The sequence below is a fragment of the Pogona vitticeps genome, chromosome 12, assembly GCF_051106095.1.
Source record: "Pogona vitticeps strain Pit_001003342236 chromosome 12, PviZW2.1, whole genome shotgun sequence".
Taxonomy (NCBI): domain Eukaryota; kingdom Metazoa; phylum Chordata; class Lepidosauria; order Squamata; family Agamidae; genus Pogona; species Pogona vitticeps.
This window is the reverse complement of record NC_135794.1, coordinates 22,119,817-22,243,623: the sequence shown is the minus strand read 5'-3', so window position 1 is coordinate 22,243,623 and position 123,807 is coordinate 22,119,817. Positions and strand designations below refer to the sequence as shown.

The window sequence follows — 123,807 nt, the reverse complement described above, 5'->3', positions numbered from 1 at the left end:
ACACTTTTGACTCATGAAAACAAAGCCTGTCTTCACCCTCCCAAGTGCAAGAACAAAGCCCTCCAGTGCTCAATGTTGCGTTGCAGCAATGAGGACTAGAAACTTGTCCCTGTTTTTTAAAAAGAAAAGACAGCTCCTCTCTGTGCCTTGCACTACAATCTGTACGTTGTCCCTACTTTTATTTTCCATGCAGAGAAAAACAAACAAACCAGGGGACCTTTAAAAAAACAACAACGGCGCTACTATTTTGAGAAACATTTTCTGCATTTCATCTCATCGCATCCATTCCCAGATACACCAGGGACCCTGTTTGATGCTGTCTCAAGTGGGTTAGTATTTGGAGATTTGAAAATAAAACTTGGGGGGGGGGAGTTAGGGGAAACTCCAGCCCTTCAAGGGATTGGTAGACTACGGCCGCACTTCTGCGCCTCTCCAACCCAGAGAAGCTGTCCCACCACCCGCCCTAAATGATTTCTCAGGGATTTGGAAGCTGCCTGGCCTGGCAGGCCTGTTTTAGCTCTGGCGGCAGGCTGGAAAACAGAAAGAGCATTCAGGTATCTGGGTTGGAGCAGGATGGAGGCCGTAGAGGTGGAGAGTCAGCCAGGTTAACCCTGGGCGTTCAGTGGCCTGAACGGAAAGATGGTGTTGGTACGTGACGTGCATCAAGGGGCTCGGTCACTGAGGGTTGGGAGGGCGAGGTGTGGAAGAACGAAGGGGAGACCGTAAGCGTGAGGTGCACCAGGAGGGTCCGAGAGGGGCTGCAAGGTGGTTTTTTTTGTTGTTGTTGTTTGTTTTTTTGGATGGCACTTTGAACTGACTTCCGAGAGGCGTCAACAATCCATTGATGATCGGTCACCACGTTTGCCCCAAATTGAGCTCCTGCTGAGTTTTTGCAAAAGGCATTTTGTGGCTTCTGCTGGCGATGAAAGCCGGTGCAGCGACCAGGATGGATCAGACCGAAGCGGAAAACCCCGACTAGCGTCGATCCTGCCCAAAGTTTGGAGATTGTCTTTATTTTGGACTTCAGTGGCCATAAATCGGCTCTCTGGCATGGCCGTAGGACATGAAAGCTAGTTTCCCAGACTTGGCCCCTTCTCGGTATTTCTGAGAGCTCACAGGGCTCGGATGGAAGGCTCTGGGAGGAAATACAGGACCCTGTGCGTGCAATGGACTCCCAACAGCCATCATCCCTCACCTGTGGGTCTGCTCGCTAGGGCAGATGATAGTTGCATCCATCAGCATCTTGGGGGGGAGTGAATGGGGTGAATATGTGGGGAGCCAGTGTGGTATAGTGCAGTGGCCCCCAACCTTGGGCCTCCAGATGTTCTTGGACTACAACTCCCAGAAGCCTTCACCATCACCTCTGCTGGCCAGGATTTCTGGGAGTTGAAGTCCAAGAACATCTGGAGGCCCAAGAACATCTGGTCCCCAACCTTTTTGAAACCGCTGACTGGTGGGTAGGTGGGCGGGGCATGCAAGGGAAGGGTGGGGCACCCGTGGGGGGGGGGGTTGGACATGCATGCGGGGGGGGAGAGGGCAGGAGATCTGTCTCCATGGCCCGGTCCTGCCAAGGCCACGGACCGGGGGTGTTGTGGATGGTGTATTAATCTAAGAAGACCCTGGAGACTTCAGTTTGAGTCTCTCTCCCCCCCCCCCACCGCCCCTTAGCCACTTAAACTCAAGGTGCAAACCTTTCTGCCTGAAATGCTGGGAAGACAGCTAAGCCAAATGTATCCAGAGCTTGGGAGGGACAAAGTTCTTTGTTTTGGACAACAATTCTGAGAATGTCTCCTTGGTAAACAAACAAACAAACAAATAAAGTCACTTCTTCAATGGCCTGGCTGACTATGAGGCATATCTTATGCTCTTGTGGAACAATGTCACACAGGTAAAGGAGAGGAATGACATAATACTGTCCATGAACATTATGTAGTCTTCTCCTTTCTTCCTAGGCTTTCAATGCCTTACTTACTTACTTACTTACTTACTTACTTACTTACTTGCTTACTTACTTACTTGCTTACTTACACCACCCATCTATCCAGAGATCACCTCTTCATCCGTGACACGGTTAAGCTTGATGTTCTGAGCATTTGCACAAATGTTGATGTTCACAGAGGAGGAACGGACAGACATGGGTGCACACACACAAAGGGATATACAAACACATTCCCAGACACCCCCACGCACACCCACCCAACAGACAGACAGACAGACAGACAGACAGACAGACAGACAGACAGACAGACAGACAGACACAGACCCACACCCTACACACAAACACACAAACACACAAACACACACACACAAACACACACAGTGCAATCGGAACCCCGGCCAGGAGAGAAAATACAACAAGCTTTTATTTTTACAGCCTTCACAACAGCACAACCACCCCAGGCGTAGCTGTTGATGGGGTTCGAGGCCTCGAGGTCCGAGCACACAAGGAGTACTGAAAGAAAGAGAGAAGGGAGGGGAAAAAAGGAGACAGACTTCCGGATTGGGGTTTTCTTTCTCTCTTTTCTGAGCTGTTCTTTTCTTTGAAACGGACAGGTGCTTCCTGGTCCCACTTGACCACCCCCACCCCCACCACGCCCCATCCTCTGAGCGCTTCCCCTCCCCATTTCATGCAAAGCACACGCCAAACCCTGGGCTTTTGCCAGCATCCCAACGACGTTGGTGAGTCGGTTTAAATTACTGTGAAAAGGATTAAGCTTTTCTTTCTGTCTTTCAATAATTATTATCCTTATATTTAATATATATATATATAAATAAGTGCAGGGAACCCAGGTGTCCTGCACGGTCCCTGTGGGGAGAGAGAGACTGAGAGAGAGAGAGAGAGAGAACGCTCTGAGGATGGGATCTGCTTCGTTGTGTGTCTGGGGAAATGGGAAGCAAAGTGTACAAGGTTGCATTACGTATAGCTCTGACTTGCCTCTCTCAGGAGCGGGGAGGGAAGCAGGGAGAAAATGGCGGAAGACACAAGCCTCTTGGGAGAGAAAAAGGTTGACGAGACAAGCCTCTCCCTGGGGTTTCGCTTCAAAGAAATTTGGACGCAGTGCTTGAGTCGCGTGGCAGTCAAGAAGGGGCACTGCCCCCTTACCATTTTACGCAAGATCTTATAGCCATGTCTGTGTAGAAGCAAGCCCCATTGAATTTGATGGGACTTAGCCCTAGGAAAATATCTATCGATTGGCAATGTGAGCTATTGTTTTAAAAGCTTATGGGAGAAAAGGGTATGATTACGCTAAAATTGTGGGTGGGGGAGTCAATTATGGAGTTCGTGGGCCCCATTGACATTTTTTTGGCACCAGGTTCGAAACAGCAAACAGCTTTGATCCTAGTCTACCTCACAGAGTTGTTGTGGAGCTTAGCCCTGGGGCCCCCTGGAGACAGGACCGGACACACGCTGGTCAGGCCTTGTGTGAAGAATACTTCTCATCTGTGGAACTGACCAGCAAACGTGGCCACAGACAGAAAGCAGAAAAACAGGCATTTACAGATATATGAGTATATCTGGAAGCATATTAGTGTTGGAGAGATGTGATTCAGGTCTGGAAGTCAGATTTCAAAGACCTCCGTTGCTTAAATCCTGAAGACCCATCACAGAACAAAGCAACCTAATCTGTCAATTGTGTAAGGTGGGAAAAGCCGCTGCTTTTCACTTGGCTACTTTCAGCAGCTAAGGAATTCCCTGGAATTCAGCAGTTAAGGATTCCCTGCCAGCCTCGTGGGGAGCTCGTATCTCACAATGCAAGCCGCTGTAACTAAAGAGGATTCTGGCCAGCCTTCAGTGGAAACCATGTTGGGTCCGCCCAAGAAGAAACCCTTATTGTAAAGGCCCAGCCGGAACAGGTTCACAGAATCAGTGAAAGTTTGGTAAATCGACACTGGGGAAAAATCCCCTTGATTCGATGGATCTACTCTCATGGGGCTCCTCTGCGTTGGGTTCAAAGACAAGGGGTGGGTCTGTTCCCCCATCAACGATGGTGAAGCTGCTCCACTGGTTGACCGACCGCCCACCCCCCCAGCCTCTTTCTCTCCCTTTTCTGCCCGCATCTGAAAAGACAGGAGGCAAGGGGTGGTGGAGGTAGCGGAGAGGGAAGCGATGTTGGGTCTGGCGGTGGATGGTTGGAAATTGAGGAGGAAAACGGCAGAGTGAAGGGAAACAGAGAACGTGGGTTGCCCTCCCTGCTTGCCCATCCTTCAACAGTCACCAGTTTGGCTTTGCGACATTTTCCACTCCAGCCTCCACATAGGATTGAACAAGGCACATTTATTTCAAGGAAGGCAGGCATTCGAATGAGCAAGGACCATTACCCCCCACATCTCCAGGAGAGAGGGAAACCATCTCATCCATTCCCCCTTCCCACTAAGAAGTCTTGGGTTCCTTCCTCCACCTTTGTTACACAGTTTTACCTAGCCCATAATGATTTTAGACCAGCAGAGCTGGAAGGGACCCCATGGGTCATCCAGTCCAGCCCCTGCCAAGGAGGCACCGTGGGGGAATCGAACTCCCAACCTCGGGCTCCACAGCTGGGGACCGAAGCCACCAAGCTATGTTCCAGTGTCCCCCAAATACCCCCCCAGACCCTACCATACAGGCTGTAACAATGGAAAGAAACATGTGGGAAAATAAAACACTTTAAAAAAAAGAGTTTTGGGCCAACCTGCAGATTAAATAATTATATTGCCTGTCTCATGCGCCTGCATGCACACACACACACTCTCTCTCACACACACATGCACACAATTAGCAACTTTATTATTTAAGTTAACCCTCACTTCACGGGGCCTCCCCCAGACTGAGCCCCTACCAAGACGCAGGGCTTCAAGCGGTTAGTAACAAATAAAATTAAAAGCTGAGATTGTATATTTCTTTCCTTTGCTCTCCGGCAAAGCTTCCTTTCCCTGTTTTTCCTTCGTTCTGCTTTGTTTACATATACACAAGGTGGGATTGTCTTTTATATATATATATATATTTTCCTTATACGACAACAAAAATCAACGGGGGGGTGGGATCGATTCTGTTAATAGAACTGTTCCATAAAATCTCTCTCTCTCTCTCTCTTTCTCTCTTTCATTCTCTCTCTCTCTCTCTCTTAACTCTTCTTGTTCTCTGTCCTCTCTTTAATGGGTGGTTTTCTGTGCCAGGCCTCCGTTGGTCCTCGATCGAGTACGTGGGCTCCTCTTGTGTAGCCTGTGTTTGTAGGTGGAGGCTGTGGGGGGGGGGAGAGAAGAAAAGACACCTTGTTATTACCCCGGGATGAAGGGCACAGAGGCGCTGCTTATACTGAGCTGGCGCTCTCACTTTCCTGCTCTCTGGAAAAACACTGCTGAAGCTGTAGCGTGTTGTTTCTCCGGCTGTCCACATTGAGTGTGCCACGGCGCCAGCCTGCTTGCCATGATGCAGTTGGGCTTCCACTCCCCTCTCATGCGCTGAAGCTGGCCATGCGCCTTGCTTTTTGGAAACGGCCTTGCTCTGTTCTCTCCACCTTGATCCACCCCACTGGCAAACACTGAGGGTGGTGAGGCAGAGGGTGCTCCCATTTGAAAGGCTGGTCGTATCCTGTGCCAGCGGACCAGCCAAGGTGTCACCCCAGATACAGCCTGGCAGCTGGGGGGGTCATTTCCTCTTCATCAGAGGAGATGAGAGCCCCTTTTCTGGGCACAATAAAAGTTCCTCCTTTTGGTGGGCAGGGACTACGGCTCCCAAAATCCCCGGCCAACATGGCCAGTGGTAGAAATGGCCGAATAAATGTTGGCATCTAGATGCATCTCCTCAAAAGAGGAAATGAATGGAAGGAAGGGAGGGAGGAAGGAAGGAAGAAATGGAGGAAGGACAGACAAGCTAGGATGTAGATTTGCAGAAAACACACTCATTTATGTGGATAAGACGCAAAAGATCACTTTAATTTAAATTAAAATGCAACCACTCCACTCCCTGAAACTAGATAGAAACAGAAAGAAAAGTCTAGTGGCAACCTTAAGGCTGGCCAGTCTATTCATTTCTGAAACAAACAAGGCTTCCTCTCTGAGAAATACAATAGTCTTTCCATGGTGGTGAAAACTAGGGGCAGGTGGGCAATGTGCCAGAATGGACCACCCTTGGCGGGCCCCACTCTCCATTCTTATGGTCCTTTCTCCTCTGCCCTTCAATCAGAATCAGACCAGACAGTCCTTCAAGAAGAGGACCCTTTCAATATGTGGATTCTCCTGTTTAAAGCTGCAGTGGTGCTTCGCAAGACGATGTTAATTCGTTCCGTGAAAAACGCTGTTTTGCGAAAACATTGTCTTGCGAAACGTGGTTCCCCACTGGAATGCATTGAAATGTATTTAATGTGTTCCAATGGAAAAATCACTGTCTTGCGAAAATCATCCATAGGAAACATTGTCTTGCGGAATGCGGTTCCCCATTGGAATGCATTGAAATCTATTTAATGCGTTCCGATGGGGAAAAATCGTTGTCTTGCGAAAATCGTCCATAGGAAACCATCGTCTTGCGAAGCGCAACAACGATTGCAAAAGCTAATCGTCTTGCGGATTAATTGTCCCGTGAGGCAATTGTCTTGTGAGGCACCACTGTACACCCTTTATACTTGTGAAGATGTAGGGACCTTCTTGTGCCTGCAGATGAAGCTCCAAGGGCTCCCCCCTCCCCCAAGGTAAAAATATAAAAGAGAAGTGGCTGTTGATGGTGGCTAATCCGCTGCCAGCATCTGTTGCCGAAAGCTGGTGGCTCTCATCCTTGCCTAGGAACCAAAGCATTTCTGACTCAGAACCGTGGAGAGGAAAGTGAGGGGACAGACCTCACGGGTACCTCCCCAACCTCTGGTCTCCAAAACCATCCAGAGGCACCAAAGATTTACAGAAGCTTGCAGAGGGCAGACTTTGTGGAGTGCGACCTGCCAGCCAAGAACTGAAAGTTGCCAACTCTTGGCGTCGGCACTGAAGAGAAGAAAAAAATAAATCCCCAAGCTGAATTCCCAGCCGGCCCTTGCAGTCCAGTCTGACCTGGGAGAGAGAGTGTGAGCGATTCAGACCAATCGTTCTTGCAGCCCTCAAACTTTAACAGTCTTTCCGCAACCTGAGCGGCTTAACCTGGCCTGCCGCCCCTCACCGCTGTCTGGTCGTTTTTAATGAAGGAAGAAAAAGCTCCAGACATCAAGAACTGTTATTACAGAAGGCGGATTAAGCCTAGCAGGAGAACGGCAGCCACCCCGGATGACAAAGGAAAATGCCATTTCTTTCGTTCAAGGTTAAGTCATGTCGCTCTCAGGAAGAACTTTGGCTTAAGATCAAATTGTGTCTCAAGAGATGGATTCCGATGTCTGGCAAATATGTTATTTTCCGGGTGGCCCCGTGAGAACAGAAGGAGGAAAGAGGCAGAGCAGGGCTTCGAAGGAACTCCCACAGCTTCTTTTGAGCCACGGTGCTCAACGAGGGCAACACAACATCATGAATTCATGGGTAAACGTGGACGTGGTGCACGAAAATTTGCGCCATGAAGGTCCTAAATGTTAGTGCTCACGAAAAAGCAACATCAAAGGTGTTGAATGCCATTCATTGCAGGGAAGTTGTGCTGATGGATTGTGGGATACGGTTGGCCAACACATTTTTTTAAAAAAAAGTTTTGTTCTTTTAAATTAAGAATTACAATAGGATGGTGGTATCTGTGGGTGATCAATTCGAAGCCCCTGCCCTCGGATGCTGAAAACCATGGATAACACCAAACTCTCTATATAATATGGTCTTTGGATCCCTCTAGTGGTCAGTTCCGGTAACTACATCATTGGAATATGAATTTCTGGTTTTTCCTCATTTAATATTTTTCATATTTTTCAGACCACGGATAAGTGAAAACGTGGATACTGATTTTTGTGGTTGTGGGGGTCCTACTGTACACATTATTGACAAAGTAACAGAACACATTGCTTGAAGACATTGCTCTCAGCCACGCATTGCTTCCAGCAACAGCTGGAAGATTACTTTTTTAAAAAAAGAGGAATCGATACAGGTTTTAAAATAATGATACTAATCTCTGGCTCCACCCATAAAATGATGTTTTGAAGCTTTGACTCCACCCGCCATTTCCCCTACCCACCCCTGGCCTGCAGCCCCCAGGCGGTGGGGATAACGATTATGTGCATTACGTACGATCTATGCAGGCTATCCGTGGCTCCTCCCAGTGCCCGTTGGGTTGACACCGAATGGTGGGCACGTGACGCTGTATGTAGCCCGGGTCACATTGGTACCGCACCATGGAGTTGATTTCGTAGCGGTCTTTCTTCTTACCAAAATGCCTGGCGTTTTCGACCGCCGGCGGGTCTTGGCAGGTCACTGCGGAGGATAAAAACAAAATGATCAACTTCCTTCCCACTCAGAGTGGCTCTAAGCGGCTGTAACCAGCCATTTTTCCACCCAGGCTTTCATTCCCCTGTGGGTTAAGCTTAAAGTCAGTGAGGTTGGTCTTTGGAAGGGGAAGATAGTTTAATGCGGTAGAATGCAAGAGGCCCAGCAAGATTACCATGTTGATTCTCCACTGATCTAGCCTCTTTTAATCACTGTCATCGTTATATTAGAACTACAAAGCCAGAAGGGACCCTATGGATCATCAAATCCTACCCCTGTCAAGGAGACACAGTGGGGAATCAAACTCTCAACTTTTGAATCTGGAGCCAAATGCTTAAGCCACTGACTTATCTATGTTTCCATCTGCCCAAAAGGAGTGGTTAGAGATAGTACCAACACTTGTGGCTGGCAGGTTCACACCCTTCAAACTATGGGAGGTAGGGAATGCCCCTGCTGTGACAGTCAGATCCTTTTTGCTGTAAAGGGATCACCTCTTTTAATGATGAGTTATTCGTAATGCGTATTTCAGCCACAGTACATCAGAGATGCTAGGGATACTAGATAAATCTATCTAGCTTTCCTAACTAGTAGCCAGTGTTGGCCTTAGCTTCCATGATTTTACAGAGACCCAACAGAAGTAAACACAAAGAGGGAAGCCCTGTTCTTATTTCCTTACAATTAAACATCACATCCAACATGTAGACTTCTGTGCATAGTTAAAAAAAAGAGTGGGATTTTGATCCCCGTTGTTTACTTATCTATTTATTTTATACCTCCACTTTGGTCTCAAGGTAAGACTAATTTTAAAAAAAAGATTCAGATAAAAACAAATGAGAGCTAAAATGTTACAACACAATTGAATGAAAAGCTCAACTTCTTTTCCATTTGGAATATGAAGAAACGAGAGCCAACCCCCGTTGAATCAAATCAGGAATAATTAAGGAAACCCTGTGGGTTCAATGGGAACTAGTGGTTACATCCAGGCCACTGTGTTTCATGGACCTCAAAGCCAACGCTCTGAGCTCAGGAAGAAAGACCGGAAAAACTGACTGACCCCTGTCTTCAAGAATCAGGAAGATTTTATTTCTGTTTTACCTTTTTTTCGCGTGTGTGTATGTGTGAAAGAGTAACGTTTTGGTAAACGGGGTTACACATCCTAAAGACTTCGGAAGATGAAGCTCTCACGCTGAAAATCTGCTGGCGATGTTCTACGTATGCACCAAGTGTGTGAGTATGTGCACGCACTCGGCAATATTATTCTTGCCCTGATTCTTGGATTGACACAGGAAGGGGGGAATTCCACCACGATGGCTTTTGTCTGTCCTTTCCTTCGGAAGAACCTTGACGCCAATGTTGCTAAGAGCCTTCTGCTGCCGGGCCCATCAGCCAAGCTCTGTGGCTGCAGAGGGCCATTTCCTTTGTTAACCATGGCAGCCAGGATGAGCGCAGTAAATAATCCTGATTTTGAGATGCGAAAATCTGTCACCCTGCTGTCTTTGAGATTAAGGCATGACGGTCCCGAGTTCTGGGCAAGGGAATATGTTTTTGGCACCACTAAAAAGTTACAGAGATGGGAATGTTTTGGGCAGCTGGAGAGTGGCGTCTGGATTTGCAAGTTAGAAGCCGGAAGGCTTTCTGAGTGATGACATCTTCTGATACCCTGGTTTCCTCCGAGCTTCTTTCTCCTCTCTTCTCTTAGCCACAGTCCACTTCAGTCCAGAGAGAAACTGACTTTCTCAACAACAGGCTACTTGGTAGAATGTATTTGAGGTTGGTTTGGTCTCAAAGGGGAATTGAGAGCCATTAAATTTGCAAAAGACCTGCTCCTCATTTGATGATATGGACAGTTATAGCCGCCTGTGTTTTTTCGATTCCCCTCATGAGTGTGTGTGTGGGGTTATAGGGACTGTAATGAGTTCTTGAACTTCCAAATTGACTGAGACACCACAACTTTTGAGTTGTTCAGACCTATTCCTCAGCTAAAGATGCTGTCAAATTTGATACCTTTGCTTCACGCAGGAAATATATATATATTTTAAAAAGGAGTCAGATATTATGCCCACCGATTTTGTAAGCAGACTGATAATAAGGTAGGCTTGTGTAAGCAGATCCTGCGTGAAGCAAAGGTATCAGAGTATTGGTTTAATGTCCCATCTCTCTCCCTGGGCAAAAAAACCCCAAAACAACAACAACAACAACAACAACAACAACAACAACAACAACAACAACAACAACAACAACAACAACAACAACAACAACAACAACAACAACAACAACAACAACAACAACAACAAAAAACGGCAGGCTGAAACCTGAATGGTGATTCTGGAGCTACAGGGCAGATTCGGACTGGGAAAAATCTACCAGTTTCCCTTTCTTCAGCATATAGACCTAACAACGACAACAGCTCTTGGATTCTTTTCATCCCCAACATGAAGAAAGACATGAATTCTGGGGGAAATTCTTTGGAAAAACCAACGGACAAGCTGGCATGAAAACTCTCCTCTGCGTGAGTCGAATTCAAGAGGCGATGCTATACCCCAGGAACGCTCTTGTGTGGCCTCTGCATACCCTGAGGTCTCTTTTCCTGTTAAGCACACCTGTGGCGGGCGCCGCTTGGGAAGGGTTGCTGTGTAAGCTCACCAGCCCCCCCCCACACCAACCCTTGGCACACAGAGGGAAGCCTCACCTGTTCCTTTTTTACAGGTGAACGGAAGGTGGTAGTTGCAGGGGACGTCATTCCACTCTCCCTTCTCATGCCAGATCATGACCACACAGTCCTCCCCTTTGGCAAAGAAGTTATCCGGCTGGTTGGGCCTCCAGTTCTCATATTGCTGTGGAAGGAGAGATGCACATTCCCAGGTTTAAGACTCGCGAATCCAGGAGAAGAGAGCCGGGTTCGGCCTCTTTTGGGACCCCATCACCCTTCCTGTCCCTCCTGCACGTTCTGCTGTTTCTCCTCGGCTCCCTTCTTGCACTTCCCAGACCCAAAACCACCTTTGAGGATCCAAAACTGAACTCAGGGAGCAGGTTTCTCGGAAGCCACTGGAGGAGATTGTCCACGGCCACCGGGATCACGCGGGCCAAGGCTGGGCCAGAGGATGGAATGGCTTTTGGGCCAGCCTCGTGCGGAAACTGGCCAAATATGTTCCACCCTCTGGCTTGAGCCGAAGTGCACAGTGCGTGGAAAGGCACATAACCACTATGTTAACTTAAGCTTCCTGCCACCATCTTGCTTGTGAATCCCTGACACTGCCGGTTGGCATCCAGGGTCCAGCCGCATCTGTTCATGACCCAGAACCAACCCATGTCATGGATCACACGGATCTCTCCTCCCTCCCACAGAGGTGGTTGGTCTTAGTTAGACAATCCCTCTTTGTACTGGGGGGGTGGGGGAGAGGAGAGATGGAAGGGGACTAGCCTCTTCCTTTCTCTGCGTGTCATTTCTCGCTGCCTTCTGAAGAAGAAGGATCATGTCCATCCGGAACTTTACTCACAAGAGAGTGTCCATCAGACCAACGGAAGTCGCCTTCAACGGCTCGGTCACTAAGGCCAATCCATTGATAATCCTGTGCGTTCTCTAGCAAAGACAGAGAAGGGTGAGGAGCGGGGGGGGGGGGGAGAGAAAAGAGAATAGAATTAAAAATGAAGCTTTGTGATTAGAAAAGGCTGGGAGAAAAGGCTTCAGTTCCCCCCCCCCCACTCCCCTGGAAGGAAGCAAACCAGTACATCAAGGTCACACAATCTGGAGGCTCCCAGATGGAAGTTGGACGACAAACCCCATCAGCCATTTCCATCCCATTGATCAACGTCGCTAAACTACGGTGAAGTTGAGCAGAATTCGCTTTGCATGTCATTATATTGAAAGCAAGAGAGGGCAGGGCCTGGTGGATGGGTTGAATGGGTAAAATCAAGTGGGTGGGGGGGCAGGCGGAAGGGGGCACTGAGCCCCATATCACAGGTGCTTAAGCAATGCTTTCTGGCAAAAAATATATAAATAAACAGGAGGTTGGAAGCATCCTACTCACTGTTAACAAACTCCTGCTCTTCGGGCGTGATGATGCTACTCAGGTGGGACTGGTGCTCTCGGCACAGATTCTCCGCATCCACCCATGTGTGTTTCTCCTCAAAATGCTTGTAACAGTTGCCTTGGAATTTGGTCCAGCCGACTTCACATTCCGCCAGATCTAGGAGAAAGAGGAGGAGAAGGAGGATATTTGGAGAAGAGGACCCCAGGGAAGACAGTGCCGAGAGGTTGGCTTTCCAAGTCTCCCTTTCCAGACGCCTAGGCGGCCCTTGACTCAAAAGAGGGACGCCAGGCGGGTTGTTTCCTCGGAGAGAAAGAGCCGTCGACCTCCCTCCTATGGCCGGATCCTCTGGTGCCCCATGAAATTTCTGAGCCCATTCTGTGATGTGCCAAAAGGTGAAGAAAAATGGTAGAACTTTTTAAAAGACTGCCAAAATGGAAGGGAGGGGGGAGAGAGAGAAAGACGTTGACGTGCTTTGTGTTTCAGAAGGTTCTGTTTGAGGAAACTTTAAGGATGCTTTTTAATGGCTGATTTTGGCCAGGAAGGGAAATCCCTGTGGGGGTCTCCCAGGCCTTCAACGGATTGGGCATGCGCCACTCAGGAGTTGCTCCATGCAAACGCAATTTCAAAAAGTGTTGTCAATGTTTTTATCGTGTTTACATGTGAAGTGGAGGCACCCGTGTCTTTGAGGCAGAGAATCCGTGTCACATTTTAGTCTGAATTTTAATGAAGCTATCCAGGGTCCAGAACTCTATTCTCAAAATAGGTTTAGTAACTTGAACCACCTCTTTTAACGTCTGGACTGAAACCCAGAATGAATTTGTGTAATTTTTTTCCCCTTCACTCACCTGCGGCATGGCAAGGAAATAAATAAATTTTCAGCACCCTCCTGGGGGATCCATCAGTTACTTGCATAGGATGAAGTACAACGTTGTGTGTATTTGCTTTTTTTGGGGTGGTGGGGGAGAAATTATCTATGTTGGCTGGGGATGATAGACATTATAGTCCAAACCCTTCAGAAAGTAGGGAAAAGCTAGCTTCTGTAATTAGGCATGGGGCTGAAGGAATTGCCCCATGTTGTCTGTCCTAAGGAAGAGGGGGAAAATATTCTGTTTCTAATAAAACTAGACCTGGGGGGTGGAATGAGGGCATCTGTATGAACCCGAATGTCTGTATGTTCAATACTGGCCAGTCTTCCCAGTTATTGCATAATGAACTTGAGGCATTGCTTATAACTAGAGAGAGAGAGAGAGAGAGACAGAGAGAGACAGAGAGAGAGATGCCTCCAACTTAGATGGCTTTTGAAAAGGACTGGAAGCATTTCATGGAAGATCAGTCTATTACTTTGATAGAACAGAAGAGGAATGCCTGGGAAACCCTCCCTTCTGGAGGGACCGACCCTGTGCTCTGTCGAAGTGATGCTCTGGTAGGATGAAATCTTGGATTTCATAAGGTAGGACTGAGCAAGTGAATGCTGGGGAATTCCATGCGCCTGCATAGGTATATGTACTTGTGTGCATGCATATTGTGACAATATAATGCTGACAGTGCAATATACTCAAATATGCTGTGCTCTACTGCATGCTTGAAAGGTTTCCTTCACTTCCCATGTATAATGATGAGGTCACTGAGAAATCCCAGCACTCCAGAAAATGTCTGGAAATATTGTGCAAAGGAAATATTAGAAGGAGAAAGCAGAAGAGTCGGCATGTTTCTTAGCAAAACACGTATTGTTGTTATTAAGAGTTAGCTTTGAAGGGATGCGGATGGGGTGGGATGGGTGGACAGACTGGGAGCACGGGGTGTGCATGGGTCAAGATCCTTCCCCACCCCACCCCAAGGTGAAAAGAAAGGGCATGCATCTGTTAGTACGATGAGCTGAAGCCAGGTAGGTAGGTAGGCGGACCATACCAACATCACAGCGATCCCCTCCGTAGCTGGGGAGGCATAAGCATGTGAAATTGTGGATGCCATCAACGCAGGTAGCTCCATTTAGACAAGGACTGGAGTGGCACTCGTCAAGGTCTGCAAGAAATCAAGGGCTACCATTAGGATCTGGGCTGGGCAGGGGGTCCATCAACAGGCCAACGGGTCGCTCGCCCAAGGGGCTTTCAATGGGTTGGGGGCAAAATGGAGTGGGGAGATAGCCAGAAGCAGGCAAGAGATGTCGTTCTGGAACTGATGGAAGTGAAGAAGCAGGAAAGGAATGGAAAGGGGACGAGAGCTTCCACCACCACCAACGGGGATGCTGGGATGATACCAGGGGTCCCTCCTGTAGCTTTCTCCGTGTCCTACTGAGAGAGAGAGCCGCCGCTTCTCTTTTTCTGAAAAGGTAGCAGAGACAGTGGAAGAGTTCCTCTGGGACACAACTGGGATCCGTAGAGAACCAGACAGACATATAAAAGCGGAGGAAAGAAATGGCCAGTCCTTCCCCAGAAAGGTTGTGCTGAAAGAAGGAGGTCTAAAGAAAGAGGGTCCTGATGGAGAACTTGGCCATGTTAGGTGGCCCGATATGTTCACAAAGCTATTGAATTGTTTTGTTGCAACATTATTCAGTTTTATGGAATGTCTTTGTGAACAACTGGGGGGGGGTAGTGGCAGTGTACTACTTCTTTCTTTCTTTCTTTCTTTCTTTCTTTCTTTCTTTCTTTCTTTCTTTCTTTCTTTACTTTCCTATGTTCCCAAGTAAAAGAACACTGATGCCACCCCAAGTAGATATCAGTTTTCCGTTTGCTGAATGCTCACCATTAGAAAAGTGCCTGGAATGTCATTTATGACTCCAGCTTTGAGGAGTGCCCAGTGTTTAAAAATGAAGATGAGAAAATTAGGATCCTAGTAAAGTATAGTTATAAAGGGGGGGAAACATCTGTAAACAAAAACCCATTGCAACAGCCTTTATAATACATAATCACTGATTTAAAAAAAAAAACAGATAACAACCAAGAACTCTTGCCTATCAACTAAGACAGTAGTTCCCAACCTGGGGTCCTCCAGGCCAGCACAGCCAGCAATGAAGGCTTCTGGGAGTTGTAGTCCAAGAACATCTGGGGGCCTGACTGGGCTAAAAAGTGGAACTGTGTGAGCCTTCATCCTCTCCTCCCTCAGGGGCATTTCCTCACTGGGAGAGACAAAACTGCCAGGAAAGATGGAAGGAGTAGGGGATGAAGAAACTAGACACGAGATGGGTCTAGTTAATAAAAGAAGCCACAGCCTTTCGCTTTGCAACATCTGAGCAGGGCGGGTAACAGTTAGACAGTTTAGAGTTTATTAATTCATAAGATCACAGTTGAGACTGGAGTGACTTGATCTCACATAGGAACAGCAATAAAGTTCGTCATTTCATACAGTGTTGCTTTAAATATCACTCAGCAGCTGACAGATCCCTTAAGAAAGAGACATCTTTATTATAACACAACCATATGTTATGGATTGTGCATCTCTAGAACTGAAGCTCCCATAAAAAAAGGGGGGGTCTGTTTATCCTAGCACTAGCTTGCCCCATTTCTCATGCTGCAGATCAGCTTCCTTTTTGTTCTGTGATTGGCTGCTGGGAGGCAAACACAGACCTCATTAGCAAATCCAGTTGCCCCAGCATGCAGCTTTGGAGGAAGCGCAAGGCTGCGAGGAAAATTTGGGAATGCCAGGGAATACTCTTTTTCTTTAACATGTGAATTTTAGTGTTACAGGGAGGTGGGGGGGGGTCGAGCAGAGTAGCTTGAAGAAAGAGGGAATAAAAGAAGCAAAGGCCTAAAAAGGAGAAGTTCTAGAGTGTGAGGAAAACGTGGGTTTAGGAGATGTGTAAAGTTTCAAAACCATGGCTGGATTTTTCTCAGTGGGCTTCCTTTGTGGACAAGATCCTCACCAGTGCTTTCCACTCACAGGGCTTCAAGGGTGTAAAAATACCCTTTTGTTAATATGGTGCCAGCAATGGGAACATTTTTAAAGAGTCTTATCAGTATTTGGTAGACGTTTTACCATAACCAGTCTTTCTCCTTCATTCATCTTACCGACATCCAAACTTCCATCCTTTCTACCCTACTCTCTCCGAATCCAAACCCACTACCCCTTAATCTTTGTATTTGATTTGTATATATGATAGCCTCAGACTCTCTCTCTCTCTCTCTCTCTCTCTCTCTCTCTCTCTCTCTCTCTCTCTCTATCTATCTATCTATCTATCTATCTATCTATCTATCTATCTATCTATCTATATTGGTCTCAGTGCTATTTTAGAAATAGTTTTATTAAGCAGTGGCATTTTAACACATCCCTTGAATCTCCATTTTGGCTGCTTTAAAGGTTAAGTTTTACTGTGATTTCAGTCTGCATTGTTTATTCAATGCCTCAAGTTTGTCTTTTCCTTTTCTTTCTGTCTTCACTGTGTGTATGTGAGTTGGTAACATGTTTATCCTAGCACACACACACACACCAACCAAGTCTTCATACGCAAGTGGCACATATTTACTACGGACACCTACTGTGGTGTAGAAAAGCAGCCCATCTTTCTGCAAATTTTAAACCCATTTTCAAAGTGGCTAGCACAAACACCTCCGGACCTATATTTATGAAATTTGACAAGTCCACAGTCCCCTCAAAGGGTTACCCGTACCTCCAAATTTCATAGATTGAAGAACAATTCAAAAGGTTATTCCTGAGATTGGGCTCAGATCGTGATTGCATTGGGCTGAATCCAATGCAGGCTGAACGCCAATCATGGAACTGGACCTCAGGCAGAAATGGAGGTGGGCTCTCACACTGCAAGCGACCAAATCCTGGGATCTGTCCAGGGTCCTGAAAATTCCAGCTTTGGTGGTTCTTCAGGAGATTTGCTGGGGTTTTTTTCCCCTTTCAAACTGATAAAACTGGATCTCAGCTTTGGAAGCACTTTTCTCCCTGACTCTTTAGTGGTCTTTCTCTGAAGGAGACCTCTGGCTTCCAGACAACTTCCATTGCATTTAGGCTGATGAAGTCTCTGTTTTGTGTCGTGTCGAAGGCGGTAAATCCATCCATGGTGTGCCATTTTAGATAACATGTTTCATGTGTGCATGTTAAAAAAAATTCAATCCCAGTGGGAATTGCAAAGTTTGAAGACTCTGGGAGTATGATGCTTCCTTTGGAGACAGGCTATTGATAATCACCATGTGTTTCGCAAGCTCAGCAACAAGAGAAGGTAACCTACTACATGGTCTGATCCAACTTTTACATAAAGGATGGCTAGCACGAAACAACCAGGCAATGGGAAGTCTTTCCCCTCCTCCTCAATTCTGTTTTTTTAAAAAAAAAAAAAAAACTCAAGGTAGGCACAAACAGAGGATGTGAGTTCAAATCCTCACTGTGCCTCCTTGACAGCAAAACTTGCCACAAGCAATTTAGTTCTGTTTATAAGGCCTTGCTAGCTTCAGGGCTGGAAAGGAACTTTGTTGGATTCTGCTAACTTGATTCGCCTGTGATGATGAAACTAGGGTTTACTGACCTCCCAGCACTTGTTGAGAGAACAGGATCATCTCCTCTTGAGAATTTGCACATTTGAACATTTATTTTGGAGAAATAAAGGGCACACCTAATTTTGGTAAAATAAATAAATAAGTGTACACATCAGGGAAAAGGCACATTCAACGGATTTCAATGTGGGTGAAAAACCAACGTAGTACAGGAGTACCCCTGTATCTCTAGGAGATTTATTCCAAGCCCCCTCCATAGATGCTGAAAACTGCAGATAACAGCAAATCCTATACATAGCATGGTCTCTGGCACCCCCTAGTGGCCAGTTCTGATAAATACATCACAGAAAAAAAGTATTTCTGGGTTTCTTCTTTTAATATTTTTAACATTTTTCGTCTATGGATAAGTGAAATTGTGGATAACAATACTGCAGATGGGGGGTTTCCTAGTGTACAAAACAAAGATAGAAGAAAAATGGAGATAGGATTGTGAGTAAGGAAAATGGTATATATAACCTTGGTAAAAGATGTGCAGGACCTCACAACGGTAAAGAGTTGTATCTCCTAACAGTTTCCTCTTTGCTTGCTTCCACAATCCCTAATTTACCTTCTCAGTTAGTCTCCAGAAGGAGGACTTTGGAAGAAGAGTAAAGATTATCCAATGTACAGTTTTCAGCATTTCAAAGCTTTAGAGGTCCCCAGATGTTCTTGGACTACAACTTCCAGAAATCCTGGCCAGCCCAGCTAGTGGTGAAGGCGTCTGGGTGTTTTAGTCCAAGAACATCTGGAGACCCAGGGTGGGGAAGCACTGGTTTAGGCGATCAGCTATTTAAGGAAAGAGGAAAGGGACCCATTTTGTGAATCTGTGGGCAAAGGGCAACATATTATAAGCAAGATAAAAGGAAGACCCAGCATGTATGAACTATTAGGACATTCAGATAATCAATTCTGACTACAGTGGACCCTCGACTTACAGATGGCTCAACTAACAAACTTTTCGAGTTACAGACTTCTCTGGCCGCAAAATTTAGATCCGACTTGCAGCCAGAGAATCGACCTACAGACCAGAAAAAAACTCCAAATGGAACAAAAATGGCCAGTTATGGATTAATCGGTTTTCAATGCATTGTAGGTCAATGGAGACTCAACCTACAGACTTTTCGACCTGCAGCCACCGTTCCAATACAGATTAATTCCATAAGTAGAGGGTCCACTGTATTAAAGATTCTGTTCAGTGACTGGATGACAATTTCAGAAAAGGAGGGACAGTGATATGTGCCATCTAAAAAGCAACTTTTTTTTAGGATTAGGTTCTACAAAAGATATATTTCATTACTGTACCTGTATTGATCTCCTTTGTCATCTCGGGTGAAACTTCAGGCAGGACATCCGTGGCAGCAGGTATAGGTGGAACATCAGGTATGGCTGCACCTCCCATTCCCAAATCTGATCTTGCAGGTGTGGAGGCCTCAGTTGTGGTCTTCTCCAGATGCTTGGAGTGTTCTGGATCACTGGTGCCAAGTAGGACATCAGGCATTCCTGGGACAGCGGAGGGGACGTCAGGTGGTGGTCCTGAGCTGTCCCCATGGATCTGGCTCCGCTCCTCAAATGCCTCCAGAGGTAAGCCACTAACAACAGGTACCCCAGATGTTTCTGGATAGCTTTCAGGCAATGCTGATGTTTCACCACCGGCTTCATATGTGGTGGATACTTCATAATGGCTTTCTGGTAAGGCTGATGTTTCTCCACTGATTTCATGAATGGTAGAGGTTTCTACAGCAGTTTCATGAAACGTGGATGTTTCTCCACTGATTTCATGAATGGTAGAGGTTTCTACAGCAGGTTCATGAAACGTGGATGTTTCTCCACTGATTTCATGAATGGTAGAGGTTTCTACAGCAGGTTCATGAAACGTGGATGTTTCTCCACTGATTTCATGAATGGTAGAGGCTTCTACAGCAGGTTCATGAAACGTGGATGTTTCTCCACTGATTTCATGAATGGTAGAGGTTTCTACAGCAGGTTCATGAAATGTGGATGTTTCTCCACTGATTTCATGAATGGTAGAGGTTTCTACAGCAGGTTCATGAAATGTGGATGTTTCTCCACTGATTTCATGAATGGTAGAGGTTTCTACAGCAGGTTCATGAAACGTGGATGTTTCTCCACTGATTTCATGAATGGCAGATGTTTCTACAGCAGTTTCATGAAACGTGGATGTTTCACCACTGATTTCATGAATGGTAGAGGTTTCTACAGCAGGTTCATGAAATGTGGATGTTTCACCACTAATATCATGATATTCAGGGGATTTTAAAGTACTTTCAGGATATGCAGACGTTTCTCCACTAGGAGCAGAAGCTTCCCCACTTGACTCATAAAAATGGGACTGTGTTGCCTCAGTCCCTCCAGCCAGCTCCTGCGAAACTGCTGGGCTTGTTACAACTTCTACTAAATCAGATGTTACTAAAGTGATCTCTGGGATGCCAGAAGCGTCACCGCTAGTGCCAGCTACAGTTGAGGATTCTCCACTTAGGTCAGTGACACCAGTAATTTCTCCACTGAAATAGGGAACCCCTGATGCCATTCCGCTGATGTCCAATGTCCCAGAGGGTAATCCATCAGCTGTTGTCACACCATATAGTTCTCCAGATGTTTCCCTCTCTCCTGAAGGAAAGCCACTGATTTCTAACACCCCAGATGTTCCTTCGCCCAGTTCCTGTGCAACAGTTGGCCGTGTCTCTACTTCCACCAAAGTAGCATCCACAAGAGAGATGGTCGGAAGCCCTGATGAGAGGCCACTGTAATCGTACATTCCAGATGGTAAGCCACTGGTAAGACCCAGACCAGAACCTTCACCGCTGACCTCTGGAAGTCCACTTGGAAATCCGCTGAGTTCATGAACTCCAGAAGTCCACCCACTAAAGTCAATTTGTCCTGAAGGTTGACCACTCACGTCTAAAACTCCAGACACTGCGCCTGAGAGATCTTCATCCCCTGAAGGCAATCCGCTCATTTCTACAGATCCCTTCCCTTCTTCTTCTTTAGCCGAAGGCGTTGCTGTCACTTCGAACAGATGGGAGTCAACAAAGGTGACCTCTGAAGGTTCGCCACTTGCATCCACAGCCGAGCCCCTGCCGCTTAAGTCCTCAAAGCCACTTATATCAGGTATCCCTAAATGTGTGCCGCTGAAGTCCGTTCCTGAGGGTAACCCACTGAAATCTGGTAGACCAGACGGCTGTCCACTGGTGTCCACCCCTGATGGTAGTCCAGAGATATCAGGTACCCCAGACAGCTCCCCACCAAGATCAAATCCTGAGGTAAGGCCACTGAGATCAGGTATTCCACTGAAGTCCACTCCTGAGGGCAACCCACTGGTTGTCCCACTGATGTCCCACTCAGCAGAGGGGAAACCTGATAGCTCGCCATCTCCACTGACTCCGATGGTTCCTTTCCCTTCCACTTCTCTGTCTGGTGCGGTGGTTACAATTTCCACCAAAGTGGCATTCACGAGGGACACCGTCGGGAATCCAGATGGGAGACCACTATAATCATACTCTCCGGAGGGCAAGCCACTGAGGTCGACGCTGGGGCCCTCTCCGCTAAATCCAGAAGGCAACCCACTGATTTCTGGAACCCCTTTGCCTTCCTGAAGTCCAGGCACGGTCTCTGGTTCAATTCCTGATAATTCATCATCTCCAGAAGGTAACATGCTGACTTCAATGACACCAGAAGGCATGCCACTGATGTCTCCTGATGGCAGCCCGCTCTCCCCAGAAGGGAGCCCACTAACATCTGGGACTCCAGAAGGAAACCCACTTTCTCCAACCCCAGAAGGTTCTCCACTTTCTCCATCTCCAGAAGGTTCAATGGTTCCACTGAAATCTGGAGCTCCAGACGCCCACCCAGAAACGATGATCTCTGTGATTGGAGCTTCTGTAGCCATCTCTTCCGGTGTTGCATAGACGGGAGGAACAACTGACGGACTCACTTTTTTAAAAAGAGGAGCGTGAAGAAGAGAAACAGAGAGAGCAGTTAGAAAACATTTCAAGACACCATGGCAGTTTCTCACACAATGTAAAAATAAACACCAACTTCCAGATTTCATTATGGTGGCTCTTGAGCTTTGCTGGACTGTGCATGATGGTCAAACTGGGGCAACCACTGTGCAGACTGGGTCAAGACGCATTGGTCTTATGCATGTAGGTTCCTACTGCAATGTGACACCACCACATGTATGGCGCAACCTGATAGAAGACATGTCTGAATAGAGTTACAAAATAGTGGAGACAGACGACTTCAGTTTAGGAAGGGAAAAGCTGGTCCAAAGTATAATTTAAAGTTCAAAGGAGCTCTCCAAAGTACTGAACCCATTCTGGTGAGATAACTTGGAGAACTCCTGTAAAGTTTGGACCAAAGTTCACAGTGGATCTAATCCTCCCATGAAAATAGAGTCATCCCCTCTCACCCACCTCTGTTGTATTGTTACCATGGGACCTGACTTACTGGATAACAATGATATGTTAGTTGGGAATACTTCTGCTCCCCACTCAGTCTGATTTTCTGAATCAGTGGCAAACTCCATTTCTACAGTTGTTTCTTCCCCAGAGGGGACTTCTTCAACGCCAGGGACCAGCTGGGCTATGATGAGATCTTCCTCCGTTTCTTCATAGAGAGAGGGTAGAGCTGAAAGACAAGGATCATGGTTGGCCAGGCCTCAGTTTCTTGAACATTTGACTTGATCAACAGCAATGGTTGCCAACTTTGGGTCCCTAGACATTCTTGGACTGCAGCTCCCAGAAGCCTTCACCACTGGAAGTGCTGGTAAGGGCTTCTGGTAGTTGAAGTCCAAGAACATCTGGGGACCCAAGGTTGGCAACCACTGACCTACAGAGTCCAAGCAAACCAACCTGATCTACATCCCCTTGAATAGCAATTCCCAAACTTGGGTTTTGAGCTCTCATTGTGTTCCCAGATGTTGGCATCCAAAAACACCAGATAAGGGTCAGAAGTTAAGGGAACTGGAGTCCAATGACAACCAAGAGCCCAAGTTTGGAAATAACTGCCCTAGACAGATCTGTGGGGCAGCATATGGTTGTGCCATGGTTTTCCTCTTTTCCAGATAATGTTATGAAGATCTCTTTGAGAAACAAAAGGAAACAGATGCAAAAATACAGAGGAGGGGGCAGGATCTGTTGTCGATCATCCCAGAGTGCAGGACACATAAAAATGGGCTCAAGCTACAGGAAGCCAGATTTAGGCTGAACACCAGGGAAAACTTATTTACTGTTCGAGCAGTATGATAATGGAACCCATGATCTCGGGGAGGTGGTGAGCACTCCAACACTGGAGGCATTCAAGAGAAAATTGGACAACCATCTGCTAGATCTGTTTTAATTGATTCTTGCCTTGAGCAGGGGGTTGGACTTGATGGCTTTATAGGCCTCCTTCCAACTCTGTTATTCTATGATTCTACTATATGATTTAAAACTCCAAAACGCAGAGTTGAGTTTAAATATCTAGATATATGTGACAAGGAGGGAAGGAAGGAAAGAAGGAAGGAAGTTGATTTACAGAATATTCTTCAAATATTCTCCACTGTTCCCTTGTGACAACAACCACCTCAACAGTATTTCTGAACAATAACATATTTTATATGTTCAGGAAAGGATTTTCCACACTGTTGATGCTTCCACATCAAGTGGAAGTGAAAGAAAAACAGTAGAGAGGGTAAGTGCAACAGATACTGGTGTTGCTAATGGAGACCCCTACTCTGGAGAAATTGTCAAAGAATTTATTCCCCTCATTTTCTCTGCCCCAAAACAGAAGAAGTAGCCTATTTAAAGGAGTTACAACCAATGAAAGTCCCATTGATTCAATGGGTCTACTCATGGTATGCCTCAGGCTGAGTCTCACTCCTCGTCTTGTCTCCTTATCATGCACAAGTCAGAAGAAACCCACCCTATATAAGAAGGAGGCGCTGGAACACGGATGGTACCTTTGAAGCAAAAGGCGTGGTGCTTTGATTGGGGGTCAGGGAATCCGGTCTGGTTGTGATGCAAGTAGATGGTCCTCACTCCTGGCTTGTCCCCCCCACACGAGGGGCGTGGGCGAGCAATGGGGTATCGGAGGCTGCCGTCAGCCAGCCAGCCGGCGCGGCAGTTGTCCATGCCCAGTCTCCAGGCAGCATAGAGCTGCCCCGTGGAGGCTAGAGTGGCATTTTGGCTCTCACAGTATTCTTGAGCTTCTCGTAACGTGAACAGCTCTGGTTGAGTTGCAAAGAAGACTTCACCTGTGGATTTTTTTAAAAAAGGAAGCGTGAGTTCTTGGCTCGCAGTCTCCCCATTACCCACCCCAGAGATGGAAGCTGTGACAGGCACCTTGGCAGAAAACACATTCCAAGATGGGGACTTGAGTTGCGGGATTTTCTGGACTTAAGTTGGACTTAAGTTGGACTTAAGTTGGACTTAAGTTGGACTTAAGTTGGACTTAAGTCACACTGGTGGTTGAAAATGGACTTGACTCAGTTCCCCTCCCCCAATGACTTGGACTCAACTGGTGACTCAGAACCTAAGAACCTACCACCCCTCCATTTTTTTTCTGGGGGTGAAAAAGCTTGGTTTTAATAGGAGCTCAGACTTAGTACTTGGTCATAAAGACTCAGACTTTGGACTCAGACATGGGACTTGAGACTTGGAGTGAAAGGCTTGGACTTGGGACTCAGGCCAACATCCCAGTCAAACTCCGTCTTCAGGTGATGCCTTTAAAAGTCAACCAAAAAGGTGTGCAGAGACATGCAAACACACGAGCTTTGAAGAATATTCTCTGCCCAAGTTAGTGGTTGAAAGAAGTATGCGGAAGGCAAATAAGAGGCAAGGTTGATTATAAGTCCTTGCTGGTTGCTTATACTGTAGTTCCAGGTTATAACCAGCAAGGAATACCATAGACAAAGAGGTGGGTCTCGTCAGATAATAGAGTGGTTTTCAGATTTCACCTGGAATCACCCACAGACTCCCTGAGAAGTCTTTTGGTCCTCCATCTTAGACAATGTAAGTCCCACCACCACCTCCAAACTCAACACTCTATCCATCCTGTCTGAGCACATGAATTCCTTGGATGGTACAAAACATTGTCAGTACTGGGAATTATTTTAAATGATAGAGAGTAAGCAGAGAAAGCCGTTGCAGCCAATTTACATAGCTTTGCCTATTGTGTTGGGTTTACCTCTTTGGTTTCTGATTGCTTTGCTCTCTCTCTCTCTCTCTCTCTCTCTCTCTCTCTCTCTCTCTCCAGCTGCCACAGAAGAAAATTTGTGGCAACTTCGAGATGAGCAAGTTTGGTTAGGCATAACCTCCAAGCTGAGACCTTCTTCAGGTGAAGGCGTGGAGTGCACAGCGGTCCCGAAAAGTGTATGCCCAATCAACCTTGTTGACTGTGAAGGTTCTTCCAAGATTTTTGTGTTTTTCCCCCTGAAACAGACTAACACAGCAGCCCCCTCTTGAAAAGCAGATAACTTACCATTCAGTCTATCGATATAGCAGTATACATCAAACATCTCAGATGCTGGGCGCATACCATACGTCCGCACGCCTGGGATATCATCTTTATCTCCTTCACATTTGCTTCGTGGAACCACAATGGGGTACCTGGTCAACAAGGATGAGGGAAAGTCATTCTCACAGACAGTCTTATAGACCTGCTACGGATTTCTCTCTCTGTGTTTATTTCACCCTGCAAAGTGTCACATACGTATGTTGTTGGTGATGGCAGAAATCTGAGTGGCACAAGGATGACAATGATGACAATAATTTAGCTGGCTCATTACTAGAAACATCATTGCTTCTTAACAGAATGTGTTTTAGCTCCTTTTGCTGTTGAAGTGGGCAGAAATCTGCATAGCGCTAGAGCAGAGGTTCCCAACCTTGAGTCCCCAAACGATCTTGGACCAAGTCTCCCCAAGAGCCTTCACCGTTAACTGTGATGCCTGGGCTTTCTGGGAGTTGCAGTCCAAGGATATCTGTGGACCCAAGCCTGGGAACAACTGCTCTAGAGAAAATAGCACACTTTCGCAGATTTCACAGCAGGCATAGTATTAGAAGAGGCCTTCTCTTTTTGTTGTTCACACTGGGAGGAATGCTTATTCACAAGCAACAGAGATTTTTGGTGCTTAAAGACTTCCTCCTCGTGTCCCATGACTCTCATTGGCTTCCCAACTATCAAAATGATGCCACAGAAGCATTGGGATCTTTGGGGGAGAAATTGGAAATGTTTTATGTGAGAAAAATTACAAGGACTGATGATACCATCATCATACAACAGGATTTCAACCACTATACTATACTATACTATACTATACTATACTATACTATACTATACTATACTATACTATACTATACTATACTATACTATACTATACTATACTATACTATACTATACTATACTATACTATACTATACAATATAATATAATATAATATAATATAATATAATATAATATAATATAATACAATATAATATAATATAATATAATATGCAACAACCCCAGTTCTCTTGTAAATAACAGTATTTTGACACAGAGATGCAGTGTCTTGTGTGTTCTGAAAAAAGTTTGGAAGGAGACCTACAGTCTGAAGGAGAGAGACGGGAGAGAGACAGAATTAAGATATTTTTTAACTCCAGCGAGGCATCACATATCAGATCTGCTTAACGGCATCCGAGACAAGCTCCTCTTTTTGCAGTCTAAAGAATCTTGAACGCTGTCGTCAACTGGCCATGAGCAAACATTTAGCTAAGGAGGGGAAAGCAATGGTTCATTTTCTGCCCTTAGGGGAACTCTTCCAAAGCCTCAAAGGATCTGGGTGTCTGCTCCTGAATTTCATGAATAATCTCCCAAGAAGGGATGTGGTAAACCCAAATCTTAGAGAAATAAATTCAAGAGAACTAGAACTCCCAGTTTGTGGTCATACTTGCTGGAAAGATTTTGGGAGTGGTGGTCCAAAGCCCCACCTAAACTTTTCCATTCTCCGCTGTGGAAAAAGAAGACACTTTCATGTCAAAATCCAACCTTAGTGTAGAAAAGGAAGGTTCAATGATTCCAAGCAGAGTGCCTCGACTTTAAGAGTGTGCCAAATCACGAGTTGACCTTTCAACGGACTCTGCCAGATTTTGACCCAGTGTTTGATTCCACAAATCTCTTCTGGGTGCCCAAGTTCTTCCCTCCCCTTTTAAAATATACAAGCCCAAAGTTTTGCTCATGCCTTCCTAGATTCATCATTTATACATGTGCTCAACCAACCAACCAACCAACCAACCAACCAACCAACCAACCAACCAACCAACCAACCAACCAACCAACCAGCCAGCCAGCCAGCCAGCCAGCCAGCCAGCCAGCCAGCCAGCCAGCCAGCCAGCCAGCCAGCCAGCCAGCCAGCCAGCCAGCCAGCCAGCCAGCCAACCAGCCAACCAGCCAACCAACCAACCAAACAAACAAACAAACAAACAAACAAACAAAGAAACAAACAAAGAAACAAACAAACAAACAAACAAACAAACAAACAAACAAACAAACAACCTTCTTACAATTCTTAAAATCCCTTTCACTAAATAATTAACATTGTGTCTGGCCATTTTGACTAAGTAATTAACATTGTGGATGAAAATCATGGGCAAATCAGAAACTGAGGTGCTGTCAACATAAGAACATGTCTAATGTTACTATGTTCACAGCACAATGCTTTCTTTCTATCTGGATTAACAGCCCCGAGAGCTTTAATATGTTGCTTGCACATTGGTTTGCAAGAATATTACTAGCAAATCCGTAATTCTGCTATGTAGTATCAATGTCTTGTTTTCTGGAGTCACTAGTGGCCAATGGAGCAATCCATTCAATAGATCTGCTCTAGGTTCAACTAGCAGCTGGACTTAGAGCAAAAGGACTCATTCACCAGTGGAAAAATCTCCCTTCAGCTGAGCCACCCTCTGTCCTTACCTGACCGTCTGGTCCCTTAGCCAGCCAGCGTCACATTGATCGTAACCATCCTCATAAGCAGCTTGCAAGTGTTCGGGAGTGGCAATAACAGCGTTATTATCCAAGCAAGCTTGCTGAGCCTTGACAAAAGTCAGGGAATATCTATCGGTGGATGGTCGGTAATGAAAGACAACACCTGGTGAACAAAAAAGAAAACAACAAAAAAATCAAGAATGGGACGATGCCAATGCTTGGATGACATTTCCATGAAGGTAGACCCCAAATTGTAGTAATTTGAACACTGGGTTCAAAAGTAGGGTCTTGGACACCAGGACCTGAGGAGACCCACTGCTACTTTGGGTTACTTAGAGATGTAAGTCCTTACTCATCTCAAACACATGTGTGAAGACAAGATTCTGCAATTTTTTTCTTCTTGTCTTTGAGAAGATGAGATATTTCTAGGCAAGCTCACCTACAGTTCTCCCATGAGTGAGAATAATATATGTAATTTTCATAGTTTGCTCAATGGGTTCAAAACAACATGGTCTCTTGCCTCATTGTGTAGGGTTTTAAGAATAAAAAGCCGCTGATGGTTTGCTGACATCTTTTAAAGCAATCAGCTATAGGTTTGGTGTATGAGAATTCAGGAAAACTGGAAGATTGTCTTATATAGAGTCAGACCCTTGGACCATTTAGCCCAGCATGGCTGTCTCTGATGGGCAGAAACATGAATCCACAGATTTAAAATATAATTTGCATTTTTTCCAGCCAACTTGCTTAATTCATTAAAAAATGTTTCATGCTTTCTTCTCCTGTCAAGAAACTCGCAAAATCCTTTGCTTTTTTGGTGGGAGCGAGGAGAATAATTCCACATTTCGTTGCCCCTGAACACGAAAGGCAAGGTGGGTAAAGATTCGCTCCTCTGAAACAAGGTCATTTGCAATTTGGGTCACGCCTATGTTCCATAAAAGATCTACGGTGTGATAGACAGGAATTGTCTTTTGATAACTGGAAAGGGGTTGTTTTTTCCCCCACCTAGACTAAGGTCTAATCAGGATCATGCTCCTACCTGTGGGAGAAATGGGTCCCTTGGGGACAAAGCCGATGTCAGGAGCTGCTGTTCCTGCGATGATTTGCTCTTCCACTGTAAACGGCAAGGGAGATTCAAGTTCTGGTCTCAGAGTTGCCCATAAGCTGTCTTCCACTGAGCTGACCTCTGGGGTTTCAGTGGTAAAAAGAGTATCCAAGGTTGGTATTGTCACATTTTCTATACCCTCCCAGAGTCTCGTCTCAGTCCTGTTCTCGATCTCCTCAGTGAATCCAGTAGCAAAAAGATCTGGAATGGCTGTGAAGGCCTCGTCCACCTCAGAAGGGGTGGCGGTAAAGTCTATTGGCTCCAAGGTGGCAACGCTGCCCCGGGCTTCCTCCTCGGTGACGTTGCGTGCAAATTCCAGTTCAATGTCCATCTCGGTGACTGTCCGGACGGTGAAAGCACTTCCCAGCTCATCGATGGTTTCATCGGTGAAGTTCTCATGGACAATGGTGTCCAGGTCGCCACCTACATAGAATAGGAGGAAAAAGACATTGGGTTGATGAGGCCTTCAAGTGTGGGGGAAACTGACTTCTTCAAGAAATAGCTCCGGGTTGAAGAAGGCTTTGAACAACATGGAGTCTGGTTAGCCTCATTCACTGAGAGAGAGTCCTGGTGGGTTGTGGAAATTCACAGGATTGGGAAGCCACAATGATTTTAGCCTTGCTCTAAATCCATAAGAAGAACCCTGAAGCATGAGATCAAAGGTCTACCTCATTCAACAGCCTGGTCACACAACAACACAATGGCCAACGACTGTCTATCGGAAGACAACAAACAGGTTGTTTCTTGTTTCCCCCTAAGCCACCAGATTCCTGTTAGGAAGGGACAGAGGGCCCTATACTATCATCAATTACAATGGCCTCAAAAACACAGAGCCTATTTCCGACCAGATTTAATGTACAGTGGTGCCTTGCAAGATGAACGCCTCGTGGGACAAAAAACCCGCAAGACGAATGGTTTTTGCGATCGCTATGGTGCCTTGCAAGATGGTTTCTTCTATGGCCATGCTTTGCAAGATGATTTTTCCCCCCACGACCGATGCCTCGCAAGACAAAAAAACTTCATTAATCTTGCGAAATTCCCATAGGAATGCATTGCAATGCATTCCTATGGGAAACCGCTTTTCGGAAGACAATTTTTTCGCAAGACAAAGCGACTCGCAGAATGAATTACATTCGTCTTGCGAGGCACCACTGTAATGCCTTCAGCAGTATTATCTGGCTGGTTTCAGGGTATTCCTTACAATGAGAAGCACTGCTCTTGTGACCTGGGAGGAACAGAGTTGCTTGTACACATGTGTTTATATTGCCCTCGCTATTCTGAACCCCACGCTCAATATCTGGGCATAATATTGCTTAAGGTAAAAGGGTGATCTCATATAGACAAAATGCGTTATCTGTCAAATGACAGGGTGCAAGACAGGGTGGAGAAAGTAGCATGTTTCACAGCACACATAGTGAATGTGCCAAAATAGCACAGTTTGAACCAGCACTCCCATCTTGAGCCAGGATTAAGGATCTTCTGATGTAATCATTGGGTTAATTATGACAATAAAAGTTATTATTATTATTATTATTATTATTATTATTATTATTATTATTATTATTATTATTATTATTATTATTATTATTATTATTATTATTATTATTATTATTATTATTATTATTAAGTGCATAGGATAGATTGGAGAGTGTGCCTTGTGGCATACATAGCAAAACTACATTGAATCTAAGCAAACTTTGATATAGTTGCAATTAAGTGTTACTGAATGTAGTTGTTGTCTAGTGTTTTGTATATGCCAATAAAGGTTTTGATTTAAAAAAACAGGTCACGAGTATCATTGCACCCCCACAGCTGGCATTTCTTAGCAACGAACATAATGATTGTGTGCCGTCAAGTCAGTTCTGACTCTTGGTGAATTTATTTTCTAGGTGTGAAGTACTCAAAAGTGATTTCCCACCTCCTTCCTCTAGGGGGAGCCCTGGGACTGTGCAGCTTGCCCAAGGCCACCCAGGCTGGCTCTTCTCCCAGGAGACACATGAATAAAACTGACATGCTCTAGGAAAAGACCAACCAGCTGATACTCACTCGTGTAGCAAATGGCATCGTAGCGAGAATGGGGGTAAGGGTACCCGGTCTGGTTGACGTAGAGGTACACAGTGCGCACCCCCACCAGGTTGCCCCCACAGGTGGGCCGGGCTTTGTTGATGGGGTACCGAACACTGCGATCGGCCAGCCAGCCAGCACTGCAGACATCCATGCCGTCTTTCCAGGCAAGATAGAGCTCCCCAGTCGTTGCCAAACGTGCGCCGAGGCTGCGGCATTTCTCTGCTGCTTCCGGGAAGGTGAACTTTTCTGGAGAGGTGGCGTAGAAGACTTTACCTGCAAGGAACACAATGCCATGAACTCATTTGCCAGCTGGCATCTCTTTCTGGTGAGCAAACATTTTTACTAGCTTTTGTCCAGCTGATAACTTTTCTTCAGTCATTATGTGCGAGACACATCAGAGGAAACAAGAGGATGGGATTTTTAAAGACCAAAATTTATCAGAAATAGGTAAAGGTTCCCCTTGACATTTAGTCCAGTTGTATCCAACTCTAGGGCGCGGTGCTCGTCCCCGTCTCCAAGCCGTAGAGCCAGCATTTATCCGTAGACCGTTTCCATGGTCACGTGGCCAGCACGACTAGACACGGAACACTGTTACCTTCCCACCAAGGTGGAACCTATTAATCTACTCGCATTTACATGCTTTCGAGCTGCTAGGTTGGCAGGAGCTGGGACAAGCGACGGGAGCTCCCTCCGTCGCGTGGATTCGATCTTATGACGGCTGGTCTTCTGACCTTGCAGCACAGAGGCTTCTGTGGTTTAACCCGCAGCGCCACCATGTCCCGATTTTTATCAGAAATAGCTATTTCTAATCATTTTGTCTTGGGGAGGGCTGTCTGCGAACTGTTGGTGATTATATCTGGCATCATCTTTGATTTTAAAAGGTTTTAAGCAAGTCTGTGAGCTATCATGGAGACCCTACCACAGCTGATATAGGGTGGTGGTGAGGTACCATATCAGCAGGTAGGGAACCTATGGCCCCTTACAAGTTTCTGGGCCACTGTTCCCATAATTCCTTCTGTGGTTGAAGGGAAGCGTAGGCCCTGAAGATTGAGGCCCACCCTGTGTTAACAAGGCAGATATTTACCTTCCATTTCGTCTGCATAACAATACACATCGTATGTCTCATCTGTTTCACGAACGCCGTACGTCCTCACTCCGGGAAATTCATCCTTGTCACCATAACAACCTTCTCGTGGATGGTTCATTGGGTACCTGATTCAGTGAGAAATTCAGTGAGAGAAGAGACACGGTCTTCAGAGGGGAGAGCAGGGAGAAGAGACAGTACGTGCTCTTCAGTTCTGGAGCAGAAACAGGATTTTCAAGGACAAAATGCACGATCAGTAACTAAGCAGAAGTGGGATCAAAAGCTCTGTGTTTATGGAGGAAGATGTGAAGCCTTGCGTTTCGACCAAGTGGCAAGCAGAAGATAGTACATCTTAGAGCAGGGTGGGCTTCCAAGATGACGTTCACAGCTATGAGACCTCTCTCCACCTCAAACCTCCTCCTGTTTTCAGAAACCTCAAAAAATGGGGATCCCACATTAAAGCAAAGTGCAAGGTCCTTCCAACAAAACGGGAAGTGGACTTTCAGCAACATTTAGGTGGTTGTGATTTTTCATAAGCTTGGTTCATTTTCAAGGCTGGTTCTGTTCACAGGGACCCTTGTCTGATTCCTTATCCACTCCATAACTTGACAATGGCTTCTAACACCGGCTTACTTTAATGCACTCGGTTTGAATTTAGACTCTCTGACCACCCGCTTACCGGACAGTTTGATCAGCCAACCAACCCGCATCGCACTGGTCAAAGCCGTCCTCATAGGCCGCTTGGAGCTGTTCAGGTGTTGCGATGACGGCACTGTTCTGGATACATGCCTGCTTAGCTTTCTCAAAGTCCAAAGTATATCGAGTGGAGATGGCTCTGTAATGGAACACGATTCCTGGGAAATACATTCAGAAACACCCACATTAGTGAATAATCTAAACTAGCGTTCACGTTTAAATCAAAGTGAGACAGAAATCATCAGCTGAAAATTTGGAGGAACTAAACGGATAGTTTTGCAGATCAATCTGTGTGCTTGCACAGATCAGGGGTGATCTGGAGCGCTTGTGCCCATATAGCGTGAGATCGCTGGAAAAAAGCTTGCCCTGGCACAGCATGCAAGCTATCTGCCTCTGGGATTTCACTCTGAATTTACAATTTGTTTTCTTGCTGGGCGAGATATTATAGACTCTAATTGTCATAAATCACATCAGGATCCATTAAACAGCTGGCTTCTAAGCTGACCTTGGAATTGGGATTCGGGGTTCTGGATGTGAATTCAGAATTGAAATTCAGCGTTCTGGCCTACATTTGGAATCTACCTCCGAATGGAATTGGTGGACCCCTGACCAGCCCTAACAAGACCTCCATTCACAAGATCAACCCAGAAGAGACAGGATGGAGGGGTTAGGACCTACCTTTTACTTTCACCTCTACTGTATCCTGGCTGTCCTCAATGCCATGGATCACCTCACAGCGATAAATCCCCGTATCGTTGGACCGAAGTCTCTTGATTTCCAGAGTGGCGTCCGTGGGAATGGCAGGGTAGTTGGGCAGAGAGACCACCTCTTGGTACGCGGTGTTGATTCTCACATGCCCGTCCATCGCCACCAGCAAAACCACTTGCTTGCCATCTGATATTCTGCTCCATTTGATTCTCGGGCTCAAGGGTGGGGTGGATGGAGACGTGGTGACATGTTCCAAAGTATCAATGTAGTAACAGGGAATGGTCAACGTTCTTCCCAGAGGAACGCGGAGGGGGGAACGCAACGGTATGCTCACACTCAATGTGGCACCATGATCTATCGGTCCCCAAAATGTGTGCAGGAGAAACAAATGAGAGAGAGAGAGCAGGTGAGGGAGGGAGTAAGAGAGTGAAATAAAGTAAATTGGTGTTATATCTCTAGTAAACAATGTGTGACACGTGGCTCATTTTGCAATTTATAAGGCACAGCTAGCTGAAATCCAATGTATGTGGTGTAAGGCAGATGATGTCATCAGCCCTGCTAGTTTTTGATAAATTGCAAAGTTCTCACCCTTCCCCCCCTTGCAAAATCCTGAGGTTCTCATGGGATGCATTTCAATGTGAGGAAACTGTTGGAGGCTGGGGATAGGGGGAGCCGTTTAATGTCCCAAAATCACAACTACCAATAAAATCATCCATCTGGCAGTGAATTAGAGGCTTCACCTTATCTAATGGACTCCTATGGCTACCCCATAGCAAAAGGGATCTCTTTTTTTGGTGGGGAGTGGTGGGAAATTTTAATTTCTGGAAAACTAGCACAGTTGATGATGTCATCAGCCTTACCCAGCATAAGGTACGTCACTGGATTACAGCCACTAAATTACATTGTCCAGAATCCTTTTGGTGTGGGTGTAAAATGAAAACAAAATCCAAAAGATATGATAATAGACAAGGTATTGTCATTGTATTATCAAGGTATTACATGATAATAGACAAGCTATTATCAAGGTATTACATTGATATATATCTCAGTGTAATGGATGTTGTCAAAAGTAATTGGGGCTAATTGAAGAGTAGACGAAGGATGTCCCAGTTACATGCCTGGTCACACATCTAACTACACAACCTAGATGTGCCCTGACATTTTGTCAATTCGCTGATATTCGTCATGGCAAGTTGCCGAAACTCCACGGCACCCCTTATATGGTTTCAGCTGCCCTTGGTTGCCTTTTCCAGTGTTGCAGAGAGGGGGCATCATGTGGCTTCCACGAAGTGGTGGCGTTAGATAACTTTAGGCTCTGGACTTAGTGGTCTACTAGTCCACCACATTGTAAGAAGTCATGTATATCCCTTAACTTCCTCCTAAAAGCAGTAAACTAGTTGTGTTACAATTCGGGCCCTTCCTAGTTCTTCTGAGAACCAGGACCCCAGACTTCGTACCCCCAGTCCTGCCCTAAAGGCAGCATTGGACTCGACTATTCCCATATCTTAGGAGAGCCCTGGAGATACCTACCTAAAACTTCCACAGAGACGGCTGCAGTGATGACTTGCAAACACACAAATGCGAGTAGTGAAGTGGTCATGGTTTTCCTGAAATACACCATGAAGAGGAAGAACTTTTAGTGGGTTGACATCACCATCATCATCTTACATGAAATGACACAGAGAATGAATGAGGAAGAAAAGGGCATCAGCTTTCTCAACAACCAAGAAGCAGAGTTGATTGGGGTACCTGGCCAACAATCTCTCTCTCTCTCTCTCTCTCTCTCTCTCTTGTGTTCTCTCTCTCTCTCTCTCCCACACCTACATCCTCAATGCTCTTGACTTCGATTTCATCAGAGCAATCCACTCCAGATTTGGTCTGAACCTCAGAGGGATCCATTGTACTGAGCCTGTTTGGAGAATAAAATTCAGCACCTTGGAGAGCTCTCATATGATAACTGGACTCACTCCTGAATTACTACCCCTGAGAAATTGCAATCAACCCTGTCATTCATACACAGATATGTCTCTAAGTCTCTATGGATCAATTCACGGAAGGGCAGACTATATGTATATTGTATACAAGTGAATAAGACTAGGCCTGCCCTGTGACATTTCCATCCCATGTACTAAAGGCAGCAGGACTGGAGTTCTGAAAGCTCTGAGAACAGAACGATGTTCTCCAACATGTTTCATGAGAATTGCTTTTCCACAACGGTCTTTGCAAGGATGAAGGCATGACTTACTGAATCATCAAGCTAAGTTCAGAGGTGTAGAGGAGGCTCAGCAACTTCAGTTACATGGCTGTAGAGGCAGGGAGTTCAGTTCCCCGCTGTGCCTAAGCAGAAGAAGAGCCAGCCTATGTAGCCATGGGCCAGCTGTACACAGGCCCAAAGAAGGGAACAATAAACCACCTCTGAGTACTCTGTGCCTCGAGAACCTGGGAAAAGGTCACCATGAGTTGGAACTGACTTGATGGCATGGAACAGCACATCTGGAACAGCTGATTGTGGAAGCAGGCAGAGGAGAAAGCTGAGAAAAATGAGTGTACCAATCTGTGCAAAACCTGGAGGGACTCATTATTGGTTGTGGGGCAAGCCATGAAACTGATTTCACCGTGGGACTTTCTCTCAAGCAATTAACGGAAGCAGCAGCAGCAGCAAATGAGATGAAGCTGAAAAGACCCTTTTAGGAGAGGAAAAAACCCTGAAAGCTAAGCAAGAGTGGAAACAAAACACAGCTTTGTTTTTGAGGGTGCAAAACCCCTCAATCATCATCTCAGCCCTGCAGAGCTGGAAGGGACCCTATGGATCATCAGGTCCAACCCCTTATGAAGGAGGCAGCAAGGGGGAATGGCACTCCCATTTTGCTCTGCAGCCGGAGACCTAAACCATTCATCTATAATACACATAGTGTATAACAATTTAAAAAATTGTCTGATCAAGGCACTTGTACTGAAACATTGTTCAACATTACCCTTCTAAAAAATCTGTTTTCCACTCATTTCTATGCAGTTTTGCATGCATTTTTTAAAAAGAAAACTCTTGGAATTATGTCAGTTTCATGGTTTTATGTTCAAATCACTGTTTCTCCCCAGCTTTAGACCTAACACTGTGTCGGGAATCTGGAAGATTTAGGCTCCGGTGTGATCCAGGTTCACTTCTGAGAATAAAGCATTAACTGTGTTCTTTCTCTAAGACTGAAATTTTTCCTGTTCACTTTTCAGCCCGGTTTGGGAAACGAGAGGGGAGAATCAATTTTTATATCTCTCCCCCTCCAACCCTCCTTCAATAAGGCAAACATCGGAATCCAAACATAGCAATAAATACACTTCTGTGACCTTTTTGTGCGTGTGTTTTCTCAGCTGTAACAAAAATAAGAAACTTGTTCCATGCTGACCACCTTCCAAACCATCCCAAGACTAAGCTCCTTTATACAGGGGACGGCTTGGATTCTGCTCCTCTCCCCTTCCCTTTTCTTCAAAAAAAATCACCATGATCTATGAGACACCAAATTATAGCTTATTAAAAAAAAAAAACGGGACTCTATCTGGACCACATTGTTCTCTGGGTTATGTCAGATCAGAGTTGGAGATGACGTGTTATTTCTCACTTGTAACTAGCAATTTCTATGCTCAGATCTGATACAACCCAGAAAACAGGATGATACAGTCGTAGCTTCATCCTGAAATAAGTTTTCTGAACAGGAGCATGTTTTCAGGTCATTTTTGGGAGGACCAGGGGTATAGGGGAAGACAGAATAAAAATCATCAGTTTAAAATAATGTGGTGGCACTGTAAAGACTGACTTATATATATATATATATTTTAATGTGAGCTTTCGTGGACAAGTCCACTTCATCAGATGTAAGAGAGGGAAATGCAATACGGCTTGTGTATATACATGGCCTTCAAGTTGTGGTTGGTTGGTAGGAGAGTCCATGGGTATTAGACATTGCAATGATAGCATCTTTGATATGCTGGTCTTTAGTAGAAGCTAGGGCTGTAAAGGATATGAGAGCCTCCATCATAGATTAACAATGGTAAAACAACAATGGTAAGATAATGAGAGAAGACTCCCTGGGAAAGACCCTGATGTTGGGAAAGTGTGAAGGCAGGAGGAGAAGGGGATGACAGAGGATGAGATGGTTGGACAGGGTCATCGAAGCCACCAACATGACTTTGACCCAACTCCGGGAGGGCCTGGCGTGCTCTGGTCCATGGGGTCACAAAGAGTCGGACACGACTTAATGACTAAACAAACAAGATAATGATGGTAGAGTAACAATGATGTTAATCAGATAGACTATTTGATTACCTTTTCCCCTACAAGCTTTTCTTTGTATTCATTTGTGAGGTCTGTGATGGCTCAGGGTAACTGATGACTTCTGCTTGCTTTTGCAGATGAATGAGGCAATAATACGATTCTCAAGTTTTAGCATTGTCTATTGATAATTGTCATTCAGGGGAATGACCAGGGGGGTTGGCAAGTCTTTTGGTCTGACCCCCCGAAGTTCACACCCAAGTAAAGGTAAAGGTTCCCCTTGACATTTAGTCCAGTTGTGTCCCACTCTAGGGTGTGGTGCTCATCCCCGTCTCCAACCCGTAGAGCCAGCGTTTGTCCATAGACCGTTTCTGTGGTCACATGGCCAGTGCAACTAGACACGGAACGCCATTACCTTCCCACTGAGGTGGTACCTATTTATCTACTCGCATCTTTACATGCTTTCGAACTGCTAGGTTGGCAGGAGCTGGGACAAGCAACGGGAGCTCCCTCTATCGCGTGGATTCGATCTTACGATGGCTGGTCTTCCGACCTTGCAGCACAGAGGCTTCTGAGGTTTAACCCACAGTGCTACCACCTTCCTATTAAAATTAAGCTTTCCCCCTAGAAAAAAAGGGGAGGGATGGGTGGTGTTCTGAGTTGTGACATGAATCCAAGTCATTGGAAAAACAAAACAAGAGTCCCAGTTAAGTCGCTGGTGCGACTTAAGTCTGATTTGACAGCGAGTCCCACATCTTGGGTCTCCATCCCTGGAATTGACATCACAAGGACCGACCCCTGTGACATCACCACCACCATGGCCTTCCCCTCAAAATTTGGGTGTAGCTTCTGAAAACTCAAGGAACAGAGCAGGGTTCAGGATGGTAGGACCGCTTCCATGGGAGCTGGGGGGGCAACTCATTGGGGGGGGGACCAGCCAAGGAACCTCAAGTGGAAAGCTAAGAAACAGTGGGAACACAAGATGGCTGATGCCAGGGGCGCTGTGTGTGCATCCTGCAGCTAGGGAAGGATCCACTTAACCCTTTCGGCTTCTTTCAGGTTCTCACTGCTCCCCTCCTGGAGCCCATCTTGGATTTTTCAAATTCTCTGGATCCTCACTCCACCCAGGCTTTGTTTGAATTTGTTTCCAAGCCTGTGTAAAAAGAATACAAGCTTTCTGCATCCCCCTCCCAAAAAAAATATGCAACAATACATTTTTGCTTAATTGAGACCCTTGTATTGATCAACTGTTCAATGTAATCCTTTTAAAAAAATCTGTTTTCCACTGATTTATGTGGTTTTGTTTGCATTTTCCCCTAGACACTCTTTTAAAATTAAAATAACTCATTTGCAAAATTTGGGGGGAGGGGGAGAGAAATGAATGTCAATACTGTGTTTTATAGTTGTGCATTGGTTCACACTGTATTATTATTATTATTATTATTATTATTATTATTATTATTATTATTATTATTATTATTATTATTATTATTATTATTATTATTATTATTATTATTAAAATCCTACATTTTTTCACCCCCAAATGCAAGATCTCCCGATATAGAACATGTTCTGAATATTATTTTCTTTAATATACTGTATGTACTGTATTTGGGTGCACACTTTTTCCTACCATAGTCTTTTTCATTCTAAAATTCCACTGACAAATTTGGAGATGGTCAGATTTCAAACCGAGCTTTGCTTTGTCTGAAAGTGCAAAACCGGATAAGCATGCATTAAATTGGTAAATATACAAATCTCCCCCCCCCAATCTGTGCGTCCAACCCACTGAGAGGTCCTGCAGGCTTTTCAGCTGAAGACTGGTAGCTGTGGCCATCTTTTGCCATGCCAAAAGGTGATTCAACAACCACAGTGGAAACTCCTCAGACCTAGACATTTTGCTTGGAACAGATTCCCCTTTTGGACACGGTAAGGGAAAATATATCCTCCTGGTGCTTACCACACGAGTAGAGCTGCTTTTTCTCTTGCAAAGAGTTATATTTATATAGGAAGAGCAAGTGGCAAAGGTTTTCCCAGACTGGACCACTTTAACATGTCAGGGGGATGTATGAGGTTGTGCATCGAAAAGCTGTAACCCTGGAGCAAAGTCCTCTTCACTGAGAAAGCCAGGGGATCAAGAAGAGGAATGCTTTGCATAGCCCATAATATGGCATAGCTGCGAAAGGCAGCTAGAGGCACAAGATGCAAAGAATGCTAAAAGTCTTGTAATTTTAATATCGCCCAGTTGGTACCTTTGACTGTGTAGAAGGAAGGTCTGGCTCGTGAGAAGACAGGATTCTCTGGAAAGGACAATCAGGCGGGGAAAGGCAGCAGGAAAAGAGGAAGACCAAATATAACATGGACTGACTCCCTGAAGGAAGCCACGACTTTTGAGTTTGCAAGAGATGAGCAGGGCACTTGAAGACAGAACATTTTGGAGAGCCCCTGATTCATAAGATCATCCTAGGAGGTGACTTGATGATACAGAAGCACAACAACAATAAACACTGCATTACTGCAATTTGGTCCTGTGCCCAAGTCTCTAATTGATTAGATAGGCGGGATATAAAATAAATAAATAAATAAAGAAAGAAATAAAAAAATAAAAAATAAAAAATAAATAAATAAATAAATAAATAAATAAATAAAGAAAGAAAGAAAGAAAGAAAGAAAGAAAGAAAGAAAGAAAGAAAGAAAGAAAGAAAGAAAGACTAGGTTTTCTACAAAGGTTGACCATGTGCGGAAGAGGGGATTCTAGATGAGCGAGCATGGCATGCAAACTGTATCTGCTGAAAGCAGCCACAGGCCGAGGTTCCCCAGTGGTGTGTGAGTTTCATGATGGCAACTGTTTCTTTTCTTGTCATATGCTTGATCTGGATTAGACCTGGGGCTTGGGAGTGAACAGTCAAGACATCCCCACCACACACCAGTTCAAAACAGATCCCCCCCAGAGTTTAAAGGATAATATCGTTGTCGCCATCACCACCGGCAGCAGGAGTTTCCATCCTTAAATTCCTACATTCAGGTTCAAACCACACGTCAAGGCAAATGCACATTTCATTTTCCCATGACATTATCCCTCCAAACACGCAAATCTTTCAGTGCCACATGGCTGAGACACCAAAAATGCAAAAGAAGCTGCTTCGGGCTTCCAAATGACCAGTCACGAACAAAAGCACACGAATTTGCCAAAGGGGGATTGAGGCAAGGTTATGTTAACTAAACCAGACAGGGCACAATACTTCTGAATACGGAATCAACGTCTCATCTAGAGAAGTCCCTAGGTTGGCCACACTCTTACTCTCATGTGGGCAAGGGACAGTAATCAAGAAGCATTGTTTCACTTTGCCGTATGTAGCACAAGATCTTATGATCCAGACACATACATGAACAGCTGGATAGCTCAGTGGTTTAGGTTCCTGACTGTGGAGCCAGAGGTTGGGAGTTCAAATCCTGACTGTGACCCCTTAAGAGGGGCTGGACTTGATGATCCACAGGGTCCCTTCCAGCTCTGCAGTTCTAAGATTATTATTATTTATGTCTACTCAGAAATAGCCCCATGGACTTTAGTGGGACGTATTCCCTGATAAGTGAGGATCAGAAACTTATTGAGCCAGCTCACTAGTGCTTTATCTCAACTGGAGGACCTTTCTTAGCCGTTGAAACTGTTGTTTGATTAGACCGTTAAAGCAATTAGCACTTCTGGGCTTTCACATTGCAATCTTAATGGGTTTTTCCGGCACAATCTAGAATGTCTTGAAACATTCGTCTGAGTCGTTAAGTGGTGTTTTAACAAATCACCCGCTGCTGTTTAAATCGGGGTGGCCAAACTGTTGCCTTCCAGATGTTTCTAGAGTAGAACGTCCAAGAACAGAGCAAACGATGAAGAGAGCTGGAAGTTATGGCCCACTAACATCTGGAGGGCAGAGCATGGCCCATTCCTGATTTAAATAGTGAGGCATCTGTCAAAGTTGCCCTCTACCCGTTTTTGTGTACAAAATTAGGTTGAATTTGGGGTGCAGCTACAGAAATACAAGGGACATCCTCTGATAGTTCATACGTTTGTATCATTTGAGCTCCCATCGCTTGTCCCAGCTCCTGCCAACCTAGCCATTCAAAAGCATGAGTAGATAAATAGGTAACACCATGGTGGGAAGGTAACAGTATTCTGTGTCTAGTCGCGCTGGCCATGTGACCATGGAAAGTGTCTGTGGACAAATGCTGGCTCTACAGCTTGGAAACAGGGATGAGCACCGCACCCTAGAGTCGGACACGACTGGACAATTGTCAAGGGGAACCTTTACCTTTACCTTAAAACCTCATCCAGGACCTTCAGTTTATTGCAGAGCCACTGCACCACAACACACAGCTCATAAACCAGTTAATCTAGTAGTGTTGAAATAACATCTCTTCCCTCTCTTGTAAGGGGGACAAAACAGCCTTTTATGGAATTAAATCAAGGCTGTCTTTCTTGCTTGAGGCTATTTAAGGTCTCAGACCGAAACCTTTCTCAGGTTTGCGAAGCGGGAAATTTTCCATAACTGGTACTAGTGGAGTTGAAGCTGGGGCTTTCTCAGTCCCAAAGAGAACTGCAGAGCCGGAAGGGACCTTTGGGATCATCAAGTCCAGCCCCCATTGTGGAGGCACAGCGGGGAATCGAACTCCCAACCTTTGGTTACACCCAACCTACTGAACTATCCCAGCAACTCGATCAGTGAGAATTTAATTTTGAATTATCAGATATTGTAATTTATTTATTTATTTGGCTTTTACCCTGCCCATCTAGATTCAAACAAATCTACTCTGGACAAAATACAGACTTAAAACTATTAAAAGGAAAATAACATACATTTCAATACATTATCTGACAGTGAACCCTCACTTAATCTTGTATTAAAATATGTATTAGCTTCACTCAAGTTTTGTCTTTCTGCCCCAGTGCTCCCCAGGAGTTTTCTCTCTGCACAGGAAGCTAGGCATACCTTAACCTAGCCGGGCCATCTTTCAGCTGAGGCCTTGTCTGCTAAGCGAGCCACATTTTGGCGTCTATAAGGAGTGTGTAAATCAGGCAGAATTCCCAGAATGGAGAATTATGTGATTTATGGTTCAGTAAATCAAAAAATCAAAAAGACTGTGAAACAACCCACGCTCCTTGCTAGCTACGGAGTTCCACGTCCTCATGGAATTTCATGTCCGTTATGCCTTAATAAAGTGTGACTCATTAAGATGATTAAACAAATAGTGGTATATCATCTGTTAAGCCCCCAATCCTCCCCACCCCCAAAGCTGGTTTCTTAGCTCAAAATGTTTCCAAGGGAATCCTCACACTGGTTGTGACTCATTACACAACTGTTCTGATACATCCTAATGGCCCGGACATGTAAGTGGTCCATGGCAGATGAGAAATGGTTCCTTTTCCACTGAGTCAACTTTCCAGGTGTTTGGATTCTAATCCCCATTTCCCCTGACTGGTGACCATGCTGCTTAGGGGCTGATGGGAACGGTGGTCTTAAAACATCTGGAATTGTAGGGCAACATGTCCAGGCAAGGGTGCCTTATTGCATAGCGATGGGAAAGATACGTTCTCATCTCCTCAACCTATCTTTGAATGGTTCCCACTTTCCTCCCCATCACGCTTTGCCAGCCTTGACACCCGGGCATTTTCTCTGCATTAATTCCAGACATCATGTAAACACTGGGCAGGCTTGTTGTTATTATTATATCAACCCAAACGAATCCATTTTCAGGTCGGGATTTCTATCACATGCCCACAAAAATTCAGGGCATACAGAAGCTGGTTGTGTGCGTAAAGGGGAATTGTCTTGCTCATCCCCCAGCTAGTGGTTGAGGCTGAGGAAGGAAGAAGAACTTAATGGAGAGCCCCAAGAGTCTATACTTGGTTTCAGTGGGCATGTGGTGGTAAAAGCGAAGGACAAAGAGGTATATTTGTATTTTCTATGAAAGAGAAATGTTGAGAGACTGGAGGAGGATGGGGTTGAGGGTGGTTTTCAAGCTTCTAAGCCTCCTCCAGCAGGACTTGCTACTGAGGTATTTATATCGCTCCCAAAAAGAGCTTAGAAGCTTAATTTCTTGCACTACATTTTCCAGAATCCCCAGCCACCATGGTGTATTCTGGGGGAGCCCTAATGGATCGATTCCAAAGGACCAGACCACTGAGGGTCAAATTAGACATTAAAAAGAAGGGTCACTCCTTGCAATTAACCCTTTCCCCTCCCAAAATGGGATCTCCTCAGAGATACACTCCAGCGATCTGATAGGTGAATTAAGCCCATGTTTGCCTTCCAATGGCAGCAACAAAACCCAGTACTGTACTCTAAATACAAAATGGAAAAAAAATCAGGTGCTATGATCTTGGGGAGCACCTAAAAACAGGGTTTCATGGATTGTCTAGCTTGACTCCGATTTATGATTTATTTCCTTGTTTGTTTCATTCACGCCTGGTCTTATTCCCAACAGAGAGACCAAAAATGATGTGGAGAATGGTTAACAAACAGTCACAGCGAGGAATCACAATAAGCCGGATGGGCTTAAAAGAATTTCAAATCATTTCATAGCAAAGGAAGCACAGTGGGGAATCGAACTCGCAACCTCTGTCTCAAACCACAGAGCTGTCCTGCAAAGCCTTCCAGAAGAGGGAAGTCTGTGAAGGCAGAGAGAACATTTCCTAAGTGTTCCCGGAAACTGGAACTGGCCTTGATGCTTGTTTGTTCCTATATCCCCAGTGTTTCCCAACCTTGGGCTCCCAGATGTGCCTGGACTCAAACTCCCAGAAGCCTTCACCACGAGTGTGCTAGCCAGGATTCCTGGGAGTTGTAGTCTCTGCCAAAAGTGGAGATCTTTTAGTGCTATGCAAATCTGTCCATCTTGTATCTTCTCTCTCTTTCTCTCTTTTAATGATGCCTTTTTTCCTCTGTTTTTTCCTCTGTTCCTTGCTTTTTGGGACAGATCTCCGCAGAAAAAGACACCTCCCTAATTTCCACCCCTATTATCTACAGACCCAGAGCCAAATTGCTTTACCACAGGAAAGAGAGAAAAAAAACAACGAAAGCAAAAATGAGCTCATTTACAACTATTTGTTCTGGGTCAGATACAAGGAAGCCCATTTATTAAGGGAAGACTTGCACTGTGGGTTTGCCGAAGATTTGATTGCTTTAAAGACACTTCACTCAGTTGACTAACGATCTGATCTTAATTAACATCACTTTAACTTTTACGACCTGCCTTTTTTCCGTTGGAGAAGCCCAAAGCGGTAATCAACAACTTATTTCTTTAAAGCGAACACCCCAAACAGAATGAACCTTGACATGTGAGCATTGGAATTAAAATCAATACCATCACTGGAAGCATTCAAGAAAAATTTAGACCACCACCTGGCACAATGGTCCTCAACCTTGGGCCTCCAGATGTTCTTGGACTTCAATCCCCAGAAATCCTGGCCAGCAGAGGTGGTGGTGAAGGCTTCTGGGAGTTGTAGTCCAAGAACTTCTGGAGGCTCAAGGTTGGGGACCACTGACCTGGCAGATCTGCTTTGACTTAGATTCCTGCCTTGAGCAGAGGGTTGGACATGGTGGCCTTCCAAATTCATGATTCTGTGGTGCTTTGACAATAATGCCATTAATAAGTGTAGAATAAAATTCATAAAATCCTGCATGTAAACCTTTTCAATAATCATAGGCAGATTTACTCATCAAATCTGTAATGAAGATGTCTAAACTGGTCGTGGTGTCCAACCTTGGCCCTCCAGATGTTCTTGGACTTCAACACCCAGAAATCCTGGCCAGCAGTGGTGGTGGTGAAGGCTTCTGGGAGCTGTAGTCTAAGAACATCTGGAGGACCAAGGTTGGACACCACTTATGCACACCTCTCCTACTGACAGGCTATGTAGGTACTCTGATCATAAACTCATCAGCCAACATCTGGTTTTGAAAAACTGTTTTCAAGGGTTTAGTGGTTTCTTCTCACCAGCAGGCGGTCCTCAAGGATGTGTGATGACTGGTTGTGGGCCTGATTTGACAACCAGTTGTGACAGGGAGTGGGAAGGACAGCCCTCTGCGGGAAGGAAAGAGCTTATGTGACTGGCTTTACATTCCATGTTTCCCTGACAGGATCCTGACCATTGTCTTTTTTTCTTTGACACAAGTCGCAAACTAAGAAATTTGTGCAAAGACTATAAACCAGGGTTGAGCAAATGTGGCCCTCCAGATGTAGCAAGTCCCCAAATCCTTAGCTGGCTATGAGGTACGAAAACCTCGGTTACCCAAGGTTGGGAACCACGGCCCTAAAATTCTCAGGATTCTGTCCATGTACATCTCCTTCCATGGTTGTTGTTGTTCAGTCGTTAAGTCATGTCTGACCCTTTGACTATGTGGACCTTTGTCGGCAAAGTGATGTCTCTGCTGTCTAGGTTTGTCGTCGCTTTCCTCCCAAGAAGCAGATGTCTTTTAATTTCATGGCTGCTATCACCATTTGCAGTGATCATGGAGCCCAAGAAGGTAAAATCTGTCACTGCCTCCATATCTTCCCCTTCTATTTGCCAGGAGGTGATGGGACCAGTGGCCATGACCTTAGTTTTTTCTTCCATGGTTGGAAGAAGCTAAACACTCTGCTGTGTGTTTGAAAATACAGGTAGAGCCAATGGTAATTCTGTGGGAACCAAACGACAGAATACCCTCAGACTTTGTCTCTTCAGATGACAAGATGGTGGCCGTCCCGTCAACTTCATCTCAAGAACATGGGTAGACCGGCTTAGCCTGCTGATGAGGCTAGCAACCTCCTCATTTCATTTTTTAAAGAGAATATTATTTTCCAGTTGGCCTATTCCCCCCCCCCACCAAGCAAAAAGCAGAATGAGTCACATTTACATTTGAACAAGCCCGCACACCAGCAAATGGACAGAAATGGCCACACCTCAAGTTAAAAGCCAATGTAACGTTCTCGTGAATTTCCTGTCACACAAACATCTTGTCTGCGGAGGTGCAGGCAAAGTTTTTTTCTTTTTCTGTTTCACAAATGACTCTCTGTTTGCTTTCCCTGAGGCTGGCACTAGTTTTGCTGGGTATTTTTTTTTTAAAAAAGAACAGTCCTGCCCCTCAGCGTTCTCTGTAAGGCCTTCTGTGTCCCCGAAATTCCACACCTCTTTGCTTCTCTCATCTCTCAGACACTTTCCCCACCACAGTCCTAGTTTAAGACAACCTTCCCTCTGCCCCGCATCTTGAAATGCGTCAAGCCTTAAAAGGCATACTTGACAAATTCACGCTTCCTTGGGCCCACACATTATGCTGGTTCAACCCACTACGATCCTGTTCCTAAGCTGCCAGAAGAACGCCAATGTTCTTGCAATGAAGGTTGCTAGATTTTAATGACTATTCTTCCGGAATATGGTTCCAGGACTCCGTAACCTCTCCCTGTGCGTTCCCAAGATCCGGGTATAAGCACGGCTCGTACAATAGACAGCTCGGTACCAACAGCTCCGTGAAATATAATTTTCCCCACCTTCCTTGACAGGCATCAGGCTTTCTGGTTCAACTAACATTAAAATCATCATGTTTGCTTTAACGAGAAGGTGCCCTGTAATCTTACTTTCGAAGCATTATTCATCAAAGTGGAGACCTGCGTTTCCTGTCACACATGAAAGTAACCACCTTACGGCTAGCATGTGAAATCTAGTATGTGATTTTTTTTTAAGGCTCTGATTAGAGCCACCGGGGGCGTGTGCTTGTGTCAACTAGACTTCATCAGCTTTTTGGCATGGCAGTGATCAGACTTGCAAAATAAGCATGTGTTTACCTTCAACATGGCCAATCACAGAAAAGAACACGCTAGACACATCATATGGAGGTGCAGAAAAGTATATGTGATGTCAAACAAGGTGTCTTTCACCAGTCGGGGCAGCGATGCTACTTAATCACATCTATTGTATATTTTCGACCCCAGACAAGTTCTGGATTCCCTATATGTGGCCCCTCTTCCTTTCCCAACCTCAAGTAATCCCTTCACACACACACACACACACACACACACACACACACAATCTGAAACAAAAGAGGAAACGGACCTTTATGTTAGGGCGAAAAGTAAGAAATCAAGGGGGCATCCATGCTGTGTATACATGTACAGACGCATGCATACACATACACACACACACACACATACACATTACAAACCATGCTCTCTCTCTCTCTGGATGAAAGCTGGATGGTTCCCATTATAAAATGAAAAGGCCCACCTATTCCAGAGCCCAACAAAAACCCTTCTATACCTTTTAGACTGTACCTCTATTGAGAGGTGGAGGCCGAGGGTTGTCACTCACGCCCCTTGTACACAGAGATGGATGGAGGCCGGAGAGCCTCTGGTTACACACACAGGCCGATCTGTTCTGCCCTCTCACAAGGAGGCAGTGAGTTTTTAAAAAGCAAACTGTAAGGTTTCCGTTGTTGCATGGTGCTCAACTTAATTTAATATATAACAACTCTCTCTCCTTCCTTCTCACTCCACCTTCTCTCTCTCTCTCCATCTTCTTGCTTCTCTTTAAAGACCCTGGAATGTTCCAAAAGCTGTTGAGCCACTGCCGAGAGCTGGCACCCTCTGTGGTCGAGGCCGTGCGATGAAGACAGCTTTTGTTGCCACGGCTGAGCCTTTGGCTGTGAACGGCACACATAGTGACCCGCTTGTTTGGCACCCAGGCGTCGAGCATCCGAGGGGTTCGGAGAGGCGGCCTCTGGCGAAGGCCGGAAGGTCCCCTGCCTTCCTGCGACAAGGCAATGAGCCAACAGGAATGGGGACAACATGGAGCACAAGGAGTGTGTATGTGTGTGTGTTTGTGTGTGCCTTATTTCTAACGGATGGAAGTGCCTGTGTTTGATTTCTGAAATGAGAGGGAGAGACTCAAACGATGAACCGTGGATGCATACCAATGGGCCTCTCCCTCAAGTAATACAGACAAGGTTGTGCCAATATATATTTTTTTCAAACAAGAAACATGGCACCAAGGAAACCTGAATGGTATGGTCCATGTGAAGTGGGCAAATAATAGAGGCTGGGATAAATGCAAATCATTTCCCTGCCTTTGTTTGAGTTTCCCCGGAATGTAGAATCTGATGCCCAAGGTTGGGAGATCACAAGGCAGGAGAAAGAGCAAGGGAGGAGGGCGGATAAAGTTTGGAAATCAAACTTTGGAAACTGAGTCAAAGAAAGCATGACTTGCTCTTAATTCTGTTAAGAAGGAAAGCATCACTAAATTACATTCAGATTGTATTTATAAGGAGAGGGAACATAACTCTTTTTGCACTGTAACTGTATCATGTGTTGGCCTGCTAGGTCGTGAAATTCAAATATAATGTGGTTCAATGGTGGCTGAAGGTGGGGAATGAAAAGATTTCAAGTTATTTTTAAAAAGTAACTAATTACTCAAAGTAATGGGTCACTTTAAAATAATCAAGACAGGGATACTCTGAAAACCTTGATCATGGGTAAATGTGGACTTCCAGCCATTTCTCCTTTTGCATATTTGTTTCTACTGCCTAAATCTCTCCTCACCTGTTATCAGTCTGGCTCATCTTTGCATTTCAAGCAACACTACTTCAGAAGTGGGGGAGAGAGAGAAAGAGAAAGAGAGAGCAGGCTGATGACTTTAATGTCACAGGGGTTATGAATTCATTCTGGGTTTTAAGTTTGAACTTTGAAGGAGGTATCCATGGTGCTGAAATCTATCTCTTGAATAGGTTACCACCACGGATAGCTCTTTTAAGTTCAGAGTTAAAACCAGAGCTGATTCCCCACTCCAGCAAGCTTGGATTCACCAGCTATCCCTGGATAGAGAGAAAAAGAAAAATCCTGGCTCTCTTGCCTACTTGGAGAAGGTGAACAGATAGGCGAAGCAATAGGAGAAGGAGGGGTGATGAGTCATCAGCAGAACTGTGAGGGGGATATGGGCAGGGCTGAGACAAGTTGTCTGTTGGGATTACAACTCCCAGATTGCCTCAAACAGCAGGGCCCAAGTATTGAATTTGCTGGAGTAGCAAAGGGCTTCAATCCCAACATGAAGAGTGAAACTGGCCCTTCTCATGAGGGCTGGAGTGACCAAGGCCAAAAAACAGGAGACCACTGGATGAAGCCAAAGGGTGAGTCCTGAAAGGGTGAAGCTAAGCCAACCGTCTGACAAATTAGGTTCTGAGAAAAGAGGCCGAGTAGAGGTGGGCTGAGGATAAAATCAAGATTGAGCCAATAAAAACAAGGGACGTCCAGGGCAGAAGCTAAGATGGTTGGGCGGTCACTTCGGTGGAGTTGGAGATGTTTCTGGCTGTGCGATCCTTGGAGTTGTCATGCATTTCCCATCTCTCAGTGGAAGATGGATTTCAGTAGATACCACACCATGCAAACCACACACAGAGATTAGCACCTGATATTACCTGAATCAGAACAGAACCCTGTTGTGTAGACCAAGCACCTATTGGGTGGTTGGTACACTGGATGCCCCAGGAACTTGGAAACCAGCCAGCATTATGTGCTTCTCCACCATCCAGACAAAATAAAGTGGAAAGTATATTGGCAACATGTCTCTCTCCTTGTGAAAAAACTTAAGACCAGCTAGTCACAAGGTGAAGGTCTGTAGCTGGCGCTCAGCACTGTAAGGAAGATATGACAATTCTGTGCCACAAATCATCTCTTGCTTTTAGGGACAGCTCATGACCAGGCTCGGGGAGTGTCCGCCAAAATTGTGTGATTCGGTGCCTGCCTGTCTTAGCAAAACTGGCACAGATATCTCCGGATGGAGAAAGGTGGGCAGAAGGCAGACCACCAGATGCTGTTGAACTACAATTCCCATCAGCCAGTGACCAAAAATGCTGGGAATTGCACTTGAACATCTGGAGGGCCTCGCTTTTGACATCTTTTCATAAAATAACATAACCAAGGAACGCAAGACCTAAGGAGCTAATACTACGCCTACTACTATGGAGTTAAGAAGTGAGTTCTGTTTTAAAAGGAATCAAGAAAAGAGCTTGCAGGTTCTAAAAACTTGTGCACCTTCTCGCAAGAGACTGGGGTTACCACCAGAGGGTTTTAGGGCATTGCTTTTACTTCAGTCGTGGCATAAATACAAGACTTCCTACGATGCAGTCAAATGGTTACCATACAACACTTCATCAGTAGCCATGCTTCAGGTTTCGAGGACCTGAAGAAAAGATGGATACACTTCTCTGCATTTCATTTGCTGCCATGAACGTCTGTTGCACAGCCCGTTAGACCTTCCTGGAACTTGGCCAGGGAGGCAGTCCCATAAGCGCCTATCTCATGCAATGGCAAACAGGGATCACACAGACTGCTAGGGCTGCACATGGGCATCAATGCCTCTGATTTCCAACAGATTTCTTGCGGGTGCTACAGATAAGGTAGAACCTGTCCCTACCAAAAAATGGGTGGCCTGGCCTCCACTGAGATACACCAAAAATGAGTTTCTACCTATTAAGCACAAAGGGTGTAGCAACTTATGGGACCCATCAGCGTTAGCCTAGTAGACGACTTCATTTAGACCTTGACTCCTTTATCAGTTAACACTCGCAACAAATAGTGAGAAGGATCTACAGGAACCATCAGTGGCTCCAACCATCGCTCCTGCTGTTTTTTAAAAACCAAACTATGGGCTAAATCCTATAACCCTTTTCAAAACATGTTATGGGTTTAAGCCAAAATGAGCGGCCCCACTGAGTCAATAGGATTTACACGTCTTGATTTAAGAAGTCTCATTTCAATACTTGAAAGGTAGTCCTACAGAGGAGGGGCAGGATCTGTCCTCAATCTTCCCAGAGTGCAGGAGACATAAAAATGGGCTCAAGCTATAGGAAGCCAGATTTAGGCTGAAGATCAAGAAAAAAAAGTCTTAACTGTTAGAGCGGTACAACAATGGAAACCACGACCTCAGGAGGGTGATGAGCGCTCCAACGCTGGAAGCCATTCAAGAGAAAATTAGAAAACCCTCTGTCAAATCTGCTTTCATTTGGATTCCTGCCTTGAGCAGGGCGTTGGACTTGTTGGCCTTATCGGCCCCTTCCAACTCAATGATTTTGTGATTCTATGATCCTACAGGCCTATTGTAATCAGGAATTACACTTAGATTTTCCCCCCACTTCCCAGCCTATAATTCTGGGTACATACCCTCACCTTTAACATATTTGTGATGTGTCTGGGACTGATCTTTCAGTAGCCAGTCTCCTTTCACTATTTCAAAAAGCGGATTTCATGCTTTCCGGATCTCACCCACCAAGAAGTGTAACTAAAATACATACACACATACATAATTCTGCTAAAGCTACAGGGCAAGATTCATCTGGATTCCCTCTCTGTTTTCCTTTAAAGACAAATTTCTTTCTTTGGGAATACATTTTTTTTCTAGCTGGGTATGGTTTGAAAGCCTGGGGTTTTGGCATTTGGTTGGGAACGCAAATGTTCAGGAAGAAATGAAGGGGTGGAAAAAGTCCTTCGTCTCTATGAAGAAATGACACTTTCCCTTCAAAATTAAACCACAGCCCAGGGCAGGAGGAAAAAGCGCTTTCTGTGCATTCATTCAAATGGAAGGCAGGTCTTTAGAGATTCTAAGCAGAGTGGCTGGGTTTTAAGAGCATGCCAAGTCACATTGTAGACTTTATAACAATTTCATGCAGCAACTTTTCACCGCCACAAATGTGGCTGGGCGCCCTAGTCTGTGCCCCCTCCAGCTTTTGATTTTTAAGCAGAGGGACAAGGTTTGCCCACATCTGCCTTCTTTCAGCCCTTGTATCTGTTTTGAGCTCACTGACCATCTTATTATGGGTGTGATCCCCGAAACTAAACATGAAAGAGAGAGGTGACATCATCCTAAGAAGCCTTGCAATATTCCTGGGGACTCACCGCCTGTCCTGTCCTTTAAAATCTGGGCTCACCCCTCTGAGCTCCACAATTGGTTTTTTTTTTTTAAGAGAACGATTTGGAAAAGCATTAGGGAATCTAGAGTGTTGCCATTTGGTTATCAATGGCTTGTCTTTATGAGTCGCTGTTGGCCAAGACGCCCAATGTGGCAGAAGAGATGTTGGAAGTTTTGTAGCTGGACGGAGGTTAAGGCATCCAATTCCTACTCGGACACCCACTATCTTTGGGTGGCCCTGCATCTTCTGGTCATCTCCCAACCCTGACATACCCTGCCAAGTGATGAAGGCTCAAGAAAAGCTCATGCATGCTCCTATAACTCCTAGCAACAGTGGCAGTGGCCACTGGGGTACATTTCTGCTTCTGTATTTGGACGTATAACTACTTCATTTCATCTCAGAGCATCATTTTTGACATGCCATTGTTGTTGTTGCTGCTATTATTGTTAATTATTACTATTTTAACGTGATTCCCAGAAAGCTCCACCCAGCCTGACTGTTGGGAGCACCAGCCCCAAAAGTAACTTTTCCAAGCTCTGATGCATCACTCTCATGGAACGCTGTTGGAACAAATGGGCAGCCCTCGATTTCGAGACAGAATCGTAGAAACAAACTTGGTGGTTCTGATATAGCTTTCTTGGGTTGCTCATTGAGAAGACGACACACTCAACAGATGCAAACTTGGCATTCCCCCAATTCAAACAAATGCTTGAATTCGCTTGAAATCACTTACTGGATTTACCGAGATTCTTCTTCTCTCTTTGCTCCCCAGTCCAAATGTATGGATCTTGGGGGCTGAGACCTTTTTAGGACTTCCCTGATCATTGTGCAACATGCTAAAGTCTGAGGGTGTGACATCCATCAACCAATCAATTATCATAACTTTACAAGGGGGGAAAATGATAACAGAATCAACCTTTGCTAGAGAATAGCACCTTCCAAAATCAATTTACCACTGGGATAACAGAATCATAGAACAATAGAGTTGGAAGGGTCCTATAAGGCCATCGTGTCCAACCCCCTGCTTAAGGCAGGAATCCAAGTCAAAGCAATTCTGACAGTTGGTTGTCCAGCTTTCTCTTGAATGCTTACACTGCTGGAGTGTTCACCACCTCCTGAGGTCCTGGGTTCCATTGTCATACTGCTCTAACAGTTAAGAAGCTTTTCCTGATATTCAGCCAAAATCTGACTTCCTGTAGCTTGAGCCCATTATGACGTGCCTTGCACTCTGGGATGAATGGGAACAGATCCTGACCCTCCTCTGTATGACAGGCTTTCAGGCATTTGAAAAGTGATATCAAATCTCCCTTCAGTCTTCTTTTATCCAGTTCTTTCCATCTTTCCTCATAGGGCTCAGTTTCCAGTCCCCCGATCATCCTTGTTGCCCTTCTAAAGATCACCTGTCTTTAGCTAACATGCTTGAGTAAGAAGTGCAAGCTATAAACCCAACCTCATTTATGACATGTATACAAGCCCTGATTTCATTAAACTCAGAAAGCCATTTTTAAAAAATCATTATTTCTCCTGACTGTACCAGTTCTTGCTTCCCCAGAAGTGTCAACGAAAACAGTTTGAGGGAAAGTCTCCGCATGCACGTGGCAGCGATCGGCAGCCTGTTTTGATTTACCTGACACCAGACAACTTTCTCCTGTTGCAAAAACGGAGTACTTGTGAGAGTGAGCAGCTGGAGGAAAATGGGATTAAAATCGAAACCCTGTTTCAGCAATCACGCTCTTCATTTGGGGGCTCAAAGTAGGAGTGTATTAATCACTTAACTTAGCATCCTGCAGTCAACAACACACCGAAACAAAATTCTATATCCAGGAACCCACTGGGATATTAAGAAGAAATCTCACAGCCTTCCAAGCATCAAGCATTCAAGAAGTCTATTTGCTTTGAACCCCATGAAAAAGCCATTATGCCATTAATGAATGAGAACTTTTCTTAAAAAGCACATCGAAGCCATGGAAAAAAAAGAATCACCTTACCTTTAACAATTCAGTGCTTCAAGAAGTTAAGTCCCATACACCTAGGAGAGCAGTACAATTCTTGTATGTTTGTGTGTTTGTGTGTGTGTGTTTGTGTTTTAGGAGAGGTTGCAACTTCTGGATTCTCTGTAGTTCTCCTTCACAGCCTCCAGCCCAGATGGAGATTTCCTGCCTTTGTCGTGTGGGTGTTGATGCCTCTTTCTTTGGCTGACGCCCCCCACCCGCCCCAAGAAGAAATCAAAATTCTTGGTATGGGTAGATCAGGTACGGCTCAGCAAGAGTAGCAGCAGCAGCAGGGTTGATTTGGGAAGGAACGCAAACCCAAAGGGAGAGAGAGAGAGAAAAAGGGAGAGAGTTTTAAGCAACAGTCCACGTTGGGCTGCTACCGGCTCAGTGGAGGAAAAAGACTTTTGAGTTCCTCTTGTCCTTCTTTAGGTACCTCTTGCTATAGCTGGCAGATTACTCAGGACATTCGACCGTCCTATGAAAGTTTGAGTCAAAAGCAGGCAGGAATCCAGGAAAAATAAGACATGGGGTGGGGGGAGTAAAGTGGGAGGTAGAAATAGGAGGGCTGGAGCGAGCAAAGAGATGCCAGAACTCTTGGGGGTGGGGGGTGGAAAAAAAAAGACAGACTAAAACTCCTAAATAAGAGTTTTGTTGTGTGTGTGTTTTTTTTAAAAAGGAGTTTTACACACCCATATATATATATATATATATACACACACACACCCTATCGGGAGAGAAATTCATCCATCTGTGCTCAACACGTTGATGAAAGAAAAGGATGGTGCAGAGAATGAGGTTGAAAACTGAACGGTGGCTTGGATTGCTTGTTTGTTTTTGTTTGTTTTGTTTTGAAGTCCAGACACATCTAATTAAAACTGAGGGGAAAAGCTGGATGAAACTGAGAGAGAGAGAGAGAGAGAGAGAGAGAAGGAGGTTGCCTGCAATGCAGTCAATAATGCTGCAGGCTGGCGAAGAGCTGTCTGAATAAATATCGGGAGCATCGGAGATAAGGGATCACCCAGAAAGTGTGAGGAGGACAATAGGAAGTTTGGAGAAATCCGGAGGTGACCGGACTCCGGGTTGTACCAGCAGATGAGACAGCGAGGGACCTGAGAGGACCGCCTGCATTGCACAGAGGGGTGGCTCTTGGCGCATTCCCTACAAAGAAGAAGGGGACTCTCCTCTCCTCCACAGAAACAAAAGATGCTCAGAGGATGCATCTTTGCATATCCTAATGGATAGGTATGAATATACATTTAAAAGTAATTAATCACCATCCTCACCCTGTGCCGTCAAGTTAATTCTGACTGATGCCAACCCTTTGGCAAGGTTTCCCAGCTGGAGAATATTATTCAGAAGCAGTTTTCCGATCTTTTCCCTGAGACTGTGCAGCTGGCCCCACAGGCTGGTTCTACTCAAAGGAGGCACAGCGGGGGAATCGAGCTGCCAACCTTTCGCTCCATAGCCAGAGACCTAACTCACTGAGCTATCCAGCCAGCTAATTCTGACGTATGGACAACCCTTTTTTCAGGGTTTTCCAGGTAGAGTACAAGAACCGGTTTTTCCATTCCCTGCCTCTAGGGGGAGCCCTAGGACTGCGCAGCTTGCCCAAGGCCACCCAGGCTGGCTCTGCTCATAAGAGGCACATTGGGGAATCGAACTCCCAACCTACTGTCATTACCATCATTTAAACTGGAATTTAACACATCTCACTATACTGGGGAAAGACAATGAGCAGGCGACAACCCAATCTGCAAAACGAACTGTTCCGGACTTCCATTCTACAATATATATATTTTTGGCGAGTACCCTGTTGTGTTACATGATCACAGTTGAGTGATTAAATAAACATCCCTGTGCTATGATAGGCTCCCCAGTGCCCCTCTGATTTCTGAGCCTGCTTCTGTGCCCCATTGAGTGATGGTGGTGCAACAGGAGGGCAGCTGGAGCAGGAAAAGACTTACTTGATTCTCTCTCTCTTTTTTTTTATATACTATATATATATTCATCTATCTGTTAAAAGGCAGTGCTGCGAGCAGCATACAAAGCTTTTCAGAAGAGAGAAAATCAAATGTTTTGGTAAAACCTTAATAAAAATAATATAAACCCGCCCCACCCTAAAACTGTAAAAAAAATCAAACCTAGGGTTATCCGAAGGGGATACTGCCTTTCAGCTATAAACTGGACTGGTGTTTCAAAGAGAAGGCCACCCAAAGTGCTCTCATGATTTCTTAAAATCAAATTGTTGTTTCCATTTTGTTGCATTATTCACTGGCAGTGTTCACAAATTTGTCATGAATGGTGATTTTTCAGGTCACTTCCAACTTCCGTTGACCCGAACAGGGTTCTGGAGGCACATGGGGAGGTAAAAGGGTTCTTTCTCATGGCCATCTAAGAGGGTTTCCGTTGGCCAAGTGGCTTTAGAAAGGGACTAGACGTCTTCTTCATTAAGGGTGAGACATTTAATCACTGGTTATGATGATATCTATTGTGGACCAACATGAATTTGACCCAACTCCGAGAGGCCGTGGAAGACAGGAGGGCCTGGCGTGCTCTGGTCCATGGGGTCACAAAGAGTCGGACACGACTGAACAACTAAACAACAGCAATTGTGGATCCTCCAAGTTCAGAAGAAGTATGCCTTCAGATGTAGTTGCTAAGATGTTAGAGGGTGGCTTCAGAGCTCAGAAAAGTTTATGTTGGAGACTATCACTTCCATAATCCCCCAGCAAGCATAGTCCCTGGTGAGGTGGCTTCCAGATGCTGATGCAAACTGTTAGATCAAACCACCTTAGGAACAGAAGTGGTTTCCTAAAGGTGGTCCTTGGGGCGGCGGGTGGGTGGGAGCAAATATACGAAGTTTCTAGAAGTGGTAGTCCCCCCCCCATTCGTCTCTCTGGGCATGTGGGTACTCCCGGGGAAAAACTGCTTGGTGGGCACAAGAAGCCAACACTGGACAAGAGAGTTTTATTTATTTACTTTATTTATTTACAAGATTTTTTTTAGCCGCGCCATTACCTGTGGTCTCTGAGCGGCGTGCAACAATATGAAAACTTTAAAAACATTAGAACCATTAAAAATAGGCAATATTATAATAATATCCTGTATTAATCATTAAAGCATTAATATTAATAAATCCTGCTCACATGGCCGGCTAATGAATGCCATTTAATTAAAATGCTGGGTAAACATGGTCTAGAGGGGCGGGGTATAGATTAAATAAATAAATAAATAAATAAATAAATAAATAAATAAATAAATAATTTTTTTAAAAAAAATAAATAAAGGTCTTTGCCTGGCACCAAAAAGCCAAAAGTGCTGGAGCCAGGCGGATCTCTATAAGGAGGGTGTTCCAAAGTTGGGGGGGCCAACAGTTGAAGGCCCCAGTTGCAGTCGCCGGACTGTCTTCAAAGGCTGCCCCACGTATAGCATATTGCATTAGTCCAGTCTGGTTGTTTCCAGTGCATGTGTGACTGTTGCCAGGCTCCGCTCATCCAGGTAAGGGCGAAGTTGATATATTCTACACAGCTGTAAGAAGGCACCCCTGGACACCGAGTCCACCTGGGCTTCCAAGGTCAGACCCGGGTCAAGGAGCACCCCCAAGCTGTGGACAATGGGGTCAAAGATAAACCCACCAGATCTGGACCACCATCCCCCCGTCCTGTTGAGAATACTAGGTCAAGTGTATGGCCTTTCTCATGAGTCGGGCTGATGACATGTTGAGACAGCCCCATGGTTGTCATGGCGGCCATGAAGTCTTGAGCCACCCCTGTTAAGGTGGCCTCGGCATGGAGGTTGAGGTCCCCCAGTACCAAAAGTCTGGGGGTCCTCACCACCACCAGGTCCGAGATCCCCTCTGTTGAGTTCAGTTGGGCCGATTCCGTAGCTCCTGCTGCTGTAGCAAAAATCTCTCTTGAAATTTCCAAACGTCTCCTCGCTGGTTGCGCTTGAATGCCTCCCCTTCTCCGGGCCCAGACTGGACACTTCTTACATGGTTAGGTGCAAACAACTACGGTCTTTCTTTTGCCCCTGTTCCCCATCCCTCTTCACCCCCGCCCCAATATTGTGGTTCATTCGTCACCTGGCAAAAATAGCAGTCGAAGATTCCAGGAAGGAGTGGACGGTCATACAGAGGGGCTCTGTAATGATGCTATTCCTAGTTCCCTGTTCCCTTGTATCCTCTCTGTAGCTTTCCAGTTACTCAGCAGGTCTGTCCAGAGAAGGGGGGGTGGAAAAGAAGAGGGAGGTGGGGAAGAAGAGCCTTGAATACGACCAAACAACATGGGCTTCGGAATCTTGGGTGGGCGTGCGTATGTGCTACCCTGCTACTTTTCCCGGTCTCCACCCTTTGCAACCCATAGGGTGACAATCCTGGAAGACTTGAGTGGACAGAAGGGCAGATGGGCTGACAGATGGATGCATGGGCTTTGTAGTCCCCCAAGGGCCAACCCAACAAATGGCAGTGGGATCAGCTAAGATCAAAACAGTCCCTAGGAAACCAGAAATATAAGGCAAACTAAAAACACAAGTGAAAACAGTATTGAAGCTCAGTTTTTGGACTCCAGACTCCAGCATGCATCCTCTGATAGCATGGTTCAAATATAGAATTGCCAAGTCTTACATTTTGACCTTGAAATCTGGGCTTTTTTTTTTTTACCTTGAGTCCCTATTCCATTTGGGGTCTCAAATAGCAGAGAATGGGATGACGTCAGCTGGCCATCTTAGATTACGGGGTTGTCTCTTAGGATTTCAGGTCATCCAATTTAGACATGCTCAGAAGCAGCCTTGTCTTTCCTCTTCCCTTACACACTGTCGAGATGATATGACTGGAATCCACTCTGTGGCCTTTGCATTAATCACCGAGGCTCTGCAGCGACTCCCTTTTACACATGCAGATGTTTGACCCTGTCGCAGAATCCCTTGGGTCACAGGGTTTGGTCCTGAAATCTCAGATAAACAATTTATTTATTTTATTTATTTATTGGACTTATATACCGCCCCATAGCGCTACAAGCACTCTCCGGGCGGTTTACAATTTTTAATTATACAGGCTACACATTGCCCCCCCAGCAAGCTGGGTACTCATTTTACCGACCTCGGAAGGATGGAAGGCTGAGTCAACCTTGAGCCGGCTACCTGGGATTTGAACCCCAGGTCGTGAGCACAGCTTTAGCTGCAGTACAGCGTTTTAACCACTGCGCCACGAGGGATGCTGTTAAAAAAATCGATTAAATCAGCCACCGATCTGATTCAAAGCTAATTCCAGTGGAAACCAAGTGCAACCCCCCACACCCCCATCATTGTACATTTCTACTCAGAGGAGGGAAGAAATTTGGCTCCTGAGCCTGCTGACGTCACAGCTCCAGAGCTGAAGGAAAATGAGATTAAGTTGAAAGAGTACACTTTTTAAACACTCCCCCCCCGCCCCGTCACTTGCAAACATGTTAAATGTGATGCTCTGGGCATTGCTGAGTTTGGCATTCTAAGGGTTAAAAACATTTTGGCAAGGGGGGGCTGTGGCTTAACAAAGGAGGAAGTTTAGTGAGATGGATGGATGGATGGATGGATTTAATACAAGACTGTAAGCCACCTTGAATGCTACTTAATGCTAATTATTCAATACATTTATTTATATCCCGCCTTTCTACCACAATGTCACATTTAAGGTGACTTACAGTCCTTGTAAACTGATTTTTAAAAAATGCAAGTCAGACTCTAAACTTTGGAAAGTCAGGCAAAACCAACCCTACAATACTAGCCATTAAAATCCATTAAGTGTATATAATCATCATTATCATATGCTATCAAGTTGACTCTGACTTAAGGAGACCCTTTTCAAAGTTTTCCAGGAAGAAAGTACTCCAAAACGGTTGACCATCCCCTTCTTTTGGGGTTACCCAAGGACTGGGAGGCTTTGCCTGAGGCCACCCAGGCTGACTCTTCCCCTGGGAGGCACTGTGGAGAATCGAACTCGCAACCTCATGCTCCGCAGCCAGAAACCTAATTCACCAACCTCTCCAGCCAGCTATTAAGAGTGCAAACAGCTCCATAGTCTGGGAGCCATGCAGCACAAAAGAACGAATACACACAGAGAGACACAGACACACACAAACACACACACACACACACACACTTCTACCATGCAAACATGCCAACATCTGGAAATCTACAGAGATGACCAACATCTTCTAAATCTGCAACCCAGGTCGATATAGAGAAAGATCAACTACAGCTTTCACCAGCTCCTGCCCAGTGGCCATCCTGCCTAGGGGATTTTGGAAGTTGTAGTCCAACCTAGGACCACTGCCCAGCTTTCCCCTCAACACACGCCCCTGCGTGTAGCTGTTTCTTCATCTCTGTCACCACCTTCTCTGCTCTAAACAGACTTGACACCTCAGCAACAAAATACTGAAGGAGAGAGGGGAAGGTCCTGGCATGAGTGGGCTAAGGACAACAAGGCTAATTTTACATCCCTCCCCTTCTCTAGAGGAGGCACGTCGCTAAAGCGAATATAGCAACCTTTGTGTAGGTGCACACAGGACGTCTCTCTTGTTGACTTTCCTCCCCGAATTTTCTTCCTAGTTCAGTGTGGTATAAACAGCTCTCTGTTGACCTCGCAGAATTGATGCAGGGCTTACCTCAACTGAAGGACCTCTTCTGTATTGGGTGTTTTGTGTGCATGCAACACTTCTCAACTGAGCAGCAGAAGGAAGGGCCAGCGGAGACGTGACATGGTCATTATTCTCATATCTGCAATTATGAAGCGGGGTTGAGGTCCTCCGTTCTGAAGGGGCGCCAGAGGGAATGGAGTACTGTATAGTATCCTACTTTCCTAGTTTGTATCCCTCTGTTTCAAGCATTCCTAAGCCCGTTGCTTTCCAGAAGAGTGTGGGACTGCATTTCCCATCACACACCCCCCCCATCAGCAGGGCTGTTGGCTTTGAAAGATGGCTAACCATGTCTGATCACTTGCCCACCAAAGTTATATCTAGTTTGGTTCTTATTACTATAGTTATGCTCACACATGATAAAGTCCAGGGGTAGAAATGCATCTGAAACCCAACTGATTCTTCTCTTCTATTGAGCCATTCGTTGCACTGATTTGATGCCATGGAATATACAAGCATATTCTAACTGTTCAGGCTGAAGTTAACTGGAGTAGAATATCTTCAGTAACATCTCTTCTGCTGTTTAGCAAGGACAGGCCCTATTTTTCTGATTCCCACAGTTCATATAATACTATTCTTGCTCATTCATAACCACACAAATATTTGGCCAAAAAAATATAATTTCCCATAAACTTTTTAAACTTTTTGGTCCAAGGACAAAATTAGAAGCTTCTGCCTCCTGAATCAAGTCCAGAAATCAAAATCAGATGGATAGATAATTTACCGGGGCTGTTCCACAAAATCAGGTAAATTCTTCAGATGGGACAATTTCAGCAAGAAAAAAACTCCCAGAATGTCCCATCAAGAGCAGCCCCCCCCCATCTAGTTTCACCTCCGAGTCTTGAAAATAATTCGAACCAGGGCAATTCGGCAAGCATTCCGGCTCAACAAACAGAGCCAGAGGGGCTGTAGAAAGAAGAGGGAGTCAGCACGTCGTCATCATCGCAGTAACCTTCCTGTCCTTGATTTATTAACCTTGCAAATAAGGCTCCTCGTTTACAGGCCTCATGTTGTTATTTGTCTGTTTTCTGACGCATCAACGTTTGGAAATATAAATGATGTGGGAACTGGGGCATACCCTGCCTGCCTCTATGTTGGCCACAGAGCCACAAATTCTCTCCTGTTCATCCCAAAATAGAGAGAAAGTAGTATGGGGCGGGGGGGGGGATAAAGAAAAAAGGCAATCTGAGGGGCGAAAGAAAATCCTCTTGTGAGTCCTGCGCCTTGCAAGTACACATCGCTCCATTTGGGGTCAATTTGGGTGAGTTAAATTGGGAATTCATGTTAAACATTCTCAGGTGACTCTGGAGAGCTCACAGTTTTTGGTGTGTGGACCTCAAACCTCCCTTGGACAGTGTGTGTGTGTGTGTGTGTGTGTGGGTGGGTGGGTGGGTGGGTGGGTGGGTGGGTGGGTGGGGGTGTGGGTGTCCCGGTGGGAGTAGGCTGAGGTTTCTGATCCTGTTGGGGAAGGCATCAAGTCCTCTGGAGGCTAGCTTAGGTCTGTGCCTCAGAAATTCTACTTCCATGATTCTAGAGTTATGTGTCTGATTATCCCCTGAGTTCCCACACATCATTGGCCATTTAGCGACTTCCTTTTGGGCCCACCTGAGTGCCAGAATCCCACCACCAACTGTGACCCTCAGTGCAGAATGGATCCTTCCCTTTGACACACCACTTTCCCAACAGATTTATGAAACCTGTACAAACATTTACCTCTCACCCAGGGCCTGGAAAAGTTTGTGATTAGATTACTGCTCCCAGATCCTCTGGCTGGGATGAGGAAAGGGCTAGTCCAAAACTGAGTAACTTTCCCAAGCTCTTTCTGAAAGGAAGACCATGAATACAGAGGCCATTCAGCCATGGCGCTTCATGTTTGTGCTTGAATCGCCTCCCCCTGGCCTGTTTGTTTTTTGGCATATTTTGGAGTCAGGAGCTGAAATCCTATTGCTGGATTGGGCCCATTGACTCAATGGAACTTACAGAAAAGTTGGCAATTGAGGAGGTGGGGCTGGGAAATACCGAATACATGTTCGCCCAAGAAACGAACAGGCGCGAATTACTTAACTAGTGCTTTGTGCCCACCTCTAGAGGTGACCCACCCCAATCCTCACTGATTCAGTAGGTCCATTCTAGTTGGGACGTACTACGCTAAGCAACAGGATTTCAGCCCGGGATTTCGGGAAGCCTACTATAAACAAAAGCAAGAGCTGATCTGTTCCTTCCCAACCCATCTGCGGTTGGACTGTTGATCTTCACCGTTCCTTATCCAGGTCGTGATGGGCGACTGATGCCCATGATAACAAGCAATGGAAGAATTCCTTTTGAATGAACATGAAGTCATCTTGGAGTTTTTAAAAAAAGACTTCCAGCAGAGTGCTGAGGGAAAAAATATCTCAGGGGATTGTTTTCTTCTGTTTGCGAGTTTTGCTAAGACAGCTAAGGAATAAATAAATAAATGGGTACAACATGTCTCCCTCACCCCTCCACTCCTTTCCTGAACAAACAAAAACAGAACCCAACACTTATGTGTGTAAAAGACATGGGAGTAGCCTATGGTGAGGATGCTTTGCTAGGGGAGAGATCTGGCCATTCTGGAGCATCAAACATGTGCTTAGTAGCCTGAGCCAGTGGGGAAACAATGAAGTACAGGTTGGCTCAAGCATCTTTCCCCCTTCTTGTCTTTTCTAATAACAATAATAATCATGCCGTCAAGTTAGTTCTGATTTATGGCGAGCCTTTTCAGCATTTTCCAGGTAGATTAGTGATTTCTCACCCCCTTCTTCTGGGGTGCCCTGGGACTGTGCAGCTTGCCCAAGGCCACCCAGGCTGGCTCTTCTCCCAGGAGGCCCCGTAGGGGAATCAAACTCCCAACCTCTGGCTCGGCATCCAAAGACCTAAACCACTGAGCTATCCAATCAGCTAAGCCACCCCCTTATTGACACACAGGTTGTTACACTTGGATTTTACATTCTTTTTTTTCTTGGAAGTCAATCTGGTCCTTTGTTGGAGAGAGGTGGCATCTGGCATGTCTCCTCCGTGATGTCTGCAAGCATACGTGCATGTGTAGGAACCATCATCAGGGTCTTCTGAAACTAAAGGTGTGATCACATGTGGAAAAAGATTGTGATTTGGACCACAATCTATGTCCTTAACTGCTGGATAGGTCGGTGGCTTAGGTCTCTGTCTGCAGAACCGGAGGTTGGGAATTCGATTCCCTCTGGGTGCCTCCTTCACTACCATTGAAGCTGGGCCAGAGAATTGTCCACCTGTTGTCTGGTATGGGCACCATTTAAGCAACAAGAACTTTTGCCCGGTCTAGGCTGTATACGTAGCTTAGAAAAATGGTCTTTTTTGGACTGTGGGAGAAAGGTTGGCCTAAACATAAAATAAACATATAGAAACACAACCTCCAGAACCCTTCTGTGTCAGCAAGGCCACCGGGAACACAGGTTTTCAAAAAGTTCTTTCCGGAACCATTCTAGGCCCTTGCTCATGTGTAGACCCTACCTATGTGTTGACAGGAATTGATTCAGTGGATCTGCTCTGGATTGAGGTCTACGTTTCTTAAGGGCATGCCCAAATGCCTGATGAAATGCACAGAATGGGACACAGAACTCTTTAAAAAATAATAATTCTGCTGCTACGGGTGCTGTTGCAGTTAGACTCACTGAAAGATTCGTCGGATGGAAATCAATCTCAAAATGTTATTCCTAGCACCGGGCTCGGCCCCTGCTGTGTCAATATTTGTGAACAGGGATGGGACCTCCGAATCATAGCGCTTCCACAAACGAACAACTTCATCCGAGTCCCGGGGATGCTGATTCATAGACTTTGAGCCCTGGGAGGAACCCAATCGGCCCCGCAAGTCTTAACTGCTGCAAGGCAGGGCTATCTTCCCAAAGAACTCCTTCTGTGGGGCTGAGTAGAGCAGAGTAGAGGTGGAGAGTCGCATCCCAGGAACTGCAACGCATTGGTGGTTTTGTTGTTGTTGTTTTAAAAAAGACAAAACACAACAGGGAAGAACTTGGAATCTTAGGCCAGGATCCTAGCTCTAGTCCCTGCTAAGAATCGGTTCCATGGAGCCCTTCTGTAATGGGAAGCCAACAGTTATGTAAATCTGCTAAATCGGTCCATCGACCTTGTTTGGGACTCGCAATGCAATTCCGGAAATAGAACTGCAGAGCTGGAATGAAATCCGATGCTCAAAATCAGATTTCAGACTTATGGTTCCATGGTTCTGTTTCAAATTTATTTCCATGTATTTGATGTGCCCCTTCACATTCCAAGTTTGGTCTTCATCAGTCGTTTACTATTGTTGGCCACCTCTAGCCCCCTTTCTGGCAGAAAGGTAGCAAACTAAGCCTGCAAGACCTCTTTTCCTCCTAGAACTCAGAAAGGATACTTCCCGCTCGGACTATAGAGATCCCAAATGGCCATATTCCACCTCACTCAATAAGGAGCCATGTTTGTCTCTGAGGCAACCCTCTCACCCCATAGATGTGAGTCCCCCTTGGAAAAAGAGGTGGAGAATACAGTGACCCCCCATGAAGTAAGTTTATGTTTGTTTGTTTTTTAAAGGAAAGTGAATAGGTCTGAGAGGAACAGTCCTTTATTTTCTTAAATTTCACCAGTCAATTGGCCACAAGATTTTTACATATTTGACGTTCCATATTTTGGGGTTCTTAGTCTGGATAGCCTTACCCAAGTCTACGGCCCTGGATATCAACAGCCGGTCGGACCAAGACTACATATGTTTTTTTATGACTACATATTCTAGAATCCCCTGTTCATTGGCCAAGAAATGAACAGGGGATACTGGGATATGCAGTCATAAAAAGTTTTCCTAGTTCGGCTACTATCTGTCTATTGACCTACATAAATTTACCAAAGAGTAAGGGACTCCATCCTCTGGGGTTTTTAGGCAGGATAGTTTCCCAGCCCTATGGGGAGACAATAAATTTTGAACTCAGCACCTTCCGTAACGTATGCGGTCCAGCATTGTGCTTGGTAAGAGCCCACAGGCCGTCCGAGCTCTTGTATATCTTGGCTGATTTTTCTTTGCCAAACGAATCTCCCGGGACCTGGCGAGAGAAAAGATTCTATTAGGTTGATTTTTGTTTTCCTTCACTTAACGGAGGTGAGCTTTTTCACACGTAATTACAGCTGTCACCGAAGAAACTGTACCTTTAAAAAAATGGGCTTTACTGGAAATGTCAAGGTGGAACGAACAAGAAAAACTCTTGTCAGCCACTGGGAGAAAGATTCCAGACAGCAAATGGAGGAGGAGAACAATGTGGAAGGTTCAGATGGCCAGAAGGAAACCCTTGAAGTTTGAGGTTGGCTTTCAAGTGCCTGGAAGAGTCAGAATGGGCCATAATCTTGCCCCAGCAAGATTTCCTCTATTAAGGGAACCCCGTCTTGGTTTGACCCCTCCTCCAACACCATTTTTGTCAAATCCAGGAGAAATCCCCAAGACCTCCTGCTAGCTGTGGTGGTGGAGCCCAAGGACGTGATCGGTCTACTGGAGTTAGACACTGGGGCCACCAAAGCTGGTCTAAGTTCTCAGGCCCATGAATCTTGTCCTTCTCAACCCTTTTCCTTCATCTTCTTCAGAAACCAGTCCACATCCTGGCTCCATCATGGTGCATAGCATTCTCAGTGAAGAGCGCCGCTCCCCACCCTCCCCAACTAAGCCACCCATGAGCAAATCACATTGCCTAATGAAAGCTACTACCATCCTCCTCCTCCTGGCCACCCTCCGGAGGTTAGATGGAATCCCGAGGACACAGAAGGTCAGCCCTGGTTTAAGCGGTGGGCAAAGAGGGGACAGCTGGAAAGCTTCAAGGCCAGGGCATCGGTGGGTGGCAGGCCATGGGAAGACTGCATTGAAAAAAACCAGGTGGCATTTTCTCCAGCCCAGAAGGGTGAGGAGGACCAGATGTGAATATTTTTGTTTCTTTGGTGTCGACTTGTTTTTCTGTAATCAGAATCTTTAGGCTACAGCTCCGAGAACTGAGATGATGATGATGATGATGATGATGATGATGATGATGATGAAGAAGAAGAAGAAGAAGAAGAAGAAGAAGAAGAAGAAGAAGAAGAAGAAGAAGAAGAAGAAGAAGAAGACTTCTATAATGGCAGTCTGGCTGGCCTTACTCTCAGGAGGCACAGTGGGGGAATCGAACTCCCAACTTCTGGCTCCACAGCCAGAGACCTACATCATCTTTTTCTCTCTCCAAGCTGAACTGTTTGCTTTCACGTCTGGAGGTTTGAGATAAAGTCTTAGCAAGAGAACCCAGAAAGACCTCTGTCTTCCCATAGAACAACACTGGAAGGTAAAACAGGACAGGGTTGACAAAGCTGAAGTTTTTCCTATGAATGTCTGTCTCTGGTCAAGTTCTGTTTTTCAGCTCCATTTTAGATTCTATTACATTTCCCCCTCACTTCTGTAGAGGTTGGGAAAGTTACTTTTTTTTGGACTCCATAACTCACTCCAAGACATTAGGACTAAAAGAAGAAGAAATGTTTTGTTACTTACGGATGAACAGCCAACTGACAAACATGACTGTTTTCAGCAACAAACTCCTTACTACCAACAAACAGTAGAGAGGGGGGGAAAAGAACTCAGCAGAGAGGCGGAGCTCTCTTTGAACTCAAAAGCAGATAAGGAACGATTGGTTAGTGATGGATAGATTGACAACCGCCCCAGCTCAGCATACAAGGTTGCAAAAAAATAAATAAATACGTAATAGAGTTTTGTTCATTCTTCTGAAAAGTAAAGTTTACATCTCTGACCTGCTATATTTGGTCCCTCTTTTGCCCTAAAATGATTCCCAGATGGCAGCAGTGGATCTTGGTGGGGGGCATTTTTTTCCTCTCCTGAGAAAGTCATTTCTATGGGTGAGAGTGATCATCGGCTTCCAGTTTCGCATGGGAACAAGCTGTGCCTGAGCCATCCAAAACTGTGGAGGTGCTGTCACCTGTGGGATGAGCCCCTGGCCACCGTTTCCCAATGAAAAGCGTGTTTGCGTTTACCTTGGAAACCATATCTGAAAGGGGTGTGTGAAATTTGCCTAAGTCGGGGGCTCAGGCTCTCTCTCTGTTTCCCGGACATCTTGTGTCGGGTGTCCAAGCCAGAGAACCGATGTCCACAAGGACCTGGCAGGTCAGGGGAACAAGACGTTCTGGTTGGCTCCTTGCACAGAGAAGGCTTGTCGCCCCTTCGGAGAAATCCCTCGCCTGCTGCTGGCGGCAACATTCCCAAGGCTGCTCTCGATGGAGAAGCCTGTGTTCTTTCCAACACCTTTCCAGGAGCCAGGACCGTCCCCAGATGGTTTGCTGCCTGAGGGAAAAAAACAACACCATCAAATGCCTGTTCATGGCCACCCCCACCAAGAGGCACAATTCCTACACAGCCAGCCCGTGGGTCTCCCTGGCACTTAGAAGCGCCTTTCAGCACCATTTAAATCAATTTAGATGTCAACATCCACACGACGCAAGGGTGAAATCGATGGATGTGGGTTGCAAAGTGAGTTCCCCCCCCCCAGGGGCATAAACCCCCCCCCACAAAACTTCATTTCCTAAAATTGATTCAATTCCATGTGGCTTTGTGGAAACGAGTCAATTTCAGCAGTGTCAATGCCAAAACCGGTTTAAATCGGCAGAAATAAATTTGGTTTGCATTCAGGGCATGTGAAAGCAGAAAGCGGTTTAAACACCACATGGTGTGAACCTGGTCTTTTAAGAAGTCTGAACAGAAATCGATTCAAGTAGCTTGGGTGACCCCAAATCCCGAACTGGGTCCATGAGGCAGCAGATTCCATAAACTCTTTTTCCTGCTTCTGACCCCCCAAAAAACAGAATAACCGCAAATCAAATAATTAACTCTTTTTCTGCCCATAGGTAGTAATCCAAAGACTGAGATAGCAGCCTCACTCTGTCCGACAGAAGAGCCGGCCCGCTGATGGGTATCGGAACAGGCTGCACTGCTTCTTCTGAGGCTTTGTTACTCGCAAATAGAGTTTTAGATGACAATAGGCTGATAAAACATATACCAGCATTGTTTGCATTGTTCTGCCAGGCCTCGGTACTTTTCCGTTTCTCTGGAGTAGAGATGTAAAATTTCCGGAAATTCTGAAGCCATATAAAATGGCTTTGGGTGGGTGGGTGGAAATGTAGGAAAGCTTGCATTTTCCCAAATTTTTTTCCATTTTTCCCCCAGGCCCTCCCATCTCTACTTATGGTTCCTCCAAAATCAGAGATAGGAAGTTCTGGGGGAAAAAACTGGAAAAATTGGGGGGAGGGGCAGATTTTCCCCCTCCCATTTTCTTCCAAATCTGTTTCATATGGCTTCAAAATTTCCAAATTTTACATCTCTACTCTGGAGTGTTCAAGGACCCGCATGTGGTAGGAGCAATATTAACAGAAGCAAAGCCATGAGTGGTCTCGGGCCTTTGTAACCTTGCCTGACCCACTAGCCAGATTTATTTTCTATGCACCACATCCTTGGCTCCTGTCTCTCGGTGTGTATTTAATTTCCATCTTCTGACAGAGCAGCATCTGGAATGCTCCCTGGGCATGCGAATTTTGCTCAGGATCGAGGCTTGTTGATTATCCCCCATAAGAAGAAGAGGAATTTAAGATGGGAGAATAAAATTCAGCCCTCAAGAGAAATTGAGGAAACCGCTGCATTCCTTTGCCAGCCTCTTGAGACCCAATTCCATGCCGTCCCTCCCTGGAATGTCTGAAAGTCTCCCAGCATTTCCATCCTTGCCTACCTTTACGAATTTTTGTAAATTTGCAGTCATAAATTGAGGCGAACCTCCCAGCCGTCTGCCAAATTCAAGAGGGACAGGTAGTCCCAAATGGAGGGAACCAGGGTGTACTGAGCTGCCACATCTGTGCTGAAGTTAAGAAGCCTGTGTGAAAGTTGGCAACCTTAATTTAACACAAACAGGGTCAACTGCAAACGCAGTGATTCAGAACCTGACTACTACAGATAAGCACCCAAAATTTCAGGCCTAAGTGGTTTTTTTTTAAAAAGAGGATGTTCCAGAAAAACAGAAAAAATCACATCTATTCACTCTTCCCGTCCAACTTCATCGGTGTTTGTACATTTCCTGTTCCACCTCCTTTTCTGTTTCAAAATGTGCCATTTTTTTTTCTCCTGGAGAACATTCTGTTTCTTTTTATAGTGAATGACTTGAGGCGTCGTTGAAATGGGGGTGGAAAATACAGGTGTCCTCGCTCTTTGACTCACACGGGGCCGCTGGGTGTTTACGAGGGTATGACTCAACCTGAACAGCCCAGTAAGCATGGAATCATCCCCTCCCCTTTCCTCAATCTGAGGAGGGAAAGGTAGGGTGGCCCCACATCCTACTTGGCAGGGGACAGTCCTCTACCTGAAGGTCCTCTACTCGAAAGACTGCCCAATCCAAGTCTCATTTGAAGATCAAGAAACAAGAAGACCTGGGAGAGAGACGAACTGCATTCATGGATAAATTAAAAGAATCAAGCCTAGAGTTGCATCATATGTCGGCAGAGGTGAATTTTATGCAATCTGATGTCCTCCTCGGCGCTCTATTGGAAGATGGACTTTTTCCTTTCCTGGTAATGCAGGAGTCGCCCTCTGAAGCGGTGCCTTTGGTCAGTGAAAAGTCAAGAGGGAACAGTTCTGTCATGTGTGGTATATATATAATATTTCAGGAACTAGGGGAAACCCAATGAAACTTCATTTTTCAAAGCTGGGGAATTCGCTGTGATCCTTCCCCAAGTCTCTTTCAGGGAGTCAATCCATCTTGTGTTGGGTCCTCCTCTCTTCCTGCTGCCACCCACCTTTCCCAGCATGACGGTCTATTCCAGAGAATCCTGTCTTCTCAGGACGTGAGTATTCCTCCAGGCGCTGCCTCGCAAGGGCTGTCACTACAATCCTGGATGCTGTTTCTTTCCCCTGCTGTTTTTCTGCATCGGCGTTCATGGATGTTACTCTAAAGCTCAGCCAGAAGGGAGGGGAGGTGAAACAGCATGTCTACCCAAAGGTATCAATTTCTTCTGGAGTCCCAAAGGAATGGCGGCGATCCACAAACCTTCTCATTCTCTTGCCCTCCTCTGCATGCTTGCCAGCAGCCTATGCAAAACCCCGTTCAGCAGCAGAGAAACCCAATCGCTTAACCGAGGCCAGTGATTCATGTTTTAATGCCACAGTGAATTGCACAAAAGGATGACAGCCTTGTGGTTTGAAGGCGCTCACTCCCCATGTGGGCGCACACAGCCACACCACCCTATAGCTGTGGTCTTGTCGGTTCTTCTCTAATGGAACAAGGAAGGCCATTTTGTAGCAACGATTTGAAGTGGGTCCCAGAGATCGTAATGGTTGGGCCAAAGACCCGTATTTTCCCGTTGAATCAGCACAAAGCGAAGCTGAGGCTTTCGGGAAGCCCTGCCTTCTTGGTCATTGCCCTGCAAACCCCAAAAGAAATTTGCAAGAGAAAAAAAGAGGGGTACATTGGACCTTATTTCAAGAGGCAACAAAGGGTTTGTATTGTGCAGAAGTAACATTTGCTTCTTGGAAAGAATGGTTGAAACACATAAATAATAGGAGACTCATCTCCGGCAAACTTCAGTGGTTAATGTGTGGCAACAGTACAGAGTTCAAGGAACTGACGGATACTCTTCCACCTCACCTTTTCACACACAAAAAAGTGACCAGCATGATCCAACAGGGACCAAACATTGTCCAGCAAAATTCCCTCATAGGAATCACTGTTTTGCGAATGGCTATAGCGATTGCAAAAAGCCAATGTCTAGCGAAAAAACTGTCATGCGGGGTAACTGTCTAGTGAGGCACCACTGTACCAAGATCTTTTCCACATCTACAAATCTTGGGGATATTTGTGAATACTGCAGTCTTGTATATTTTTTTTTGGCTGTTCTTGAGGGGTTCTATCACCTTCTTGGGACTCACTCATCCAGTTCGCCGGGAGCAGGGTTATACGACTAACAAATTTGTGACGATATTGTGACAACAGTCAACATCTTTTCCTGATATGTTTGGCAACCTTCTCTTAAATCCACACGTTTGTGGCCAACAATAGGTGGGACCAGCTCCACCTAAAAGCTACGGGCAGAATGGGTGAAATTGTCAGAAACAGGCCCCTGAGTAGCTCAGTCTTATTAGAATGACAGAACAGCCTCTCGGTTTCTCCAAGATGCCTTGGCATCTTTACCGCTGGGGAAATCGGAACCGACAGAAGGAAACGTCACCAGCTGGCACTGGAGTTCCAGTTTTTTTGGGTTGTCCTGCTAAAAATACAGACCAAACCCTTCTGTTGAGGAAATAAATGGCCCTCTTTTTTTTGGCCTGTGTTGCAGGATTTATGATTTCCTCCTTAGCAGAAAAATATAAGCTATTATGAATCATCCCGAGTTATAATTTGGACATTGTTTTCTAGGCAAACCAGAACTCGCTGCGATCTGATTCAGCAAGCTTTCCAGTTCATACGTGGCACTAAGCAAATCTGGAGAAAGTGGCTCTCTCTTTCTTTTTTTGGAAATCTGATCCCAGGCAACGTCCATTGCCCCAGAAATAACTTTTTTCAATGTTGTAACACTAGGGGAATATTCTCATGACCGGGAGCAGGGCTGGGAAAGAAAGAAACATTTTCTTACTAGGCAAAACCAAAAGACGAAATGAAAAATAAAGAAGACAAAGTCATTGTAACACCTTAAGGACTGATGGCTAGATTTTAACGTGAACGTTCGTAAGCAAGTGTAGTTCCTTAGACACAAGAGTGGGCCTACATGGCAAATATTTGTACCTTTATACATGTCTCCATACCGGAGATGGTGTTTCGGCACAAGTTGTTGACCTGGCAATGATCTTTAGGAACCTTGTTGATATTCAGTTCCTCTCCATGGAAGCAATGTTCCATAAAGAAGGACAAGGATTGATGGCTAAATGAATCTCCCAGGCCATAGACAACGAGCAGGAACAACACAGTAAGGAGTGTCCCTAAGTACCAGCAGGGCTTGTTGAGTGCCACCAGTGAGTTAGAACCTTTTTCTTAACATTTGCTGGTGGATCTCAAGAATTTCGAAGTGCTGTCCACCATCTTCCGCCATTTTGCCTCAAGTTGTTTATGGATTGCTAGTCATTGCAGCTGGTCAGGCCAGGGCTCAATGAGGTCTTCGATGCGGCTCTCCTATGTCTGCCACTCTCTTGCCCATCTTTCTGAGAATAATTGAGTTGGAAAGGGCCTCTATGGCCATCTACTCCAACCCTCCTGCTCAAGGCAGGAATCCAAACCAAAGCAGGTCTGATTGTCTAAATTTCCCTTGAATGCCTCCAGCGTTGGAACACTCGCCACCTCTCGAGGTCATGGGCTCCATTGTCGTACTGCTCTAACAGTTGCGAAGTTTTTCCTGATATTCCACCAAACTCTGGCTTCTTGTAACATGAGCCCAATGTTGCGTGTCTTGCACTCTGGGCTGATCAAGAACAGATCCTACCCCTCCTCTGTATGGCAACCTTTCGAGTCTTCGAAAGTTGCTACCACATCTCCTCTCAGTCTTCACAGCTGCCTCCACTGAGGATTCCCACACTGGCAGGGGGTGGGGGTGGGTCTAGATTACCCATTGGGGTCCCTCCCATCTTTACAACCCTGCGACTCACTAGTTGTTGGGTTATTATTGATACCTCTGTGTGTCTGCTTTCTGATGTTTTCCAAACCCCTTTTTTAAAAAACGAAAACTTCCCAAGAAATAGGAGCAGGATGGAGGAAGAAGAAGAAGAAGAAGAAGAAGGGGAAAAAAATCCCCCATCTCAGGCAATAAACGGTTTACCAGCTTCAGCTACTCCTCTGCATAGTGAGGCGTTAAGATTCTTAAATCACTTTGATTTCAAACCAAGAATGGAAGAGAAAGCTTTCCCCAAAGAAGCTGGCAGTGTGTGTGTGTGTGTGTGTGTGTGAGATACTTTGGTCCCCAGCTGAAAAAAAAACCACCTGGAGCCTCAGGACGTATAACACCATGTGCCCCTCATAGTGACCTCGGAGACAGGAGGCCTGGAATAATTTAAAGTTCGTTAGCGGAGAGAAACAGAACTGACCTCACAGAGCCATGACATAATCAACCAGTTTTGTGGGGAGAGAAACCCAAGAGACAGGCGTCTCTCTCTCTCTCACTCTCCTCTCTCTCTCTCTCTCTCAGAACAGAGTTTCCTTATGCCTGGGAACAAGAATGCCAGTCTTCTGAGCCTCTCCTTCAAGGAGTTTCAGTCTGTAACCAAGGCAGACGGCAGGGCCCTCTTCCCCACGAGGCAGGCGGGAGAAGAGAATGGAGTGTTGGATTCAGGGAATCCAGGACTTGGTTCAGAAATGGAGGGGAGGAGGAGGCTCCACCGAGCCCTTAGATCCCGGTGGGATTTCTCTTAAAGCTTCTTCTCTGGTTACCGTCTCTTCCAATAAATGGACAAGAGGCTCTCTCTTCTCACAGCGGAGGCCGCCGTTCCTTGCTTCTTCATCCCTGGGCATTGACCAGGACTTCTCAGCACTGAGCGGCGATTCAAGAACACCCACTCCTTCTCATCGCATGCTGGAGGGTGGTGAGAAAGTAAGATCGCGGCTCCTGCCGTCAACGAAGGCACTGATCACCCCTGAAATATGGTTCCTGCCGCTCTGACTTCCTCAGCAGCATAGCCAATGGTGGTGAATTTTTGGAGAGGAGGGCAAGATGTAGAGGGCTGCATGTGGCCCACCCTGATCCTCGTGAGAGGATTGGCCAAAGCCCTCCTGGTGATCATGGAAGGTCTGGTTGACTCGCCCTGTAGCTAATTGCGGCTAATAGGCAAGGCTAATAGGGTGCCTCTCTGCAGTCTGTCTGGTAACACAGCTGGCAGGCAGACAAGCACCTCATCAAGTGGGTGCAATTAGCTGTGGCAAGTTACACAAGCCTTGATGTGACTCCAGTCCCCAGGATCTAAGGTTGCTCTGTCATGTGACAGATCCCTCAGCAAAGAGCTTTCTGGTAGACCGCCTCTTCAATTACTCACCCAACCCAATCCCAGTTGTGCCATTGCAAAGGCTCTTTAGGAAACCAGTTTCATCCTCTTTCTGTTTTAGGATATGAATAAGGCTGGAGAATCAAGAAACTAGCCAAGCGTAGGGACCCGCCTGTGAGGTGTGCAAGCCAGCCAAGTGTCTCTAGGGTGGCCACAGAACCATAAAAGGTTGAGCTAGGTCATCTAGCCTGGTGAGGTCCGCTTGGACTGCCAGCAGAATCCCTTCCTAACCCTGTCTGCAGATCCCTGGAATTTCTCCCTCCAAACACTGGACCCTGCTTAGCAGCCAAGCAGAGAAGATAAGCTGCCTTCAGCTTCTACGGTGCTACAAACCACCGCTTGCTCTGAGGAAGTCCTCAGTTTGAAGAACCACCAAGGTTTCGTTCTCTTTTTGAAGACATGTCCAATTTTAATCCAACAGAATTTTTAAGGAACCCTAAGATGGAAGATCAAGAAGGACCATTAACAGTTAATATCTGGCAAGCAGGCTCAGCAGGCGCTTATCACGCCCTTGCTATGATGAGATGCCATTATACATCTCAGCTAGAGCTGCTGCTATGTAGCCGAGAGCCATTGAGTCTTGGAGAAGCCTTGTGATATTCCACTGACACCGGAAACAAAGAACGAATCAGAATATTTATCAAGTGGTCTGCTGTTCAACGTGACTCTGAATCTTGCTGGGCAATAAACAGAAGCATCCTGAGAAATGTGTCTCCTTGTTTCATTGTTGGTCTTCTGGATACTCTTGGTTCGCAAGTCAGGACGGCTCGTTTGCAACCGTCTGCCTCAACTCTATTCCCAGAACAGTCATGGCTTGCCTCTTCTAATGATGGGCTACCTGTAAATTTTAGTCTCTCCCCCCCCCCAGACTTCCCTCACATGCAGAGAAGAAGTATCCTCTCACTAATCCATGGCCTCCCTTTTCTAAATTATGGTGGAGAGAGGCTTCTTTTTTTTGCAGCTAAGTACTGCCCTGCCTAACTGAGTTGCTATCCATTAGCAAATGAATGGGTTACAGTGTGTGAGGATGGCTCTCATCCCAACCTCATGAAGCTTTTTTCAGTGACTCAAGCTTTGCATTTGGACGGTTTATGATTGCAGTCAAGCTTGGATTCTTTGAAAGCCACATTTGCCTGTCCGCCCCTCATTGTAATATGAAGTCATATTTGCACCATCCAACTCACTCTTTCTTTCTTTCTTTCTTTCTTTCTTTCTTTCTTTCTTTCTTTCTTTCTTTCTTTCTTTCTTTCTTTCTTTCTTTCTTTCTTTCTTTCTTTCTTTCTTTCTTTCTTTCTTTCTTTCTTTCTTTCTTTCTTTCTTTCTTTCTTTCTTTCTTTCTTTCTTTCTTTCTTTCTTTCTTTCTTTCTTTCTTTCTTTCTTTCTTTCTTTCTTTCTTTCTTTCTTTCTTTCTTTCTTTCTTTCTTTCTTTCTTTCTTTCTTTCTTTCTTTCTTTCTTTCTTTCTTTCTTTCTTTCTTTCTGCATCTTCCAAGAACCCCTATCTTGAAAAATCTTTCCATTTTATCTTAAATTAAATCCTAAGCAAATGAAGCACGTGACCAAAAGCGGGGAAAAGTTCAGGCCTCCCCAAAGTGGCTGCCCTTCTTTCCCGAGCCTCCCACACCGAAGCGCATGGATCATCTCCATGTGCTACAGCTCTGCCGGCAGACAGACTGGAAACGTGTCAGCAGCTGACAGACAGGAAGCGCAGAGCCATAAAAGCGCATGAAGCCAAGCTTTTAAAAATAACCTTTTTTAACAGTCTAGTCATCGGGGAGACGGGAAGCCAGCCGAGCTGTCCGTAGGCAAATGTATAGCGTTTGGGAAGGTGAGGCTACCGGTGGCAGTTGGAAAAGAGCTGTTAGACAAATCCCCAGCCCGGGTTTTCTAAAAAATCTGGTTTGTGATGCAGCCATTGGTCCCTGACATCTGAGCCAAAAGCAGGCGTCGTGGGCGGAAGAATGACACAGAAATCACACATGGGGTTGCTCGAGGTAGGCGACTACTATTGCCAGCAGACAAAATACACAATGAAGCTACTCCGTTTTTATTATTATGCCTTTACATTTCTTTCCTGACCTTTGCTTCATGTTTTCCCTCCAGGAAGCCTAAGGTGGCATGTGGGGCTCATTCCCTCTCCTTCATTGTCATGACAACTATGCCAATCTCGGCAAAGGGAGAGAACGGGAGGCCTTTCCACCCTCTCTTAGTGGATCCGTTGAACTCCAGGCTGGGAAACATCTGATTTTTCCAGATGTTGTTGGGCTGCAACCCCTGTCCAAGTGGATGGGATACAACCAAGCTGTCTGAGGGTCCAACTTGACAGTGGTGAGCATGTAGTTACAAATGGTGCTCCCACAAGGGGTAAAAGACATCTGTTTGTCACATCATGCACTTTTCCTCATGCCTGTATAAACCTCTTGACAGGGGGGTGGCTGTCAGGCAGAGGCAGCCCAAAGGGTACCACCACATAGGCATCACTTCACCCAGATCCATGGCAGGGCCACCGTAGCTGGTAACTGTAATGAGAAAATCAGTTATACTTGTGCACCATCTATTTTAACATGATGGACACCTCAGAAAGGAGTTTTTGAATCCTTCAAGAGTTTTTGGCTCCATCGAAGAGTGAGACAAACATTTTTCTCCCTTCACCGTCTGTGCAATTTGTTCAAAAATGTCTCCAGTGCCTTTTCTCTTTAGAAGCAAACCACACCCCTGCGCCAACACAGAAAGACTAGCTAAGGGATAGAAACCTGCGATTAACCCATGCACTGCTTCGACTTTCTAAACAAGCCGCCACCTCCTCAGTTATGGGGGAATTCGTCCAATCTGCTCCATGCCGGCGAATTCCACAGTTTTGCACAATTACTCTTCCTTTGCAATTTTGTGCAGAGAGGGGAATGTCTGTGCAAACAACCGTTCTCCCCCCACGCAAGAGCTCAGAATGCGACCAACGCTGCAGCTTCTCCCTCTCTTTTGGCACGTTTTCTTGACCTCTAGAAACTCTTGCTACCCTGGACATCACAAGCATGGGTAAAGGGGAACACCTAGAGCAGTAGCTTAATGACGTTGACCTTTTAAACCTAGGTGAGGGTATAAAGCACTATTTAACTGCCATCTCTTGAGTTTCTGTTAAGCTGATTTTTTTTTCTCTCTCTCTCTCTTTAAATCCATGAATAGAGGCTTTGTAGAAATCCACTGTGTGGTCATTCATTGGGTTCTGTTTGGTCCGTTTAGAGCAGCAGGAAATGGAAGTAGGAGGTGATCTGAATATCAGGTAGAAACCCCCAACGACAACCATAAATGGACGTCTTTGGGGCACTGAAAAGGGAAGGAGAGGCAGGAGAAAGCTTGTTCAGAGACGTGCGTCCTACAAAGGTGTATAAGAACCAACCCACACAAGGGGAGCAGTCACGAGGTAGAGAAACAGCACCCCTTTGGGTTGTCACGAGATCTGATTTCGTTCTTGCACGCATCCAGGGAGCCGGTTGTGGAAATCAAGGCAAATTTCATGATACTCTCAGTGGGGAGATGGTGGGCTGAGGTCTTCTGTGCCGCCGCACCCCAGGTGAGAAGACCATCGGCTCCCGGCTTCCTCGGCTGCCCCTTACAAGTTCTCTGTTGCTTTTTTTTCACAATGAAATTGATTCAGAGTAAATTGAATAAAACTCCCTATACCGGGAAAAGAAAAGAAAAAGCATCACATCCAAATCTACGCAGGCATAGCTGCAGCCAAACATGCACTAAGACTTGCTACATACAAATGTGCAAACACAGGGACACAAACCCATGAAACATCATCATCTTATGGGGCAGGATCTATCTGCCCTCCCCAGATTTACATAGAGTTGCATTTATTGGTCACCCTGGAGTGCAACACTATTATCAGGAGAGTGGGAAAATGGTGGTGATTATTACAATGTTTTAAGAAGCATTAAACTAGCATTAAGCCTAGATTGTAACAGTAAGCCTGAATTGATAGCATCAGCATTAGAGGTGTGCAGATTTATGTTTTGTGAACTAACATGCCCGGCATTTCTGCACACCCGGGAATGGTAGTCCAAAAGCACGTTTCTGCACACCTCTAATGATGATGCTCTTGATTCAGGCTTACTGTTACAATCTAGGCTTAATGATAGTTTGATACTTTTGAAAATATTGTGAACATTTATTATTTGTCTTTTTAACTTTGTCTCTTTTAAATGCTGCCAGGACCCTTTGGGAGAAAGGCAGCGTATAAATATGTTAAATAAACAAATCATAAATAGGCTTATAAAAATGTTCTTTCTATGTATATAAAAGCAGATGTTCCAGAAGACTGAGGAGCTTTAGTGTAGACAATTGGCTGGTGCTCCACTGTCAGTTTGAATCAAAACCCTTTACCCATGATGCAATTTATACTCATCGTTGTAGATTATAGAAATAGTAAGGATACTGTCCATAATTGACAAGGGAACCCTTGAAAACAATCAGAGCACAAACACCAGCAAGGTTTCAACAACAAAAAAAGAAAGTCTGAAATTCAAAAAAGCCTGGCTCCCAGCACTGAAAAATACAGCCTGCAAAAATGTCAATGAAGGATACCCAGCCACAATGACTGGTGATCACTGCACACAAAAGACCAGCTAATGACACCCGTCAATCACAGTGACAGATCATCTCCCCCCTTATCACAACAATACACCCATAACAAAAACAAACAAAAAAAAAACCCTGATCACCATAATCACCCAATCTCCTGAAAGGGACACAGCTACAAATACTCAACTATCCCACACACTACACCAGAACACAGAGAGAGTTCTAACTCCTGTCCTCTGAAGATGTCAGCCACAGAGACTAGTAAAACATTAGGAAGAAAAACCTCCAGAACATGGCCAAACAGCTCGAAAAACCTACTACAAACATCGGATGCTGGCCCTGAAAACCTTCGAGAATACTTCTTTAAGTATTTTTTTTTAAAAAAACCCTCCTCATTTGCACCTACTGAAAGAGAAATGACTCAAATCCATTTATGATCTTTGACAATTTCTACAACCGCAATAAATTTGTCAAAGTTCTAATATATTAACTGCATCAATGCCATTGTTTAATCTACCCTCATAATGCCATCTTCCAGGGTTTGTTTAATGGGTGTTGTTGTTGTTGTTGTTGTTGTTGTTGTTGTTGTTGTTGTTGTATAGCCCATTTTTGGGATCCCCCCCAAAAAGTAACATGTTTTAGTGCCAACTCTGTATCCCAAGTCTTCCACTGCAACCCCAACATGGTCTGTCTCTGCTTTTCCAACCTAATCTTATTATTGAGGGCGAACCAGTTTTTTTTTCCAACGCAACGGTGCAAATCCTGATGGAAAGGCATTGGGTTAGGGGGAGGTAGCTTGGGAACATTAAGGAGCTCAGCCGCCTAGAAAAGGAAGGGTAGAAAGATGTGGGTGTTTTAAGAGAGAAGGCATTTTCTGTGTTTTATTTTTTATTTTCATAAATATCTCAACAAGGCAACCTGTGATGTACAGTGCTCTCTCTCTCTCTCTCTCTCTCTCTCTCTCTCTCTCTCTCTCTCTCTCTCTCTCCTCCCCCCTCTCCTATTTTCTTTTTGCAAACATTTTCCAAGAAGGCTCCCTCACTCAACACACAATGAGGACATCTGTGCTCCGACTGGATGCTGAGAAAGTACTCCGGCCGCAGAGCAACGCTGGCGTCAGTCTCTTACAGTAAGATCCCTTGACCTGCTGGACCAGGCCTTTCCAAAAACCAGCTCGGCGGCAGCTCCTTCCCCCAACGCTGGCCCGTTTTCAGCCTTCATTTCCTTTCTTTATATTTTTATGTTCATATCAAGCTGGGCCTAGAGCAAGCCTAGAACTGACCCACAAGGGCAAAAAACGGGAGGGAGAGGCACAGAGCTTCAGACACACAGAGGAAAGGTTGAAGGCACTCAAGCCGGAGAACAGCCGCCCCTCTGTCCTAGTCATGAAAAGAGTTTTTATCCCTCTACACAGAGCTTGAAACCAGCTGGAACCCAGAAATCAGCCACAAACAGGTTAAATTCACCTCTAGTTCCAGGCAGTCCAGATGATTCAGGTGGGCGTACCTCCCAGGGACCAACCCTGGACATGGGTTTTGCTGTTTGCAATGATTTCCAGCTTTCCACCCACCTCCCCACTCATATGTTTTAGGCAGGGATGAGAAAAGTAATGTGTTTTGTTGGCTCTGTTGCCTAGAATTTCACAAGCATCATGCTCACTGTCAGATCCTGGCAGGTATGACTCCCATAAAATAACTTTCCCCATCTCCAGTTTTGGGGACAATCATAAAATGTCAAAATATGTACCCAAATGTTCTCCCGAACCAGGACGGCTTGATTTTTTCCAACGCGGTGGTACAGCAAAGGCCCAGGGGAAGCAGAACCATTAGTAGGGGCAATAATTATAATAACTTTAGAACGGCAGAGCTGGAAGGGACCCTATAGATCATCAAGTCCAGCCCATCAAGGAGGCACCGTGGGGGAATCAAACCCGTCAAGGCCTAAAGCACTGGGCTATCCAGCTGGAGTGATTTTATTGACCACCCCTAAATGTCCCCCTTCTCTCTCTGATTTTAGTAATGAATCTTGTAGCTGGGGAAGGGGAGGAAGTGGTTCCCCAATAAGAATGTACCCTTCCAATTACTACAAATTACAATTATACAAAGTAATTGGAGAAGCATGAATGATTCGACTCCTAGCCCAGCTTAACGGAACAGAGGTTCCCCTTTGTTCTTTTCCTCAGGGACCAAAGTAATTTGGGGTGGCCAAGTTGGACCCCCCCCAATACCAAGATTTATTTATTTTTTAAAAGAAGGCAAGAAATCTAGTCTTGGAGAAGGTGTGTATGAAGACCATTTCAAGCTTCGGCAGATGCCCTTTCATCCTATTAACCGTGCACAGAGCTTGGATATATGAGTCTCTCCTTCTTGTGAGATTTGCAAATTGTCCCTTTCTCAAGTTCTAGCCATTCAGCGGCTGAAGCAAACGGCCTGCGCTCATTCCAGCGAAACAGGTACAATTCAAAAATAGAAGTTCTACTCGGTAACAAGGAAGGGAAAAGGAGAGGTAGACTTGTTTCTAGGGTCAAGCAGCCAGACAGTTTCCTATAATGGGACCGCCACCACTGCCGCCCCATCACCTCCCATAGTTTGGGTCTTTTTCCACGGGCGTCTTGTGGTTTGATGGACTGGCATAGAAGCATTGACCGGGAGATGCTTTTCAATGGAATGCACTGTTTTTAACCTATTGGTTTTTTTCCTCTCCCTAATAAAGGGATGACAGGTGTGTGGCTCAACCACCAAACTATTTCCGTACAATTTGCCTAAAAACAGATCACGGTGGTCCAAGGTTCACGTCCTTTTTATAGAATCTGACCTAATCTGACGTAAGAGGCAGAAGAGGAGGAGGGAGAGACCTAAACAGAAGGACAATTCCCTTGGTCTGTGATGCAGTAAATAAACGTTGACATCCCAGAGCCCATTGTGGGAAATCATGTTGTTTTTGTTTAGTTGTTAAGTCGTGTCCGACTCTTCTTGACCCCATGGACCAGCGCACGCGAGGCCCTCCTGTCTTCCACTGCCTCCCGGAGTTGGGGCAAAGGGAGATCATGTAGCCGGGCCCAAATGGAAAATCCCGAAAATGGGAGCAGCCGAGTTGATCTGCTTGAACAAAACTGGTCCTCGTCATTCTCATCTTTACCAGCCTAGCTCAGTGGTGTATGGTGTCTGGCTGTGGAGCCAGAGGTCAGAAGTTCCATTCGCCACTGTGAATAGAGCCAGCCTGGGTGGCATTTGGCCAGCTGCACAGTCCCAGGATTCCCTAAGAAGAAGAGAATGGTAAAACTCTTCTGAATACTCTCTACTAGAGATGGGCATGAATTGTTGGTTCGTCGGTTTGTGCCAGTTTGTTTCTTGGATGACAAAGAGTTTGGTGCTTCCCTGCCCCGCCTCCTCCAGCAGGCGCCCACTCCGAGGTAGTGCTTGGCTGCCCTGCCTTGCCTCCTCTGCATGCTGCCTCTGAGTAGGCTCCCCATGGAGGAGATGGGGCTGGGCAACACCAGTCACCTGTTCAGCTAAAAAGCAAACTGGCATGAACCATCAAACCATGCCTGGTTCATGCCCATCTCTACTTTCCATGTAGAACACCCTGGATAGGGTCACCATAATGGAAATTTTTAGAGTACAGTGGTGCCTCGCTTAACGGGTGCCCCGTTTAATGACAAATCCACATAGCGATGAATTTTTTGTGATCGCTTTTGCATACCGATCATCGCATAGCGATGATTTTCCAACAGCTGATCGGCGGTTCCAAAATGGCTGCCGGGTTAAAAAAATGGCCACCCGCTGTGTTTTCGCCCAGATTCCTCGCTTACCAGGCAGTGAAAATGGCCACCGTATGGAGGATTTTCGGTTAAAGGTGAGTTTTAAGCCCACAGGAACGCATTGAAGGGGTTTCAATGCATTCCTATGGGCTTTTTTAAACCGCATAGTGACGAAATCGCTTTGCAGCGATTTTGCTGCACGGATGATCGTCGCTATGCAGGGCACCACTGTATATATTTTAATTGCATTTTAATTGTTTTGTCTTTTTATTGTATTTTAAATGTTGTAAGCCGCCCAGAGACTTTTGGGTAGTGTGGGTGGCATATAAGATAGATAACTAAATAAATAACTAAATAACTAAATAACTAACTAACTAACTAACTAAATAAATAAATAAATAAATGTTGAGAATTTTGATTATAATGTGTATTCTCATAATATCAGCAGAGTAAGGCGATATTGGTTAGCAGAGATACTTATAACACTATGACACTGAGAGAATAAAACCAACAACTTTGTCTATTTGCATATATACATAGAGAACAGACATTCCTCTGGCAATACTCAATAAATACTCAACTATCCAACAAACAGCAGCAGAGCATGGGCAGAGTTCTGACTCCTGTCCTCTGAAGATGCCGGCCACAGAGACTGTCGAAACGTCAGGAAGAACAACCTTCAGAACACGGCCAAAGAGCCCAAAAAACTCACAACAACCATCAGATCTCGACCATGAAAGCCTTTGAGAATACATATCTTGTGTGTGTGTGTTCATGCAGAAATGAATGTCTTTGGAGAGTGGTGAGAGTTCGGGAGTTGTGCTTTGAAAAAAACCTAAACGAGCTGTCCTTAATGAGTAAGATTTTTTTCTTGCCATACCCTCTTGTCCATCCTGATTGCCAACCCCTGCTGGAAAATTTGCAAGCTTCCGCCACCCACAGCTATTTCACTCCTTTAAAGGCAAGGCAAAAGGGTCTCTCCGGTCGCTCTGAGGGCTGAGCAGCTGCACAAGCCGGAGGCCTCTCTGCGGAAAGCGACAGGGTTTCTGAGTGTGCAAGGGGACGCTTGCACAAGCTAAAGAACATGGACCACCGTCCAGGCCCAATACCTTGACATGATCAAAATGAACCAGACTGAAGCCTGGGCTTTTGGAAACCCAAAGGATCCCTTAAAATAAGACGGACAGACGGAGGCCGTGAGCGGCGCATGTCTTCCATCTAGTGGCCATCCATGAAAGAGCAAATCATAGGACTTCTTGCATGGAAAAGGTCAGCAAACTGTCCCTCCCATTTCCCCCCCCTCCCACCCGGCCGCCTGATGCTTTCTTTCATTGCTAAAAAGTGGAGAGTTGAATCAAAAGGGGTCTTTGGGGTATGTGGGCAGAAGCTTTCAACGGCCAAGTGAGATTTAGTGCGCTCCTGATCTCTAGCCATGTGAACCTTCGCAAGAGGGGGTGAGCAAAGTGTTGGCCATCTGGGCGATGTTTTGGGGAACCTCAATACTGGCCCGAGGCCCTCTTTTTCCCCCACCAAAGACTCCTGGCATCTTCTAAAAATGATACTCCACCCTCCCCGCACTTGGTCTCTATGGCATCATCACTGGAGAAACATTTATTACGGACTGACGGCAACGCTTGGAAAACGTACCTTTTTGAATGACAGCTCTTGGCATCCTGAAACAGCCACAGGAGCACCTAAGTTCAAATCCCTCACTTGGGTCAATTGTTAATTTCCCAACTCACCTACCTCACAAGGCCGTTGTGAAAGAGAAAAAGGAGCAACGATGACCTATGCCACTTGAGCTTTGTCGTGATGTTGTGTGATGTTGTGTGATGTTTTGCATTCAGCGTTAGGAGCACAGGGTCGGGATTGGAGAAAGGTGGCAAATCTTTCCAGAAGGAAGGAAGAATCTGAGAAAGGAAGGAAGGAAGGAGCTGATGAAGGAAGGAAGGAAGGAAGGAAGGAAGGAAGGAAGGAAGGAAGGAAGGAAGGAAGGAAGGAAGGAAGGAAGGAAGGAAGGAAGGAAGGAAGGAAGGAAGGAAGGAAGGAAGGAAGGAAGGAAGGAAGCTGGCTTCTAACAGCAGCCATGAAGCCGGCTGGCTGAACTTCATCCAATAACCGTCTTTATTAGCCTGGTCTACCTTACAGGGCTGGAGAAGAGAAGAGCCAAAGATACATGCAGCAAAGAATTTTTGTAAAAAAAAAAGACTAAAAGCAGCTCCCTCTTTTTGTGGCATGGAGCTTAACCCACTCTGTGATGCCAGCGGAGAGAGGCCGGGGGCTTTGTACTTCAGGGCTATTGTGACTCCGCTCCCGCTTCCAGCCCCAATGTTTTGGAAGGTCTCCAAGTCACTGAACTTCTTGCACCTGCAAGGTTTGGACTGAAACCCAAAGGGGATCCCCTCCTTCCAACATCAGAGCCTTCAGCCTCGGCGGATGCTCAAAACGACAGCAGCAGTTCAAAGGAACGGAGCAGCCTCCGATTCCCCCCTCCCTTTCTTTTTAAAGCTGGCGATCTCAGTAATGAATCATAACTTGAAAGGGAATAGGAAAAGCCAACGAGAGTGGGTTCTAATTTTTAAAAAAAGAAAAGCAAGCAAGGGGGAATAAAAGGAGGGGAAATCTCCTTCCTCTCCTTTTCTCCTCCTCATTTGAGCAACATGTTGATTTTGCTAACATAGAATTGGGTGTGTGTATTTTTTTTTTTAAGGATGTCCTCCTTTTATTTTTCCAGACACTCATCATGATGCCTTGGCGTTCGTTAGGGAAATGCTGTTGCTAGGACACTGGCGTACCATCCCATTGGTTGCCAAGGACCATTTGAAACCAATCAGGAGTGAGTTGGCTTCAGCTCCTCTTTCACTCACACACAGCAACAAGCAAGTGGGAGACCTCCCGGATTCATTGGGAGCGCATCATGCACCATGTTGCTTTCCCCCACACACACCTCCCTTCTAAAGCTCAAGCCTCCAGCATCCCCTCTCCCCAATTTTTAATTTTTCAGTCCTGGGATGAACACCAGGCGCAAAGAACAGAGCTCATGGACAGGTTGGCTGGGGAGCATGGGACTTGTAGTCAGACAAGGGGGATGCTTTCCAAGCTCCGACAAGGAGGCACGCACACAGGTGCCTATTTGATGGCGGTGGTGCGGAAGGAGACGCTTTCCCAATTTATCTCCACTTTCCAGCGATGGTTACATTTGTGCTTGGGGAGAAATAGAATCAATTGATGCCGTCGCAGGTTTTGAGTTTCGGGGAAGAGATTGACTTTCAAATGTGGGCGAATATTTGGTTTAGGAAAGATGGGACAGAGAGACCTCCATGCACGACCTTCATCTCTCAAGCCACCTCTTGCTTAGCTGGTATATTATCCGTAAATCCCAACCATAAAAATTAGGGCATGAAGATGGTACCAAGGCCTTCTTCTGAGATAGTAGTGGTGTATTTATGATACGTCTTTGAAAGAGGCTATTAGCACACAAATCTCTGAAAACAGACTGTTGTTCGCCTGTTCTCCTGATGGTCTCCCGTCCTTTTCAGCACAAATACTTGGGAGAAGGAGGGGATAAGTGTAAAGAAAATGTAAATGAAAGCAACCTTTCTCTCGAGATGATCGCGGGCATGAACACAATCATGATCAAAAACGGCTTTGGGGACCAGACATGATGGATCATGGATCCACTTAGCTTTCTGCCCTTGTCTTTCGGTTCCTAAGGAAATAAGAGCCGGCCCCACAGCCCGCCAGGGTGAACCCAAGTTCAAAGCACATAATCTGCTAAGTGCAAATTCGTTTTCGTGAGCTTGGCCCATCCCGCGAATTGGTGTTAAGAGTTTGAAGGCCGGAGTGTCGGTCTGGAACCTTGCGAGAAGCTCGTCGCTAGACAGAAAGCAGCCAACCTCCGTTCACGGGTGTGCGAGCTGGAGAGAGGGAGAACGCCATGTCACGGTGGTGAATCACTGCCCGTTATCAGCTCGAGCAGCTGCGCCCGTATTTCTCCACCACCAAAGTGCCTCTCCACCTTTTGTTCCGATTCATTATTAATGAATATCGAGGTAGGCGCCGCGCCCACGCAGGATCAAAAAAAGAGAAGCGTCCATATTTGCACAAAATGGATGCATATGCATGCAAATCGCTCCGTCGGTCGAGCGACGGATTTGGTTTGATTTTTGTGCCTTAGAAAACGCAGATTGTTTCTGAGAGGGGTTTAGTCCGTCAACAGCTGTCCACCTCTGGCAGGGCTGGCATCAACACCAGACACTCTTACAAAGCGATCAGAGCCCAAAGCACTCAACCAGGATCCAGTACTGATGCTTTTCTTATATTTATGTCGATGATTTGGACCGTTCTTAAGTGCTTTTGGACTACAATTCCCAGAATTTCCCAAGAACTCCAAGGGTTGCAGCCAATAAATAAATGGAATAAATAAATAAATAAACAAACAAACAAACAAACCCCAATATGCACATCTAGCGAAGTATTTTTAAAGTTATTTGCTAGCACCAGCGCCTTCTCCAAGCTTTGTTTCTTGTTGTTGATTTATAAGAAAGAAGAGAGAGAGAAAGGGAGAGAGAGATGCTGCACTTCCTGGGAGTTGTAGTTCTTTGGGATGTGCCCTCCATAAAGCGAAATGAGCAGTGAAACTATAAGTCCCAGTACGCACAGCAGCAACTTTCTTTTAAAAAGTCTACAACACAAAGGAAAGATAGGAAAAGTCAGTGGTGCAAGTAATAACCTCAAAAGCCCTTCTCGGGGGGCGGGGTGAGAACGCACAGTGATCTATCCTAGTGTAACGCAAAATATTTGAGGATGGTGGTTAAGTCTTGAATGGGCAATCAAGATCCATCAGCTATACAAAAGACCTGCGCCTGGTGGAAGATGAAAACTGCTAGAACTCATTTGGTGACTCTGAGACGAAGTGGTTCCACCACCATCACCTCCACCACCCCGGTACTGGGGAAAGACAGTTTTTGGAAGTGCCCAAACTTTACTCTCTATCGCTAGAACACTGGCACCGGTGGGACAAACAGTGAGTCAGCTGTGATGCAGACACCAACAAAACGATGGGTCCATTCAGCAATTGTTGCCTAACTGTGAATAAGAAGGTAAATTCAATTCAAGTCTCGGCAACTGTTATTAAAAATTTAAGTTCTCTTGAACGGCGGGGTCATCAACCCCGAGGCAGGATGATCAGTGCTGTGAAAACACTTTTCTGAACAATAGCCCATGTTCATTTTAAATCCTTAATCTCATTTTGTGAGCCTATTTCTGCACCAAGCTTCTAAAGCAGAAGGCATTCAGTTCCTAAGGCTGGAAGACCAGACCGTGTTTTCTTCTGTAATTGATGGGTGCTCAACAGCAGCTAGAAGGTCAACATTGTCACAGAAGAGGGATCATCAAGTTCCCACCAATTAGTGCAAAGGTAGAAAGTTATTTCATGCCATGCCAGGGTCAGTGGACATAGGGTTGCACCCATGTCAATGGAGTGATCAATCCGGTCCATTGGGTTTTAGCCCAAACTTTTCAGGAGCTCTCCATGGTCCTGGACCTGTTTCGGTGGTGTTTAAGAGTTCAGCATTCTGAGAAAGCTGAGAATGACACCTGAAGTACATTTACCAACCCACTTATATTGGAGCCCCCAGCCTCCTTGGGGACCACTAAGCTTTCTAACTACAGCCTGGGTGGAGAAAAGGTAGCTCTTTAGATACTATGGAACTGCAACTCCCAGTGTTCTGCACCATTAGCTCTGTTGGCTAGGACGCCTGGGAATTATGTCCCAAAACATCTGAAGAGGCACAGTTTGCCCATCTCTGGTCTATATCATGGGTGAAGAACCTTTAGACCACCAAACGTTGATGGCCTCCAGCTTTCGCCGTGCCACCAGCAAAGAATAGGAACTAAGGTCCAAGAAACTGTTGGAAAGCCACTAGTTCCCTAGCGTGAGTGTATACTGGTTGTGTTGTCCAGGGTTTGGGGGAGCTATCTTGACCAGTTGTATCTGGAAATACCTGGAACTGAACCCAAGACACAGAATATTTTGCTATTCGAGACATGATGATGCTCTATTCAAATACTTGACATGTTATCTAGAGGAAGGGCAAGACCTTAGTCATTCCAGACTACAGGACATGTAATAATGAACTCGAGGTACAGGAAGGCAGATTCCAGTTGACTATCAGGAAAAAAACTTCTTAACTGTTAGAGCAGTACGACAATGGAACCGCTGATCTTGGGAGGTAGTGAGCGCTCCAATGCTGGAGGCCGTCAAGAGAACATTGGACAACCCACTGAGCTATCTTGCAGTTAGTTACCTTGGTGCAAAACTTATAGACAGAGTTCTCCGTATGGTGTCCAAATTAACAAAACGCAAAACATCAAGCCACAAAGCCAAGAGAAAAATCAGCAGCCTGGTTCCAAACGTCAAGGCATACAAACATTGAAACCAAACTGGCGGGATTGAATTGTCCCTCTGTTCCCTACTTTACAGGAAGTAGGTCACCCCTGATCCCAGAGGGGCATCTCTCTATGCACCTCCGACTGCTGGCTGTTGATTTAGCCAAGCCTTGTTGAGTACACCCCGGGAAAAATCCTGTTTTGGGTTGAATCCACGGCCGTGCCCGCGTGCCAATGCGCTGCAACAGTAATGCACTTGTTAGATCTTGAGTTTGCAAACTTAAGGGAAGCAAGAGTAAAGAAGCAGAAGACTATTCCATCTGTTTGGCTCAGCGTAAAAGAGGAAAGGAAGGAAAGAGAATTATTTGCTATAGTTACATATAAAATGTGAGCTTAAAAAAGGCCACAAGGGGGAAAGAGACGGGTAGAAGTGGTGTCTGCTTTTCCTTCATGGTAGTTGGTCCCAAAGTTGAGAAACCATTGGCTGAGATCTAAGTTCTTGTTCTGGTTTTGACAAATTAGAGGATCAGTAACTCTCTCCCCCCCCCCCCAAGCAGGACTGGCTGGGTCCAAATTACCACTCTCCTTCCAAAAATACCCATGGGTGGACTCTTTTCAAAATGGATGAGCCTTCAGTAATAGTTTTAGTTGGCAAGGAGTTGTTTTAATTTCTGCCAATGCCCTTGAAATCTTATCATTCCAGGATAATGCTGGCACTTAAGAGAAGTTTCATACAACCCGACACATCTGGTAACAGCAGCACAGAAGATGTGGTGGAAGACATGCGGCAGCATGCAGTATTTCTCAGTCTCTGGTATTTTAAATCTGCCATTTGACAGCACCTCGACCATACACTTAGGCTTTGTTTACTCTATTTTTACAAACATTGCCAAGCTGTGATGTCAAAATTAGCCACTAGGGGGAATCAGAGACAGTGCTAATGTGTAACACACAGAAAGGCTTGTGCACCCGGAATAATGATAATAGCAATGCAACCTGGCTGCCAGGAAGCAATGAGCAACAGAACCAGTTCCTTTTCAAAAGTATTTTAAAATGATATTTTGGCACCTGTCATGATTGCTGAAATCCTCCTGACCAAGGTTTTGGTCATTTTTCTCCCAAGTTCTTGAATTAAACCACCCCTGGCTGTCAAAATTAAAACAATATACAGTATATGTATTTATTTGAAGGTTTGCAAGCTACAGGAGGCAGATTTTGCTTTCTCTCTACTGGAAAGCTAATTGTGATGTGAGTCATATCTTTAGAATGCTAATGTATGTGTTTTTTTGGCTGACATTTTAAAGCGTCATCTCTGCGTGGCTTTCCTTGATCCTCAAAGAGAGTTTTGCTCCAAGGAATTCCATATCGAGTGTGTGTGTGGTGGTGGAAGGAAGATAATTTGATGGGAGAGAATAAGTCTTCCAGCTGTTTCTAAAAATACATTTTTAAAAATGCTAGTGCTGCAGATCAAACAGCTGGGGTTACCTCGTTAGACACACAGTGTTTTTTTTTCTTGTTTGTTTTCAGGGTATGGAAGGCCGCAAGCCCGGTTGAGCACAGAGTACACTGTTTCACCTTGAAGGCATTAAGTCAATTTATGTACTTTTTTTTCAAAGGCATCCTTTCCCATCAGCAGCCTTTCTCTCAACCTTTGTTTGAAAACCTTCAATTCAGGGGAACCCACCTCCTTGAGGTTGTTCATTCCATATCAAACAGCTCCTACTTTCAAGAAATTCTTCCTTTTAAGGTTCAGGTGGAATCTCCTATTTTGTAACTTGATTCTGTGGGTTTGGGCCCTACCGTCTGTTCTTGTGTGCTGTCAAGTCGTCCCCACATGTTGGCGACCCCATGAATAAGGAGTCTCCAAAATGTCATCCTCAATAACTCTGCTTAGTTCTTGTACACCTACACCTGCAGCTTCCTTTAGGGCAGTGGTTCCCAGCCTCAGATCCCCAGATAGTCTTGGACTATAACTCCCAAAAGCCTTCACTACTAACTGTGCTGGCCAGGATTTCTGGGAGTTGTAGTCCAAGAATATCTGGGGACCCGAGGCTGGGAACCATTATTTTAGGGAGTCAGCCCATCTCGTATTGGGTCTTCCTCTTTTCCTGCTGCTTTCCACTTTTCCTAGCATTATTGTCTTTTCTAGAGAATCCTGCCTTCTCTTGATGTACCCAAAGTAGGACAGCCTCAGTTTCAGCCTTTTTGTCTCCGGAGATCATTCAGGCTTGATTTGATCTAGGATCCACTTGTCTTTCTGGCAGCCGAGGGTATCCATCCACAAAGCTCTCCTCCAGCACCACCGAAAACAAGACAGTGCTATTATATCAGGAACCTGAGATCAGCTGGAACGACTTTGCGTCACTCTTGACCAATAACTAGTCTCCAGCATCTGTCCAAGGAATAAGGTCTCTCAGAGATTGAAAAAAGGCAGTGGAAAAGGCCCGCGCCCTCCCTGGTCCTTCGGGGCAGCTCATCGGCAGAAAGCCAGGGGCTCTGCACTCTGCTTGTATCTCAAGTATCCCACATGGTCTCTATACTCTGCCAGGAAAAGGGCTGACGGCTGCTCATCTCAACGGGCGTGTGATGGGAAGCCAGGTGCATCGCCTGTCAAGTCCAGCCAGCTGGCAGAAACATTAAAAAGCGAGCCACTGCCTGTTATAGGGCGCAGGAGGCCCAATAACAGGTTCGCTGCATGGATATGGATCGTCTGGAGGCACAGCTGAGCGGGGTGGGGTCATCGGATCTTAAGTCTCAAAAGCTCAAGGAACAAAGGAGAGGTCACGGGAACGTATGAACTTGTTCTGAAGCCAGGATCTTCTGGAGGAGATAAAAGCAGGGACCTCTCCCGTTTCTGCCCAAAGCAAGCAAAACAAATAAAAGAAGCCCAGTCTTCTCCTGCTACAGGGGGGGAAAAAACTAGCAAAAAGCAACAGTGGGAAGAACCACCGCAAACGTTCTGGTGCTGATCAGCAGAACAAACTGTGAAGTGGTTGAAGATTTATAGATGTCCCAGGCATCATCAGGCTCTTTGGATGGTGCGAGGGTCACCCTGGGGTAAGCTACCCGTGACTTTTTCAGCTGAGCTTTAACTCCCACTCCTAGCCACTGGTTTTACTAGGGCTGACAGCAGTAACCTGGTAACCAGAGAAGATGGTCCAGCTTGCATACTGGGAAGGGGAGACTCCAGCAAGAGTTTCGGAAAGTTGTCTTCCAGGACTGCATCTTGGAGAATCACTCACTTAGGATGACCTGCGCTCAGGCTGGCTATGGGATTCGGTTCAAAAATGCAACTTTTCCAAACTATGGGACAGTCAGAACTTTGAGTTAGGTTTCTGGCTGCGGAACCAGAGGTTGGCAGTTCCATTTCCCCCGGGGTCTCTCTGAGAGGAGCTGGACTTGATGACCTATAGCAGTGGTCCCCCAACCTTGAGCCTCCAGATGTTCTTGGACTTCAACTCCCAGAAATCCTGGCCAGCAGAGGCGGTGGTGATGAAGGCTTCTGGGAGTTGTAGTTCAAGAACATCTGGAGGCCAAAGGTTGGGGACCACTGACCTATAGGGTCTCTTCCTGCTCTGTAGTATCTGAAATGATAATTATTGAAGGCTCAGGAAACCAGACCAGTTCTCCCATCCTTACAGCTTCATCCTGGCTCTGTGAGGACGCTTGTCCCGGGAGAAAAGGAGACAATTTCAGAATTAAAAAAAGATTTAATGGGTCCATACCTTCCAGAAGGCCTTCATTGCCAACCTGTTCTCCCAGGAACAAAACTACGTAAAGGAGCAACACAGGCCGTTTCTTATTTTTACAGAATATCTGTTTTCTCATCATTGGCCCAAATCCTATTAGCGATACCTATGAGCTTAACCCAAACACTTGACGATTCCCGCAACTGGGTGTCAACATGAAAGTTGCTTGCGTCGCGCCAGTGTAAAATGACAGTAAGTTTTTGGCGGTTATTTCCAAATCAAGGGCTCTTTGGTGGGACTCTTAGGGCCAAATGAATAAGTCTCCCTGGCATCATGAGCTTTGCGTTCCCTTTGGGTTGTGCATTCTGGCGAGTGAGAAATAAATACAAGCTGCTCTGAAAGGCCTAGATGCACGAATCTTGATGCTTGATACTGTTTTTGTCAACAGTAAAAACAATAACGACTCTACAAAACTGTCCCGAGTCGAGTATGGATCTTTATTTGCAATCTATGTCAAGGTCCTCGGGCCAGTACTGATCGTCCATATAACAGTCACTATCGGTGTCACTGTCTGGAGGGTAGGAGGAGAGGCTGGAAGCCAACATCTCTTCCCACGGTACCTCCACCAACCTGTAAAGCTCCATAGAAGTCTGAGCGTCTTCGACGGATGAATGACCATGCTTGCTAACCTGAAAAAAGAGAAGGGAAAAACAAATTGAGTGCAAGATTCTAGTCCTCAAGATATACCATGTGCTTCAGACTCATGGTGACCTTTGTAGGGTTTCTGCAGTACATGAGATATTCAAAGAGTGGTTTATCATTGCTGTTCTCCCTAGACGTTTCCATGGCCGAGCAGAAATTTGAACTCAAGTCTCCTAGTTCTACATTCTATTACTTTGACTATGCTTTCCATCTATAGTGGACCCTCAACTTACAGATGACTCGACTTACAGATGACTCGACTTACAGACTTCTCTGGCCACAAAATGTAGGTTCGACTTGCAGCCGGAGAATCGACTTAGACCAGAAAAAAAACCAAAATGGAACCAAAATGGAACAAAAACGGCCGGTTATGGGATTAATCGGTTTTCAATGCATTGTAGGTCAATGGAGACTCGACCTACAGACTTTTTGACCTGCAGCCACCGTTCCAATACGACTTAATTCCATAAGTCAAGGGTCCACTGTAATATCTGGGTCCAGCCTATGGTCTATGATGCTGGCAGACCTAGTCCTTAAATATTTCACAGCCCTTGGAAACCCTAACGGGGTCACCATGATCTGAAATCAATCTGATGGCGTATTCCACACACCCCAGTGAAATGATCCAGAGCCAGCTCACCAAGATATAAATCTGCACCATTATGTTCACAGCAGAAAACCATATACAGATATATACAGTTAACTTTGCAACATGCCTAGATGAAAGTACAGTCGTGCCTCGCACAGCGAGGTTAATCCATTCCGGATTAACCCTCGCTGTGTGAAAACATCGCTGTACGGATCAAAAAAAGCCATTGGAACACATTAAACTTCATTTAATGCGTTCCAATAGGAGCTTTACTCGCCGTACAGCGATGTTGCTCCGATGGCCGGCAGCCATTTTCGCGCCCTCCCCTCGCTTAATGAGGGCGCGAAAACGCTGCGCGTGGCCATTTTGGGGCTTCCAGCGGCCATTTTGAAGCCGCCGAACAGCTGATCGGCGGGTCGCAAAGTGATTTTTTCTGCGATTTTGAGCCACAGGGGCCGTCGGTGTGCGATCGCATTTGCGATCGCTAGAACGGCCTCGTTGTGCGGATTCGTCATTCTATGGTGCACTCATTGTGCGAGGCACCACTGTATATCATTTGAAAGTGCAGTGCAGTTTATGGGGATGCTACAGACCTCCAGGCATCCTGCCAGCGGCCCCCACAACCTTCTGCCACTAGCCATGTCAGATGGTGTAACCAGGCCGTAAAGACCAACAAAACCCTGTCTATTCTCCAGTCCTGTCTTCGCAAGGACCTCCAAGCCTTTGTTTCTGAATCCTCTTGGAAAGGCCTAAGAAGGCAAGACCGGTCAAGAAAAAGTCACCTGTATCTTTTTCTTCAGCAGCTGACTAGCCAAGTTCTTGAGGGAGACACTGTCTTTCACCTTGAGCCCCATCTTCTGACTCAGCAGGGGACACTGGCTTGTGTCGCGGGTCCAAGGTCGAGGGTGGAAATATCTTAAGGCTCGGAAGTCGTTGTGGATGGCGTGTCCCACCACAATTTTGTCTCTTAGGATCTGCAGAATCTGAAAGGACCAAAAAAATGCTTGTGTAACAAGACTGCCTGAGAGGAGATGCTTAAACGGCTGAACAGCACCAGACTCTACATATTGTTTTTCAGAAAAACAAGAGGAACCTGCAACGAAATGTTGCAGAAGGGAGGGCTTGTATTCAGGAATCTTCTCTCCCCGTCTGCCATTTTTAGCCCTCCCCCTTGGCCCAATAAAGGCATGACATTTGTGGTAACTTAAAAGATTTCACTCCCGTCTTTTTCCCCCGATGGCAAATATCTCCGGTCACCCCTTCCTACAACATGCTGATCTCTGGTTATACATACAGAGATTCGTTCTCAGCCACACTGCTTCTGCTTACCTCGCCTTGGGCCACCCTGAAAGGACAGGCTGTTTGTAAGTCCCGCCGGGTGATTCCGCTCCACCGAGTCCGGTAATCTACCACTGGAAGCTCTGGAAGGATATATTTGTCATAGATCACATCCCCGTCGTAATTCACCACCGTGCACCGGGCTAATTCGCTCGTTCTCCCGGAAGGACCCGTACCGACCATTTCACAGTCAATGGCCACACATTTCTTAGGCTTTCTCAACCTTGTTGGGCAAGACGAGGGGCCCAAACCGGTCGCAGAGCGGCCGGGCGAGGTCACCCGATCCTTGAAATCTTGCAAAGACGCAGCATCTTGGGCTGGTTCCCCTGAAAGGACCGGTGGCGCTGGAGACTGGGTGTCAAGCTTCTTCGGAGCCTTCCTTGAATCCTCCTCGAGAGGCTTACGATTCTGAGTTCCCTTCCACTGCACGGAGCCCTGGATTCGGCTCACTTTAGAGGCACCTTCCATGTTCATCAGGATCTTCTCTCCTGGACGGTGGCTTAGCTGATTTTTCTGCTCCAGGGCCCTGCGTGCCGTAAAACGCTGGTGCTTCCGGCTTCTCTTTTTACTCAGAGTGCCGTTTTTATGGAGAACATGGTACGGATCCCATCCGGAGCAAGGGCATTTCAGAACCAGGCCATCCACGCTCAAGGCACCCATTTCGGATGCTTTTGCTAGACTCGTCTCCTTTGCCATTAATTCGGCATGAGAGGGCATCCTGAGAATGCAAAGGGCGATACAGTTAGGAACATGGGAGGAGAAAAGCTACTGCCCCAGATCTGAAAAGTATATACAAGGCGGAGGATGCATTTGGTACCTGTGGAAGGAACACCACTTACTTTCCACTAAGGCACTCACATCACCTAACTAAAGCACCGCTGTCCAACCTTGGGTCTCCAGATGTTGTCTTGGACTGCAACTCCCAGAAATCCCGGCCAGCACAGCGAGTGGTGAAGGCTTCTGGGAGATTCAGTCCTAGAACATCTGGCGACCCAAGGCTGGCAGCCAATAAATCAAAGACACCAGGACCTAGTAGCCACTCCCTGGATAATTTGTGGTAGATTTCCACAGGTTTCTGACTTTAATCAGAACAAGGAGAAGTTGAACAAAAAATAAAATAAAATCAGAAAGTTGGCAAAGGGAGTCCTTTCCTAAAAGTCCTCATGCCATTTCTACTTCGATAGTCTCCTCTCAAAAAAATTCATCTGCAATAGACAAGTGGGCACGTTTAATATTGATTATGAACTGCTATTTACTGCATCAAGATTCCCATTTGCTTATAAAGTCATGTATAAGACAATGGCTTCCAACCTTAGACCCTCCCGCTGTCTCAGCCAGGAAGCCTCAGTCAACCTGCCCAAGGGTAAAGGATTCTGGAGCTGAAGTCTAAAACAGCTGGAAGACCAAAAGTAAAAAAAGCACTGATTTGTGTCTTCTCCCCCCCCCCCCTTTGCAGGGTTGTCTTTGTGTATGGAATCTCATCCTGGCTGTAAAAGTGGGCACTCAGCTGGTAGCATGGCTGCCCAGAGAACAGGCAGGAGGCGGAAAGCCCTGGGGCACTGCCCTTCCATGATCGTTTCTCTCCATCCTCAACACCGTCCCGTGTGTCTAGAAGTGACAGCCAGCCAGACAAGGTGGGGCAGAGAAAAGAGAGAAAGGATGTGCTCTCTGGTTCATCATCTCAACCAGGATGGGTGACACGGCTCTCCCAGGTACAATTAGTCCTTACGGATCACCATCATCAACATCTTGGAACTGCAGCACTGGAAGGGACTCTCATGGATCGTGGAGTCCAGCCGCCATCAAGGAGGCACAAAGGGGGAATCGAACTCCCAACCTCTGGCTCCAGAGCCCTAAACCAATGAGCTCTCCAAGCTGTTCCCATTTTTTCAAATTTTATCCTGCAGTTCTAAACTCTGCAAAACCAGTTCTGAGAGGTGGCGACTGCTGTAGATTCCCAGTCCAGCCACAGCCGGGAACCTATATATTCGGCCACCCCGCCCATAATGATGTCACAGGCCATACCTGTAGAACCTCTCCTGCTAGCCAGCCCGATGGGCCACCTCATCATCATCTTCTCCTCCTCCTGATCTCTCCTTGGAGACCTCCCTTAAACCTCACCAGCCCACACCTCAGCCCCACCTCCCCACCCCCACTTTGGACCATATCTCCCCAAATCCCTGCTGACTGGAGGACTCCTGATCTTGGGTGGGGGGTTTCCAAAATTTCCACTCTTGCAATCTCCCTACCCCCTTCCCTCTACACAACTCTTCCCCTCCCCGATCCTCAAAAGTATCAGATTTGGGGGAGGGGGGGACAGGACAGATCTTCATGAAATCCCTTTCGTCCTTCCGCAATCCGCCCTCCCCATGTCCTTTTTTTCTTCCTTTTTTGGCTGGCCTATAAAAAGGAATCCGTTCCAAAATCCTAGGAAAGGGTTTCAGGCAGCAAGGAAGGGAGCCTTCCTGCTCCCAGTCCCATGCCCCCCCTCCCAGTTTAACCAGAGGGGATCCTCACCGTCAGGGATCCCACCCTCCTTCTTCAACCCCCCCCCCCCAAAAGTAGCTAATGGGTGGGAGGAATCTCTAAAGAGATAATAGGACCCATGTCTAGATTGGCGGGGTATAAATCTAATAAAATAAATAAATAAAATAAATAATGTCCTCTCCCTGGGAATCTCGACACTGACCCTTTCTAGACATCATCCTACTATTCCCCCCCTTTTACCCCCCCCCCCGATTTCCTATTTGCCCCCCCCCCTCACCGACCCACCCCCATGCTCGCCTTACCTAAGCAAAGCCGGCTCTCTCCCCCACCACCCACGTGGCTTTCCCGGAAGTCCAGAGCGCTAGCGTGTCTCCCACATGCCCGGGCAAGTCCGGCGCTGCGGCTCCTCCCCTTGCCTTTGATTGGACGCTCGGGCCAAGAGGCGGAGTAATATCTGCATAAAGAGGAGTGTCGGGGAGGGGGGGGAGAGAGCGACTTTAAAAATCCCTCTCGCACTGCGCATGCTCGCAAAGGGATTAAAACTTCTAATTTTCTTGTCAATTCTCGCTGGTGCCTGTTTACTCGGAAGGAAATGTTGCAGGTTCAAAGGCTTGCGGTTTTCGCTTTGCAACTGTATCACGTGTTTTTTTACTTGGAAATAGTTTTACTCTTCTAGCCTCTGGATTTATTTATTTATTTATTTATTTATTTATTTATTTATTTATTTATTTATTTATTTATTTATTTATTCAACTTATATGCCGCCCACTCTGCCCAAAGGTCTCTGGGCGGCTTACAACAATTAAAATTCAATTAAAATGCAATAAAAAATAAAATTATTTTTGTTTTATTTATTTATTTATTTTGCTTGTTACTGTTTTTTTTAACTTTGGTTATTGTTCCGTCCTTTGTTCGCTTGCAGGGTGGGGTTTTAAGTGCTGCAAATCACCCCGAGTAGTGGCTTGCCCTTAGATGGGCGGTATATAATTACTCTAAATAACTAAAATAAAAAGTAAATAAGTACATTGCACTGGAGACCAAACATCATCCACATTGTCATATTTATTTCTGTTGGGCTCTGCACCAGAGTCCATTCCAATACAATCCAATGCAACGCATTTAGCCACAATCTTAATGTTTGTGTTCATGTGTGAAAGATCTTGTACATCGACATAAAAACTTGAAAATGAATTTGGCTGCTGCCAGCAAGGGGGAAAAAAAAGACAAGAATTATAAAGTGGAAGGTTGTTCTTTGTGTCTTGTGAAATATGGAAATGTGAAAAGAAAGTCTCCCAATAGCAAACATCCTGGTCTGTAATAGCACTTGGTTTATTCTGGAATTAATGGAGAGGTGGTCCAAAAGAAAGCCACCGTTTCCCGAAATACTACTCGATAGGGTGGAACAAGGCTCTGTGCTGGGTTTTGCTGTCCAAACTGTGCCGCACGTGGGCCCCGTCAACTCACAGCAGGTTAGTCCTCTTCGGGAAGATTTTTCATTAGCAGCTCCGGCAGTGTCAGACAGGTTGGGAAATTGATTGTGCTCCTTTGTGAGCCTTTCCATCCTGCCTCCTCCTCTCTTTGCAGAGGGCAGAGCTGTCCGTGGCTGGCCGAGGAGGCAGAGATGCTGCATGGCGGCCAAGGAGCCTGGCTCATGGCGTGAAGAGCCAACCTCTTGGACAGCCTGCGCACCCGTGCGGGCTGGTAAAAAAGCGCCATAGGAGAGTCTGGTGGAGTGTTCCCGTCAGCCCTTCAAAAGGACGGATCCTGAGGGCCGGCAGCTCCCAACGGTGTGCTCTGGGGCCACTTCTCTCTCTCTCTCAATGCTGGGAGCATCCAACTTTTTGGCTAGATCACAGGGCCTGTCTAATCCCCTCTCCCCTTCCCTCAAGCGACAAACCACCATGCTACTGAAAACAGATATTATTTGCTGTTCCATCCAAGGTGAGATCTTGGATCAAATAATTTCAGAATTCAGGTTTCTTGTCTAGCCAGGTGGACTCTGCTCTGAGCTCATCATCATCATCATCATCATCATCATCATCATCATCATCATCATCATCATCATCATCATCATCAAAATATAAACAAATGTGCCATCAAGTCAATTTTGACTTTTTTTTTATAGATTTTTTTATTTTTCCAAAACAAATACAACAATACAAAAATACTTGCTTACTTTTGATAATTACTTAAATTTAACTTAATTCTGACCTTTTCAGGGGTTTTCTAGGTAGAGAATACTCAGAAGTGGTTGACTATTCCCTTCTTCCTGGGGAAGCCTTAAGATTGTGCAGCTGGCCCAAGGCCCCCCAGGCTGGCTCTTCTCCCAGGAGGCCCAATGGGAAATGGAACTGCCAGCCCCTGGCTCCACAAGCCAGAGACCTAACTTACTGAGCCAGCCAGCCAGCTTATTCCCATTCATACCTGGGAACTAAACCTAGAGTTCTCTGAATCTAAAAAAGAATAGGTTTTTTACCACCAAGCGCCATTATCTTCCTCGTCCATGCAATTGTTATTAATAACAAGAGCAGTTCAAGGAACTTGGCAAAAGTCAAGCACAAAACGGCTCAAAGCTACAGCAGGCGTTTGTGCATTTTCGTCTTTCCTGCAGCCCTGCTGTTTCTCCTGGTCCCTCCTCATTAATTTTGGAAGCTTCCTGCTGTGCCCGAAATCTGAAACTGGTCTCCTCCCCTTCTGTCCTCCGACGACCCTGGAGGCCCAACCCGGAGGAGCGAAGTGGCAATTTGCACTTTCCGTCCATGCAAATAAGATGCTTAATGGGGACGGGTGCCTGCTGGTTCCGTGGCAGTGGGGTGGCAGAAGGCACGGCGTTTTGTGAGAGCAGGCAGAGAGAACAGTGCCTGGCCAGCCTCTCTTCCTTGTCCTCAGATGAAGTCGGGAAGGGAAGGGAAGGAAGAAAGGGCAAGAGAGTCCGAGTGCGAAAAGAGTGCCGAGAAACCTGAAGGCCTGCGATGACCTACCTATCGGTCAGTCTATCTGATGGCCCTAAAGTTGCTGTTTGAAATTACAGGGAATCACTATGCTTCCTGAGGCAGAGGCCTCGCTTCCCTCTGCAGATAGGGCAAGGAGAGGAAAAAACAGTCCTGCCTAAAGCCCAGGGGACTCAAGTAACAGGACTTGCCATCAAGTTGGACTTAAGTCACACCAGCGACTTAAGTCCACACTCAGAGTCAGCTCATTATTATTTCTTTATGACTCAGACTCAACTCGTGACTCAGAACCCACCACTCCCTTCAGTTTGTTCTGGGGGGAAAATGTTGTTTTTAATACGTACACAGACTAGAAGTTAGGGACTCAGGTAAAAGGTAAAGGTAAAGGTTCCCCTTGACAATTTTTGTCCAGTCGTGTTCGACTCTAGGGGGTGGTGCTCATCCCCGTCTCCCAGCCATAGAGCCAGCGTTTGTCCAAAGACAGTTTCCGTGGTCACGTGGCCAGTGCAACTAGACATGGAACGCCATTACCTTCCCACTGAGGTGGTACCTATTTATCGACTCGCATTTTTACATGCTTTCGAACTGCTAGGTTGGCGGGAGCTGGGACAAGTGATGGGCGCTCACTCCATCACGTGGATTCGATCTTACGACTGCTTGGTCGTCTGACCCTGCAGCACAGGCTTCTGCGGTTTAGCCCGCAGCGCCACCACATCCCTTCAACGGAACTCAGGACTTGGTACCAAAGACTCAGACTTGGGATTGATAGTGGCTCTTAAAATCCCCTGACAGGATGTTCACTTTTTGACATACAATTTCCAGAATCTTCCAGACAGCATGACCAATAGCAACTCTTCCCCAACTGTAAAAAAAATTTGTCTGTGACTCCTGTGACAAACCCAGACCTACTGGGATCTATCACACAGTTACTAAGCTGCCACCAACCATTCCCTATAATAAGTCACACAGACCAGGGATGGATTTTTAAACAACAAAAAGAATAAAGTTTATTTTAAATACACACAGGGAAAAATAAGCAATCAGGTGAATAAAATAAAGTAACGTGGCTTATTTTCACACACACCAGCATACAGTTTGGTTCACCTAGAACCTTTAACTTAAAGCACAGACCCTGAACCCATCAGTTCTGGCTAACCAACAGACCCCTGAACCTTTCAGGTTGGTACTCTGACACACAGTAGTACCCTGTCAGACACACAGACTCCCACAACAGCTTCTTCTTCCCCAGCTGCTGCTTCGTCCCTCCCAGTGTCTCACAGTCTGTCTCAGCATCTCCTCTTCACCACACAGGCATCACATATTTATACAGTACAGCCCCTCCTCCTGATGTCCCGCCTTCCACTCCCCATAGGATGGAACTTTCCCTCCAAACCCATGACAGACAGGTAACATCAGTGCTGTTATGTAACACCTCCCCTCTTTATAAGTTGTTTTGTAGGGGGAAAGCTAACGTGCTTTTCACCAAAAAACAACCTGTATAAAATACACAACAACAGTTATACATACCATATTATACTTACTCATACTTACATTCTAAGTTAACCCATAGCAAATAGGCATTTAAACATTTACCATATACATTACATCAATTTTACCTTTATTCATACAAACCAATTTCAAAACCAGGTACATTTTAACTTTTTGTTCTCATTATATACACATAGTCCATGTTCTTTCGCCGTCTTCAGTCTTCAGGTCTTCTTGATAAGGCGTCAGCAACACAGTTCACTGACCCTCTGACCACCTTCACTTCAAAGTCATAGTCCTGTAAGTTCAAAGCCCACCTCATAAGTTTGCTATTGTGGGTTTTCATCGTCTTTAACCATTGCAATGGTGAATGGTCAGTACACAGAACAAAATGTCTTCCCCAGATGTAAGGCTTGGCCTTCTGGATCGCGTAGACTATGGCCAAACACTCCTTCTCCACGGTTGCCAAATGTCTCTCACCTTTCTGAAGTTTCCTACTCAAGTAGGACACTGGATGCTGGTCACCATTCTCATCCTCCTGGCACAGAACTGCTCCTACCCCGCTGTTAGACGCATCGGTGTAGATGATGAACTCCCGGTCGAAGTCTGGAGCACGCAGGACAGGATAGTTGATTAACGCCTCCTTCAACCTCTGGAACGCCGCCTCACAGTCGCTGGTCCACGGGATGCGGTCATCAGCCTTCTTCCTCGTCAGATCGGTCAGCGGAGCCGCAATCTCGCTAAACCTCGGGATGAACTTTCTGTAGTAGCCCACCAACCCAAGAAATGATTTGACTTTTTTCTTGGTGTTGGGTCTAGGCCAATCACGAACAGCTTCTATTTTGGCCTCCAGGGGTTTTATCATTCCTCCCCCTACCATGTGACCCAAGTATTTTATTTCTGGGCTACCCAGCTGACACTTGCTGGCCTTTACTGTTAGCCCTGCTGCACTTAACCTCTGCAGCACTAACTCCAGGTGTATCAGGTGATCTTCCCAGGTATTACTGAAGATCCCTATGTCGTCAATGTAGGCCACTGTAAAGTCACTGAGCCCTGCCAAGGTCTGGTCCATCAGCCTTTGGAATGTGGCTGGTGCATTTCTGAGACCAAAGCTCAGGACTCGAAACTCATAGAGACCAAAAGGGCTGCAAAAGGCAGTCTTTTCTTGATCCCTGGGATCAATTCTTAATTGCCAATATCCCTTTACCAGGTCCAATGATGAGATGAACCGACAACCCCCTATGGTTTCAATCAGGTTGTCTAGCCTGGGCATTGGGTAGGCATCAGGAGTGGTTACACGGTTTAATTTCCTGTAATCAACACAAAACCTAATGCTCCCATCAGGCTTGTCCACAAGGACTATTGGAGAGGACCAAGGACTAGAAGAGGGGACGATTATGTTCTCCCTCAGCATTTCGTCCAGCTCCTTCCGCACCTTGTCCCTATAGGGTCCCGTTACTCGGTATGGGGATACTGCCTGCGGGGGTGCATCCCCTGTGTGGATCCGATGCATCACTCCCTTCACTATCCCCGGCTTGTTGGAAAACACCTGTTGATATTTACTAAGCAGCATTTTTAGTTCTTGCTGCTGGTCTTGGGTGAGTGCAGGACTGATCTTTACCTCCTCTGGGTTGTATTTTACTTCCCCTCTACCCTCCCAGAAGGGCAATTCAGCTTCCTCACTCTCAGCTGCTTTTATCGCAAATAAAACCCTCTGTTCCCCTCTGTAGTAGGGTTTTAGGGCATTCACATGAACCACCCTCCTTGCTTGGTTCTCCTCCTGCTCTATTAGGTAGTTCAGGTCTGACATCTTAGAAATGACCCTATATGGTCCTGCCCATTTGAGCTGCAGTTTGTTCTCTCTGCAGGGCCTAAGCCAAAGCACTTCCTCCCCTGGGTCAAAGTGCCTCTCTCTAGCTTTGTGGTCATACCATGTTTTCTGTCTGACCTTCTGAGCTTGCAGGTTTTCTGCTGCCAGCTCTAGATTTCTCCTTAGGTCATTCATCAAGGTGTCTATGTATGTCACAACGTCTAGTGGGTCATCCTGGGTGATCTGCTCCCAATCTTGCTTGATCAAATCAAGGGGCCCTTTCACCCCTAAGTGTGCAGCAAACATGTCAGAGTGACCCCTTTGTAAGATCATGGGGCGATACTTTTCAGGTACCACCAGCTGACTTCTGATCCCATCTCCCCCTTTTGAGATATTCCTCAGGGTCTCTCTATATAAAATCCCCTTTTTCTCCAGAAATCTCACTGGGGTTTCAGGTGTTAGCTGGGCGTCAGTCACCTGTTCAAAACACTTTTGGAGAGTGGCGTCTGCCTTTTGCTCCTGTCCAAATCTGCTGTCTGTGGTTAAGGTTTCCACCACAGCTTCTGAACTCCCCTCTGCTTCCGTCTCTGGCTCATCATTACCCCCCTGAACTGTCCCCGTGGTGGCTTGTGAGCGTGTAATCACTAGCACCCTTTTCACATGTTCAGCCAGGTCATTTCCCACGAGCACGGCTGCTGGCAGAGTAGATGAAATCGCTATCCGCCAATCTCCCCTCCAGCCTTGAAAGTTGACAGGTACCTCTGCTACTGGCAGAGAGATTACCTGCCCCTCAATACCTGCTACCTTTATGCTCTCATTTGGGATTATAAACTCCCGGGGAATGATATCGGGATGGCACAGGGTTACCTGGGAACAAGTGTCCCGCAGCCCCCTATACTGACGGTCAAGTATTCCTACGTCCACCCCGGCTGTCTCAAACAACTGAGAATCTGTTTTTATCAGCAAGCAGCGCTTTACCTCCACAAGAGGACCATTTTCCTCAGCCTGCTCAGCATAGGTAGCTGTTCCAGACTGAGTAGCCATGGCAACAGGCTCCCTCTGTGACACTGAGCCTTGCTCTTGCTGGACACAGAACACAGCTTTTGGCTTGGTCCCACTAGAATTCTGAGGCACCATTCCTTTTAGCTGCTTCAATTTCTCACACTCTGAGATCAGATGACCCTTTCCCTGACAGAAATAGCATTTTCTGGTGTATTTTGATTCTCTCTCCTCTTGTTTGGGTTTTCCCTCCAAATTCTGAGGGCTTGGTTTCATGCCTGAGGGCTTCCCTTCACCATGGGCCCCTCCCCCTTGCTGGCTTTTCCCTGGTCCCTGAGAGTACTTGCTGTAGGTTTCTTTGGGTTTACCTACAGATTTCCCCTCACCCAAGGGCTTTCTTATTTGGGAGATAAAATCCGCGATTTCTGCGGCTGCTGCCACAGATTTCGGTTTCCTTTCCCTCACCTGGAATTTCAATTCCCCATGCAGAACTGAATAGAACTGTTCCAGGGCTATCAAGTCTTTAAGCTGTTCATAGGTCTCTGTTCCCTCCTGCGACAGCCATTTCTCAAGCAGCCTCACCAATTGGGCCCCCACTTGGGTAAAAGTCTGTTCTGGCTTCTTGGTGAGGGACCTGAACCTTTGTCTCAGCTGCTCTGCATTTATCCCATGTCTTGCAAACACCAGTTTTTTAAACTCTGCGAAATCTTTCATCCGTTCCTCAGGCATCTCGGCATAAACCTCAGCCAGGCTACCACTGATTAAAGACCGCATGATGGTCATCTTCTCAGTTTCCCTCACTGAGAAGTCCACAAACGCTCTTTCCACTAAGGAAAAGAACACCTCGGGACAATCTCCCTTGTGGTACACAGGGAATTTCTTCAGGTCAGCCTTAGACAGTTGGCCCCCCTCAGAATCCCTATTATTATTATTGTTCTGGTTCATCAGTTCCAATCTCTTTAATTCAAACGCCATTCTCTCTCTCTCTAATTCAAATTGCCGCTGTTTCTCTCTTTCCCTTTCCTCCATTTCCCTCACCCTCAGTTCATGCTGTTGGGCTATGAGTATTTTTCTGAGTTCTGGGTCTTGCTCTCCTGTGCTGTCACCTTGCACTGAGCCAAATTCATCCTCAGAACCTTGGTCAATCTGGGGGTCTTTCACTTCACTCATGTCTGCTATCTTGCTTCGAGTCAAGGGCATAATCCCCCCTCAGAACAGGCTGCTTTAAAAAGTCAAGCCTCAAAATAAAACGACCACTTTTTTCCTTCTTGCCTCAGAACCAGCTCTCCCTAGAGATTGCTGCTGTTCTTCAGCACTACTTGCAACAGTATCGAGTCAGAGCCTACCCCCCTCTGCTGGGCCTCTCAGCTGGCAAGCTAGCTCGCTGTTGCTACGCAGTTTTGCCTCAGCGTTTTCCCGCCAAAATCAGGCTGCCTCAGAGCACCTTAATCTAAGTCTCCCCAGTTGGCACGTTCTTCTACTAGCGCACCTCCCCGTGAGGTACACCTAGAAGATTACCTACGCGCCTCAGACTGTCCCTGACTAGACCCCCCTTGCTCTGGGCACACTTGCCAAGGCTTTGCTGGACCGCTGGACAACTGGACCAGTCGTATCCCACACGCTGGACACCAATCAATGTGACAAACCCAGACCTACTGGGATCTATCACACAGTTACTAAGCTGCCACCAACCATTCCCTATAATAAGTCACACAGACCAGGGATGGATTTTTAAACAACAAAAAGAATAAAGTTTATTTTAAATACACACAGGGAAAAATAAGCAATCAGGTGAATAAAATAAAGTAACGTGGCTTATTTTCACACACACCAGCATACAGTTTGGTTCACCTAGAACCTTTAACTTAAAGCACAGACCCTGAACCCATCAGTTCTGGCTAACCAACAGACCCCTGAACCTTTCAGGTTGGTACTCTGACACACAGTAGTACCCTGTCAGACACACAGACTCCCACAACAGCTTCTTCTTCCCCAGCTGCTGCTTCGTCCCTCCCAGTGTCTCACAGTCTGTCTCAGCATCTCCTCTTCACCACACAGGCATCACATATTTATACAGTACAGCCCCTCCTCCTGATGTCCCGCCTTCCACTCCCCATAGGATGGAACTTTCCCTCCAAACCCATGACAGACAGGTAACATCAGTGCTGTTATGTAACAACTCCTTCATCCTTTTTGTGATCAGGTCGCAATACTCCATGCTTCAGTAACTTACTGTCTAGACTACTTTAATGTTCTCTACTTGGGGCTGCCCTTGAAGAGTGTCCGGTGACCCCGGTTGGGATTAAGTTTGCCATCGCCAAATTGCTTCTGGCACACAGGTTAGAGGGACTTCAAATGATTGGCTGTATTTCTGCAAATGTCAGGCCCCTCGGTGTTTGAATGGTGCTCTTTTAGCTACATAAACATCATCCGTCATGCCTGAACATCAGAAAGAGAAGGAATGATTTTTGTAAGTTGTCCCCAAGGGCCGGTCTAGCGGCTGGGTGGGACTTTAATTTAATAAAGGAGATGAATGGAAGTGCTTCCAAAGGGCGCCACTTTGACGACACCGCAAGCGCAATCTCTACGGACTTCCTTCAAGCATGAAGGAGTCACAGATGAAGGAATACATGAAATGACAGGCGTCCAGGGGATTCATGGATATAGGGGAAGCGAGGGGAACAGAACAAAACAAGACAAAGACAAAACTGTGCAGATGGACGCCGCTGCTATAGGAGGTTAGAAATAAGTCTCACCGTGTGTCTACCATAGTGCTTGAGGAAAATGACAATTTCAAAAACACCTTCCAGAACCCCCCAGGCACTGCTGTGATCATGGCTCTCCGAGCAATGCCACTTAGAGAAATGTAGAAACACAATCTGAGAACATTACAGGAGCTGCTGAAGTAAGCTACGGGTAGACGTGGGAGCTTCGCCTTCATATTCCTGGGGGAGACGAACAGGAAGGTCGGCCCCACAGATGTTGGGGCAGCCCCCCTTCCCACCCACCCCAGAACCAGCCCGGTCCACTCACCCGGCTCCCCGGAGTGCGCACGTCCATCAACAGCGGCCTTGCGCCAATGAGGCACATGGTCTGTCTGTCGGTTCCCCGCCTCCGCCCACAGGCGACCACTCGGACGAGGAGGCAGGAAGACGGGCCTCCCCACTCAGCTGCTGAGGGGGTCGGCTGAGGGGGGAGGCAGGGAAGCGCCAGCAGGATTGGGTGTATGATCGGCACAGTGTTGCAGCCGATGGACACACAAGCCCAAGGGAGGGGGACCCGAGTTGCAGGACACAATGACCGGGTTGGATTTAAAGCACTCTTGGAACTCAACTCAATTTTTTTACTTTTTCAAAGCCTTGGACTCAAGTTACGAACCCACCCAACCCTCCTTTTTTTTTCCTGGGGAAAAGAGTTTGTTTTTAACCAAGACTCAAATTTGGAGCTTGAGGTTCAGGACTCAGTACCAAAGACTTGCCCCTCCTTTCATTTCTCAATATTTCTTTTTTTTCCTTCGTGCCCTGGATAATTTCGTGGTTGCAAATTCGCCCCGCTTCCCACCATTGCAGCCGCGTTGGACTAACAGATACCTGTGACCACGGCCATGCTTTCTCCTTCCGGCGGGCGAGGAAAAAGACATTTCGGATCTACCCTCTCATTGCTTTCATCTCAAGGGCCCCCCACAAAAGCAACAATGGAGGTGATCGGAAACAGAGGGTTAAGGCGAAGGTCTCCAGCCTCTTCTCCTCCTCCTTCCACCTGCTGTGCGGAGCCGATAGATAAGAGGACGACGATTCTGAGCGAAGTGGCACCATAAACGGAGCCGACGGGTCTTTGGGATATCCTCGCCGTAGAGGCCTGACTCCCTAAGGCAGACTGTGACTTGTTGTCATGAGGTGAACTACAAAACAACAAAATCACTAGTCTTCCATAGTGAGACAGGCGAGTCAACAGGAGTATAGGATTTGTTCTCTGGTGTGCCTGCTTCTTCAGGGTTTCTGAGGGCTCGATCTGTTCAACAGGATAGAAACAAACAAACAAACAAAAATCTCATTTATCGATGCATTCGTTGGTTCAATCACTTCTCACATTTCCATCCCACCTTTTCCCCAGGGAGGTCCATCTGGCATACACGCCTCTCCTCCACCCTATTCTTATCCTCAGGAAATACTTTGAGAGGTAGATCAGGCAGACAAAGAGGGGGGAGGAGAAATCCAAAGTCACCAAGTTCATTTAATTATAACTTGAACCAGTTTGCGCTGGAGCAACCTCAAACCATTTCAAATCCCATGAATCGTGTCTTCTTTCTTAATGCTTGAGGAGAATGAAGAACGTTCTGGGGCTCCAGAGAACATGTCAACATTTTGCTTGATGTATGTGTTTTTTATTTAGTAATTACATTTATACCCCATCTTCCTCTAGGCAAGTCACGGTGACGTATGTGGCTCTCCATCTTGCTATCAAAACCCTCACAGGAACTCTGTGAGGTCGGTTAAATGGGGAGAAAGGGAGTATTTTAGCATCTCCAGAGTCTTTGAGCTGTGACTACGATAAGAAATACCTCACGACAGTGGTTCATCCCAGTGGTCCTCAACCTTGGGTCTCCAGATATTCTTGGACTTCAACTCCCAGAAATCCTGGCCAGCAGATATGGTGATGAAGGCTTCTGGGAGTTGTAGTCCAAGAACATCTGGAGGCCCAAGGTTGAGGACCACTGCACTTCATCCAATAGTAATCTTTAAAATTGACTATAGTAATTCTCTGTACAAAGGACTGCCCTTGGCACAGAAACTCCAGCAGGTCCACAATGGGGCTGCCAGACTGATTACAGGTACCAGCAGAGATGAATGCATGAACCCAGTCTTGGCACAACTTCACTGCCTCCCTGCTAGTTTCCATGCTGAATTTAATCTATAACCTATAAAGCCCATAATGATTTAGAACCTAAATATTTGGTGGAACGCCTCTTCCGCAGAATAGCTGCCCATCCCACATGCTCCTCACAGTCCTTGACGTTCAGAATCGTAACACCTGAGCAGGCCAAAAAAATGACAGGACGAGGAACGGAGCTTTCTTGGTGGTGACCCCTTCACTCTGGAATAGATGTCCTACAGAGGTTCAGCAGACACCATCCCTCTCCATTTTCAGAAAGTTAATGAAAACCAAACTGTATAAAACTACCTTTTGCTAGTATTTTATCATTTCACCTGGGATGTTCAAATTTGTTCTAAATTTGTTTAATTTAGAGTAGACTATTTGTCTAGATGGGCGGGGTATAAATCTAATTAAAATAAATAAATAAATTGTGGTTTTATCGATTCAGCTAGCGACGGGGTTATCATATAACAATTTTTAAACAGCATGTATGTGGATATGTATGTGTCACAGACCCAGAGAATGCAGATGGCATGTTGGAAATATCACAGCAGCTGTGAGGTCAAGCCTGGAGGAAAACTCTCCCTTCTACTCCTGCCTGCCCCTAGCTCTGTGACATCACAAGGGCCTGCCCCTCTGACATCACAAAGATCTGCCATCCTTATTCTTAGACTTTGGTCCTAAAATCTGAGACGATGAGATGCTGATGACTTGGAAAGCTTAAGCATAATATACCAAGCATATATACTCAGTACAAATATCTGTTTATCAAAATATATACACTAACTATACAGTATCTGCTCATGTTATAACCCAGATAGGTTATAACAAAACTTCACAGGTACACAGGGATATTTCTGCTTTTGCTTTTCAGCTCACAAATTTGTGAATTTTCTCTGCTTTTGCCCTGTTGTGGCTTGGCTTCTTTGCTTTCCATGTCTCAGTTGCTTTTCACTTCCACCTTTTTTGGGGGGGGAAAGGGGAAAAATGGGCCAAAACATTTCAATCCTTTCCCATGTTTCCATTTTAGACACATAAGGGTGTTTATTCTCATAAAGAAACAAAATGGTAATAATTGCCCAATTATGATTTCTTCTCTCCCCTCCCCCAAATTTCCACTCTTTCACAGCAATAAAACCTTTTTCTTAAATCTTCCCTCCAGATCCAAGCATTTTCTTCCTCCTGTGGTGCTAACCTAATTAATACTCCCCTAATGACCGAGTCGTTAAAACCTTCCACAATAACTTCCTAGGAGGTCACTGAAGGTCAATCTGTTTGTAGGAAATGTCTAATCTTGTTTATTATGCACGGTAAAATCATGAAGGATGGCAGGAGGTAATTATCCGTGGTTCTGTTCTTTGGGGGGATTTTAACGCTCCGGGTTGTTCTGCCAAATTATTGTTTAGAGAAGGAGCGTTCTGGCGATGGAACGCTGTCTGATGAAAAGGAAACAAATGTGGACCTGAGAGAAATGGAATTATAAACAGTGTCGGCAGAAAACACAGCACAACTATTGAAACAAACAAGATGGATTTATGTGCCATGCATGGTGGACCTCAGAGCTGGAACATCGATTTCCTGCTCCCTACACCATCCTGGTACTTGGTTAGAAAACCAACTGTAGGCAGCCTCAGCCAGAATGCCAAGAATGCATCTACAGCACCCATTCTATGGAATCTTGTAATATGCAGGTGCTTAGCATTCTCTGTTCAAGCGCTATAGCGCTGCAGTGCTACAGCGCTCTTCTTGGCAGAATGGCAGAGCATTTCCAGACCCTCACAAACTGACAAATCCTAGGATACCTTGAGAAAGAGTCATGGCGATTCAAGTGGTATCAATCCGATATTAATGTGTAGTGCAAATACACTCTAGAACTCCAAACCCCAAATCCTCCCAAACCTGGCGATCAGAGAAACACTCTTGCAACCCTGCTTGTTTTGAAAGATCCCAGACCAGTCTGTTCAATGGATTGCAAGTGCTTCATGCATCCTGTGTTGCTTTTCTGGTTTCTCGAATTCAGCATTCCCCCAGCATTGGTTTCCCCATCAACTGGGCTGGAGGACCCCAAACATACAAAAACCCTAAGGTAGGGTTCGGAATACCAGAAGTGGATTTCCATTCTGTTTTTCAATTTTTAGGATCCTCGGTCCCTCTGGAGTTGACAACCCCAGGTTCATTAGGGACATAAACTCCAGTAAGGGTGGGAACATGATAGACTAGTAGTCATACCCTGGAGATGTACGCACAAATTCTCATGCTGTTGAGGTTCACAGAGAATGTGTGCCCAGGAAAGTTAGGGAACTTCCTTCACTCTAAATTCAATCTCATAGACCTTTTTCCAATGATAAGCAGATCCCAAGACAGAAGGGTGAGAGAGGTCCCTCAAAATCCAGCATGTTTTAGCCTAGAGCTATTGCAACTAAGAGGAAGCATTTTAGCAACAGGAAAGGAAGAACCCCATTTGAAAGTGGAGGAGCCACCAGAGAATAAGGTCTTGGGACAGGGGACATGACTGTCTAGGCAGGATTAGTTTTAAGGATCCAGGTGGCAACGTCAAACCATTTGTAGGGCCAAAACACTACTAAATAAAGATACTGTGTGCAATAAAAGGAACCTTTTATTGTAATACAATAAAGAAAGGAACTGGCGCATCCACTAAAATATTAGGTTAAGAAGTGAGGACCTCAATTTTTGGTGAGTCCCAGGATGTAGAAAATATAATACTCTTTATTCCAGTATAAAATGCCTGACATGTTATCAGTCTTCTTCAAGGACTATATAACATAAAAAGAATTATAATTACAACATTGTAACTTACAACATTATAACGAGCTCCATTATATCCATTCTGATACAGAAGGGGGGGGGAAGGCCCGTATATACTTATTTTCGTATATTTTCACATTCATCACATATTGATTTAATGGGAGCTGGCCACGGGCCAAATAAACAGAAAAAGAACTAATTAAGTGTTTAATAAACACAGTATGTGTATATAATATTTATTATGACTAGGGAGCCCATGTAATATTCTTTTAATTTTCACCTATCCTAAATTTAGCCTATTGATGCAATACTTTAGACAAGAACATTAGTAATTAACATAAAAACACAGTTCAGACATTTTTATGGATGTGCAGAAGAATTGTGGATATAGGAATTTAATAATATGATGTTGTCCCCAGTAAGTTATGATGTAAGCAATTCTTTTTATGTTATGGAGCCTTTGAAGAAGGCTGACAGGCCAAAATGTGTCAGGCATTTTATACTCAAATAAACATTTTCGACATCCTGCAACAACAGTTCCCCTCTTTTTTTCGACCTTAAGTTTCTTTCATTGTGCCACTATTTTGTCATGGCTTCGTCTTTAATGGGCCATGAAGAGCCATTTCTTTTGCAAAAAAAAGTCCTGCTCCTCAAGAAGATCAAAAATTACTAGTACTGGTTTGTTCAGAGGAACCAAGGTAAGCCGCCCAATATTTTTGCTGTTTCCTTGGGAATTTGGACACGGAGACTTCCAGGATGACTCTGTGCCCTTCACCATTTACTACTGCACTCGTAAGAAATAAGAAAGGGGCAGGATGGGAGGGAGTCATTTGAATATATAGGATGTGCTGTCATAGATCAGTGGGTTGGAGGCAAGCACCATACGGGCCTCAATCAAGAAAGCGACACGGAGGGATCCGGTTGCAATGGCTGCCAACTGGAACCTACTGGTGCCAAACAACCGTATTTATACAGCTGTGGTACAGCAGGACGCAATGAGGTGAATGCCCAGGTCTATTGGATTTTGTAGATCATCTCTCTCTGCACAAACGAGCCGTTTATGGAGTGGAAAGAATTCAAGAGTTGATGGTCCATCTCTTCCCTTCTCCTTGTTCCTGCCACCGACTCAGCTTCTTGTTCCATGGTGCTCTCAGGGCAGTGAGGTTTTCTGACCCTCTCCATCAGGTCGTTGTATCTCCTCAGTGCCCTGAAAAGCACACCTAACAGACCCAAGAATATTCCTGAGGCGAGAAAGATGAGTCTCGCCTGAAGACTATCCATTTCTGGAATAGCAGGAGCGATGCAGTCTGATCTTAAGTCTTCCTCAGGTTCTTCTGAAATAAGTCCCACCGTGCGGTGACGTTGACGGGGCCGTATCTCCTCAACCTACAAGGATAGTGCTGCAGCACTTGAGTGCTAGATAGTTAACAGTCAGGACGCAAGTCTAGATAAATCCCAATGATTGTCTGTTGCCAAGCAACAAAAAGGAAGCCAAACGATGCTCAGTCTGGTCGTTCCCTGAGTTACTGTCCCAGATGGTTAGCTGTTCTCTTTCACTACCTCTGTGGTGCGATTTTGTTTTACTGTGTTGCTTTTCCAACTGCTTCTAGCCTTTTAGCGGTGATTTTATCCATGTTTTTTAAATTGTTAATTGTTTTAAAAACAAACAACCTGTTATTTGATGCCTTGGGAGTTCCGCTGCATGGAAAGGCAAAACAGACATGCTTTATGCTGCAAATGCATAGACATTTACTTTGAATGAGGATGGTCTTTGCAGAAGGCAAGCTTTGCGTTTGAAGTCTTGCTTAAAAGTAAAATAAAGAGTCACAAGGTCCCAGGGTGCCAGCTATCATCTCATCTCTAGCTGGGATGAAGAGAAAGTCTTATTTTGTAGAATGTCATGGCTTTCAAAGCTGGCCATTTGTATCTTCCCCAGGCTCAGCTTGCAGCAGACATCACAGGCTCGCTGTGAAAGTGATGGCGCGAGTACTGAACGCATAATAATCATGTGCAATCAAGTCAATCCTGACTCATAGGTTTTCCAGGTAGGGAAATTCCTTTTGTTTGGGGGCACTTTGGAACTGTGCAGCTGTAGACTCAGAAGTGTATTACCCTTCCCTTCCACTAGGGGCGCCCTGGGACGGTGCAGCTTGCCCAAGGCCACCCAGGCTGGCTCTTCTCCCAGGAGGCACCGTGGGGGAATCAAACTCCCATCCTCTGGCTTCACAGCCAGAAACCTAACTCACTGAGCTACTCAGCCAGCTTCTAAAACTATGAGGATGGTCATATGACCTTCTAAAATTAAAGGATCGTTAAAAACCAAACCAAACCAAGAAAGCCCTTGAAGGTAGCAGTCAACGGCTAGGATCTGGACAGCAGACTGAGCAAGTACTTAATGAGGGGATGGCATGTCTGCCCAGCATGATGAGTCATTGAATCCTAGAATCCTAGAACTGGATGGGACCCTAAGGACCCTTGAACCCAGTTCCCTACCAAGGCACGAAACCCATACCTCAAGCTTCCCAGACAGGTAGCCACTCAACCTCTGCTGAAAAAATCTCCAGGGAAGGAGACTCCACCACCTTCCAAGGCAGTTGATTCCAACAGGGAATGGTTTTCACTACAAGGAAGTTCTTCCTAAGGTTTAGTGGAAATCTCCTTTCTTGCAACTTGAGTCCGTAACCAGACCCTACCCTCTTGAGCTGCAAAACAAAGCAAAAAAGCCACCAACAACAACACCGACACACACACCCCGGTCACTTCACCATCCACACAACAGCACTTCAGGTACTTGAAGATGGCTATTGTATCACCTCTCATCCTTCTCTTCTCCAAACATGCCAGATTTCCTCAACCTTTTTTTTTCCCCATAGGTCTTCATTTCCAAACTCTCTTCTCTTCTGGTTGCCCTCTTCTGCACCTATCCCAGATCCTCAATATCCTTCTTAAACAGGGGTGCTCAGAAGTGGAAACAATATTCTATGTAAAGCATGACCAAAGGAGAAAAAGGTGCTCCTATTACTTCCCTCAATCTGGAGTTTTTGGAATTTCTATTTGCTTCAAATGTCTTTAAATGGGAATCATTTATTGCAACGAATTCTCTTTCTTCTTTTTCTGCCTTCACGTCTACTCCTTCTTTTCTTCCTTCCTCCCACTCACCTCCATTTCGATTCCAGTTTTCCCATTTTTACTTTCTTACTAAGAACCACTCTGAGCTATTGTTCTGCTGTGGGCTTGATCACAGATAAATTCATGCCCAGTTTTATTTCTCAAACGTGTCCTGATTTATTTTTTTCTACATCAAAGGAGGAAAGCAGCTGCCCGGCCATCTGTCTGCATCCAAAACTCAGGACTTCAATTATGCAAAAGGTGGTCACACACACCACAGCAGTCTGCAGGCCTGATTCTGCAGCTCTGTCCATATCACGACTTCCATCAACTACCTGGTTACCCAGAGCTTTGATTTACTAAGGGTGGATTAATGACAGGAGTGCAACTGGGAAGGGAAAACACACACACAATTTCTATATTACGAATGAGATATGAGAAAGGTCCCCTATCATGGACTACAGGGAGAAATGGGCACGAACCAGTTTGTCCCAATTCATCCCAGTTTGTAAAGGTGGGGGCACAGGTACTGCTTCTCCCCTCCCCGCCTCCTATGGCTCAGACAGCCATTCCCCAGGACCAGCTTGCTTGCTTTTCCCACCTCCTCGACTGATCTCCCAGTCACGAGCAGGAACACAGACTTCTCTGCCCCGCCCCTTTTCTCTGAGTGGCAGATCAGCCAAGAGGGCGGGGCAAAGAAGCCTGAGCTGATGCCCGGACTGGAAGATCAGTTGAGGAGGTGCCAGAAGCGACCACGCCGGGTCTGGTGGGTGGCTGATTGAAGTGAAGGAGGGGAGCAGCAGCACTTCCACTGCCACCTTTATGAACTGGGATGAACTGGGATGAACTGGATTGTGCCCATCTCTACCTACAGCCCCATGCTAACTGTGGCATTCTGGAATCAAAAATAAAAATGTTCAAATATTTCAGAATAGCTACATGATGCCTGGAGCCTGTAACACTGCCGTTGCAATGTTTTAGCCATGAGGGAAGAAGACGTACTCACTCAACGGTCTGAAGGACTATGGGAGTTTTAGTCTGGCAACGTACTATCCCATGCTCTGGGGCTGCTTTCTTCACTGCACCCATCTGCCTCCTTCAACATTTTTGCTGCCATCCCCCAGCACTTACTGCCTGAGGTCATGGCCTCATTCCGCCTAATGGTGGGGCTGGCCATGGTGCTTGGAGCCCATAAAAAGATAAGGAGAGCAGGATCACGGAACCCCCCAGCCTTTCTGACAGTCAGGGCAGGTCCAGTTTGACTTCTACGCCTGCAACAGCTCCACAGCCAGTAGCTTTCGGTTGTCTTTCCCGGAGTTCCCAGCCTTACTGCATTCCCAGTAACGAGAGTCAGAGATCTCCTTGCTTAGTGTGGGATGGGGGCTCAGCGCGGCTGTCATCCCAGCACCAGGGGGAGGGAGGGTGACAGAAGGGGAGAGCGGCTGCTCTGGCAGGCAATTAGCGGGATCATGTTTATGAATGCGGATCGGTAATTCCAGGTAAAGTCCCCGAGAGGCCTAATCTGGCATCACAATGCTCTGTCCTTGCCTTGGGAGCAGCTTGGCGAGCAGAGGACTCCGACACCGCCGGCACATTCCTGATGTGACTCTAAAATGCCTCATTTCTCAGTCCCAGACTGGACACCTCCTGTTTTGGCTCCTTGCGAAGTGATTATCATGATGCTGGAATTGTTAGCTTGCAGAGGCCGATGGAGTTGGTGCATCTTAGCGTATCATTTATCCATTCCCTGACTCCACAGCCTTGTTGACTTCTGCAGAGTTTCTCTCTTGCTTGCCCTGGTCTTGTCCTTTGGGTGCAGGAGATCCTGGCCCACTGGTGGTCTTCACCAGGCACTATTAACAGCCAAGTATCAAAAGCTATCAGTACTGCTCAAACAGTGCCTGCCATTTCAACACCAGTAAATATAGTATGAAATATAGGCTCAAATCTTGTTGCTCTATTAGGGCATAACTTTTGGAAGCAATGTCTCCTATACACTAAGACCCCGGTATCCACAGGGGATCATTTCTAAGCCCCCCTGCAGATGCTGAAAAATGTGGATAATAGTGAACACTATACAGTGGTGCCTCGCAAGACGAGCGCCCTGTTTAACGCCAAAATCGCATCATGATAAAACTTTTTGCAATCGCAAAAGCGATCGCTTTACGATGTTTTAATTTTTTTTTTTTTTTTTTTTTGCTTTGCGATGATTAGTTCCCTGCTTCGGGAATCAATTCTTGCAAAACGACAATTTCCGGCCAGCTGATTGGTGGTTCCAAAATGGCCGCTGGGTAAAAAAAATGGCCGGCCGCTGTCTTCTGGGATGGATTCCTCACTGCGCGGGCAGCGAAAATGGCCATGCTATGGAGGATCTTCGCTGGACGGTGAGTTTCAAGCCCATAGGAACACATTAATCGGGTTTTAATGCCTTACTATGGGCTTTTTTATTTCGCATTACGACATTTTAGTTCTACAGCGATTTCGCTGGAACGAATTAACGTTGTAATGCAAGTCACCACTGTACATGGCAAGTTATCTGGCTCTCTCTAGTGGGCAGTTCTGGTAATTACATTGTGGAAACAGATTTCTCTAACAAATGCGATACAAAGCATGGTCTCTGGCTCCCTCTAGTGGCCTATTCAGGTAACTTCATTGGTAAAAATATATATTTCCAGGAATTTTTCTTTCACTATTTTTAATATTTTCAGGCCATGGATAACTGAATCTGCGGATACTGATCATGTGGATATGGAGGTCCTACTGTATTCAGCAACCTCCACAAACATTAGCCATTGCATACTGAATCACTTTAGTAAGTATGGAATAAATAATGCCTAAGGAGATTTCTTAACTGACGGCAATTTGTGTTTAAAAGTTACACTGTGTGCATAAGTGCACAACACAGCTTCAGCTGACTTTTGGGGAAGGAAAAGAATCTGGCCAGCTCTGCAATTTTTGTCCAGTTCATCCTAATTTGCATCTCCAGAGACCTCTCATTAGACAGAACACACTTTGCCTCAGACATTTTCACCTGAGTAGTAGCTTCTGAAGGCATAAAAGACATATCAAGTAACGTTTATGCTTTGAAGATGTGAATAAACAGTGAAACACATGTACAGAGTCAATTGGCTGCAACAACTGGGTGCAGAAAAGTGTGTAGCAATATCAAAAACATGCATGAATTTTTGAAAATATCTCGCAATGTTCACTTTCTATGTCTCAGTTTACTGCCCAGTCTGTGCTTTTCCTCTTGTTTAAGCCTCCCAGTTCCTCTTCAGATTGCCTAGCATCAGCCCCTTTGCCTTTGAGTTCCTCATCCTGTCACTTCTTTCCTTCCCTTGGCCTCTTCCCAGTTCTCAACCCATCCCACAAAATCCGTGCCCTTGGGACCAATGTGAGAGGATTCATTCCTGGCAAACTGACCCATGGCCCGCCCTGCCCAAGGAACTGGACAATCAGACATTTGGACACTCCATCTTATGAGAAAGCTGGTAGCTCCAAAGTCCATCTCCATGTTGGGTAAGGAGCTATCCAAATCAATAAGGTTCAGCACCCTGGACAGCTCCAGTGACATCCACCAGCCCCTACTGCCTACCTTTCTTTCCCCCAATCCATTATAAGCCTTGCAAAGGGGAGGATCCTTCATCAGCCTACAATCACCTTTCTGCCCCTACTTCTGAGAGACCAGCCTCCACAGGCTTCCCTCCCCTTACACCTTTAACTGGTTTAACCTTGAAAGAATAAATTGCAATTACAGGCCTTTCAGGAGCTTCATTATCGCTCCAGCGTGGCCTTGTTTGACGAGACCCTTTTATTGCCAAAATTATTATAAAAGAAACGTACAGCGCAGAGCTGTAATTTCCTCTCTGCAGTGATAAGCCAGGGTACACCTGCTGTTGAATAAATAGTTATTTTTTTTTAAAAAAAAGTAAATCTCTGTCTGTGTTGGAAAGAGGGAGAAAAGAAAGCCATCCTCATTTTAATTGCATTGGTTAATGAGATTTATTCTAATACCCCTAAACGAGAATTGAAGGGGAAGAAGTTACCCGTGCTCACTGGATGGCAAGGGATTTTGTACAAGTGGCCAGCAGATGGGATTTCTTTAGGGACCCACAAGTTGGATCCAGCTCATAACTAGAGAACTGGAGTTTCTACTTTTGGAGAATTCACACAACTCCAGCTATTTGATTATACCACCTTTTGAGACCAGTTGGAGTGGGCATATCTGTCGTATTCAGTGGCAGTGAATATAACAGAGCCATGTGGGCACCTCCAGGGCTAACAGGTTCCACTTCATCACTGGTTTCTCAATATCATGCCTTACCTGGCAGACTCTTCCTCAGAGGACAGAAGCCCAGATGACCTGCCTTGAGGTCTTCCTTTGATCTCCCCGGGCTTTCATCCTCCAAGAAAGACTTTGCCAGGTAGGGCATGAGAGGTGGCATCCAGCCATGTTCATTAATAGCTGTGGCACCTTCACAAAAGAATCAAAACAGAATGTCCAAATTGAAGAAAGCCATACAGAAGCTGAATGCTGGAGTGGCTACAAAACACACACTATCGTTACCAAAATGTCCACGATATATAGCCACCGCTGACCATTTTTGTTAAATAAATAAATAATATTTACATCAGACATGAAATGCTTAGCAGCGATTCAGCATCAAAACTGCAATGGGAGACTCTAGCATGCCTTTATGAGTCCCATTCATTTCTGCCCTAGAATTTTAAAGCCCGTCAGTGAAAGCTGTTATTCACCTGCATATCCATTAGAAAAAAAATGAGTCATGTCAGTAAGCAGGGAGGGGAGAGAGAGAGAATAAAATTGCTAGGTTCTGACAACAGCAGGGGCTTTCTATCCCTCACTCAGTGCCTTACGACATACTGGGCCAGGGAGTTACGTGCTCTATGACAGCTATCAAAGATGACATTTAATGCAATCTCAAATCTCTCATTTTCTTGTTGCCACCAGATGGACAAGAGAACTTCTAAAAAGCTCTGGGAGAAAAGAGGGAGGAGGGAGGAGGGAGGATTGTAGACTGGGAATCTACTCCTTCTTTGTATCGTACGTAGGGGTGCAGAAAAGGTCTGAGTTTCCCAGTATTTGAGAAATCAGCTACAATGGAAGAATGGAAGAGCAGTCCTGAGAGATCACACCAATAGTTTGTTTAGTCTGGAGTGGGTGACTCACACCATCACTATTGGGGGCCTTAGAACAGACCACTCTTTGCAGGAGAGGGGGAGATAATGACCCAAAATGGCCAGTCACCCTTCTGAAAATATCTAGAGTCCAGAGCAGCTGGTTTTAGATCCATTTGGGATACATAAGCGGGATCCGGTCCAAAGAGGACACACAGAACTACAGGCTTCCCACAAACTGCTCTTTCCTAGCCCCAATCTAGCCCAGCCTCATGAACCCAGCAGACGATAGAGACAGATCTGTCTAAGAAGGAAATAAAGACAACATATACTCTCTTCTCAACATCTGGCCTGGCCTCTGGATGCAGAGGTTCCATTTAATCAACATCACCATCTCCCTTCTAATAGAAGTCTGAGGTGTCTGAGTAGCTCTCATTGGGGAAAAGGAGCGACTCAAGGCAAAGGGATGCTTTCTATATATATATACTTCAATAGACACTCTGGGTCGGTACTTGCTTTTCTATAGAAACTCTTCAAAATTACCAGCAAGAGCCTGTGAGGATCCAGATGTTGTGAGCACCCAGGCAGTGCGAGCCTTCAAAGCAGTGGTAGGTAGTAGCTCCAATATTGCCTGGGTGATTAATCTATTGGAGCCATGGTTCCCAACCTTGGATCACCCAGGTGTTCTTGGACTGCAACACCCAGGAAGCCCAGCCACCACAGCTGGCGGTGAAGGCTTCTGGGGACTGCAGTCCAAGAACACTTGGGTGACCCAAGGTTGGGAACCATTTTACTGGGGATTTTAGCCTACGAGGAGCTGTCCAAGGTACTGACATCTATCATAGATTCAGCACCTTGAATGGATTCTTTTGTTGACTCTCTCCGGTACCTTGGAGGTCTCCCATCCCCTTATTATGCAGGGCTAACCTTGATTCACTTTTGAACCCTGGTATGTTCAAGATAGCCTGGTGGTATCTGACTGTATATTCAGCCGTCTCTGCCTCCTAGAATATGGTGGTGCTGGGTTGCCTGGGATGAATGAAATAACCTTTCCTGGGGCTGTACCTGATGATGGAGGTCCTTCCTGGAGAGATTCCTCTGACCCCTTAACATCTCAGCTTTCTCGGTATCTGGAGAAGATGCTACTATTTTGTTGAACCTTGAGTTTGTGTTGCCTTTTTTTCCTTCTGGAGACAAAGCAAGATCAACTACATTGCTGTCCAACTTCTGGAAAATCAAATCATTAGTATTACTTTATTTTGGAAGTTTATATCCTTCCTTTCAATACTCCAAGCTATAGTATAGTATTGAAAGGAAAGATATAAACTTCTCATATAAAACAATCCTAACAATTTACAGTTCACAATTAGATTAGGGTCTCAAGGAACTGTGTGCAGTTGAATTCCTTTCTTTTCAAAGTAAGGAAAGAAAGAGTAACATCTTTCCTGTTTCCAGCTATCCAGAAACTACCACTTGCCCAGTGAGTTAATTGTTGACCGGTAAGTGAACCTTTGTGAAAGTCCCACTGATTCAATGAGCCAGTACTAGCTGGGACTGGAAATTGGATTTAAGTCACAGATTAGGAGCCATCAGCCATTTCAATGTCTAGCTTGGAAGTAATGTGTTACACAAGTAACATAATTATCTACAATGAGTTACCCTTTGCTGTTGCTGTTCACAAGGGTGTCAAAGTTCCACTTCAAAAGTAAGGCACAGTGATACCTTTTCAAACAGACATTGCAACAAGTATTTTCCAGCTTGAAAAG

At 45.8% G+C, this 123,807-nt stretch overlaps 2 protein-coding genes across 4 annotated transcripts; both read right to left on the bottom strand.

The window, feature by feature from the left end:
- Window positions 1-2,345: 2,345 nt before the first annotated feature.
- On the bottom strand, window positions 2,346-55,171 carry ACAN (aggrecan). 2 transcript variants are annotated; one of them, XM_078380977.1, is made up of 18 exons: window positions 54,642-55,171; window positions 35,005-35,081; window positions 33,445-33,828; window positions 32,750-32,924; window positions 32,071-32,198; window positions 30,966-31,259; window positions 28,854-29,342; window positions 27,806-27,980; window positions 25,337-25,464; window positions 23,817-24,110; window positions 22,325-22,504; window positions 19,160-21,808; window positions 14,292-14,405; window positions 12,381-12,539; window positions 11,850-11,932; window positions 11,042-11,186; window positions 8,158-8,340; window positions 2,346-5,219 (listed from the first exon to the last, which is right to left on the bottom strand). In XM_078380977.1, the coding sequence occupies exons 2-18, from the start codon at window positions 35,072-35,074 to the stop codon at window positions 5,131-5,133; spliced, it is 5,739 nt and encodes a 1,912-aa protein (XP_078237103.1). In that variant the 5' UTR covers window positions 35,075-35,081; window positions 54,642-55,171; the 3' UTR covers window positions 2,346-5,130. The 2 variants fall into 2 exon arrangements, with proteins under 2 accessions (XP_078237103.1, XP_020637336.3); XM_020781677.3 differs by lacking the exon at window positions 14,292-14,405.
- Window positions 55,172-94,267: 39,096 nt separating this feature from the next.
- Window positions 94,268-99,322, bottom strand: AEN (apoptosis enhancing nuclease). 2 transcript variants are annotated; one of them, XM_072981731.2, is made up of 4 exons: window positions 99,208-99,322; window positions 96,410-97,136; window positions 95,863-96,063; window positions 94,268-94,478 (listed from the first exon to the last, which is right to left on the bottom strand). In XM_072981731.2, the coding sequence occupies exons 2-4, from the start codon at window positions 97,133-97,135 to the stop codon at window positions 94,287-94,289; spliced, it is 1,119 nt and encodes a 372-aa protein (XP_072837832.2). In that variant the 5' UTR covers window position 97,136; window positions 99,208-99,322; the 3' UTR covers window positions 94,268-94,286. The 2 variants fall into 2 exon arrangements, with proteins under 2 accessions (XP_072837832.2, XP_020637333.3); XM_020781674.3 differs by lacking the exon at window positions 99,208-99,322 and adding an exon at window positions 98,444-98,900.
- Between the last annotated feature and the right edge of the window lie 24,485 nt (window positions 99,323-123,807).

Excerpts from the sequence above, each read along its gene's own strand:
- AEN (XM_072981731.2), bottom strand. The coding sequence starts at position 97,135 with ATGCCCTCTCATGCCGAATTAATGGCAAAGGAGACGAGTCTAGCAAAA. Across the intron at positions 96,064-96,409 it reads TCAGGGTGGCCCAAGGCGAG|ATTCTGCAGATCCTAAGAGA; the intron begins GTAAGCAGAAGC and ends TGGTCCTTTCAG. Across the intron at positions 94,479-95,862 it reads TGCTGAAGAAAAAGATACAG|GTTAGCAAGCATGGTCATTC; the intron begins GTGACTTTTTCT and ends CTCTTTTTTCAG.
- ACAN (XM_078380977.1), bottom strand. The coding sequence starts at position 35,074 with ATGACCACTTCACTACTCGCATTTGTGTGTTTGCAAGTCATCACTGCA. Across the intron at positions 33,829-35,004 it reads CGTCTCTGTGGAAGTTTTAG|ATCATGGTGCCACATTGAGT; the intron begins GTAGGTATCTCC and ends GGGGACCGATAG. Across the intron at positions 32,199-32,749 it reads TTGGCTGATCAAACTGTCCG|GTACCCAATGAACCATCCAC; the intron begins GTAAGCGGGTGG and ends TCACTGAATCAG.